The 140,808-nt window shown below is 54.4% G+C and overlaps 1 protein-coding gene across 2 annotated transcripts; it reads left to right on the top strand.

Moving 5' to 3' along the window:
• Positions 1-49,301: 49,301 nt before the first annotated feature.
• Positions 49,302-128,156, top strand: RTN4R (reticulon 4 receptor). 2 transcript variants are annotated; one of them, XM_058851844.1, is made up of 2 exons: positions 49,302-49,786; positions 126,106-128,156. In XM_058851844.1, the coding sequence occupies exons 1-2, from the start codon at positions 49,765-49,767 to the stop codon at positions 127,530-127,532; spliced, it is 1,449 nt and encodes a 482-aa protein (XP_058707827.1). In that variant the 5' UTR covers positions 49,302-49,764; the 3' UTR covers positions 127,533-128,156. The 2 variants fall into 2 exon arrangements, with proteins under 2 accessions (XP_058707827.1, XP_058707826.1); XM_058851843.1 differs by lacking the exon at positions 49,302-49,786 and adding an exon at positions 63,408-63,495.
• Positions 128,157-140,808: the final 12,652 nt, after the last annotated feature.

Genomic DNA, 140,808 nt, shown 5'->3' with positions numbered 1-140,808 from the left:
GGGGGAGACTCCGCCAAGATTTCCATCGGCACCAACCCCGGATCACACCACTTCTGCCTTGATAACCCAAAATTAAAATACATACAGAGTCTCTTTACATATGAGGAGACTCTGTCTGGACACAAGTTAGGTCTATTCTTCCAAGCCAGGAAATCTATTCACCAAACAATCAAGAACACTTGGTGAATAGAGCCTGCTTGGAATTTTAGCCTGAGGACTTAAAAATCCTATAAAACCCCAAGCCTGAGAGCGCTCAGACGTGGATTTGGGAAACCTATACCTCCGGTGTAGACCCCTGTCCACCCAGCGCTGCGCTGTTCTTTTTATTGTGGGTTTTTATCGCTGTTTCTGTTTATTATTGTTTTTTTAATAAATTTCTCTTTGATTTTATCCCAAAATTGCCTTTGCATTTATAACAGATTGGTGCCGTGACTCGGATCGGAAAAACTGTGGGAGAACCTCGCTATCCAGGGGGGTACCCCCGCTGATTTCAGCGGCCTGGGAAGCCGAGAACCTCCGCAGTTCACTCCGACACCCGAACCAAATTTAGGCTGAGGTAAAAACCACAATAAAAGAGAAAATACGGATCCAGGAAGAGCTCGGGAAGAGAAGCCGTGGCTTGGTAGCTCATAAAAAGTCAGTTGTGCACGAAGACATCCTCGCAGGAAAATTGCTGTAAGTACTGCAAGGTTGAGCAGAGTGATTGGGCAAGCGTGTGTGAGACGTGATCTGATCACGGAGCGAGAGCGGACTCCAAAGCCGCGGTTCCATCCTCCCGCGAGGGAATTGGCCGGCCACGGAGGAAGCGAGTCGGGGTGAGAGGACTCTCTCTACACGTTTGTAAAGCCTGGGGCCAAAGGGGTGCTCTGGGGGACCGATCACAAAGGGCTGGAAGAGGAAGAGGACGTCCAGTAGAGCTCGGGAATGAGTAAACTCTTCTAGCAATCAGGGCCCAAGGAGAGGTCCGGAGGAGAGATCAAAGCGCTAAGAAAGACCCCGGTACAGCAAACCGCGAAGGTGAGTATTAGCAGACTTTTGTCTCTCAAACACAAAACACAACGCAGAGAAACAGGTAAGACTCCCTTTTTCACCATGGGACAGAGAAAGAGTAAAATACAAAAACCAGTAGATAAGAAGAATCCTTCCATAGAAACGAAGGAATTGTTAGACATCCCACCAGAAAGTCCTTTTAGGTTGATTGTTAAAATATTGAGAAAATTGCCCTGAGAGAAAAAGAAGTCCAAGGCAAAAATGATCTACTATTGTGCCGAGGTTTGGGGTGGGCAGGAACTGAGACCCCATCTCATTTGGCCAATATTAGGAATGTTTGAAAGGTGGACGTGTAATGAATTGCTCTCTTATGTAGAGAGCAAGGTTTCCTCAGACTCTGAGGAGAAGGAATACGCCAAACTCTGGCTAAAGGCCAGAGTAGGGCTATTTCCAATGAAACTAAAAAGCGAAACAAAAACAGAAACCTGGGAGCCCCTTGATCATTTACCCCCTCCGTACCACGGGCCGGCAGGACCTCCCGTGGTGGATCAAGTGGTGCCATCAGCTCCCACGAGCTCGCCGGCACAGCCAGGTGAAGCACACACATCGCGAACAGGGGAGCCGGCGCCAGCAGTGGTTCCGGTGGCCCCCCCCCTCTGGCTCCTCCTGTGGGGACCGCAGCCGCCGCCGCTTCTCCAGAATCCATGGTGGTGCAAGGTCGGGGATCTCCTTATCCCCCATTGCCCGTCCCGCTGCCACAGCCAGGTCCCTCAAATTTGACAGGGGGAATCTTTCATAATAACCTGGTGGCAACGGACTTTACATCAGTAATAAAGAACCTGACTCTCTTGAGTGGCTCCTGTTTTACCGAAACGGTCTAGGGGGTCAGCTTGACTGCAAGGCAGAACCCTTAGTAGTCGAGTGCCGGCAAACAATAAAAGTTCCGTGCAGATTTGACACGGTTAAAGCGTCCCGGTGGGCGGTCTTCAAGCGAAGATTTGCCATCAGAACATCAAGGGCCCCTGAAGATAGTCTTTGCTGCCAAGAAGATGGTTTACCCCGCCGTATGCTTATATACGGGCGAAGGGCAAGGCAGAGAGATGAAGTGGTGGGGAATCCTGATGTTCCTGAGCCTAGTCATGTGCTCAACCAAGGGGACAGACCCCGAGGTGCCCCCGGTGGTGGACCCCACGGGGAAGTGTGAGCAGTGTCAAGCTGCCACAAAAGCCGAGACATTAGCCGTTTGTCCCCAGAACTGCACCTAGGAATCTGCTGGTTAAATGACACCCAATTAAAATTGTACAAATTAAAAGAGAAAATTGAGTGTTCCAATCCGGGAGCAAGTATTACAGAAAATCAAATTCGAAACTGGGAGGATCAAAACGTTAAATTAATCACCTCCGACCAAAAAGAGAACTAAAAGGGGTTCCCTCAATCTCAGTCTGCGGGCAGTGTAATAAGGCTGTCTGGATTGGGGGAAGGAGACAATCCATTTTTATAGCATATCATCGAGTTAACCCTATTTGTTACAATAAAGCAACTGTAAAGCCGTGTTCCGTGGGGAGGAAAAATGTACTGGGAGGGAAGAAACTTAAAACATGAAACTAAAGTGCCATTGAATAATGATCCTATAATCCTAATTTGAGACCAAGCACATGTTAGCACAAGAAAATAAAGAAAGTACGGAGGAATACTAGTATTCCTCTCCAAATAATAATAAAATACGAATTTTTAATAGGATAAATTATTAAGTGGGGGACTGTAATAAATTATGTGTAAGTAAAAATTCGAAAAGATATATAAATAAGATGTATATGTTAAAATAATAAAAACCAAAGATGTGTATGTAAAAAGAAAGAAATCCTCCTCCCAAACCTGGCTGGGAGCTCTTCTCCGAAAGAAAAAGATTGTAGCCAACACCCAGATAAGAGACATTAACTCGGAAAATAGGCAGGATGGGAGCCATCAAAGACAACAAAAGGACTAGCTCGGGGGAGGAACCCAACTCCGGACCTGACCAACGTCTCTGCAGACATCAGTTGTGAAACAATCAAAGTCGACAAAGACAAGCCTCAGAAAAAGTATCCTCTGCGAGTCCTGAATCCCCCACCTGTCAGACTAGTGTTGGAGATACAATCACTGGAAACAAAGGGGGAGACTCCGCCAAGATTTCCATCGGCACCAACCCCGGATCACACCACTTCTGCCTTGATAACCCAAAATTAAAATACATACAGAGTCTCTTTACATATGAGGAGACTCTGTCTGGACACAAGTTAGGTCTATTCTTCCAAGCCAGGAAATCTATTCACCAAACAATCAAGAACACTTGGTGAATAGAGCCTGCTTGGAATTTTAGCCTGAGGACTTAAAAATCCTATAAAACCCCAAGCCTGAGAGCGCTCAGACGTGGATTTGGGAAACCTATACCTCCGGTGTAGACCCCTGTCCACCCAGCGCTGCGCTGTTCTTTTTATTGTGGGTTTTTATCGCTGTTTCTGTTTATTATTGTTTTTTTAATAAATTTCTCTTTGATTTTATCCCAAAATTGCCTTTGCATTTATAACAGGAAGCAAAGGCATGGAGAGGGCATGGGAAGGATTTCAGCAGCCAAGGGAGTTTGGGAAGTGTGCCAGGGCTGTGGCACAGAGGGAGGACAGATAAAAGGAGGTGGGACAGAATGGGACAGGAAAGAGGAGGAGGAAAAAACTGGAAAAGGACAGAGAGCCATAGGAAATGCTGGGAGATGCATGGTGTCCTGGGTTGATTATGATGTTAAATTGTATCCCCATTCATCCACCTAACCCAGACACAGGTTTTGTATTCTTAAAATTTCATCTAAGAGTAAAAGTGAGTGGAAAAGAAGCACCGAGTCTGTTATCAGAGACTGTACTTGCTCCCTCCACATCGGGAGTTTTGACTACAGCACAGACAGACAAGACACAGATCGCCTTGGCTTTCCAACTAGCCGGAGCAGAGAGCTCTTCCTGGACTGTTTTCTTTCCCTTTTTCTGAAACAAATCGAACCTGCTCTGGACTGGGGACTCGGGGGAGCACCGGGAGCTCGCACCCGTGGACTACCGGGAGCCCAGCCTGGGCAGCGGCATTTTCCAGCGCCAGAGGGACTGATAACAGAGCGAACACCCACAGGAAAGAGACCCTCTGAAGTTTGTCATCTCTTCTGAAAGGCGAGAGGTTTTGTAATTTGATATCGTTCATTCTTGTGTTGGGTGGTGCTGTGCCTGTGAAATAAACAGGTTTTTTCCACTTCTCTCAGAGAAATCTCTTCCCAAACCGTTTGGGGGGTGGGAGGAAAGGGCCACAGGGGTTTGCTTCCCGGGGGGAGCCCCATTGGAGGTTTTCTCCCAAATTTGCCCTAAACCAGGACACATGGTCATTTGATAAAATTACCCGGGACTGGGAGCTCCTGGAATTCCCACCCCTGAGCTCCCAGAGAACTGAAATCCACAACCTTTGAACCAAGTCCTTCCACTTTCTTTCGGAGCAGCCCCAGACAGACAAAAACCTCCTCCCTGTGTCCTCCAGGTTCTTGTTCCTGCCATGCCCACCCCAGTCTGGCTGCCAGGACAGGTGGATGGTTCTCCCCGAAATTCAGGCTGTGTGAGCATCCCTGCCCATGGTCCCTTGGAATGCCACAGGCTGGGCTGACACCTTTGGTGCATGAATCTCCTTGAGGATGGAAAACCAGAGGGGAAAGGAAAGCAGTGGAATTCCTGACCCAAGATTTCTCTCCCCTAAGGCCAAGAGGCAGCCTGAGCTCTCAACCCTGCTCTGAGTAATGACTGCAAAACATTTTTTTCCTGTAGCCTCTCCAGTGCTTACTTCCAGGGGAGGAAGAAGTCCAAGGAGAAGGCAGAGCCTTCAGGAAGACACCTTGGATTGTCCCCCACTGATTCAAAACTCCCATGTCAATGGTTCATGCCCTGACCTGAGACAAACATGGTGATCCCAGGCCCCAGAAAAGCAGATTATTATTGCAATATACCCAAGCACCTGGAGTTCAAGGCCATCCCAGGCTCCACGGCATTGCTTTCCTTCCTGAAGAATGTGAGGAAAGAAAACAATGAAGAAAATCCCCTTATAAGGACCAGGTCCTTGTCTCCCCTAAAGACAATGCACAGGTCCCTGCAGGTGCAGAGATCAGCAGCACCTTTCTTCTCCAAGGATTTCCCAGTTTTTTCCCAGAGACTGACTGTGCTCATTGCCCTGGGAATAAACATGCCAAGACTTTTTGTGCTGGGACCCCCACAAATCCCACTCTGGGATGTGACATGGTCGTCTTTGTACCCTCAGATCCCAGTTAATCCATCAGGAGAAGTCTGTGGGAAGCAGAAACACTGGAGAGGGCACGGGAAGGATTAAAGCAGCCAAGAGAATTCTGATTTATCAAGCTGGACTGCTGTCTGCTCTTCACAGAATCAGACTCATGGAACCATGGAATGGTTTGGGTGGGAAGGGACCTGAAAGACCATCCAGCCCCGCCCTTGCCATGGCCAGGGACACCTCCCACTAACCAAGGGTGCTCCAAGCTCCAATGTCCAACCTGACCTTGGACACCTCCAGGCGTCCAGGGGCAGCCACAGCTTCCCTTGGCAACCTTTTCCAGTTCCTCTTGGAGTTGTCTGGATCTTCACCCTCTGCCAGCAGCTCTATTACTCCTTTCCTCAGCAATGAAAACATCAGCATTCCCCACACTGGATGGCATCTCTCTCCTGGCCATCAGTGGCAGCAAAATATAGACCAGAGGCTTGGAAAATCCAGGCAAAGCTCTGGGAAGAACCAGCCAGGTCTGGGATCCCACCTTGGCCCGCCTGGTATATCAAAGATACACAGGACCCTCTGAAGTGCCCAATGTCTGGGAAAGGTGTCTGCCTTCTTCCCTTCCTCCTCCTACTGGGAATGGAGTTTCCTCCGGGCAGCTGTGACAGGAAGAGGAGCAGTTACAGCTCCCATGTGAGGCACAGAGAGAGAAATCCCAGCCCTGCCGAGACAGGAGTCAAACCTCGTTAGCGTTACTGCACATTAGAGAGGGTCATTATCTAACAGCAAAGGTACTGCACCCAATACGGGGTAATTTATTTTGGACCTTGTTATGATGGATAAAGATTAATTAATCACCGTGCTGGAAGTTAGTGGTTGCCTAGGGAGCCATGATCATGACCTGATTATCTTTAATACAGGCAAAGAGAGAGCAGTCCCCACCAATTCATGTCTATAACACGCTCACACCGTGCTTTAAACAGACTCATTTCCCAAGGCTGGGCAAAATGAGCACTGGAATTAATTTGGAGGGAAGTTAGAATTTTAAAAAAGTGAATGAAGACATGAAGTTCTTTCATGAGGGATGATTAGGTCAGAATTTCACCCCAAAGAAAGATGATTTTGCCTGAAAGTCTGAACTGGTTTAGTGGTAAGGCAAAGGAACTGTTAAAATAAAAATGTCACGTGGACAGAATGGAGACGGAACAATTCATGGTTACTGGCATGAAGTGCAGCAAGGAAAGGTAGGAACTGATAAGGAAAAGTGAAGATGATAATAATAATAATAATAATAATAATAATAATAATAATTCCTAGCTGGCAGATTGTTGAGCAATGGGATTTCTGAAAGGGTGTTTTGGGTTTGCATGGCCAGCTTTTGGGACCAGAGGGGTCAGAGGGGTGGCTGCTGTGACAAGCTGCCAGAAGCTTCCCCCCTGTCCAGCAGAGCAATTCCAGTGGCTCCATATCCTCCCTGGCCAAGGCCCAGCCCAGCAGAGATGGTGCCACCTGCCTTGGGAGGCATTCCCACCTGCCTGTTCCAGGCTGGTGGCATCTGTTCACTGGTGACACCACGACTTGGGGCACACTGGGACAAGGAACTCAGACCAGTTTACGCCTGTTCAATTGCCCAGCCCAGAAAACTTCTATTTTTTCTTTCTTACTTGACAAAACTGCACAGGCAGAAGGCCACACTGGGCAATTAGATTTCCTCATTGTTAGTGCCTTGGAAAGCCAAGCCAGGTTCAGGATGGATGAGCTGCTGGTGGGCAGGGGTTCAGGGCACCTGGGAAGAGTGTGGGGCTGATGTGCAGGTGTTGAGCCAGAAGAGCCCAGGTGCTCTTGTGATGGAGGGTGCCCAGGGGAGCAGGGGTTCCCTCTCAGGAGGGACAAGGTTCCCTCTCAGGCTGTGCCACAGGGGACTGGCACTGACAGGTCCCTCTTTTTGTCCACCTGCTCTGACACCCAGGTGCCCCTGATGGGGAACAGGATGCACAAACCTGTCCCTCCAAGAGCTGTGGCTTCCTGAGCACTGCTCAGTCCTACTCTCTGTCTTTGGGTGGCTGCAATGACAATTCCCAGCCCTCACCTTTCCATGTGTGCCAGACTGGCAGCACCCTCTGCGCTGGGGACAGGCTCCAGTCCTGTCAAACAAGGAGCCTCACCCAGCACTTTGCCAATTCCTTCTCCTGCCCATGGTCCTTTTCAACCACCTGACACAGCACAAAATCCCTCATCTGGATTATTAATAACTTCTCTGTGCTGAAGGAAACTTTCCTGCTCCCATTCTGCCAATCCCTGAGTTCCTGACTCAGGACCTGTGGGAGAACATGTGCTGTCCCATGCCCCCACCTCAAATGGCTCAGCTCCCTCCTGTAATGAAAATACTGTGTTTAGTTAGGTACAGTTAATGTTCTTGTCCTTGTTTGTTGTACTCCTTGGCTACTCTGATAGTTGTTAGTAATGTTAATTACTTACCAGTTGTTGAAGTGTTTTAAGAGTTCTTATAGGACATAGCTCTACCCCTTTCCCTTACTTCCCTGTTACTATGGAACAAAGCTGCTCCCATGGGGGCTATGCCACGGTGTAACAAAGCAACTCCCAGGGAGCTGTGCAACCAAGTAATATGCAAACTAAGGCATGCAAGACACCAAAACAACGAGCTAACAAAGGAATACAAGGACAAAGAAACATATTCTAGCAAGCTATGATGAAAGATCATCTTCCTGCATCACCTGAGCCTGCTTAGAAACCATCTTCCTGCATCACCATGACCTCAAGAGGACTGGAAAGGACCCCCCTGGACAACAAGCAAGAATGACAGGCCTCCTGGTTGCTCTCGTGAGGATGGAGGTCCCAGCTCTGCAGTGTGTGCTGCAAAGCTCAATTGTGCCTCCTCCTTAGAGCTGCCAGTGTGGGAGCAGCAGTGGTGCAAGTGACCCCTCGAGCCCACACCCCAGAGCTGAGTCCTAATGAAGGCATAAAGCAGGAGTCTGTCTCCTGGCCAATTTATTTCACCTCCCACAGAGAATCCACCCTGAGCCATGGGACAGGAGAGGAACTTCTCTCCTGTACTGTTGGTGTTGTATAAATAATCCTCAACCCTTGGGTGCAGGGGACTTCCACATGGATCGTCATCCTCCTGCCTGGGACATGAGGAGCAGCTCGTTCCTGACGGGTCCAAGCACTGCCTTTCCCTTGGAGAGCCCATGGAATGGTGCCAGTGGGTGTCAGAGCACAGCCAGGTCTGAGTCACAGTGAGGACAGAGCCAGGTCTGGGGAGGTGGGTGCTGGCAGGACAAGCAGACACAGCAGAATGCTGGAGGATGGTGAGATAAGGCCCAAACTCTGCAGCAGGGGAGGGTTTCCAGTTATGTGTGGGGATGTGGGTGCAAGCAGAGCTCTGAGCTGCCAAGGCCCGGGGGCAGGGGGGAAGGTGTTTGGTGCCTGGGGAAGGGATGGACGTGAAATAATTGCTTGATGCCTCGTCCTCATGGGTTTATGCTTGTGGATTGCTGTGGTGGGAAGAAGTGAAGGTCAGACCCTGTGGTAGTTTTACATTGATTGGTATTTGGGAAAGGGGTAAGAAACCACACACAGAAGTGATTTCTTTGAGAGAAGCTGCTGGGAGCTGCCTCTGTGGCTGAGACAGGCCAAGAGCTGGTTATTGTGAGAACTGTCAACATTTTGCACCATTAGAAATCAGATCCACATTTGTGAATTCTACCCTTTAAAAAACACAAACCTGGGAACTCTCTCTCTTTTGTTTCCAGCCTCAAAAGGTAACAGAGCTTTAGTGGGGATGGCCCTGCTCCCCCACAGCCTGTGCTGCCTGTGCTGCCTGTGCTGCCTGTGCTGCCTGTGCTGCCTGTGTGACCTGTGTGACCTGTGCTGCCTGTGTGACCTGTGCTGCCTGTGTGACCTGTGTGACCTGTGTGACCTGTGTGACCTGTGCTGCCTGTGTGACCTGTGTGACCTGTGTGACCTGTGCTGCCTGTGTGACCTGTGTGACCTGTGTGACCTGTGTGACCTGTGCTGCCTGTGTGACCTGTGCTGCCTGTGTGACCTGTGTGACCTGTGCTGTCTGTGCTGCCTGTGCTGCCTGTGTGACCTGTGCTGCCTGTGTGACCTGTGTGACCTGTGTGACCTGTGCTGCCTGTGTGACCTGTGTGACCTGTGCTGCCTGTGCTGTCTGTGCTGCCTGTGTGACCTGTGTGACCTGTGTGACCTGTGTGACCTGTGTGACCTGTGCTGCCTGTGTGACCTGTGCTGTCTGTGCTGCCTGTGCTGCCTGTGTGACCTGTGCTGCCTGTGTGACCTGTGTGACCTGTGTGACCTGTGCTGCCTGTGTGACCTGTGTGACCTGTGTGACCTGTGCTGCCTGTGCTGTCTGTGCTGCCTGTGTGACCTGTGTGACCTGTGTGACCTGTGTGACCTGTGTGACCTGTGCTGCCTGTGTGACCTGTGCTGCCTGTGCTGTCTGTGCTGCCTGTGTGACCTGTGCTGCCTGTGTGACCTGTTCTGCCTGTGTGACCTGTGTGACCTGTGTGACCTGTGTGACCTGTGCTGCCTGTGTGACCTGTGTGACCTGTGTGACCTGTGTGACCTGTGCTGCCTGTGTGAGCTGTGCTGCCTGTGTGACCTGTGTGACCTGTGCTGCCTGTGTGACCTGTGTGACCTGTGCTGCCTGTGCTGCCTGTGTGACCTGTGCTGCCTGTGTGACCTGTGTGACCTGTGCTGCCTGTGTGACCTGTGTGACCTGTGTGACCTGTGTGACCTGTGTGACCTGTGCTGCCTGTGTGACCTGTGTGACCTGTGCTGCCTGTGTGACCTGTGTGACCTGTGTGACCTGTGTGACCTGTGTGACCTGTGCTGCCTGTGTGACCTGTGTGACCTGTGCTGCCTGTGCTGCCTGTGTGACCTGTGTGAGCTGTGTGACCTGTGTGACCTGTGTGACCTGTGTGACCTGTGTGACCTGTGTGACCTGTGCTGCCTGTGTGACCTGTGCTGCCTGTGCTGCCTGTGTGACCTGTGTGAGCTGTGCTGCCTGTGTGACCTGTGTGACCTGTGTGACCTGTGTGACCTGTGTGACCTGTGCTGCCTGTGTGACCTGTGTGACCTGTGCTGCCTGTGTGACCTGTGTGACCTGTGTGACCTGTGTGACCTGTGTGACCTGTGCTGCCTGTGTGACCTGTGTGACCTGTGCTGCCTGTGCTGCCTGTGTGACCTGTGTGAGCTGTGCTGCCTGTGTGACCTGTGTGACCTGTGTGACCTGTGTGACCTGTGTGACCTGTGTGACCTGTGTGACCTGTGCTGTCTGTGCTGCCTGTGCTGCCTGGGGGAGGCCAGGCTGGACCCCAGCAGCTCCCAGGTGGGGATGGAGGCTGCAGGGCCCCAGGCTGGGCTGAGCCATGGCTCCTGACATCTCACGGCCACTAAACCCACCCTGGCCTGCACTGACTGCTCCAGGCCAAGCCAAGACCGCCTGCCCCTCCCAGCAGCTGCTGGGCTGAGGGAGGCACCAGCATGGCCTGAAATCCAACACTGGAAATCCAACACCATGACTGCTGAGGCCTGGGCAAGATTTAACCACTATTTTATCCTTTCACTACACAGATGAGACCTGCAGACCTTGATCCTCTCTCAAGGGAGAGAAAAGGAGTGACAACACATGGAAAGACAACATCAAAACACCAAGGTCAGTAAAGGAAGGAGTCAAGCCTCAAATGGAAGAGGGATGAGGAGATGCTTTAATGGGGCTGAAAATTTTTTTGGTAGGGCCATGGAGATGGACAATGATACACTGAAATATCTCCTTTAATTCATGAGAGAGTGTGGGGGGATGAAGTATTCAAGCTGTAGGTCTGAGCAGAGGCATCCATTGGTGAAGCCAAGCAGATGCTGGAGTAGCTGTGATCCCATGAGAAGCTTGGAGAGAGAGAGAGATGAGAGTGAGGAAGATTCTTTGCCCCAGGGAAAGAAGAAGAAAGCTTCTGTTCCCAGAGATGATCACAGAGACAGATGAAGAGAACCTTTGCCTTTGAACAACTCATCCTTAAAATAATACCCCATGAGTTCATGGCCCATGGACACACCTCTAGGAGGGCTGTGAAAATGGGAGGAATTTCATGATGCAGAACTTTTTGCCTGGGCAGCTGCTATTAGTGGAAATGAAAAATGAGAAAACTTTTCTTGTGGAGAAGTCTCTATGGCGTGGCAAGAAAAAACTCCTCTCCCTACATAGACTGATGGAAAGATGATTGTATGGCTGGTACTGCTGTAACATCCCAGGTTTTGTCTCTGCATAGTCAGTTGGGAAAGGAAAAAGTTGGGCAGGGGAAGGAAAGGTGTTCTGGAGGTTTTATTCTGATGCTTCACAGCAAGAAATGAGTAAGTGCCCTGGTGATTTTAGCCAGAGCTAAACCCACCACAGACCCCCAGGAGGATTTAAGCCCCTGGGCAAGGCTTTGCCAGGCTGTCCCACTGTCCCACCAAACCCAGCCTGGCCCCAGGGCAGGGGAACAATCTCTTGGGGGAGAATTTCCTGGGAGTTGCAGCAGACAGACTTCTCCTCTGCCAAAACCAGAGGTCTGGGTGGCCTGGACATCTCTAGGCATCCTCAACTAGAGGCCAAATCCTGGTCCCACCACAGGGATACTCTGCCTCCCTCCCCTTCCAGCACTGTGCTGGGAGCACTGCCCAGCTCTGGGAAGGGCAAAGAGGGTGAATATATTGGCATGAACCAGTGGGAGTTTCGGTGGAGCTGGGGTTCCTACTGGAAACTGTTTCCAAGCACTCTCAGCAGGAAACCCTGGGAGTTCACATACCCAGCTCTGAGCCCGCACTGCACACACCGGCCTTTCTGTGCTCCACAATCAGCAGCCTCAGGATGTTTCAAAGAAAACAGAGCTTCATCCATGACCTTGTGGTCCTGAGCCAGCCCCTTCCCTTCCCTTCCCTTCCCTTCCCTTCCCTTCCCTTCCCTTCCCTTCCCTTCCCTTCCCTTCCCTTCCCTTCCCTTCCCTTCCCTTCCCTTCCCTTCCCTTCCCTTCCCTTCCCTTCCCTTCCCTTCCCTTCCCTTCCCTTCCCTTCCCTTCCCTTCCCTTCCCTTCCCTTCCCTTCCCTTCCCTTCCCTTCCCTTCCCTTCCCGCACCTTCCCGCACCTTCCCTTCCCTTCCCTTCCCTTCCCGTCCCTTCCCTTCCCGCACCTTCCCTTCCCGCACCTTCCCTTCCCGCACCTTCCCTTCCCGCACCTTCCCTTCCCGCACCTTCCCTTCCCGCACCTTCCCTTCCCCTGCAGCCCAGGCTCTGCTGCCAGCCCCACCCCAGGACACAGAGCGCTCACAGAGCCAGTTTATCCCAGAGAAGTCAGGAAGGCACCGGCAGGAGTTGGGCTGGAGCACGGAGAGATGCAAAACACTTGGGCTGAGCCTGTTCCCAGCTCCTGCTGGGGTTCCAGTGGGGAAGGGGCAAGGGGTGTGCCCAGGGAGTTTTCCCAACTGGTAAATTGTGCTGAGCAGAGCTGGTGGAAGCTGCTGCCAAGTCCAGGGAGAGAGGGGAAACCTGGGGCAGCCTGAGCCCACCAGTCACATTCCTGGTGGCTGATGCCTCCCAGCACAGGACTGGATGCTCTGGACTCATGGCAAAGGGCTTCCTGCCTAGTCCAGAGCAGCTCACTTCCAGATGTGGAAGTCTGAAATGACACAGACAAGTTAAATCCCAGCACTGGTTAAAACCAATCCCAAAGACTCTGAAAGCCCTTGCGAGCTGCCAGGCTCCATCAGCAGGTGTGGATCAGAGCCACTGTCCCAGCAGAGCCCGCTCAGGCTGGGGCTATTCTGGCAGTTTCTGCCTCATCAGCCACTGACAGGATGCTGGGAATTGCTGATACAGTGGGAATGGGAATGTCAAACATCACAGGTATGGTGTATTACAGGGGGGGAGCTGGAGATGCAGCACCCAGGACAGCTTGGGAGGTAGCAGGGCTGGGTCCTGGCAGGGGAAAACAGACCCAAGGGAAACTCCACCATTTCTCAGGGCTCAGGGTGTGCCTTCCTCCTCCAGGCTACTCCTGCCTAAAGTTCAGCATGGGAGAAAGGGAAAACATCACATGAAGCAAAGTCCACTTAATATTTGTCAGTCTAAGAGCTGAGGTCATGTGTTACAGAACCCCTTATTTAGGGGTGCAATAAAAACTGTCACACAAAAACTCCCCGTGTGTGTCCTCTCCTCTGCTGCTGTGATCACCCCCACAATGTCCCTGTGGGGCTCTGGAGACTCAGACCTGGCCTGGAGTGCCCAGGTCCCTCAGGCAGTCACAGTGAGGTGGGGGACTCACAGGGGGTCACCAGTGTCCTCAGCCCTTTGCTGGGAGGAATCTGATATTCAGGGTGGGTTTCTTCTGTCCCCTTTGGGACACCCCAGTGTTATTCTTTCATGCTCCCTCTTCCTAAACTCCTGGATAAAGTTTTGAAGCAGCAGCTCATGGATTGCTCTGGGCTGTTGTCAGCACCTGCTGAAAGCAGCTCAGGCCAGGGCCAGCCCCGACACCCCAGGTCAGTAAAGGCCTTTGGCTTCCTCCTGGGAATGACAAAAGTTGTGTTTGCTGGGCAGCACTGGCACCACCGTCAGGGACACAGACACACCCCCAGTGTGCACACACACAGAGCACACACACACACACACATACAGAGTGCACACACACACACACACAGAGCACACACACACACACAGAGTGCACACACAGTGCACACACACAGAGCACACACACACACACATACAGAGTGCACACACACACACACACACACAGAGTGCACACACAGTGCACACACACACACACACACACACAGAGTGCACACACACACAGAGCACACACACACACACACAGAGCACACACACACACACACACAGAGTGCACACACACACACACACAGAGCACACACACACACACACACACACAGAGTGCACACACACACACACACACACAGAGTGCACACACACACACACACAGAGCACACACACACACAGAGTGCACACACACACACAGAGCACACACACACACACACAGAGTGCACACACACACACACACACAGAGCACACACACACACACAGAGTGCACACACACACACACACACAGAGCACACACACACAGAGTGCACACACACACACAGTGCACACACAGTGCACACACACACACAGAGTGCACACACACACACACAGAGCACACACACACACAGTGCACACACAGTGCACACACACACAGTGCACACACACACAGTGCACACACACAGTGCACACACACACAGTGCACACACACAGTGCACACACACACACAGTGCACACACACACAGTGCACAGACACAATGCACACACACACAGTGCACACACACACAGTGCACACACACACACACACGCACAGTGCACACACACACACACGCACAGTGCACACACACAGAGTGCACACACACACAGAGTGCACACACACACACACACACACACAGTGCACACACACACACACACACACACACAGAGTGCACACACACACACACACACACAGAGTGCACACACACACACACACAGAGCACACACACACACAGAGTGCACACACACACACAGAGCACACACACACAGTGCACACACACAGTGCACACACACACACACACACACACACGGAGTGCACTGCAGGTGCTGTGGGACCCTTGGGTTTCCCTGCAGGCACAGCCTGAGGCCGTGATGGGTGTGAGCAGCACCACAGCGGGACAGGGAGCTGTCAGCTCATGTTCCTGCCCCGTGCAGCAGAGGTGGGCAGGGATCTGCCTTCTCCTGGCTACATCAGAGCTGAGCACACAGGGGCAGCTGTGAAGTGGGAACCTTCCCCTGTAGTCTCCACACTTCTCATTCAGAAATTTCCCGTAAATCATGGAATTATAGGTTGGTTTGGGTTGGAAAGGCCCTTAAAGCCCATCTAGCTCCCCTTTCCTGCCCTGGGCAGAGACACCTCTCGTGAGACCAGGTTGCTCCAAGCCCAATCCAGTCTAAATCAATCTTGGCTTGCTGGTCAAATTATGCTCATTTTAAACCCATGCTCCTCACCCTCCAGCTCATTTTCACCCCTCCCTGAAGACCTTTCCCCTCTCTCTGGCACATTTAAAAAGCTGCCTGATAAAAGCAAGTGTCTTGCGCCCTGAATAATCCCCTCCAACAAAATCCCACCCGCGAGCAACTCCTGCTGGAAAGAGCCCTCATCTTCCTCTTCAAACCAGGGCAGGATCTTCACCCAAAGCATGAAGGTGCAGAATAATTTGATTTTCTGTCAGTGTGTGAATCCTGGAGCCATCCCAGTCATTGGCACATCCTCCCATGGGGACATTGGAGGCCCAGGGGTTCCCAAGGGTGCTCTGGATGAGGTGACTGAAGGGAGGCTCCTGCTCTTCTGCATTTCCAGAGGTGCAATTTTGTCTGCACAGCTGTTCCTTGGGCTGCTCGGAGGCTTTTCCACAATGCTGGTGACAGAGCTGGCAGCAGCCCTGGGGACAGGGGAGGGACAGGAGGGGGATCCCACCTTTGTCCTTGTGTCCTGCCATGCTCTGTCCTGCCAAGATGTGCCAGGCTGGGGCTGCCCAGCTTTGCCAGCCCTTCCTGACCCATGAGGTGCAGCCAGAGGGGCAGGTGGGGCCAGCACAGCCAAGCTAAGGGCCAACAATTCCATTTTTCCATTTTTCACTTCACCCAGAGCGGGGGACCCCTGGAGCTGTCAAGCTCTTGGCCAGTGTCCTCGTGGGAGGACATCCCAATGACAGGACTGGCTCAGGGATCGCCACACTGATACTGAGTTAACTTCTCAGTACGGGGGTGCTGAGATGAGAGCGTGGGTGTGCCACACTTCCTGATCCACCTCCTTCTACCTCCTCTTCATGGGGACCATCACCCTGAACAGGGAACATTCCCAGCCCCACTCCAGGAACATGGCCAGGGAACAGAGACAGCGCCAGTGGCTTTGAGAGGAGCCCTGTGCTGCTCTTTCCCTGTTCGCAGTGAATGCAGAGCTCCCTCATCAACTCCCGCTCCCCAAACACTTGACTCAGGTCTCCAACAACATTATGCTGTCCAAAAATAATGAGATTTTAAAAATTAATAAATTCAGGTGCTGTTTATTTGCCTTCTATTTTTTTTTTTTTGGATGTTAGGAATTGCATTTCCAGATTTTCTCTGCAGTCACAAACTTGGCTTGGATATGATTTTCATTCAGGACCAAGTGTCCCGTGTAATCCCCTGACTCTTGCAGCTGGGGCTGTGAGAGAGGAACAGCTCTCTGAGGGTTTAATCACCAGAGCTGCCAGCCCTGGGCAGCCTTTTCCAGCTGGGAAAGGAGGGCTGGGGATGGGGACAGGGAGGGGTAGGGATGGGGATGGGGATGCTCCTGAGAACACTGAGGACTTGGAAATTAATGAACCCCTTCACCTGCAAATGCTTCACCTGTGGGTTTGGTGATCCTGCCTGTGGCACAGGGAGATTCTGCTCCTCAGCAAATCCCAGGATAGAACTCTCCACCATGGGTCAGAGCATTCCTGCATCCACAGGCTGAGCAGGGCTTGAGGCTCTCATGGGGACATCAGGAGGAGCTGCCTGTCCCACCTGCCTGGTCTCACCTGGCTGCTGCTGCTGCAGGAGTCCTTGCAGAGAGGGAGGTGACTTCTCTGCCTGTGATGGCAAAGCCAACATCTGCTGGGTTTGGCTGTGATGTAGGACTGGGTAACAATCCCACACCATGGAATGGTTTGGGTTGGAATGGACCTTAAAGCTCATCCAGTCCCACCCCTGCCATGTGCAAGGACACCTTCCACTGTCCCAGGGTCCTCCATCCAGCCTGGTCTTGGACACTTCCAGGGATGGGGCAATACCCAACGCTGGAGGAATTTCAGCAGATTCAAACATTTTCCCAGCAAATAACATCAAATTCTCACTTGTCCTTTGCCCTTTTTCCACTGAGAGTTCACTTCCTCGCCTGGCCAGTAATGCTGCTGGGACCCCTCTATTTCCCCAAAGGAGCAGAGCAGGACTGGCTCCACAACTGTCCTCCTCTTTGTCCTTATGTCACTGTCGTGTCCAGGTCTGATCTCTTTCCAAGTGCACCACCCCAAGGGATGGGGTTCAGTCCTGTGCTTCTCCTTCAGTCCCCATCAGACAGATGTGCTCAGAAGCTCCACAAGAGAAATGATTTTTTTTTTCCTGAAAGCTGAGGAAAATGAGACGAACAGGGTGCCCAGAGGAGCTGTGGCTGCCCCTGGATCCCTGGCAGTGCCCAAGGCCAGGCTGGATGGGGCTTGGAGCAGCCTGGGACAGTGGAAGGTGTCTCTGCCATGGATGGGCTTTAAGGTCCCTTCCTACTCAAATCATCCTGGGATTCCCTGAAGTCCCAACATCCTTCAGCAATAAATGTGTGAGCGCTGACCCTTCCCAGTGTCCAATTCTCTTTGTTTGTACTCCACAAACAAGCAGGCCTGGGAGAGCAGAGAGGCTGTGGCTGTCCCTGGAGATCCTGGCTTTCCCCAGGATTAACAGGGGTGTCCAGCCAGGTTTCAGGGCTCCTGTCCAGCCCAGCACTCTGCAGCCATGCGGGAGAAGCTCTGACTCATCCCGACCTGGATCAGCTCCAGGACCTCTCCACAGTCCCCAGAGCAGAGACCTTAAAGAAAAGGATCTTTGGTAAATGTCAACATTTGTGCACGTATTTGTTTCCTGTTTTGTATCCCTGACAAACTGCACAGCCAGGGTTTGATGGTGCTTTGATGGATTAAAGTCAGTTTTATTCCTCTTTTGCTTTGCCATGCTGTCAGAATGGATAATGCAGATTCCTACACGGCAGCACGTCCCCCTGGGAGAAGAAAGCCCTGACATCAGCCTGGCTGGATTCCAAGGCTCCTGCCAGCCCTGTGCCAGGCAGGCAGCTCTCCAGAGCTCAACACTTGGGTTTGGGACTCCTGGCTGGAAAAGCAGGAGTTATAAATCCCCTAAACCTTGCTTCTTTTGGCTGGGGATGAGTCCTGGGAAGCCCCTCCCCACTGACAGACACCTAAACCAGGCTGTGGCACCTAAACCAGGTGTGTGTGCAGGGCTGAAGCCTGGGCCCAGCAGGGCAGGGAGCAGGCAGAGCTCCTCACTGTGAGATGAAGGGACAGGTAAAGGGTTTTTGCATCAGTGCTGAGCATAAAAAACTTGGCAATTTATAGCACAGCTCAGTTCACAGTCCAAGAGGCTCTGGAGGGACCCATGTATGTAATACAGAAATACATCCATCCACAACATAAATCTGATTATGTATGAACACAGAGTCAGAGAATAATTAAGGTTGGAAAAGCCCTCTAAGATCTTTGAGCCCAACCATTAACCCAGCACTGCCAGGTTCCAGCAAAGCCACCAAAGCCTTGGTCCCCAGTGCCATATCCACACTTCCAGGGATGGGGATCCACCCCTGCCCTGGGCAGCTGTGCCAGGGCCTGACCACCCTTTCCATGCAGAAATTTTCCCAAAATCCACCCTGAGCCTCCCCTGGCCCAGCCTGAGGCTGTTCCCTCTCCTCCTGTCCCTGTTCCCTGGGAGCAGAGCCCGACCCTCCCCGGCTGTCCCCTCCTGGCAGGGAGTTGTGCAGAGCCAGAAGGGCCCCCTGAGCCTCCTTTTCTCCAGGCTGAGCCCCTTTCCCAGCTCCCTCAGCTGCTCCCCATCACCCTCCATCCTCATTTGTTATCCCAGGATTTTTTATAGAGAAAATAATTCTGTTCAAGGAATAAATTAATTTATTGGAGGGACAAAATACTTTCCTTACACATTCGTACTTTGCAGCTGATCAAGAAAATGATGAGGGACCTTGTCCAGCACAGCCACTCTGAGTGCCTGGTGATCCCAGTCTGTGGGGCAAGAGCTGCCTGTCCCACACAGTTTGCTGGGTAAGTCTCAGCTGGGATAAAGAAATCAGGATTCAGTGCACCAGATTTTGACCTGATGGGGTTGATTTGCATCTCCATCCTGGCATTTCACCTTGCACATCACAGACCTGTGTGATCCCTCCCTATTCCTGATCCTAAATTCAGCATTCCCTGCAATGCTGGCTGATCTTTAGGTGTGGAAACTGAGGAGACACAACAGAGCTGCACTGGCACAGGGCAAGGACAAACAATTTGTGTGTGTTATTTAGCTAGGGCATATTTTTGGGACTGTTTTGGGGCCAGCAGCTTTATTAAAATTGTTGTTATTTCTGTTGTTGTTATTGTTGCCATCTGCAGTTTTTTGGTCAGTCATTTTTCATTCTTTTATTTATTTAGTTAAGGGGCTTTTGGTGCTTCTCCCTCGTCTCCCACATGTCCCATGCTCAACGGGTGCACTGCCTGATAGATTTGTCTGTCTCTCTGTCCATCTACCACTCTTTTTATCTCTATTTATCCATCTGCTGTCTCAGTGTTGTTTTTTTATCAAATCTATTTTGTCACTTGTTTCCTCCCAGTACCATCAGAGGTTTCTCCAGCTTGGTGCCTTTGTTGGCTGTTCCCTCATTAGTGGAGGGCCCCTCACTAAAAAGGTTTGCACCAGTGGGCTGTGGCTGCTGCGGCTCCTCCTGGGGCTGGGGGTGTTGTGGCACCCAGGGGGAGGCAGATGCCAGCTGAGAGCCTGATTTGGCACAGGAGGGAGCTGAGGGCACACAGAGGCACTTGCAGGAAGGAGGAACACAGGAGTGACCTGGCCTTTGGGGAGCATTAAAGAGAAAAAAGAGGTCTGTGAGGAAAAGGAGGTGGGACAGCAGGAGATGGGGTTAGAAGGACTTGTGGATGAAGACTGGCTGAGCCTGGACAATGGTGGCACTTGGTAGCTTCAGGCAGCACGGGAATAATAGCCTTGCTCTGCTGGACTGGGTTAGCAAAGTGCTGCAGAACCTCTGTGCCCAAAAAACAGACCAGAGCCAGTGAGGGGAGGTTTCAGCCAGCCCTGAACAAAGCCTGAGGAGCAGGAGGAGGCAGCTGGTGCTGCTCAGTTTAGGCTCTCTCCTGTGTAGGGTGGACACAGCTCTGCTTTCCTGAGCTGTGGCACAGGAGGTCTGGAGCTTCCCAGGAACCTTGGATGTTCTGGAGATGTCCCTGAGGCAGTGACCACAGGACAGGGAAGGCCTGGGAAGCACCTCTGGCTTTCGAGGGAACTGGGATCCCATGTGGGAGCTCTGAAGGGTAAAGGAGCTCAGGAAACCTGGCAGGTGTTCCAGGAGAATGCTCCCTTCCAGCTTTCAGGAAAGTCAGAAGTTCAGTTTGGGTAAAGAGGGAACTTCTGCCTGAGCTCCAGCACAGGAGGACACTCAGAGGAGGGGGAAAGGTTGGACACAGAAGCATTGTCCCAGGATCCAGGTGAGCTGTTGGGAAAGCCAAAGCTCACCTTGAACTGAAGACTCCAAGGGGTGCCAGGCATGACCATGAAAAGGGCAGGGATACCCAATGGAATGGGACAGGCCATGGAGTGGCAGGGATGCAGAAGAGGCTCAGTCAATGCCTCCTTTCCATTGCCAAGGACTCCCAGGACTCTGGACTTGGAGAGGGGTTTCCAAGAGAACAACTCTCGGTACCAGAGGGGAGATCAAGTCAGGAATCCAAACCCGCCTCTGTCTGTGGGACAGAGCAGGACATATTTAGGGTGCTCAGCAGCCAGATACCGTCACTGTCAGACTCTGCCACTTCTCTGGAAGGTGAAAGAGCTTGGAGAAGACCCCCAGGAGCTGCAGGGAGCCTCCTGCCACAGCCAGATCCGGAGGAGGGGATGAAGGAGGAACTGGAACCACAGCTTGCTCAGACTCCCCCTGGAGCAGGACATGGAGGTGCCAGGGCCTGGAGAACCTGTGCCAGCTGCTGCCAGCTCTGAACAAAGCTCACCTTGCAGAGCCCCTGGGCCAGTGGCAGGACTGGGGAGAGCAGCTGGGGCAGCAGGAGGGGACAAACAGTGTCACTGCCTCAGCCCAGTGCTGGAACCAGGCACAGAAGCAGTGCCAAGATGCAGCTTAGAGCACACGTGAGATCTCTGGGTGATGGAAAAGAAACAGCTGGGATTTGTCAGAAATAAATCATCACAAATCAGAGTCTCTTTTTTTGACAATAACTGGCCCAGTGGATAAAGAGAAGCAATAGATGTGAAATCTCTTGACTTTAAGGCTGTTAACAGAGCATAAGAGGATGTTCCCGAGCAAAGCAGGGAAACAGATCCAGATTTCTGGAGAGGATGAGGGTGCAAGAAGCAGGTGAAGGCTGTTCTCAGAGAGCTCCTCCAAAGCTCTGTCCAAGCAGGGCTCTGTTCAGACAGGGCTGGCCTGAGACTGATCCTGTTTTCAATTTTAATTCCTGGTTTACAGGACGGCATTGGGAGGCTGAGCCCTGTGAGGAAAGCCCAGCTTGAATGAAGGGCAGGATTCAAACTAGAGTGGCTTGGATGAAATGCAAATGCTCCAAAAACAGTCACCTAAAAGGAGCGGTGAAGAGGATGGAGCCAAACTCTTCTCAGAGCTGCATATGAGGTTTAACAGAGAATGGACATGATCTGCAACTGGGAAAATTTCCAGGGAAATATTCTTCAGTTTCAGGACTAGAGAGGTGGGGGAAATCTCAATCCCTGGAAATTTTCTAAACCAAAACTGAGAAGCTTGGTCCAGGTTTACAGTTTGCCCTGCTGAGAGCAGAAGAGCGAAGGAGAGACCTCCAGAGGCCCCTGGCTACCAAAATATTTCTATTATTCTATGATGACAACTAAGCTGGGCATTTGCCACCCTCAGCTGTTCTGGGCCAGGCTGGATGGGGCTTAGAGCAGCCTGGGACAGTGGAAGGTGTCCCTGCCCAGGGTAGAGGGGGGCACTGGATGGGCTTTAAGGTCCCTTCCAACCCAAACTATTCCAGGATTTCACAATTCCATGAATAGCTCAGGAGAGAAGGAGCAGCTGTGCAGAAGGCAAAGAAACTTCAGAGGAGCTGAGAGAGGAAATCCAATGCCCCCTAAAAGGGACAATCCCTCAGGCCAAGCAGACTGGCTGCAGGATTTCTTTCCCTTCCCGAGGGATGAGATCCTGGTCCCTGCTCTTTGAGCAACTCTCCAGCATTTCTAACAGCACCTCCACTTTGGAAGGCCACAGGTGACTGTGAGTGAATTCTGGATCCCAGCAGGAGATGTTTTCTAGGCCACTGCTCCTGGTTTTCACACTTGTGAAGGTTTTAAGTTGTTTTTCCTATTTGCATGACAAATATCATACAATTTTTGGACACACAGGGCTGTATCCCCCAGTTCCTCTTCTCTCAGGCTGAATGCAGCTGCACAGCAAAGATTCTCTCCCTGAGCCTGCTTCTCCCTGGGATTAAAGAAAGAAATTTTCAGTAATGCACAGGCATCTCTCAGGTAGATGCTTTATTTTTCTTTCCACAGTCCCCAGGACTGTCCATAGGGGGAAGAAAAGGGGGAGGGGAAGGGAGAAGAGAGAGGAGAAAAGAGAAGGTTCCTCATTGGCCAGGACTAAAGATGCAGGTGGGTTTGGAAAGGCTCCCTGGACCTCAGCAGGAGGGTCAGAGAAGCAGGGGCTCAACCAGCTGCACTTGGCTTTGGGCTGGAGAGAAGAGAAGGAGCCCTGGAGCTGGGATAAGGGGCTGAGGGAAGGTGAGATGTGGTGGCACAGTGCTGTGCTCAGGTGTGGCAGGTCTGGAGGAGCAGCCAGACCTCTCCACCCAGGGCTCTACCTTCCACCTTCCCTATTTCTGTTCATATTTGCCTGGAGCAGAGGGCAGATAAATTCCTGGTGAGCCCTTAGGAAAGCAATCCCCATTAGGACTTGGGGTCACCTGCACTAAGGGACATCCCACTTCTAGTGGCAGGCTTGGGCATCAGTGCCCGGGTCTGTGACAGCCCTGAGCTGCTGGGGATCTCCCTGACCCCTGTGCCAAGGGCTGATACAAAATGCTCTGACTTGTCCTCACAAGAGGCAAAGAGCCTGACCCCTGCAGGAATCCATCCCTGCCTCCCATCCTGCTCACACAGCTCTGGGTTGGCTGCTGGGGACTCTCTGCCTCAATTAACAAATCCATATCAAAGGTCTTGGCTCCTTTTCATCTTTTCATCTGGCTAAAAGGACAATAGCAAACTCTCCAAGTCTTGTGACAAACCCTGACTGATGCTTTATCTCTGTTTCCTTCCTCCACTAAATCGTGATGAGATAAATCCTGGATTTACACAGCCTCTCCCATATTTTTGGAATCATGGAATGGGTTAGGTTGGAAGGCACATTAAAACCCATCCAGTGCCACCCCTGCCATGGCAGGGACACCTCCCACTGTCCCAGGCTGCTCCAGCCCCAATGTCCAGCCTGGCCTTGGGCACTGCCAGGGATCCAGGGGCAGCCCCAGCTGCTCTGGGCACCCTGTGCCAGGGCCTGCCCACCCTGCCAGGGAACAATTCCTGTCCAGTATTCCATCCATCCCTGTCCTCTGGCAGTGGGAGCCATTCCCTGTGTCCTGTCCCTCCATCCCTTGTCCCCAGTCCCTCTCCAGCTCTCCTGGAGCCCCTCTAGGTGCTGTTGTTCTCCTGAAGGAGCAGAGTTGCAGCATCACCCCCTACCAGCCTGGCAAGGAGAGATGTGTGCCATGTCTCCTCCATGGCTCCCAGGGACAGCTCAGCTGGCCAGGGCACAGTGAATTTGCTTCCCAGCTGAGGATTACAAAGGAGCAATTTGTAAGTAGAAACATTTGGCTTCGGGAGTTTTTTTAAAGCTTTTATATTCCGCTCCAATGCTCTCTGAGCAGAATGAGCTCCTGCCACTGCCCCCCCAAAAAAAGGAAGAAAAGGTCAGGCCAAGCCTGTGCTTGGATGAAATCCCTGGAAGAGCCGGGCTCATTGTGCAGTTCAAATGCTGCTTTTGCCTGATTGAGACACTGCCTCCCCTGCCGGGTTTTTGCATGGATTCAGGAGCTTAAACTGGATTTCCACCAAGGACAGGTGCTTTGAGAAGGTCCCCAGTCCTGGAAAGAAAGTCACTGGGGCTGCAGACCAGGAGTCACCTCCTTTGCCTTAATTGTTTAATTGGTGCTCAGTGCAGGCAGCCAGCAGCAGGTGCGGGCTGGGAGCTGCTCCATTAACATTCCCTGGGCTTTCTGCAGCAGGCACAGAAAGAGCAGGGCAGCCACGGCGTAATTAAAGGACCATTCATTCAAATGTTACATTTCCATCTCCTCGAGTGCTGTCAGGAGCTCTGGCTGGGCATAGGATGCCAGTGCTTTATTAAATGTTCAGCCGTGACCGTCTGGCAGCGCTGAGCCTGGGAACGATCCTGGCCCGGCAGCTGGGTCCCAGCATGTCCCAGCCAGTGTGGGAGCAGCCTCCTCAAACCAGGCACACATCGGGCAGTTGGGGAGCTTGGAAAGGGAATATGTGTTTGGGGGGGAAGTTTGAGATGATTTTCACAGACTCATAGAATGTTCTGACTCAGAAGGAACCCACAGGACCATCGAGTCCAACTGTGAATGGCCCATGTGGGGATGGAACTCACTGTGGGTTATGAGCACCACGCTCTGCCCAGCTGAGCCAATCCCAGCTCCTCCATGGACAAAAGCTGCAGCTTTTGCTGGAATCAGCGCTGTGAGAGGAGTCAGGATGGCAGCCTGAGCTGAGCCGGGATGGGCAGGGGGAGCTCCCCAGCTCTGTCCTGGCTCCCTGCCCATCTCAGGCCTTCCTGGGGATGGAGCCAGGACATTCCATGTGCACAGGGTGTCACAGTAGGGCCTGAGGGGGCTGATGAGATCAGGGAGCACAGCTTTTAGCCCTCCACTCGGGTTCAGGGAGATCCCAGGCAGCTCTGTGCCCAGTCCTGCCACTGCACAGGGGGTTTCCTTCAGTCAGGGGTGGCTGGGACACCCGATGGGGATAACTTCCCTAAGAGCTCACCTGGTGTTTATCTGCTCGTCCCAGTCCTTGGTGGGGATGGAGACAGGGCACTCCACCTGCAGGGTGTCCCAGTGGCCCCAGGGGGTAAAAGGATCAAGGAGCATTGGGAGCAGGGCTTTGTCTCTCCTGCTGACTCGGAATTATCTGCACCCCACAAGCCTGGCAAAGGGAGAGGGAACATCCCCCACGCTCTCCAGGGCACAGAGGGCTCTGGCCACCTTGACAGATTCCTGCAGCCCCTCCAGACTGCCTGCTGGCACAGTTTCACCTCTTCCAGAAGTGCCTGCTGACATAACCATGGGCATCACTGTCCTGGTGGCATCAGGGTCTGGGTGCTGAAAACCAGTCTGGGTTCCTCTGGAGCTGATCAGGCCATGCTCATTCTGGTGGGTGCCAGGTGATTTCCCAGCTGTGGTGGCTCCTGCTCAGGATCACATCAGGACACAGGGGGCACTGCCAGGGAATCTCCCCAGCTATGAAATCAGACAGAGGCCTCAAAGCAGGCAAGAACTGACAGTGTCAGGAGTCAGCAGAGCTGCAGTTGTTGGTGTTTTCTGCTGGAAAAAATACACTGTGGGAGTTCTTCTGCCCACAGAACATTTTCCCACCTCCAGGCTCCATCCCAGGGGTGCAGACAATGACACATGGCTGTCTTCTCTGCTGCTCCAAGAGAAGGAGCTGGATTTACAGGAAACACCCCCTTGGCTTCTCCCCTGCTGTCATCCCCAAGAGACACAATTCCTGCTTGGAAGGGGCAGAGGGGCAATGCTTGGTGCACTGCTGGAAGCACGTGGGTGTGTGGGGAATGGTCCCATGTAGGATCCAGCAGACACCAGAGCAGACAGAGCAGCCACTTCACAGCTTCAGCCATTGTGGGTGAACATCCCAGGATGGGTCAGGCGGGCAGGGAGCTCAGAGGGTCACTGGTGCCACCTCCCTGCTCCAGCAGGGCCATCCCAGAGCACGGGGCACAGCATTGTGTGCACACAGCTCTGCAATATCCCCAGGGAGGAGACCCCACAGCCTCTCTGGGCTCTGCTCAGGGCTGGCCACTGCCCAGGGCACAAGTTCTGCCTCCTGTGCAGGGCAGGGCCTGGGCTCAGCCCCTGCCCGTGGCTCTGCTGCCATTGCTGGGCCTGGAGCAGAGCCTGGGCCTGCTCTGCCCCTCCTGCACCCAGGGATGGACAGGGATGGACAGGGATGGACAGGGAGAGCCAGGGATGGACAGGGACACCCAGGGACACATAGGGACAGCCAGGGACACCCTGGGACACCCAAGGATGGACAGGGACACACAGGGACACTCAGAGACAGCCAAGGACACACAGGGATGAACAGGGACACACAGGGACACACAGAGACACACAGAGACACACAGGGACACACAGGGACACACAGGGACAGCCAGGGCTGAGGTCCCCTCTCAGCTGGGGCTCCTCACCAGGCTGAGAAGCCCCAGCTCCCTCAGCCTTCCCTGGGCACTGAGATGCTTCAGGTCCTTCCTCAGCTCTGCAGCCTTTAGGTACTGGAGGGGGCTCTGGGGTCTCTCAGAACAGCCCCAGTGCTCCCAGCCTGGCTACATAGAGAGGAATAAACAGACATGTGTAGAATTTCTACACACCATGCAGACCTTGGGCCTGCCTTGCCAGTCCTGCAACCCCCCAGGACAAGGGAAATTTTCCATTCCAGCTCCTGAAGGAATCAACGCGTGTCCAGGCAATCCAGGGGTAAACATGACCGTGGTGACCTGAAGGACGGAGATCAGACAGGTGAAGGATACAAGGAGCTTACAGGGTGGCAGAGAAAAGAGGAGCTGCTGCAGCCATGGCAGGATGATGAGCAGGGTGGGCAGGCCCTGGCACAGGGTGCCCAGAGCAGCTGGGGCTGCCCCTGGATCCCTGGCAGTGCCCAAGGCCAGGCTGGACATTGGGGCTTGGAGCAGCCTGGGACAGTGGGAGGTGTCCCTGCCATGGCAGGGGTGGCACTGGATGGGCTTTAAGGTCCCTTCCAACCCAACTCATTCCATGATTCTGTGATTTTGTGACACTCAGCTCTTGATCCTGTTTTCCCTGCATACCCAACCTCCCTCCGCCTCGCCTGGCTGTTCAAAATCCTGGGAGAAGCCTCGTTATGCTTAGAGCAAAAGGGTACCATGTCCTTCTCAATGCCCCACAGGCACTGGGCACTGCAGGCACTGGGCGCTGGGCACTGCAGGAGTTGGGCCCATGGGATGTTCTTCCCTCCTGATTCCCCAGTGCAGACACATCCCATTGATTGTCCCTCGTGCCCCCAGCACTGCTTGTGACAAATGCACAAGAGCTGGGAGTGCCTGTGTGTTCCCTCCTCCAGCAGAGCTCTGCGCTGTGTCGGGGGTCCCAAAGGAGCAGCAGAGCAGCAGTGGGCTGGAGGAGCCTGCAGCAGGCAGGGCTGGCTCTGTGATGAATACCCAGGGAAGGCTGAGCATGTTAAGCAGGGCTCTGGGTGGCCACTCTTACCTGTGTCCTTCTTTAGCAGGAACTTGTAACGGGCAGCTGCCTTTGCCTGCTGTGAATTAGGGAAAAAAAGATGTGACATTTAAATCTTCTCATGGCACCATCTTGCGCTACCTAGAGTTGCATTCTTCCAGCAAGGACTGATAAAAACAATGAGAAAGTGACTCTCCTTGATATTTAACTATTTATTTAATATATTGATACTTGTTTTCAATGTCCTTAACTGCTTCATTCCCCAGAGCGCTGACAGCAGTGCTCACCTGCCCCAGGCAGGTGTATTTACAAAGATTTTCTTTCAAGGACCAGATATCCGATGGAAACCCTCCAGGAATTGATCTGAATGGGCCAAACACTCCTGGTTTGTGTCACTGCAAAGCTGCAGAGCCACCAGGACATAACTCATGTAGTGAAGCCAGAGCTCGGCTGAGGAAAGTTCAGCCCCAGATCCCGGGCTGTGCCTGGATTTCCTCAAACTCCACATTACAAAACAGGGTCCGGAGCTCCAGGAGCAGCTGAGGGAGCTGGGAAAGGGGCTCAGCCTGGAGAAAAGGAGGCTCAGGGGGCCCTTCTGGCTCTGCACAACTCCCTGCCAGGAGGGGACAGCCGGGGAGGGTCGGGCTCTGCTCCCAGGGAACAGGGACAGGAGGAGAGGGAACGGCCTCAGAGGAGGCTCAGGTTGGACATGAGGAATTCCTCCATGGAAAGGGCAGTCAGAATTTGGCAGGAGCTGTCCAGGGAGGTTTGGGGTCCCCACCCCTGGAGGGGTCCAAGGAAGGGCTGGAGGTGGCACTCAGGGCTCTGGGCTGGGGACAAGGTGGGGATTGGGCACAGCTTGGACTTGATGGGCTGGGCAGGTTTTTCCAGCCTCAGGGATTCTGGGATTCTAGGAAAACGTCTGTGAGCACCCAGCATACTGACACCATCCAGGAGGAAAAGGCCAATGCCAGAGACATCTGAGGGATTTATTTGGGAAAATATGCCTTGGCTTTAAAGCCTGGGTTTTCAGCAGCAATTCGATGTTGATTCATTCGATGTGAATGTCACCTTGTAGGTGACCAAGCTAGAGAACCTCCAGCCTCCTTCTCTTTCTAGGTCCATGACCAACACCCAACTCAGCTTGGAAACTGTGTGGCCTCCAAACCCCATCTCTGCTCTTGGCATGGCAGTGTCTGCCACGAGCCCTCAGCCAGTGCCAGTGTCCCACTGCTCTGCTTCCAGTGCCCCTGGGACCTTCCTCTTGTCCTTAAGGGGGGCAAGTATCAACCAGTTTGTTCCACTGACCTCGGCCTGGCTCATCCTCTCCAGACACCCCCCAGCTCTTCCCAGTAGGGTTCATTCCACCTCTGCCCCCACAGCCTGGATTGCACATCAGGCCATGTCCCCATATTCACTGTCAGCTGTTCCCAAGCAGGCACAGCTCCTCCCCAGGGGCAGCTCCGATCTCAGCTCTGGGACAGGGACAGGACCAGGGAAGGGCTGGAGCTGGGCCAGGGCAGGCTCAGGCTGCAGAGCAGGGAAAGGTTCTTCCCCCAGAGGTGCTGGCACTGCCCAGGCTCCCCAGGGAATGGGCACGGCCCCGAGGCTGCCAGAGCTCCAGGAGTGTTTGGACAGCACTGCCAGGGATGCCCAGGGTGGGGTTGTTGGGGGGTCTGGGCAGGGCCAGGGCTGGGACTGGATGATCCTGTGGGCCCCTCACAATTTAGGACATTATGGGATTCTCCTTACAGAACTGTTGTTTGTCAAGTCTGGCATTTTCTGGCATATTTCCCTCTGAGCAGGATTAACAGGATCACTTTTAGAACCTACCTTTAGGTGCTTCCACAGAGAAAGAAGATGTGCAGATTTTGATGGATAAATCCAGTTTTTCTTTCCTACTTACCCAGAATACCAAGGTTTTCTGTTTTTCTTGTGAAAGCCCAGGCAACCTAAGAGTTCAAAAATTATTTTTTTAAAAAGCCCTCATTTCTGATTAAAAATTTTGATTAATAATAATCAGAAATTTTTCAGAAATTTTTCCAAATGTCCTTGAATTTTACTGTTTTTTTTTTCCTTCTGCCCTCTTTCCCTCCTTCTTCCCCTGCTCCTGATAAAGCTCCCTGCTAAAGATAAAGCCACTTCCCAGTAGCCACAAATATCCACAAATTTATCTCCAAGCTGTTTGAACTATTTGTAGGACTCCTGTTGACTCTGCTGATGGCGGCAGCCAGGGCCCTGGGCAGGAAACGAGCAGCCTGTGAGCACCACGCACCAGCTGGGGAGCAGCTTCTGTGGGAGCCTGGGGAGGTCCTGAGTCCATCTGGGATGCCAAGGCCAGACCGTAAAAGCTTCCTCCTTGGAGCCCATCCTGGCTGCTTCTCAGCCCCTCCTCTTCCCAGGGAACTTCCTTCTTCTTGCATCCCCGCAGCCCCCCAGTGACAGGAGACGGGGACTGAGCCTGTGCTTGCAAATTTGGTTCAATTAATACTGGCTTAATTAGCTTGAAACACAAAAAATAGGAGTTTTTTCCTTCATTTTGTGGATTTTCAGTGAGTTCCCAGTGGCACAGTCTGCCCACAACTTTGAACTCCTGAGAGGGACCTGGGGTGGTGAAATCAGTGCTTTCCTGCCCTGGACTGCCCAGTGACCACCCCATGACAGCCCCAGCTCAACCCAGTGCCAGGGAAAACCCTTCCAGTGCTGGCAGCACCAGGAGCGGGGGCTGAGGTCCCCCAGGAGAGCAGCACAGCCCAGCAGAGGACACACCCCAGAGCTCCTCGTGTCCACTCCAGACTGACCATTGCTCTCAGCCCTGCCAGGTGTCCCCTGGGCCGCCAGGCCTGTCCTGTCTCTGTCTGCCAAACAACACTGGTGGCCACTACAGCGTTCCCTGGCTTGGACTCTTCCTGCTCCTGTCCAAGGGCCCCAAAGCCAGGGGCTCTGTGTACCTTGCTCTCTGCCTTTAGGCCATCTGATAGCTCTCCAGGGTTTAAATCCTTGCTCTACACACCAACCTCCCCCAAAAGTTTTAGGCGAGCTGCAGGTGACATCCCTTGACTCCAGTGCCTCAAACTGCCCCAAACCCTGTTCCTGCTGTGTGCTCTGGGTGACCTCCCATGGGCTGTTTATTCCCAGAGCCAGCTGATCCCTCCTCCCCTCCTGCTCAGGATGTCACAGCTGGTCAGACTTAGGTCGCAGGATGGATTGGCAGGGCTGAGACCAGGCAAAGTGGGGGAGCCCAGCAGGAAAAAGCCAGCTGGGAATCCGGGCTCACAAGGCATCCCTAAGGGGCAGAATGGAAAATCCAGACATCTGACCCACTGCTGATGACAGAAATAGCAGCAGGTATTGTTATAACACATTTATAGATCCAGGTGTGATAGAAGCCTTCGGGCAGTGGGGGGAGCAGATACCTTCCCCTGCTGGCAGCTGTGGAATCCTCTGATGCCAGAAGGGTTATGAGACCCTGGCATAGAGCAGTTGGGGCTGCCCCTGGATCCCTGGAAGTGCCCAAGACCAGGTTGGACATTGGGGCTTGGAGCAGCCTGGGACAGTGGGAGTTGTCCCTGCCCATGGCAGCGGTGGCACTGGATGGGCTTTAAGGTTCCTTCCAACCCAAACCAGTCTGTGATTCTGTAAAGTTAAAAACCCCACAAACTTGGAGAGCCCAGAGCAGTTTCTCACCCCCTTGCACTCCACTGGACCAAGGGAACTGCTCTGCCATGGAAAGATCATCGGCTGTTGCAGATAAATTAAGTCCCTTAATCCCTTAAATGTCTCCAGGCTTTATCTCAAGATGGCATCTTGTAAATTTGTGCTGTATGGATCCTCACTAAGCTGCTCTTGGGCAGTGCCAGGGGTGGGTGATGTGCAGGTGAGAGGCAGATGCCCAGTGTGACATTAGCCGGTTCCTGTGCCCCAAGAGGATGTGGCTGTGGCATTGGACAACCCCCAACCCAGCCTGTGACCAGCACAGAGGCGTGGAACACACTTTGCTTGCCTGCTGTGGTGTGTGATTGTGGGTGAGTGTAGAGAGTCTGCAGCCCCAGATTAGATTAAGATTATTTGTAAAGGCTTTTTCTTTACATATGTTTGCCCTTGTGCTGCACAGCTGTAGGCAAAGCCTCTCTGAGCTGGTAATCCCCTGCACAGCTGTGCAGGCTGATGTGCTGCTCCTGCCAGGCTGGGCAGCCCTGGCAGCTCAGAGCACTCTCCTTCCTGCATTTAAACTCCAGCAGAGCCTGCTGCTGAGCCTCCAGTGTTTCCACGCCCTTGGTCCCCTCCCGTGGGTTTGGTGTCCAGGTGCATCCCAGGTGCCTTTGGGTTCTTCCCCCAGAGGTGCTGGCACTGCCCAGGCTCCCCAGGGAATGAGCACGGCCCCGAGGCTGCCAGAGCTCCAGGAGCGTTTGGACAGCGCTGCCAGGGATGCCCAGGGTGGGGTTGTTGGGGGGTCTGGGCAGGGCAGGGGTGGGGCTGGATGATCCTGTGGGTCTTTCCAGGGAGGACATTATGTGATTGTGTGATTGTGTAACCTGACTCTGAAAAGAAAATGCCAGAATGACAGAATATCCTGAGCTCGAGGGACCCACCAGGATCATCCAGTCCCAGCCCTGGCCCTGCCCAGACCCCCCAACAACCCCACCCTGGGCATCCCTGGCAGCGCTGTCCAAACGCTTCTGGAGCTCTGGCAGCCTCGGGGCCGTGCCCATTCCCTGGTCACTGGGCCAGGTCTCCTGTGCTGGTTTGCAGATGCTCACGTGGGGCTCTGTGACCTCCTGCCTCTGCCTTGGTCTCTGGCATCTCTTCCTCTGGGTTTGCCAGGATTCCTCAGTGATGCTTTATCAGTTCATCGATGGCTGCTTCAAGTGAAACATTTGCTGAATGCTTGGGATTGGACTCAGCTTTGGGGTGGTGCTGAGTTATGCTCTGGTTTAAACTTCATGTGAAAGAAGAGTGACTATGACACACAAAGTATCAGCGAGGCTCCTTCCCTGCATCCATGGAGTCATTAACTTGGATGTTAAAAAGGAAAAGGCCTCCAAAATCAAGTCCAATTTGATTGAATCCCACCACGGTCACTAAACCATATCCCTTATTGCCACTTGTCATTCTTTCACTATTTCCAGGTGTTGGGACCCACCACTGCCCCTGGCTTTCCTTGGCCAAGTTCCTACACTCATTTCTCTCTCCAGAGAAATCACAAGCTCTTGTTAAATCACACAGATGACTTTGGCAACTGCTGGCCCAGCTGAGGTGAGCCCCAAGCCTGGAGTCCCCCTTAGGCAGCACAGCCTTGCAGGAAAGGTTTTTTTACATCCCAAGAATTCGGAGAATGCTCTGTCTGTGGGGATTGGAAGAGCAGGATGTGCATGACTGTGCCTTGCTGGGAATGGGGTGTCCTCTGGAGCCTTCGGGAACCTCCAGCTCCTGTGTCCTGCCCAGGGGCACTTTGCCAGGTGGGATTTGGGCAGAGCAGTGCAGGGATGAGACAGCTGCAGTGCCAATCCCTCCCTGGCCCCTCTGTCCCATCCTGCCTGTCCTCTGCACAGGAAATGCACCTTTAAATAGCAGAGAAGCCCCCTTGAGGCTGTGCCCAAAACCGCGGTGAAAGAGGCTCCAACTTTCCATCTCTGACAAATCAATACTGTCCGGGCACTGGAGACCCCAGCTAAATGAGGTGCTAATTACTAATTTAATAGAATAAAACTCTCAGGTTGTAAAGAGAAAGGCCACTCCCTCTCGAAGGTGAATACAGCAGTGAACAGAAAGATAGGCTGAAATACAATCCAGGAGTTGGAGCTTAACAGTCTTCTCAAAAGGCTGAAGGCATGTCTCAGTCTCTTCTATGTTTGTGATTTTTTAGATCCAACAGCTTCCTGTCAAAGCCAAAATTTGTTGCAAGGAGAACGTTGATAACAAAAGTTCAAGTGCTGCAGTCAAAATCTGTCTCCTCTTCTTGTAAAGCCCTTGTAAAAAAACCCCACCAGCAACAAAAACCGTAGAAATAAAGCTAAGAAATGCGGCATTTGGAGCCAGAAAATGAAAGCTAAAAGCTGTGGTTGCTCTGCATCTTAATCTGACTGCCCTGGCTAAGGTTTCCTTTTCCATTAGTGCATTATTTAGCAGCTAAAATGTAAGAGAGGATGGGAGTTGACAGGGAGAGCCTGTTCTGGAGTGGTTACAGGGCTGTGCTTCCCCCTGTATCCACTCCAGGGCTCGCTCCAGGTTTGATGGATCAGTGGGAATGGGGGCTCACCTGGGGTGGATGCAGCAGTTGAACACAGGAATGGGGTGAGAAGAGACAGCCCCGACCCACGGGGCTGCTCGGGCTGTGGAAGGTTTTAGTTGTGGGAGGTACAGCCCATCCAGGGGGATCCCAGCAGGGTTTGTCTGTCCTTTCTGGGGCTGGAACTCCTCCCATAGAAGAATCACAGGATCAGGGAATATCCTGAGCTGGAGGGACCACCAGGATCATCCAGCCTCACCCCTGTCCCTGCCCAGACCCCCCAACAACCCCACCCTGGGCATCCCTGGCAGCGCTGTCCAAACGCTCCTGGAGCTCTGGCAGCCTCGGGGCCGTGCCCATTCCCTGGGGAGCCTGGGCAGTGCCAGCACCTCTGGGGGAAGAACCTTTCCCTGCTCCGCAGCCTGAGCCTGCCCTGGCCCAGCTCCAGCCCTTCCCTGGGTGCTGTCCCTGGCCCAGGGAGCTGTCCTCCTTCTTCCCCAGGAAATTTCTCCTGTGGACACCTGAGCTCCTTCTCTCCATGCTGTGCTGCCCCTGGGAGCTGAGGATTTCTGGAGAACGATCCCAGGACGAGGTGCCATCTGTCAAACTGGAGATCAGGGGATGCTGCTCTGCCTCATCCCATCCGTGCTGTCCTGGCCTGACCCTCCAGCCCTCACCGTGACCTTGCAGCCACAGCTGAGGAGTGGGACTGGAGCTCCTGCCCTTATTTTTTGGTGCCTGGCACATTCCCAGCCATTCCCAGAGCAGCAGCATCCCTGCACCGGCTCCTTGTGCTGGGAGACAAGAGTCCCCAGTGCCAGCACAGATCTGCACACCCGCTCTCCTCACTGGGCTCAGCAGCAGGACAACAACTCTTCCCTCACCTCCTTCTCCCCTGAAATCTGTTCTTCCCTGTTTCCTGGGCCCCGCCAGGCAGGAGGCACAGCCGTGGCGCAGTGCTGGGTATCGACGTGCCCCGCTATTCATGGCCCCATAAAGCTGTTTTATGGTGATATAATAACCCTAAATATGGCACTATTGGCAACAGAGAGTTCGTAGTTCTGAGTGCTCTATCCTCGGTGAAATAAATGCCTCCCAGTCATCAATAGAGGAGCTGGATGGAGTCAAGTAAACAGCAGCTTTTCAATCCCTCTCCTCGCTGCAGCTTCACAAGGTATCAATATATCTATTGGAGTCCTTTGTGAGCAAGACATAAATCTGGGCGTTTGTTTGCCGGGAACAAATGCTTTATTATTAGCAAATTGTAAAGCAGGGGCGAAGCACTCTGCTAACAAGTGCCCGATCTGCAATGCTAATGGCAGCTGGCTGCAGCTCACACTCACGCCCCTCCTGTAAACACCTCCGTGGGAGTGAGCAGCATCTCCCGGTGACTGATAGCCCAGCCTTCCCCTCCCGCTCCTGCTGCCGCTTCAGCTGCCGAAAATAAGCTCTGCAATCGCTCCAGGCCTGGCAGACGAGCACGGGGAAGAGCTGGGCAACGCTCTTCACTCTGAGTGGCAGTGGAGCATTTTGACATCTTGCCAGAATTCCTGAAAAAGGAAGGGGGAAAATCCATTTTGTTTCCTTTTTTTTTCAGGCTGTTGTTATCAGGAGTGAGTGGGGAGCTTGTGTTTGCCAGGAGCCGTGAGGCTGGCAGGCTGCTCACCACCCATTTGGGGCAGGGAACACACTGGGAGATGTTCTGGACGTGCTGCAGGGCTCTCCAAAATCCTGAATGATCAGGAGAATTATCAGAGTGATCATTCTGAATGATCAGAGCCCACTTCAGAACCTGCTGCAGTCAGGACAGCTGGACCAGGCTGCCAGGGAAGCCCCAGAGCACAGGGGACGCCAAGAGCTGTCAGCAGCTTTGGGAGCTTCCCCAACCCCACCCCTCCTTCAGAGGTGCTCAGCTCAGCCCTGGTTCAACAGGGAAACCCCCTTGGTTCCCACCTCCCTGGGAAGGGGAACAGCCCCAGGGCAGTGGCACAAGATCCTGAAACTGGAGGTTAAGTGAGGTTCCCTCCTGGTTTCCCATTTTCCAGCGCATCACTGTCCTGGTGTGGGGGCCAGCCTAGCCACGAGCATCAGATATTCCATCCAAGTGAAAGGGGAAGGAGTGCTTCCACCATGAGCTGAAGGGCTGGGGGGATGCTCAGCCTGACATAAAAACTTCCCTGTGCTCCTGGAGCCCATCTTCCCTTCCCAGTGACACACACACTGCTGCCATCCCAGGGACGCTGCACCAGTGTGCTTTGCAGAGCTCAGCTACTCCCAGCAGCTGCCTGGGAGCAGTGCAGAAGGCACCCACCACCCACTCCTGCCAGGGAACAGCAAACATGGCCAGATATTAGCAAGCTCCCTTGCAATGCTTTGAGATAGCTTCTCAAGTCAGTTTTGGTAAAGCTCACAGTGATCTTCCCCACTCTGAGAATGTTTTATGTATTTCAGAGCACTCTGGCACATGCACAGAGGAAAGTGCCCTTCAGAGGTGGTTTCTCTGTTGCTTTAGGGTCAAGTTGTCCATGTGATTCACAGACCCTCTGGAGCTGGAGGAAGAGAAGCCCCAGACACCAAAAGTCCTGTCACACCCAGGCAGTGGTGCAAGAGCTTCCCAGCCTGCAGTTTTCCAGAGCACAGCCCCTCTCCACAAGGCTCTGCTGGAGCACAGCTGAGCATGGTCCCTGCAAGAGCAGGAGATGGAGGAGTTCCCAGGGGCCTCCTCTTGCTGCTCTGCTGGGAACCCAGACAGTCACAGGTGGGAACAACCAGACACACACACACCTGGGCTCCTGCTTAGTCCCATTTTCCTGCCCTCTGCCCATTCTGAGGTGAGTAATAGCAGGTGAGGAGCTGAGGCTGGGTGGGGTTGAGCCTTGGGCAGGCTCCTTCATGCTGTAATGGTTCTCCTTGGCCCCCTGTCCTTGGCACTGCAGCCCAGGGGAAAATAGAAGTGGCAGGAAAGGAAGAGCAGGACTGTGAAAGGTGAGAAAGGCATGGGGTGGAGGGGAGGCATTAGCCAAAGGGCCAGTTGGGCTCTGGGCTTGGAAGAACCTCAGGAGGATGTTGTCCTTGCCATGCCAGCGTTCATCTGCAGGGGCTGCCAGCCGTTGTCTTCTCCACTCCTGCCCTGTTCCTGCCCTGCTCCCTGAGCATCACCCCTGATGCAGAGATGGAGCTGGGCCTCAGCACCACGGCCCCATTCTACAGGAAAAGCCCCTTTCAGCCCTGCCCATCCTCCCAGGGATGCCCAGGGTAGCAGCACATCTTCCACACTGTCTCTGCCTCCAGCACATCTGCAAATAGCCCCAGAGCTGCCGTGCTCAGCAAAATGTCAGGCTGGACATCAGGAGGAATTTCCTCGTGGAAAGGGCACGCAGGCCTTGGCAGGGGCTGCCCAGGGAGGTTTGCAGTCCCCATCCCTGGAGGTGCCCAAGGAAGCCCTGGAGGTGGCACTCAGGGCTCTGGGCTGGTGACACAGTGGGAATCAGGAACAGGTTGGAATCAGTGACCTTGGAGGGCTTTTCCAGCCTCAGGGGTTCTGGGATTCTGTGAATAAAGCCAATGTTCTCACTTCCAGCAGACTCTGGGCAAAGCCTCCAGCCCTGCAGGAATCTCTAATGGAGAAAAGAAGCCAAAATTGCAGTTCCTGCAGCATGCAAATGCTCAGGGCTGCCTTGCCTGGCACCTGCAGCAGTCTCAGCCTTGTGCTGGCTTTGCCTGATGTTCCCAGAATCTCATGGATCAACACACACAGCCCGTGGCAGCAGCACTGTGCCAAGCCCTGCCAGTGCTGCCCTTGGAGGGGACAGAGGTGACAATGGGGCACAAAGTGATGCCCTCTCCTCAGCCAGTCATTCCCGCATTCCCGGCCTGTCCTGTGCAATTCCTGCCTCCCCCGATCCCACATTCCCGGCCTGTCCTGTGCAGTTCCTGCCTCCCCCGATCCCACATTCCCGGCCTGTCCTGTGCAGTTCCTGCCGTGGCCGCACAGATGGCGTCGGGCCAGCCGGGTCTGCGCTCACAGCCACCAACACCCCAAAATTCCGTGTTTGGACAGCGCCCAGCGCTCCGTGACCTGGGTGATTGCTCTCCATTTCTTGCTCAGCGCTGTCGCTCTTAAAATCCACTTCAGCGCTGCCCCCCACCATCATCTCCTGCTGTCAATTCCCTGTCTCCCGTGCCATCCCTGTCTCCCGTGCCATCCCTGTCTCCTTTGCCATCCCCTGAGGGGCCGTGTTGCTGCCTCTGGCCCTGCTGGAGACACTGCAGTGTGCTCTGTGCTCTGTGCTGTCCCTGCACCGCTGCCCTCCCAGCCCCTGCCAGGCTCCTCTGTCCCTGCCAGCTCCCCCGAGGGCTGCCCCGCTGCTTCCTTGAAACTTGTCCTGTACTTTACTTTGAATGCAGCAGGGAGTCAGAATTCCGCCCACTGTTCCCTTCTATTCTTGGCCCTCCGCTTCCCTCACCTCCCAACCAAAATCTGTTCTTCTTCTGAAAATGGCTTTGGTTTTGTGACGGCGAGAAAGCAGCTCTCCCACGGGGGTTGTGGGGCCATGGGCTGGCACCCCCCGGCTCCCAGCAGCCCGGCCCAGGGGCTGCCCTTGCCCTCCCTGTCCCCTCTCTCCAGCCACGCTCGGTGCCTGTGGCAGCACTTCTGAGGCTCCTCCGTTTGTTGCGTTTGTCGCCTGCCTTGTGCCAGCGCCACTGAATGTACGGGATTGCTGCTGGGAATTAGCGCCGTGTCCGTGTTTTCCTCCCTTCGTGCCTGCAACTGCCGGGTGAGGCGGAACGCGCTGTTTGTCCCCTTTCCAAGTGTCTCTGTCGAATCAACAAGAACAAATTATTCATCTGCTGCGGGAGGCTAATTGCAGACAGCCAGGAAACAGAAGATAATATCGTTGTGCAGGAATGGGCAGCGCTGGCCCTGCAGGTTTGGAGCACGGGTCAAACCCATGTTCACACCTGAGCCACAGGAGCCTCTGGTGGCTTTGGGGTCCCACTGACAGGGACACTGCTCAGAGAGGCAGCAGCACAGCCCCATCAGCTCCAGTCCAAGCAGCGCCTGCAGTGCCAGAAACCTCTCCAGCTCACACCCAGGCACATCTGTAACACTGCACCGGGGGGAATCCTCAGGTGCTCTGAGGTCTCTGCAACACAAAAACCCCCAAACCTGCATCCTTGCGCTGCCCATTTTACATCCTTAGCCAAGAGGTGGCACAAACAGCAGCCCCAGGGCAAGCAGGAGCCTCACGGAGGTTCCTCCAGTCCAGGAATGTGGAAGGGTTTGGTGGAGATGTGCTTTGTGTGCCATTCTCACAGCATCCTCCAGCACTCCTGGTGGCACCTCAGCTCCACACACTCAGGACATTCCTGCAGGAGCAGCACGGTCTGGGTGTCCTGAGTCCCTCCTGGAGGCCTGGCCAGCACAGCCTCGGGAGTGCTGCTCCTGCAGGACATGGCAACCACAGCGTTGGATCCCCAGCTCTTGGTGCTGCTGCCAGGGCTCTGAACCAGCAGCTGCTCTGCAGAGAGTCAAGTTTTCAGTGAGAGGAGCTGATTTCCATGCAGCCTTCCCACAGAGCTGCATTCTGTTTTCCTGCAGCCTTCTGTCTTTTCCTGAAAACCACTTGCTTTAGGAAGCTACGTGGGCACTTTGCTTTTCCTGGGGACACTGCAGGAGCAGCTCTCAGCTGCCACTTCAGTGCCTGCACTGCTCTGTGTAAGGGTGGACAATGGAAGGGCCACCAGGCCAGGAGGGTTTGGGAGGTGGCCTTATCCCAGGAGCTCTTCTGGGCTCAGGCTGCTGCCAAAACCACACCTCCTTCTCACTCCTTCTTATTTTTTTCCAAAATACTCAGTTCCACGACTTTCATTTGCCACTTCCCCTGTGGAATTGGGTGCCCAAATGTTCCCCTGCTCTTTTCTAGCAGAGCAAAGCCATGGCTTCGACAGGGATGTCTCTAAAGCCTTCATTAAGAGCTGATTGAACAGTGCTGACAACATTTCCTTGAGGTTATTTCTTAAAGCTGAAATAGTTCATGTAAAAAACCTTGAAAGTTCCAGCACATCCCCTGGAAAACCTCTGTGGTCCAGAGCAGCAATAATGCCCCAGTAATTCAGTGGTTAGTGAGCAGGGTTAGCTGGGCTCTAACACCAGCAGCTCCAAAAGGCCAAACCCTGGCATTTGCTGGGATCATGGGAGTTTGGGACAATAATTGCCAATCTGGATCAAAGACAAATCCACCAGATCTGAGTTGTTCAAGTATTACTGCACTCCCCTGAATACAGAGGAAGTTTCACAGCAGAAAAAAAGGGTTTGAAAAAGTCCAGCTTGCCACAGATTCTCTCCAGGTGATGTCTGGGGTCAGGTTTAGTCTGAAACCTCCTTGGAGTGTGAGGAATACTTTGGTTCTCCAATCTTCTGCCCAGTCTGGCATTGTCAGTACTGGAGAATCCTGCTCTGAAGTTTGCCCTTCCCTGCAGTCCCATGCATTACATTTTCAAGAAAACACACACTAGAATTGTATTTACTCGTTTAATTCTAACCAAAGAAGACAATGTCACCTCACACCTCTATGTGAAATGCCTCAGTGTGCTCCTGTTCCACTCTGCTGCTTTCCATGGTGAGGTTGAAGACTTGGGACTGACTAAAAGAGCTAAAAACTGAAGAGTAAGACTGGCACCTGTAGATCCATGGGGCAGAATGACAAAGGTGCTTATACCTGGCTTGTGTCTGCTGGGGATCCTGCCTAGGAGGACCCAGGAGCAGCTCAAGCCAATCTTTGCAGATAACTGAACAAGAAATCCCTGCTCTACCCCTGCTTCCCATCTTGCACCTTCCTCCAGCTCCATATGTTTCTTTTTTCCATGTGCAGGTTTTGTGCTCTTAGCCAGTTTCTCCAGCAGCAAGCCCTGCCAAGTGCCCTGCCAGTCCCAGATTGATCAGGGAGCTGTGCAGGGGCTGGGACACCGAGTCCCTCACATCCCCCAGGCACAGCCTCTGGCCAGGGGGGCTCCTCCTGTTGTGCCCCCAGGGATCCTCAGGCTGTTCTTGGGGGATCTCCTTCTTCCTCAGAGCCAATTCCTCCTCCTCAGGCAGTTTGGGAGGTTTCAAAGGGTGGCTGGGCACAGTTCCTGGTGTATCACACCTCACCCAGCCCCTCCAGTGCCCTCACCCAGGACTGTCACTCTGTGCTGGGCACATCTGTGTGTCCCATATGGGCTGGTCCAGCCTGAAGCTGTGATTTGCCTCCAGCCTGCCCTGCTCCCCTATGCCTGTGTCCTCTCCTTCCCCCATCCCCCATCCCACCTCTGCTTTGCTTCCTGCTCCAGGGTGGCTCCTCTTCCTCTTTGTTGATGGCAATAGCGAAGGGGGAAGAGTCCAACTTTTGACCTGGAATAGATTTACCTTCGGTTCCCCTGGACAAGCCATGGAGCTGGTCCATGTTTGGTGGCAAATCCCCATCAGTGGGGGGAGAAGAGCTGGCCAGGTGTTGATGGGACACCCTGATGTGTCTCATCCCTGTGCCTGCCCCAACACAGCTCTGCTCAAGGTACACAAGCATCCCTGGACTCTCTGCAGGCCCTGGAGATTTTCAAGTTAAGACATGAGCTAGAGGAGTAATCCAAAATGAATAATTTATTTTGGTGAATTTTCCTTCCCTCTGTTTACAGATTGTCTCAGAGCAGATTGCAGCTTTCGCACCTCAATTCATTATTGGAAACTATTTGCAGATAGTTCCCGGTCTGCAACTCATTTGCTAACTCTGCTGGGAGCACTGCAGATCTGAAATCAGAGCTGTTGTGACCGGTCAGGTGGTGCTGCCATGCTCTCATTCCTCTGTGAGATCTCAGTGATGCTCGGGATGGGGCTGTGAGGGCGGCTGCTCCCGGTCACAAATTCCGTGTTCATTTTCTGCCAGTGCTCTCCAGCAGCTTTCCTGCAAGTCCCTGCAGCTGCCAGGACAGCCAGGGGCCTCGGGAGAGGAGGAGTCAGACTTACAAAAATACACAAGGAAATGGAAAACAAACAAACAAAGTGAGGAGGAGAAGCCATCTCCCAGTGAAGGCAGAGGAAGCGTGGGCAGCAATCCCAGGCTCCACCCCAGTGGAGACATCCTTGGATTGGAGGAAAGCACAAAACTGAGCCCTCAAATAACAGCGCATTACACACGGATTCCAGCCCACCCCGGCATGTGCTGCCCCTGGGAACAGCAGAGCCCCTGGAACCCTGAGCCCAGAGCACTGACAGGACCTGGAAGGTGACCCCAGCTGGACCCCACCGGTGTGACTGTGCTGCCTACAATCAAAAGAGCAAACTCTTGTAACACTGCTAAAATAGTAAAATAAAAAGCAGATCTTTATTTGGAGGCTTCCAGGTGTCCCAGCAGTCACGGGCACACCTAGCATTGGATTTTTACAATTTTTATAGGTTTAACAAATTAGCATATCTAACAAGTGTTGTCCAATTAGAAGAGCAATTGGTAAGGGAGTTTTTCCCCCAGGTGCTGCCCCACTGGAGCTGGTCCAGGGTTTCTTTGCCCCACTTCTCATTATGTCTTCTCAAATTCTGATAAAGAAAATGGAATGTTCTTCTTGTCGGTCTTCCTCTTGGAAATAAGACTAAACAGTTTTTCAGGAATGTGTTAGAAGGTTAGCTTCTTACTCTGAAATCTAATAGAAAGGATAGGAGAAATATCAGGAGCTATTAACCACATATTAATGGTCTACAAAGTCACAAATACATGAAAAATACATGTATTTTGTGTCCTGCAAAAAGCAAAAGTCTTCAGACATCCACTGGGCTGGAGCAGCCATTCTTCAGCTGCTGCTCCCAGGACTCTTCGCACTCCTTGCACTGTGTCCAGCACACTGCTGGTGCTGCAGGGACCCCCAGACTGTGCAGGATGTGCTCACCAGCTGCGACTGAAGGGTGCTGCCAGGGCTTCTCACCCCGAGAAGCTGCTGGGTCTGGATCCTGTGTGTCCTGGAGGTTTGGCATTTGGGTAGGGATGAGAGCAGCTGCTGCAGAAGTGGAGAGGCCACGGCTGTGCTGGGCCCAGGTCCCTGGGATGGCCTGGGGGACACTCAGCATTCCCAGTTCAGCCCATGGAGCACAGGGCTCCCCTGGCCCAGCTCCGTGGAGGAGCAGCTTTTACTGTCAGATCTTCAGTCAGATTTTGCTGCAATTCTCCCACTCCCCTTGGCTCCCCCTGCATGTGCAGAATCTCTGGGGTGGGTTGGGCCCAGCTGGGGGTTGGGTGCCCACCAAAGCTGCTTTATCAGGTCTCTCTGCACCTGGAAAGGGGGGAGAAAATAAAGGGAGAGGTAAATACTGGGAGAGATCCCTCCCTGGTCACCATCACAGGCACAACAGCCTGAACCTGGGGATATTGACTGAATTTATTATAAAAAATCAGAGCAGGACAATGAGAATAAAATAACCCTTAAAAACAGCTTTATCCCACCTCTCCCTCCTTCCTGTTCTCTCTGCTCTGGAGCCAGGCTGGGAGAGCTGGGGGTGCTCACCTGGAGAGGAGAAGCTCCAGGGACACCTCAGAGCCCCTTCCAGGGCCTAAAGGGGCTCCAGGAGAGCTGGAGAGGGACTGGGGACAAGGGATGGAGGGACAGGACACAGGGAATGGCTTCCCACTGCCAGAGGGCAGGGATGGATGGGATATTGGACAGGAATTGTTCCCTGGCAGGGGGGGCAGGCCCTGGCACAGGGTGCCCAGAGCAGCTGGGGCTGCCCCTGGATCCCTGGCAGTGCCCAAGGCCAGGCTGGACATTGGGGCTGGAGCAGCCTGGGACAGTGGGAGGTGTCCTCCAAATCATTCTGGGATTCTCTGCCTGTTCCCGGCTGCTCCACAGTCAAGGCAGCTCCAAGCCCTGTGCCAGCCCTCAGCCAGGTGAGTCTCCCAAGGCTGGAAAAGGAGCTGCTTTCTGCAAGAGATGCCTGAAAAAATCTGCAACCCTTCCTGCACAGCCTTCTGAAGGATTCCTGGCACATCCCAATCTCAGCAGCAACCGCCAGGACCAGGTGGGAACCTTTTACAGAGGGGATTGATGTGTCAGGCTGGAGCGGTGCTGGGATGATTTACAGGAACAACTCGTCCACGCCGACCCCATTGCTCAGGCAGGAGAGGCCTGAAATGTGAGTGAAATCACGGAGCAGGAGCTCCAGGGCCATCATTCACTCCTGGGAGAGGCAGCAGCCGGGGGATCGCTGGCAGGGCAGGGGTGGATGCACTGACAGAGAGGGAGCTTTTCTTTCCCTGCTCTGCCCAGCCAGGCTCTGGTGCAGTTTTTCATGGCAAGAGGAGCAAAGCAGCCCATGAACACCACAGACACTCAGTGCCTTTCCCTGAGCTAACGAGGTCTGTAATGAGCTCAGCAGCCGGCAGAGATGGAGTGCCCTGCCTGCCGGGGCTGGAGCCAGGCAGAGCTCACAGGAGGGCTCAGGGTCAGCCAGCAGCTCCCTGCCATGTCCTGTGTCCCTGCACAGGATCCAGGGCTGGCCAGCCATGCCTCTGTCCTCTGGTCACTGGGCTGGCCCTGCCAGCTGCTGGCTGAGGTGCTCTGGTACCCAGGGCACAACTGCACAACTTCAGGGGAGAAACCAGACCTGGCATACCCCTTGTGTGAGCTGGAGAGACCCACAGGATCATCCAGTCCCAGCCCTGCTCTGCCCCAGACCCCCCAACAACCCCACCCTGTCCATCCCTGGCAGCGCTGTCCAAACGCTCCTGGAGCTCTGGCAGCCTCGGGGCCGTGCCCATTCCCTGGGGAGCCTGGGCAGTGCCAGCACCTCTGGGGGAAGAACCTTTCCCTGCTCTGCAGCCTGAGCCTACCCTGGCCCAGCTCCAGCCCTTCCCTGGGTGCTGTCCCTGCCCACTGCAGAGCAGAGCTCAGTGCCTGCCCCTCCTCTTCCCCAAGAAATTCCTCCTGTGGACATCTGGACTCCTTCTCTCTGTGGTGCACTTGCTGTGGGAGCTGAGGTGTTCTGGAGAACAATCCCAGAACCAGGTCCCACCTGCCACAACTTCACTGCTAATATAGTTATGTGTAAAGTATCTGTTTTATATTATAAATATTTGGTTTGTGGGTAGGATGATTCAGTATTGGTACTCTGTTCTGCTGCAAGAGTCACTCTGCCAGCACAGAACTTCTCTGCCCACTGGAGTGCATCAGTTCAAGTCCTGAAAATGGATCAGGAGCTACTCTGGGTGCCTGGATAAATCCTGTCAGCACAGATCTTTCTCGTGTGCTCCCCTGGCTGAAGAGCCCTGCTGATGTAGAGCCTCCCAGTGCCTCCCAGTCTGCAGGGGCCGTGTTCCAGCTGCTGGAAATGTCCAGAAAAGAGCCATGGTCTCGGTGCATTCACAAAAGTCAACAGGTAGAAGGTGTCAAACATAAACCTTGTCAATAGTGCAGTGATGGTGGCTCTGGGGAACCCTTTTCGTTCTGTATTTGGGAGTCTGCCCCATGGTGTGTCCATGCCTGGCCTCAGAGCAGGTGGAGGCTGCTTTGAAAAGATCTCCTGGTGTCTCTGAAGGGTGGCTCTTACAGAGGGATGGTTATCCCTGGAGCAGGTGATGTTCCATCAGCTGCTGATTGCCCAGACTGCACTGTGTGCCCACATCTCCTGCCAGAACTTGGCAGAGACACAACACAGAGTCCCAGGATGCTCTGGGTTGGAGGGCACCTTAAAAGAGCATCTTATCACCCTGCCACTAGGAAAAGCAGAAAACCTGGTCTCTTGGTGCCCTTTTTCTGCCTCCTTGCTCCTCTCAGAGATGTTTTCAGGTGCTCCCAGCCACATCAGGCACAGGACAGGTGCAGCCACAAGGCCATGGGGGAGAAAGGTGAAAAGCCTTCACTGGACCAGAACAAGATACACTTTATTCAATATTGGGATTCAGGAGTCAATTCCTTTAGGCTCTATTAAAAAAGAAAGAGGTGGATGTGAGCACAGCAAAGGGTAATGAATTCCCATTTCATGTGCCCTCTCTATTTCCCCACATCCACCTCTCTTTTCAGTGCCCACAGCCCCAGGAATGGGCCCCAAATCCTTTGGGGCCCCTGTGCTCACATTCCCAGATGGAAGAGAGCAGGGAGGCATTTTGCAAACAACACTCCCAATGCGAAGGAAGAGAATTGATCCCGGTGTGGTTAAGCATTAGGTAGAGATAACATGTAATTATCCAGTCAAAGCAAGGTGTCTTCATCTCAAGGAGCTCTGGCTCCCCTCCAGAGTTACTCCCACCACAACTCTGAGCACCCAGCTCCCCGGGGAGATCTGCTTGGGAGACCCCTCCTTCAGCCAGCTCTTGCTGGACACCCCCTTGGCACATGGAGATGGGAAGCACAGATGTCCAGCAGGAGGCACAGGGCAGAGCCAGTTCCCTGTGCCCTGTCACAGGGGCCTGGAGGCAGAGCTGGCCCGAGGACACCGAGGAGCATCACTGCACACCAGGGTCACAGCCCCACGCTGCCCCACGGTGACCTCTGTGTAACAACTGCTCAAACAGCCCAAGGAGGTGCAGGAATCTGCGGGAAGAGTCAGCCCCAGCCCTGTACAGATGTGCTCTCTCCGTTTCCAGATTAACCTTTCAGAAATGTCAGCCAAACAGCCGCTGCCTCCCTGCTACAACCTGGAATTTTCGGGCTTGTGACTAGAGCTTCAATTAACTCCTTCAGTTCTCCTGCTCACCTTCCAGCCCTCTCCCAGGAAATTCCAGTTCCAGGGTCCTTTCTTCTGCAGCTGTTTTGATGCCCTGCACGTCGGTGACCTCTCTCTCCTGCTGCACCACTCGGGACGGTGGAGTCAAAGGGCACTGCTGAAACAGGAGTGCTGGAAGGTGTGTTCAGGAGGGAGGAGCAGTGCTAGCTGGGCTGCAGGAATAGCAGGGCCAGGGTGGGATCATCCTCCCTTCCAGATGTCCATAAACCGACAACAAAGTGTGCTAAGGCAGATTGCACAGGAATGTTCCTTGTCTCTTTCCAGACCTCACCTATCCTGGCATCCCCAGAAAAGCCTTGTTCCTTCAGAGCAGACCTGCCATGGACTGGCCCAAGCACCCAAGAGTGACCCAAGTGGCCCAGCTGTGACCTGTGGGCACAGTGCTCCTCTGGCAGCACGTTCATTAAGTGCTCTCCTGTTCATCAAGTGCATACAGGGCTCCTGGACAATCCAGGGTAGGCAGGATACAGCTGGGATTCACCCAGGGCAAACCCCCTTTGAAGGGAACAGGCAAGGCAGAGGGGGTAGAGAAGGTCAGGGGGTGCCTGAGCTGGGCTGGAGGTGTGGGAAAGAAGAGGATTAGGAAACCACCTCTGCACCCTTGCATTCTGCAGGAACAGAAAGAGAGTGGCCAGAGGGAGCCCCCTGCCCTCCTCAGGTGCCACCTGCCCTCTCCAGGGAGCTGGAGGAAATGGCTGCAGGCTCTAGGCTGTACAGAACTTCACATCTGCACACTTAGAGGGTGTCTGGACAGTTCCCCTGGATCATTTTCAGGTGGGGTTTCAAGGACCTAGTGAAGTGGTGCCCTGTCCATGGCAGTGGGATTGGAACCAGATGAGCTTTAAGGTCCCTTCTAACCCAACCCATCCTGTGATCCTGAGCCCAGGACCTTGGGCCAGCTGAGGCTGTTGGCCCAAACAAAGCCCACAGTGAATAAATCACCTCCATCTGCCACAAGTGTCCAGTTGGGTGCCTTTGGTTCAGTTTTTTTTCCACAGATGATTGTGGGTTGGGTCAGTGTGAGGCCTGTGGGTGTGATGAGAGGGATATTGCACACAGGAGAAGCTGAACCCTGGCTCACCTTGCAGTGATGCCTGCACAGAAAGGTGGAAACTGGGCAGGTGTTGCAGAGACATGGCTGTGACACCAGCCCTGAGGGCAAGCTGGAAGAGATGGCCACTATTGGGCTGACAAACCATAAGTGAGGAATGAAGGCTCAGGAGCATTTCTACAGCTGGTGTACACAGGTAAACAGGCACATTGTGGGATGCCAGAATGGATTGGGCTGGAAGGGACCTCTAAGTTCATCCAGTGCCACCCCTGCCATGGCAGGGACACCTCCCACTGTCCCAGGCTGCTCCAAGCCCCAATGTCCAACCTGGCCTTGGGCACTGCCAGGGATCCAGGGGCAGCCCCAGCTGCTCTGGGCACCCTGTGCCAGGGCCTGCCCACCCTGCCAGGGAACAATTCCTGCCCAATATCCCATCCATCCCTGCCCTCTGGCAGTGGGAAGCCATTCCCTGTGTCCTGGCACTCCAGTTCTTGATGAAAAGTCCCTCCCTGGCTTCCCTGTAGCCCCTTCAGACCCTGGAAGGTGCTGTGAAGTCCCCATACAACCTTCTCTTCTCCAGGCTGAACAATCCCAATTCCCAGCCTGTCTCCATAGGGGAGTGGCTCCAGTCTCCTGAGCAACTTCATGGCCTCCTCCAGACCTGCTCCCAGAGTTCCATGTCCCATATGGGGCATCAGGACTGTATGCAGAGTTCAGAATGGGGTTTCACATGGATACAGACATCTCCACACATTGTCCATGGACCTGGTGGCAGCTGAACCTCTGACTAGCAGGGACAGAGCTGCCACCTCCCCATATTGTGGATGTTCAGCTTTCCCCAGCACAATCCTTCCCTCCTCCTTTCCCCACTGAGCAAATGAGTTCACTTAATAAAAATCCACCTTTCTGCTTCCCAGACGGGACGGCTGCAGATGGGATCTGCCTGTGCAGGAGCCCTCGTCCCTCCAGGACAGGGGAGGCTGCCGGAGGGCTCAGCAGGATGGGAACCCAGCTTCACCCTGCTTCAGCTACAGTGTAACCCTCGTGCTCTTTGGGTAAACTGAGGCAAGCTGCTGTTCTTCCTGCCCGCGGGAGAGTGATTGATCCCAAGGGGCAGGGATGGCGAGAGGGCTCAGCCACAGGGAAGAGTTCTCCTTCGAGCTGTACTCAAAGGGCTGTCTGACATCCTTCCCTCGGGAAAACAGCAGCTCCGCACCCGCAGCAGCCGGACGTGGTGAGGAAGAGGAGGCACCGCAGGTTCGGATGTCTCTCGGCGCCTCTCCGGTGCGCAGATCCAGAGCAGAGGAAAACACCCGCCGATGTCTCCGGTGCCTCCCGACGGGCTCCGAGCCTTGGCCTCGCGGTGCGGGCGCGGCTGCTGCGGGAGGTGGGGAGGAGAGAGCGGGCCCGGTGCTCGGCGCCGCCCGGGCGTTCCTCTCCGCCGCTTCCTTTAGGTGGCACCTCTCCTCCAGGAATGAGGCTCCGGCCCCGCGTAGCCCTGCCCGGGCCGCGGCCGCGCACCGCGGGGGCTCCGCCGCGGAGCCGCCGCCGTCGGAGCGGCCCCTCCTCCCCCCCGCCAGCCTGTGCCCGGCTCCCCCGTCCTCCCGCTCACTCCTCCAGCCAGTAAATCCGATCTAGGCTGATTCCTCTCACGTCAAACCACATGATCCCATAAAACATTCATCGCCTCTCCATCCCCGCTCGCTCGCCGCTCGCTCCCGGGATCCAGCGCAGCCGGCTCCGCTCCCCGCCGCGGGATCCGCCGCAGCCCCAGCCCCGTGCGTGCGGCGGGCGGGCGGGCGGAGGGAGGAGGAGGCAGGCGAAGCGAGGCGAGGCGAGGCGAGGCAGGGAGGGGGAGCCTCGCCTGGATGCTGACTCCAGCTCAGGGGCTGCTCATTCCCCCGATGAGCGAGGGCGCCGGCACCGGGAGCGCCCCCCCCTCCCCGCGCGCAGCCGCTCCCTGCTCGGGCTGAAGTTTGGCACCGGGATCTGCCCCGCTTTCCCAAGGATTGTACCGCTGCCACTCCACTTTGCGCCTCCAGACGTGCCTTCTCCGACCCCTAAGATGAAGAGGGCGATAGCTGAAGGTAGGCGCTCCCCGCTCCCCCTCCGCGGCTCCCCCGAGCAGGGCACGGCGGCCCCGGCCCCAACTTCGCACCGCGCCGGGAACTTCCCTCGCTGCAACTTTTCCTTCCCCCGTGGCGTCTTCGGGAGCGGCCAAGGTGCCACGAGGGGAAGAGAGGCCGGAGGCCGGGTCGGGAGCGGGCGCTGGTGCCGGGAGAGGCGGCGGGGAGGGCGCGGGGGGAGCGGGAGCGCCGCGGCTGCGGGAGCGGAGCGGAGGCGAGGCCGGAGGGGGAAGGAGCACCGGGCACGGCTCGGCTCCAGCCGCGGAGCTCGTCAGCGGGATGGAAGGAGGACAGAGGGATGGAAAGGGAGCAGCGGGATGGAAGGAGGACAGAGGGATGGAAAGGGAGCAGCGGGATGGAGGGGTAGCAGCGGGCTGAGCCCCCTCCAGCCGCCGCCCAGCCTCGGCTTGGCTCAGCTCGGCCTTGGGGTGACCGGGCGAAGTTGGTGCCTCCGGGGGAAGCATCCCGCATCCCGCGGGACGAGGAGAGGGGATGGGGCAGCCCGGCTTTCCCCGCTCGCAGCCCGGCCGCTGGAGGAGCTCCGGCCCCGCACCCCGAGCCCGTCCCGCTCGCGGTGCCTCCGGGCGGGGAAGTTCGCGGAGGGTCCAGGAGACCCGCAGGGACAGCGGGTCCCGGGCTGCGGTGGGGGCTCCCCGCAGAGCCCTCCCTAAGGGTCCCCCCGTTCGTGTCCGGGAGCCAGAGGTCGGGAAGGGCTGGGGTGCAGGGGCTGTACCCCCTTTCACCTCGCTCGCTGCGCCGGGGCAGAGGCACCGAGCTTGCAGCCTGGCACAGCCGGAGCTCTGCCTTAACCAGCTCTTTTCCCTGGATTTCGGCGATAATCTTTGCTTCCCTGCCCCGGTGTGCCAGCTGAGGCAGGGCTGGCACAGGGACCGGGGGCTGCGCCGGCTCTCGGGGACACCGGGGGTATCGGGGGTACCGGGATGCGGCCCCAGCTCGGGAGGGACGCTCGCTGCCAGGCTGCGGGCTCAGCCCGCTAGAGAAGCGTGTGCCACCCAGGTGTGTTTGCTGGGAACCCAGCCCATGGATTGCAGTTTTTAACTGGAGGGATCCATCGTGGGAGCTCCAGGGCGGGCCAGGTGCTGGGCAGGCGAGATTTGGGCATGCGGAGCCTTTGGCTGCTCGGGCTCTGCTCCCGGCTGTGCTGTCTCCAGCTCGCTTCCCGTTCCCGTCGGCGACACAGATATAATTCTCTTTTCCTTTCTATTTTGGAGGGCACTCCGGCTGATTTATTTGTGACGATCAAAGGACACATCCAAGCTGTGATCCACACCGCACACCGCCTCCTTGAGAGGCTTTGTGTCGATCTGAAATGTGAAATGGCCAATTTATTCCTGTTTGGGGAACACCTTGGGAGCAGGCTCGGGCGCCAGCTTCTCCCGTGGCCCTGAGGGGATCCCGCTATCCGAGCCCCCATCTGCCCGGTGCAGGGGGTGCCATGGATCCGAGCCCGGCGGCTCCGTGCCCGTGCCCAGCCCCGGTGCTGGGCTGTGCCGGGGGCTCTCTGTCAGCCCCGGGGCTGGCTCTGCTGGCACAGCAGCGGGCAGGAGCTGGGTGTGGTGCGGACCCCCCGATCCCCCGTGCTCCCATCCCCGCTGCAGCGCTGCTCTCCCCACGCGCTGACATCCCCGGCTGCCGCCAGCATCGGCTGCAACAACACGGGATAATGAAATATAAAAACTGTGTTACAACGGCTTTATTTATAGAACAAGGCTTGGAGGAGTTTGGGGTTGAATTATTTGCTTTTTTGCTGCAGTTTATGAATTGCTCCTGTGAGAGGCTGGGGAGCCTGGCTTGCTGGCAGGTTTGGCAGGAAAGTCCTTACGAACCTGGGGGATTCTGTTTAGCTGAGTGTCCATCCTGCTGGATCTGGACTATATTTCCCACTGTGGGCTGCCAGGATGCTTCAAGTGCCTTGTAAGCCAGAAATAGCCACCAGAGGCAGTTGGACAGGCAGAGCTTTCCCTGTTCTCAGCACTTGCTGCCTTATTAACACAATTCATTTTTAGAGAAAAAGGGCTTTCTATGCTTATTTTTTTTTTTAACCCGAATACAAACCCCTGTAATATGAGAAACTACATCAGCACCACCGATGTGAGAGCATCCTTTTTTTCCTCTTGAGAGAAAACACCATTCATTGCATTATTCTGTATTTCCTGTCTTTATAATGTAAATTTTTTATCAAGGCGCCGCTGCATTTTCTGGGCTTTGTCCCCCCTTTCCCAGCAGGAGGCACAGACCTCAGACCTGTATTCCATGGGCCCATCAAAGGCCGTGTTTGGCGAGGTTTTCTAAAGAGGAATGTGCTTAAAGAGGAATTTTCGGGCAAAAAGGTGGAGGTGCTGTTGCACCACTCGGTGCCTGGGCGTTGAACTGGTGCAGACGTCGCTGTTCGCTGCTGGATCTGGGATGTTCTCCCAGACAAAGCTGGGCCAGAGGAGGAGTTAATGAGAAAGTGTGGAGGGCTGTGGGCAGCACGTGCTGAACCAGCCGGGCCCCTCATTAATTCCCTCTATCCCGAGCTCAGGAGCTCTGGGCTTGGCTTGGGAAAACCTCCTGCGAGCTGCTGTGTCCATAAAGAAGTGGGAAGGAGAGGGAGTCACTGGTGGGAAGGAGCAAGGGGACAGTTTGTTACACAGCGTCTCTCTCTGCTCTGCCCTGCTCCCTGCCCTGCTCCAGGGGCCTGCAATAAAAGGGCAGGAGTGTGGCTGTTGCTCCATCTGCTCATCCTGTGGAGCTGGAAGCTGGCAAGGGCCAGGGGGATGCACAGCTGAGATCCCAAACTCCCCGAGCCAGCCTGTGCCTGCTGACACAGGCCCTGTGCTGTGCAGTCTTCTGATCCCAACAACGACTTTGGCCATTGAACCTTCCAAAGAAATAACCGAAATCCACAAAATCCAGCAGCACAGATGTGAATTTTCCACATTTTTCGGAATCAGCGAGGAGCCTGTGTGCTGGGGGCAGGGAAGGGAAGGATGCTCCGAGGCTGCTGCACCCCTGGAGGCGCAGCTCTGCTGGCTGAGGGCACCGGGGCCTGCCCTGGGAAGGGCTGGGTCTCCTTCCCTTCCCCATCCTCCTGAGCCATGAGGAAGGAGAAGGAAAATCTCCTGAGCCAGAGCCTCCACACAAAGCAGGACAAGGAAGATTGCACAGAGCTGAGCTCTAATCTCTGCTCTGAGCTGCCCTTGGCAGCTCAGCCCCGCCGTGCTCAGAGCCCATCCCTGGAGCTGGGATTCACCCTGCAGGGACCAGAAAGGAGCCACTCTAATCAGGTGTGTGTCCTCTTCCCCTTGGATTTGCAATGCTCTCTGCTGCTGTCACCTTCATTAAGACGAATCTCCGAGTGCCAGGCGCCTCTTTGATGATCCTAAAGAGGTTTTCTCTTTATGCAGGAGGCACAGCCCCAGTGGAACAGGAGCATCCTGCACCACTGCACAGAGGGGCTGTGAGAAGCAGCATCTCAGCGTGGGGCCTGCGAGGGCTGGGAGTTTCTGGGAGGGCTTGTCCCTCCTGGCCCTGTGGGAAGCTCTGTGCTGTGTCCCGAGGCCAGATGGATCCGTCTGGGATTTGGGAGTACCAGGGTGTCAGGGCTTCTCCATCACAGACACGCAGCAGTGTGGGAGGGAGGAGTGAGGCTGGTGAGACACAAAGCCCAGCTTCTCCTCCCCTTTCCTGCTGTGGTTGCAACTCCTGGAGGTTTCCTGAGGCTGAGGGAAAAGGGGACAATTGTACTGAAAAGTCTTAATCAGCTAAAAGAGGCTGAGGGTGGATCCTGCCGTGCTTGCGCAGAGATGCTGAAGGAATTCGTGCAGAGTTTGCTCAAATATGCAAACTCACCTCAGCCTGAGCTGAGTCTGGCTGAGACTGCTGGGACACACGGGCATGGGGCTCTGGAGTTACCCTTTGTGGGGTGTGTGTGCTCAGGGCAGTGGCACCAGGTGACACAGGTGTTTCCCTTGGGCTGCCGTGTGGGCAGAGCACGTCTTGTGGTGTGCACAGACTGACTGCGCTTGCTCTGCTTTTGGAGCACTCCTAGAAGGCCTCTGGAGTCTGGTCCTGGCCCTGCTTCTGCCTTCTTTGTATCCTTGACCAGGTCAATGAGCCTTTCTGTGATGAAGTCTCAGCTTTTCCAGCACTGTCCTCAGAGAGTGATGCTGAGTTATGTCCCAAGAGACCCAAGATATGCTTAAATTCAGCCCAGAGCTGAAATGTGGAGGTCTGAGCAGTCACTGATCACCTCTTTAGCAGTGCCACACTGTCAGGTGACAAGACTGATGATCTCCTGAGGGCTGTTGCTGCATCCACAGCAGGTTTGTGTCTCTGGGCTGGCCCACCTTCCTCCCAGCCTTCACACTGCAGCTGATCAACAGCACCAGCAGATTTTACAGCATTTATTGTCCCTCTCCTGGAACCAGAGGATTAGAAAATCACTTGAGTTTTATTTGGAATCCTCCCTGGTTGTCAAGGAAAGCAGAAACACTCCACAAGCACATGCAAAGCATCCAGGAGACTGGAAACAAGAAAACACAAATACTCCAATGCTGGGATTTTTAGTTCAGTTTCAGGAGGGCTCAGCAGTTTGAGGCGTCACCCTGATGACTCTCAAGTGTTGGGTCCTGTCTGCATGGGTCAGGCAAGGCCAGGCTCAGAATATTTTCTCTCATGAAATCATGGAATATTTTGGAGGAATCACCTGGATACACCTGGAGTACCTCTGCAGGCATCTGAAGAACCTCTTGCTCAAAGCACAGCTGATTTTGAAGGCAGGTCTGGTTGCTCAGGGTCTTGTCCTGCCCAGCACAGATGTCTTTCCCAAGGATGGATGTCTTCCCAAGGATGGATGTCTTTCCCAAGGATGGATGTCTTCCCAAGGATGGATGTCTTTCCCAAGGATGGATGTCTTTCCCAAGGATGGATGTCTTTCCAAGGATGGATGTCTTCCCGAGGATGGATGTCTTTGCAGGATGGAGATACCCTGTCCTCCTCCACAGCCCTGTTGCCTGTCTGGCTGAGGCAGCCCAAGCCCTCTGTCACCTGGCTGGGTCAGCACTGTGGGTGGCCCATGTCCCTCTGGGGAGGTGGGACATGGTTCTGTCCCTGGCACAGGGCTGGCGATGGTGAACATGGTGCTGGCTCCCTGTGAGGTCGGAGCAGGTGCTGGAGAGGTATCAAAGAGGGGGTAAAAGCAGGGGTGACAGCCAGGGGTCATGACAGGGCCATTCAGGATGGCAGCAGGGACACCTGGGGTGGCAGCAGGGACACCCGGGATGGCAGCAGACCCTTGCAGACTGTGTTTGTGTTTTGCTTTGCTGGCTGGGGACAAAGCCCCTGGCCAGTTTTATGTGGACTGGTTCCAGCCACCCCAGCTTGGTGTCCCACATCAATGGTAATTAAATAGAGCTCCCCTGGAGCTCTGTAGTCCTCAGATGCACCCTGTGCTGGAAGCCTTTCCTGACATCCTGCAGGGGCAGGGACCTCTCTGAGGACACACAAACCTGGACAAATCCCAGAATCCTGGAGCTGCTGGTGAGAGGATCCAGAACAGGGCTATTGCACCTCAGGTCAGGTCTGCTGTGGATTTCTCTATCCAAGTTTTGGAAACCTCCAATTATGGAGTCTTGCTGGCCTTTCCCAGAGCTGGAGCTGATCAAAAAGCTTTTCCTGGTTTCTGAACTGAACCTCCCTGTAGCTGTAGTTCTTGGCTGTGGCTCCTTGCTGTGTCACCTGGTCACACACAGGTATTTGGCTCTGCCATTCTTTCAGCTGCCTTGGAGTAGGTGGAGACTGGAATTAAATCTCCCTTCATCTTCTCTTTGCCAAGCCAAACCATCATAATTCCCTCTGCCTGAGCCTCTAAGACATACTAGGACAGATATTGGGAAGGAATTGTTCCCTGGCAGGGTGGGCAGGCCCTGGCACAGGGTGCCCAGAGCAGCTGGGGCTGCCCCTGGATCCCTGGCAGTGCCCAAGGCCAGGCTGGACATTGGGGCTGGAGCACCTGGGACAGTGGGAGGTGTCCCTGCCATGACAGCGGTGGCACTGGATGGGCTTTAAGGTCCCTTCCCACCCAAACCATTCTGGGACTCTGTGGTTCTCTGGTTCTATGACATCCCATAGGCTTCAAGTCATCTCTGGTCATCCTTGGCTGTCCCAGCCCTGGGGGGCAGCAGGAGCAGGGCAGGGCCCGTCCCCTGTGCTGGCCCTGCTGGGGCACCTCCAGTGCTGGGGCAGCTCTGGGACCCTCCTGACAAGAGAGACCTGGAGGGGCTGCAGCGTGTCCAGGGCAGGGAACGGAGCTGGGGAAGGGGCTGGAGCCCCAGGAGCAGAACTTCTGCACTTCCTGTCCCATTCATGACAATATTACTTCTTAATTCTGTACTCACTCACTCACCCACCCACTCACCTCTGACATTTGGGTACCCAGCACATGATTTCTCTCTACATGGTGCTGAGGACTTATTTAGCAGTAGGTCAGAAACATCTGAAGGAGTGCAGGGTTCTCACCCTGCAGATCTCCAGATCACCTGTGGAATGGGATTGGCTCCCTGTGCTGCTGCCCCAGTTCCAGCCCAGACAGCCAAGGACAAGCGCTGAACATTGGTTCCTTCTTCCTTCCAGGATCTGCATTCTGAGAGGATCCAAACCTTTTTACCCCATGGTGCTCCTTTTGTTGGAGCTGACTCACAGAAATGTCCTTGTCCAGCACTTCTGTCCTTGATCCATGGAGGTCTGGAGAGTCTTTGTTCTCAGCTGTGCTCTGATCCCCATCCCCAGCTGCAATTCCACACATGGAACATGGGCATGTGGAACAGTCCAGAGAAAGCAAATGGATACAGCAGTAGAGAGAGATTCAGTGCCTGGATGGGAGTTTCCAGCCCATCCCAGCCTTTTCCATCCCATGGGAGCTGGACACATTCCCTCCCCTGGCTCTGGGAATCCTGGTGCCTTTCCTGCACTTTGTGCTTTGTTTTCTCTCTCCCTGCTGCACCTTCCACTGGAAACAAAGGGGTGTTTGCAATCCCAGTGTGATGCTTCCCTTTCTTCCCTGAGTGCACGGGATAATTACAGTGCCTTGCACTAATTGATCTGTTATTAGTAATAATTCTGATTTACATGGTGCTTTAGGAAGGGGCATTGCTGTAGCAGAGTGATGCTCTAATATCACACTTTGCAGTGGCTTGTGATGTGTCATCTCATTATGGGGGAAACGGGTTCACTTTTATTTTTTTGTTAAAAACCAATCTTTTGCAAGAACCATCTGGCTGCTAAATTCTCCTCCCGGAGCTGTGCGGTTTGCTGGGAGTTCATTTGCGTCTTTAGCTACTAAAGAGGAAGTAAAAGTGACTGATTAGTCTGAGACTGGGACCATTCACATCAAAGTGACAGATTTTGCGAGCTGGATTTGGGGAAGTGTTTAAAACTGGTGTGTTTTCATTAAATTTTGAAGACTGTGGGCAGAACTGTGCTCTCGGCGCTGGGGCTCAGCGCTCAGCCCTGCACCCTGGGTTGTTATGTCACAGTGAATTGTGGGGCTGCTCAGATTTGCCTCTGCTTGTTTGATGACTTTAAATACTGATTTTACTTGTGCGTCTTTCTTAAGGCTGTGAGTGATGGCGGGAGCCATGGACAAGAATCTCTGGCACAACACAGCCACGTGCAGCGGGAGCTGGGGACTCAGCCTGGCCCTTCAGCACAGGGGAGGGAGAGGAAAGGAAAATGTCTTTGGAGCCCCTAAATTCAGCTTTCCCTGCTCCCATGGGGGCTTTGTCAGGGATGTGCCATGAGCTGCTGGGCAAGCTGGGCTCTCAGAAGCCCTGTGTGGTGCTGGGGTAAGGCTGGGAGGATTCCACACCCTCCCCTGTCCAGAGGGTCCTTGGAAAGCCTAAGACAAAGTCCAGAGTTTGGGAATGTGATATTTGTCTCTGCAGGGAGAAATGGTCACCTGGAAGCCACCAGGACCTGTAGAACTTGCACTACAAGGATCTGGAGAGACAGGACACAGGGAATGGCTTCAAGATGACAGAGAGTGAGTTTAGATTGGATATCAGGAAAGATCCTTCCCTGGCAGGGTGGGCAGGCCCTGGCACAGGGTGCCCAGAGCAGCTGGGGCTGCCCCTGGATCCCTGGCAGTGCCCAAGGCCAGGCTGGATGGGGCTTGGAGCAGCCTGGGACAGTGGGAGGTGTCCCTGCCATGGCAGGGGTGGAACTGGATGGACTTTAAGGTCCCTTCCCACCCAAACCAGTCTGGGATTCTGGGATTGCACATCCCTGTGGCACTGATATGTTTTCAGGAGCAGTGGGAGCTCTGGTGGGAGCAAATCCCTTTCCCTGTGCCCAGGTTCCTTCCAAGCACACATCCTCATGGGTCTGGCCCTGATCAATGCTCTCTGTGGCCGTGCAAACATGGTTAGCATTGGCTTTACACTAGAGGGCTGTCTGTGCCTTTCCCTTCAGAGAGCAGCCCCTGTGCCAGGAACCTTCCTATCACAGGATCCCACAATTTGACAGCATCCTGTCCTGTGGGGTGGAGAGTGCTGCAGGCTGGTGTTTGGTGCTCAGCTCTGCTCTCTGTGCTGCCCAGAACATCCCTGCCCTGGGCTGGAGGCACTTTGGAGCTGTTTCTGGGTGAAGTGAGGCTCTCTGGCTCTGTCTCCCTGTCCAGCTCAGCAGGAAGCAGCAGTTTCCAAACAGGTTTCCTTCCCCTCTCGTTTTTCCAGGCCCCTTTTGCTGTCAGGAGTAGAGCACCCTGTGGTAGCACCGGGATGCTCTGGGTTTCCAGGATTGTGGCATTTTCTGCTGCTGCCCTGCACTGGTGAAGAAATTTTTCCCTGCAGCCCTGAACATCGGCACATCCAGCTGTGGGGTGACTCGGACAGGAGCTGCTTTGGAAATGGCCCCTGGGGGCTGGAGGAGCCTTCAGTGTCCCAGAGCTGAAAGAGATTTGGCAGCTTCTGCCTGACAGTTCAGCTGAGACAGCTCCTCTGGCTCTCCTGTCACATGCAGGGCTGGGACCTCTGTGGGGACATTGTCACCATGAAGCCTGGTTGCCTTGGTCCACTGTTGCCATCTGTTTCATGGAATCACAGAATATCCTGGGCTGGAGGGACCACCAGGATCATCCAGTCCCAGCCCTGCTCTGCCCCAGACCCCCCAACAACCCCACCCTGGGCATCCCTGGCAGCGCTGTCCAAACGCTCCTGGAGCTCTGGCAGCCTCGGGGCCGTGCCCATTCCCTGGGGAGCCTGGGCAGTGCCAGCACCTCTGGGGGAAGAACCTTTCCCTGCTCTGCAGCCTGAGCCTGCCCTGGCCCAGCTTCCTGCTGCCTGCACTTAATTATTTGTTTAATTCTGTCCCCACTCACCTTTATCTCAGGTAAGGACAGAACCAGCTGGGTTTGCCTTTGTCTGACAGAGGCATGGTTTGAGCTCAGGCCTGCCTGGAGAATTCCAGCCCCAAACACAACCCCTGCTCCCCCACATTTACACAGCTCTGTGCAGAGCTGCTGAATCCCCACTTGGCTGGGTCCATTTCAGGCCACAAAATGGATTCTGTCCCCCAGCCTTCCTGGGCATGGCAGGAGGAGCAGCTCAGCCCCTTCAGGCCTTGATGGTTCAGATTTGAACCTCGATTTCTGACATCAGGGGGTGAAGTGAGAGGAGACTTCAGCTGGGCTTGGAAGCAGAGCCTGGCTGAGGGGCTGCATGTGACCTTCAAGGTGACATCCTTGGGTTTGGTGTCACCCACAAGGCCAAGGAACCATTTCTCCCAGGTTTTTATCAAGATCTAGTTTCTACCATGACACAAATTTTGGTGTTGAGGCACTGGGGGCAATGTGGGGTGTGGAAATCAGACAGTGATTGTTTAAACATCTTTCCCACTATTCCAGCACTATTCCTTTTTTCCTGAGGCTGCATCCTCTGGGTGTGGTCCCAAAGCCCTGGGAAGGGGCTCTGTGAGGGGCTGGGGGTGCTGCTGGCCTAGAATCGTGCCCAATCCCTGTCCCCTTCTCTCCCAGGCTGGAAGGGAGCTCAGGGGAGCAGCACAGCCAAAGAGAGACATTTGTACCAGTGGCACAATAAATGACCCCGAGCTGCCTGCAGGGAGCCAGCCCAGCAGAGCCTTCCCTTGGCCATGGTTTTTCAGTGGGAAATGCTTTGCTTTTGCTGTGTTTGTTTTTGGCTTTCCTAGAGTTTCTCAAGGCTTACAATTAATCCTGAGCTTTGGGGTGGCCATCTGGGCTTCAGGGACAGAGTCTGCCTCAGAACACTGGGTTTGGTCATTTCGGAGGGACCTTGGATTTACTGAGAGCCTGGGAAAGCTTAACCTGAGGACACCTGGGCACGTGCAGAGTGCTTTGGATGGAGAGACAGCTGGGAGGGACAGGGGAAGGTGTCCTGCCCATGGCAGGGGGTGGCACTGGATGAGCTTTAAGGTCCCTCCCAATCCAGACCATTCCAGGATTCTGTTTTTATATATGTTTTTGTAATGTATATATTCCAGGTCCTGTTTCTATAGTCACGAGAACCCCCAAGCTCAGCCTGTGCCTGCTCCAGCCCTGTCCCCTCCCAGCTTTAGGAGGCAGCTCCTGGGTGCTGTGCACTCTCCTTCCTCTCTCTGCAGCTGGGACAGACCCCCTGGAGGTGTTGGGGCTCTGTTGGTTTCATCTTGGTTTCTGAGCGTTTAACTTGCTCCTCTCCTCCTAAAGCTGAGGCCTCACTGTGGCCCATGTGAGCACCACTCCCTTGCCCTGCCATTTGTGCCCCGAGTGCTGCCCCTGAAGCTGCTCCGTAAGGCTCAGTGTGAGAACGCTGCTGGGGACGCCCCGACAGCTCTGTGGGTGTTGGGGTGTTGGGGTGTGTTCTGAGGGATGTGGTGGCCATGTGTGCAGTGGGGCTGTGCAGTCAGACAATGATTTAGTGAGTGCCACAGCGCCAGCAGCCTCCCCTGTGTGTGACAGAGCACGAGGCCCTCCTGATAAATCCCTGGTAGCTTATCCCAGCCTTTCTGCCGGGACGGGAGGTGCTGCTCCAGGGTCCGAGTGCCCCTGCCCGTCCCCACGGCCCCTGCTGGGGCTGAGTGTCCCCAGGGGAGGAGCTGGGGTGACCTGTGGCGCTGCAGGCACCGAGCCAGCGGCTCCAAACCAGGGGCTGCAGCTGGAAGAGCCCCGGGAGCCCTCCCTGCTCGCAGGGCTGGTGTTCGCTGATCTTGCCAATCCAGAGAGATCCGTGAATTAAAGGAACCAGCCCAACACTCGGCATGGGGAGAGAAGTGATGATGGAGACAGGGCTTTAGTGGCACAGGAATCTCTCACCGTGACGGGAGCCAGAACCTCGCTGGGTGAGTCAGAGAGGGAAAGGAGCGAGCAGGTTTTGACAGGGCACACCCACAGCTCCTGGGAAACAGCCCCGAGCCAGCTCTGGGGCCCCTGCCCGAGCAGAGCCCCTCCCCAGAGCCCTGGGGCCCGCAAAGGAGCAGGGCATGGGCACAACCCCCTGCCAGGACAAGCCTCGAGGGGACCGGGGGGTGGGGCAGGGTTGTGGGGCCAAAATCACCAAGGGACACGGGCCTGGCTGTGGGGCACTGTGCACAGCTGGGGCTGTGTGTGTAACACTGTGCACACACCTGGGGCTGTGTGTGTAACACTGTGCACAGCTGGGGCTGTGTGTGTAACACTGTGCACACACCTGGGGCTGTGTGTGTAACACTGTGCACAGCTGGGGCAGTGTGTGTAACACTGTGCACAGCTGGGGCTGTGTGTGTAACAATGTGCACAGCTGGGGCTGTGTGTGTAACACTGTGCACACACCTGGGGCTGTGTGTGTAACACTGTGCACACACCTGGGGCTGTGTGTGTAACACTGTGCACACACCTGGGGCTGGGTGTGTAACACTGTGCACTCCTGGGGCTGTGTGTGTAACACTGTGCACACACCTGGGGCTGTGTGTGTAACACTGTGCACAGCTGGTGCTGTGTGTGTAACACTGTGCACACCTGGGGCTGTGTGTGTAACACTGTGCACACACCTGGGGCTGTGTGTGTAACACTGTGCACACACCTGGGGCTGTGTGTGTAACACTGTGCACACACCTGGGGCTGTGTGTGTAACACTGTGCACAGCTGGGGCTGTGTGTGTAACACTGTGCACACAGCTGGGGCTGTGTGTGTAACACTGTGCACACACCTGGGGCTGGGTGTGTAACACTGTGCACAACTGGGGCTGTGTGTGTAACACTGTGCACACACCTGGGGCTGTGTGTGTAACACTGTGCACTCCTGGGGCTGTGTGTGTAACACTGTGCACAGCTGGGGCTGTGTGTGTAACACTGTGCACAGCTGGGGCTGTGTGTGTAACACTGTGCACACACCTGGGGCTGTGTGTGTAACACTGTGCACACACCTGGGGAGCAGACTGAGCATGGGGACAGCTGCACTGGGGGCTGCCCTTGATCTGTCATGGGACAGGGGTGAAAATCAGTGTGGGATGGGCATACAGCTCACGAAGGGGAATGGACATGGCTGGTTTGTCACCCAGGAGGGACATGAAAATCAGGGACATGGATCAAAATAATAAAACAAAATAGTTGTGTTGAACAGAGGGTAAGGTCAGTCTCTGCCAGGCATCTGGTCTGTGGACAGCACTGCATGGGCAGTGTGTGAGCCCATGGGTCTGGAGCCGGTCAAAGTTTCTTCTCCTTCTCCTTCTCCTTCTCCTTCTCCTTCTCCTTCTCCTTCTCCTTCTCCTTCTCCTTCTCCTTCTCCTTCTCCTTCTCCTTCTCCTTCTCCTTCTCCTTCTCCTTCTCCTTCTCCTTCTCCTTCTCCTTCTCCTTCTCCTTCTCCTTCTCCTTCTCCTTCTCCTTCTCCTTCTCCTTCTCCTTCTCCTTCTCCTTCTCCTTCTCCTTCTCCTTCTCCTTCTCCTTCTCCTTCTCCTTCTCCTTCTCCTTCGTCTCCTCCTTCGTCTCCTCCTTTTCTCCTCTCCCACATCTTTGGGATGATGTGGGCAGGGGGATAAAACCTGGCTGAGGAGGAAATGGAAGGTGTAGATGTAAATCGCTGCCTCCTCCCTTGGGGAATTACAGTTTGCTCAGCCCCTTCTCTCCTAAAAGACCCAAAATGCTGAGGACACACCGAGAGTTTGGCACAGCCAGGGCTCAAAGGGCTGCAGCTGCAAATGGAGATGGAACAGAGGGACAGTGTGCAGGAGACAGGGTGGTGACAAATGGCACAGGAGAGTGTTCCAAGGGCAGGAGACGCCTCCTGGGCTCCAAGTCCACGGCAGGTGCAGCAAGGGCCACGTGTTTGTGTTTTCAGGAGATCCAGCCTGCAGCTCTCCCACCTCTGGCAGGGCTGCAGGAGAGCTGAGGCTTGGAGAGAGCCCTGCTCCCTGTGGGAATGCAGGAAGAAGGCACCACCAGCGCCCAGCAGAGCAGCTCCTCCTGCAAAAGCAGCAGCTGGTGCCCTCTGCCCCTCTGGGGACCCTGTGCTCTCCTCAGGTGACAGTTCTGGGCTCAGGGGCATCCTCTGCTCCCTCTCAAGCATTGCCACCTCTGTTTGTGTTCCAGAGGAGCTTCCAAGGAGGTGAGACCAAGAATGGGGATCCCTCAGAGCATCACACAAACACCTGGAGGAGCAGCCAAGGCTTGGGAAGCAGAAGGTGATAGGAAATGATGGATCTGGAATGCTCTTTTAACAGTTTAGTGGTGCCAAAGGATTGAAGGACAGACTCCATGAACCTGGAGGTCTTTTTCAACCTCAGTGACTCTGGGGTTCTGTGACTGGTGCTGAGCTGGGGGGTCCTGTGCCCACCTTGGCACCTCCCCCATGTGAGCTGCCCCAGGGGCTCTGCCTGTGCTTTGGGAGCTTTAGGCTGAGCCTGAGTCCTGTCCCAGAGAGCCCTCCTTGCTTAGCCAGAGCCAGCCCTTCCCACCCTTCCCCGCTGGGTGATTCTCTCCTGGATCGTTCCCTTGGATGTGGAACACCCCATGAGGTGTGGAGTGGGAGCACTGTGCTGAGCCTGGGGCCTTTGGAGCTCTGCTGGGCAGGTTTTGTGCCCTTCCTGGACACCCTGGGGTGCTGCAGTCCCAAGGACGCTGTTGGAAGCAGATGTTGTGTTAGGAAATGTGGAGGTGGCTCCATGGCCCAGCCCAGGGTGCAGCCACGCTCTCCCTCACAGGGACAAGGAGGTGATGGTGGTTTCCTCCTCCCTGCCCTGGGCTGTTCTGCAGAGGCAGGGCCACAGCCGTGTCCCCTCCCCTGCCTGTGCTCCTTGGCTTTGCTCCCTCCCAGAGCCAAAGGCTCCTGTGGAGAGTCACAGAATCATGGAATCATTAGGGCTGGAAAAGAACTCATCAAATCCAACCTCTCAGCAACCAAACCAACCATGGCGACAAAGCCATACTGTGAAGTGCCACATCTGGTCATTTTTTGATGGTGATGGGATGGTGACTCCAGCCTATTCCAGGGCCTGACCACTCTTTTAGTGAAGAATGTTTCCCTAATTTCCAACCTGAACCTCCCTTTGTGTGCAGCTTGAGGCCGTTTCCCCTTTCCCACTTACCCAGGAAGGTGCCTGGTGCCACCTGAACAGGTCCCTGAGCACTGCTGGCACAGGCTGTTGGTGCTCCTGTGCCCCAGGCTGGCAGCAGTTCCTCCTGGATGTGTGCCTGGCTCTTTGGAGCAGCACAAGGAATATGCAAATTTAACCTTTGCATTTACTGTGCTGTTCTCTTCCTGGGAAATGTCACTGGGGGCACCAAGCTGGGATTGCCTGCTCCAGGGACTGGGGGGGTGAATGAGCTCCAGCATGGAGCTGGCTCCTCCAGGGAGCACCAGGAGCTGCCCTGCCCTGCTGTCCACAGGGATGGGATGGGATGGGATTTGGGATTTGGGATTTGGGATGGGATTTGGGATTTGGGATTTGGGATGGGATGGGATGGGATGGGATGGGATGGGATGGGATGGGATGGGATGGGATGGGATGGGACGGGATGGGACATTCTGGTGACTGGAGCCGGCTCCTGAGTGACAGAGGGAGGGTTGTGTCCCTTGTGTTCCCGTGGCTGGGGGAGCTGTCAGCAGTGACACATTTTCTGCTGCTGAGAGAAGCTTAGAAGCCAGTGCCGTGCTCCAGGGGCGGATCCAGAGGGTGCTGCTGCGGCAGGAGGGAGCTCCCAGTTTGCTCAGAGAGAGGAAGGGAATCCCAGATGGCAGAGCTGGTGGAACTGTCCCAGCTCAGCCCAGACTGAGGTGAAGAGTTGAGTTTCCTGGGAGGCTCCTGCGGGACAAACAAAAGGGGGGATTGCAGTGGGGGCAGGACTGACTGTGGGAGGGAGAGGAATTTCAGCACTGGAATAACCAAAGCCTTTATCAACCCTCCTGAAGGTGCTGCCACATCACCTCTGTGGCTCTTGGCAGCTCCTGCCAGGGTGGATGTACTGATCTCCACAGCATTTCCACCATTCTCATGGAATAGTTCCATGATTCCATTGAGGAGCGGCTGAGGGAGCTGGGAAAGGGGCTCAGCCTGGAGAAAAGGAGGCTCAGGGGGCCCTTCTGGCTCTGCACAACTCCCTGCCAGGAGGGGACAGCCGGGGAGGGTCGGGCTCTGCTCCCAGGGAACAGGGACAGGAGGAGAGGGAACGGCCTCAGGCTGGGCCAGGGGAGGCTCAGGGTGGATTTTGGAAAAATTTCTGCATGGAAAGGGTGGTCAGGCCCTGGCACAGCTGCCCAGGGCAGGGGTGGATCCCCATCCCTGGAAAAGCTCAGAAAGCTGTGTGGCTGTGGCACTGGGATGTGGGTTAGTGGCACTAACCCTGCTGGGTTAAGGGTTGGACTCAACAATCTCAGAGGCTTTTTCCAGCCCAGACGGTTCTGTGATTCCCCATGGGCTGTGCCAGCTCCAGCTGTGGCTTTGGGCAGGCAGAGCACACCTGGAGAGCCCCGTGAGCAGCTTGGGGTGGGTGGCCCTGGTGCCGAGTCCTCTTCAGCTGCCACTTCAGGTCTGTCTCTTTGTGGGACAAATGCTTGGGGTCAGCAGGGCAGGAGCTCTCCAAGGACAGGCCAAGGCTCTCCTCCAGGAGCAGCATGGGCAGCTCTGGGCCAACAGGACCTGGAAAACCAGAGCAGGTGCCTGCACAAGGCAGCCCAAAATGAGCAAGGCAGAATGTCCACGTGGTGGGTTCCAACAGAACAGATTCAGTTCCCAGCTCCCAGAGGGGTTTTGGGAAGTAGTAGAGAGTAAAGAAGGGTTTGGAAGCAATAGCAGATGCCTTGGAGGTGCCCTTCCGAGCACCCTGAGCTGTTTGGGATTGCACTCACACCTCCAGAGGCTCTGGGAGGAGTATGGGGCCCTGTGGATCCCCAGATCTGCTGTGCTCCTGGTTTTTGGCCGCTGATTAGGAGCAGGTCGGAGCTGTGCTGTGTGTGCTGCAGTTCTGTACAGTCAGACTAGAGCAATTACAAATCCATCATGAGGTGTATCCAAATCTCCTTGATTAATAACCAATAAACTCAGCAGTCCCTGGCAGAAGGGCTGGGAGTGCTGGAGAGGGATGCAGGACAGGGATGGGGATGGAGTCATGGAGCAGTGAGAGGTGGGGGGAGCAAGGCAGTGAAAGAAAGGGAGCAGGGCAGGATCCACATGGGAAAGCTGCTGCTCTGACAGTTCATAAGCAACTCCCAGAGCCCTTGGATCTGCCAGATCATGGAATATTCTGAGCTGGAAGGGATCCACAAGGATCATTGTGCCCAGCTCGGAAGCGAAGGGCCCATCCTGGGGTTGACCCTTGGTGTTGTCAGCACCAGCTGAGCCCTGCAGCTGCTGGGCTGGGAAAGCAGCCCAGGCTTTGTCCCAGCCCTGGGGATGGGAAGGTGGGAGCAGGGCAGGGATGGGTGCCAGCCCAGGGGTGGTGCTGCTCAGGGACACTGGGTGAGGCTCCAGGGGACAGAGCAGGGACAGCCCAGCCCAGGGCCAGGCAGGCTCTGCAAGGGTAGGAGCATTTACACCTTGGGGAATGACCCCAAATGCAGGTGGGGACTGGAGCATTTCCAGCTCTCAGCAGAGGTTGGTGTGGAACATTCCCTGCCCAACACTCACTGAGCAAGGCCTGTGACATCTGTAGGATTTTCCTGGGCCTATCTGTAGGAAACAGTGAGAACCAGGCCAGCTTTTTAATGCCTGACAGAAGAACCTCATCCCAGAGATGAGAGCAAAATTTATCCCTTTTCATGTAAACCATTCTAAGGAGCACCTTTAAGCTGTGTTGATGGGTGGGAATGGCCAAGGCCTGATTTATTCTTTACTCAGGGCAGGCCCTGGCACAGGGTGCCCAGAGCAGCTGGGGCTGCCCCTGGATCCCTGGCAGTGCCCAAGGCCAGGCTGGACATTGGGGCTGGAGCACCTGGGACAGTGGGAGGTGTCCCTGCCATGGCTGGGGTGGCACTGGGTGGGTTTAATGTCCCTTCCCACCCAACCCATTCCATGATTCCATGTTTCACTGGGATCGGAACTGGTCCAAGGACTGAATCAGGGCCTTGATCCCTGGACCAGCTTTGGATTTTGTGTGATCCTTGACCAGGAGTGCCTCTCAGGTCTGAGACACCCATTCCTGGTCAAGTGTTCCTGAAACCAGCACTAATAGAGAGACTTGCCACCATATCCTCATCTCCTGATCAAACCTCACCTCTGTGAAGGGGACTCCTCATTCCCTAAAAAGAAAGGCCACTCAGGGGGTTTGAGCTGCAGGTGTGGTCAATCCATGGTTGCCAGAAGGAGTTGGGTACCTGGGTGGGACCCTCAGGTCCCCAGTTAATGCTGGGATTATGTCCCTGGAACACTGTGCCAAAGGAGTATCCCGATTTTACTCAAGCTCTCCCAGTCCCCGTGTTGGCAGTGGTGGTACAGCTCCTCCCGGAGTGAGAAGGGAGATGTTCCCCTTGCTTGAGGGGCTCTGAGGTGGCTGATCTGATGAGGTGATTCTGGAGCTCCTTGTGCAGTGCTCTTGTCCAGGCTCCCTGTGTGCCCCCAGTCTGTCCCTGCTCCATGCCAAGGCTCCAGTGCTGAGCTCAGGGACCAGCAGGGCTAGAGGAGACCTTGCCAGGCACAGGGACAAAATCTAAACAACATCTGAGAGCTCTGCTGGCTCCAGACAGGCAGAACAGACTCTTTTCCACCTGCCCTGGGGCAGGAAACTGCTCTGTCTTCTGCTGGCCCCTCAGGAACCCCTGCTCCTGTCCTTGCAGCCCCTCCTGAGCCTGTCCTGGGGGAGCTCATGGTGCTGCCTTACAAGGAGGTTCAGTGGCTGTGAATTCCTTAAGGACTGAGGCAGGACCTTGGAGTGTGGCCTGGAAATAGCAAAACAGCCAAATTGCTGTGCTTTTGTAAAAAGCCTGTCTGGTCTGAGGCCTCCCAGTCCCCGTGGATGTCTGCACGTCTGGAGAGGCAGGGGCTGGGTGCTGAAGGTGCTCACAGGCTCCTCCCCAGCTGTGCTGCCCTGGCTGCCCCCAGCTGTTCCCAAGAGCTGTGGGACACACTGAGTGCCATGTCCCTTACCCAGGGTCACCCCAGCCCACCTTTGTGGGCACCTGTGCTAAAGGTGTCCAGCCACCACTGCCACAGGAATGGTTTGAGTGGGATCGTTAAAGGTCACCTTGAGAACCCCTGCCATGGCAGGGACACCTCCCACTATCCCAGGCTGCTCCAAGCCCCAGTGTCCAGCCTGGCCTTGGGCACTGCCAGGGATCCAGGGGCAGCCCCAGCTGCTCTGGGCACCTGAGATTCCATAATGGATGGACCAGTTCTTCTGGCATCCAGCTGAGGGTGGACAAATGATGGGGGAAACCAACTCCTGGCTTGTCCATGCAGAGGCACCTCCACAGGGATCAGACCTCCCTGTGCAGGATCCTGTGGTGTGGGAATGGGAATATTTGTGCCTTCACAGCTATATGTGTGTGGAGGATGGTGGGGTTCCCATATCTGATCATATCTTGTGGTTACACAAATCCAAACCTGGTAGACATTGGAGGGGGACAATTTACAAAGGAATGTACAGACAGGACAAGGAGGAATGGATTTGAACAGCCACAGGGCAGGGATGGATGGGATATTGGGCAGGAATTGTTCCCTGGCAGGGTGGGCAGGCCCTGGCACAGGGTGCCCAGAGCAGCTGGGGCTGCCCCTGGATCCCTGACAGTGCCCAAGGCCAGGCTGGACATTGGGGCTGGGAGCAGCCTGGGACAGTGGGAGGTGTCCCTGCCCATGGCAGGGGTGGCACTGGATGGGCTGTAGGGTCCTTCCCAACCCAAACCAGGCTGGAATTCTGTGATTCTGAGCACTGGGGCAGAGCTGTTGCTTCCTAAATTCCTTCTGGAGCAAATGTGAGCTGCTGGTGCACATGTGGAGCTGCAGCTGGAAAGGGAAGCAGCAGAGGGTTCAGATGGCACTGCCTGTTTTCCCATTCCAGGGAGAAGTGTATCCTCTTGTAATTGCTTGTCTTATTTGGAAAAAAAAACCCACTCTAGTTCCTAGAAATTCAATATCGAAAGGACTGGGTACGACCCTCTGTGGATTAATTTTGAGGGGAGAAGAAGAATGAGGAATTTAATGCTCCCTCTAATGAATGTCAATCTTCTCTCTTAATGAATAGGAATCACAGTTTGCTGCACATTGTTGGGAAATGAAAAGCATCCTAAGTTCCATTCACTTTCTTTTTTTTTTTTTCCCTTCCCCTTTCTTTCTTTCTTTTCTCCCCTCTTTGAGCGAGATAATGCTGTGCACAGCAGATGTGAACATTCATTTGTGAGCACAGAGGATTTTTATCTCTCCCTGTACAAGGCAAGGCTCTCCTTCAGCTGAGCTTTGTAAAATTTCCTGTACAATCCAAACATTGCTATGGAGCTGGATCCTGCACAGCCAGGTGGGGTGGGGTTTTTCCCATCTTGAAGCCATCCTGAGAATCCAAAGCAGAGTGACCCAGCATGTGCTTGATGTGTTTGCTGCTCTCAGCCGTGGGTTTGCTTGTTGGTGAGGTTCTGGTGCCACTGTCCCCCTTGAAGGGACACAAAAGCCCCATCCCATCACTTCCCAAGCCCTTCCCTTGCCAGAGGGATCCCCCAGGGCTGATCCAAAGGGGGTTTCCAGCAAGAGCTCTGGCTTTGGGAAGGCTGGTGTGGTTAGCACGGGGCAGCCTCATCCAGGCTGAGGAGCTGGGCAGGAATCCGGGGTTTCCAGCAAGGAGAGGGAGAGCTCCCCAGCACTGCCCTGCTCCGTGGGCCTCAGGATGTGGCTTTGGGAGAGCGTGGATGATCCAGGACCTCTGGAGGAGCAGAGCATGCTGATTTCAGCAGGGGGAGGATTCCATGGAGCAGCAGAGCCTTCTGTGTGCCAGGAGCTCTCCCCATTCTTGTCCTGCCCCATGGCAGCTCCCTTCCTGGGGGAGAACCACAGGCCAAGGGATCTCTGGGAATTGCTGAGCTCCTGGCTGAGGGCTCCACTCAGCCAGGCCGGACATTTGCCCTTCTCCATGGCTCTGTTTGGATTTTGGGGGTATCTCAGAGCTTGGGAACAGTCTGAGGATCCCTCACCTCAGGCCCTGGCACTGGAGGCAGCAGCAGCAGCCAGGAGAAGGCTCCATGGCTCTGCCTTCTGGGGCTTTGGGAGGAACTTGGGGTGTATGTGGAGCTTTGGGGTGTGTATGGGGGCTTTGGGGTGTATGTCCAGCTTTGGGGTATACATGGAGACTTTGGGGTCTGTGTGGAGGTTTGGGATCTGTGTGGGGGCTTTGAGGTGTGAGTGGAGGTTTGGGGTGTGCGTGGAGGTTTTGGGGTGGATGTGGGGGCTTTGGGGGCATATGGGACCTTTGGGATTCTTGTGGGATATTTGGGGTGTCCATGGAAGCTTTGGGGTGTCTGTGAGGTGTGGGAGCACACACAGAAGGCTCTTGAGGTGTCTGTGAGGTGTGGGAGGACACACAGAAGGCTCTTCCTGCCATTCCCAACATCCAGGGCTCAGACAAAAAGGGATGAGTGGGTGTAGGGGAGGGAAGGGGAATCTTGAGGAGCAGTGGGGGACAGAGCAGAGGGCTTGGCCCCATCATCTGGGAGGAAACCCCAGGAAACCTCTGGGAAGGGAAGTGCCAGCAGAGCCTGGGAGCATCTGTGGCAGTCTGGCACGGGGATACAGAGCTGGGAGCAGGACCTGCAGGAGCCAGGGATCCCTGAGGCCGTGCTTTGGGATGAGGAGAGGGAAGAAGGCAGCTCCCTGGGCAGAGGTGCTCTGCTGCAGCACCTGAGGATCCAGAAGGGGTTTTCCCTCTATTTTCCCTCACGTGCAAATGTCTCCAGCTGAGTGGATGCTGGCTCAGTGCCAGAGGAGTTTAGAGTTCCACTGTTTTAAAATATTTATTAATGTGAAGATGTCGTTAGCACTTAAGCCGAGGCAATACAGTAGAAGTCTTTTTGCTGGAGTGGAAGTTAGCGATGCCGAAAAGCCATTAAGCTGTAAATATAAACTATATTAAGTGCTCAGGAGCAACCTTAAATATCCCTCAGCTGGTTGCTCTGCCTCTGCAAGGCTGAGTGTCTGAGAGCGGATTATTCACAGAGATCTCTCTGCACAGGGCCTGGCTCTGCCCAGTGGCTCCAAGAGGGGCCTGAGTGGATTTGCAGGTGACATTTCCAGCTCAGGGATTGCTGTTCAGTGCCTGATATCCCCCAGAGCCACAGGATGCCATGGGCAGGGACAGGAGGGGAGAGTGTTCAACCCTGCCCAGCCTGGCCTTGAACACTTTCAGGGATATCCAAGGACAGGTCCCTGCTGCTGCTTCACTCATGGAACCACAGAACGGTTTGAGTCAGAAGGGACTTTTAAATGTCACCCAGTGCCACCCCTGCCATGGCAGGGACACCTCCCACTGTCCCAGGCTGCTCCAAGCCCCAATGTCCAGCCTGGCCTTGGGCACTGCCAGGGATCCAGGGGCAGCCCCAGCTGCTCTGGGCACCCTGTGCCAGGGCCTGCCCACCCTGCCAGGGAACAATTCCTGCCCAATATCCCATCCATCCCTGTCCTCTGGCAGTGGGAAGCCATTCCCTGTGTCCTGTCCCTCCATCCCTTGTCCCCAGTCCAGGCAGCCATGGTGAGCCCCGGAGAAGGGCAGCTGTGGGTGAGATTCCAGGATAGTTGCTGTCCCTGGACATGGCTCACGGTCAATGCATTCAGCCCCTGCTGAGAGGCTCCTGCCCATCCCCATGGGCTCCCTGCCCAGTCTGGGATCAGCCCTGATCCTCCCATCCTGGCGGATCAGGCACAGGAGCTGGGATTTTCTCAGAAAGAGCTGCCAGAGCTTGCAGCGAGTGTCAGGGAGTCTGTGAGTGCAGTGGCTCTGAGCCCTCTGCTCACAGGGACAGAGGTGAAGGGGGTGGGTGGTGCTGGCCCTGCCCTGGGGTCTGTGGGGTCTGGTTCTGCTCCCCCAGTGTCTGCTCAGCATCCCCCAAAGCCTGGCAGCAGAAGCCCCTGCACCCTCCTGTGTCCAGGGTCCTGCTGCTGTGCCAGCCCTGCTCTGCTGCCCAGGCTGTGCCAAACCCTCTCATTTTGGGTTCAGGGTTTGGGCCATGGGATGCTCTGAGGGCTGGAGCCAGGCTGGGGGAGCTGGGGATGCTCACCTGGAGAGGAGAAGGCTCCAGGGACACCTCAGAGCCCCTTCCAGGGCCTAAAGGGGCTCCAGGAGAGCTGGAGAGGGACTGGGGGCAAGGGATGGAGGGACAGGACACAGGGAATGGCTCCCACTGCCAGAGGGCAGGGAGAGATGGGATATTGGGCAGGAATTGTTCCCTGGCAGGGTGGGCAGGCCCTGGCACAGGGTGCCCAGAGCAGCTGGGGCTGCCCCTGGATCCCTGGCAGTGCCCAAGGCCAGGCTGGACATTGGGGCTGGAGCAGCCTGAGACAGTGGGAGGTGTCCCTGCCATGGCAGGGGTGGCACTGGATGAGCTGCAAGGTCTCTCCAACTTAAACCATTCCATGATTCGGTGATTCCATGGATTTTGTTAACCCCAGGGGCTGATGGGCAGCCTGGCCATGCAGACCCTGCCTCCCTCTGCTGCTGGACATGTCCTTTTGTGCTCCTGCCTAAGGCTGGCACTTGATTTAGTAAACTCCGTGCACCCAGGAGAGCTCACATTTCAATCTTTAAAACCAACCTGAATAAAGATTGCAGAAATAAGGAGCCCCTGCTCCGGCTGCTGAGAGCACGGAGTGATATGGATTTCTTAGGCAATTAAATTGCACATAATAGAGTAACTGGATTGTACAAATTTAAAGAGCACCTGGAATATGCAGGCATATTCTGAAATTTCTAATCTCATATTTCAGCTCTAGCCCATTAATCTGTCATATTTAAGGCCTTTATTTCTTTTCTATTCACACTGCTCCAGAGTTGGGATATTGCTGGGAAATGCAGCTCTTCCATGTCTGCCTGGATCTCCTGTTCTGCTCCCTGGGCCATGGTGTGAGCACCTTTCCCTCCTCACATCCTGCTTTTCTGAGGAGAATGGAGCAGGGCTGCAGGATGGAGCAGCTTGGGAATGGGAGCACCACCAGCAGGGACAGCCCTTCCTGGGGACAGGGGCTGCAGCCTCATGTCACTGTCCCCATTCCCAACCAGCCCAACCCTGACTTTTCCCTTCTTCCCATTCCCAGGCAGCTCCCCCGTGCCAGCCCCGAGTGCTGTGTGCTCCCAGGTCAGGCTGCAGTGTGCAATCCCCTTTCCTTTGGGCACTTGATTTGGGAATGCCAGCCCTGCCCTGGCCCTCATGCTGGCCCCTGAGCTGCCTTCCCAGCCAGGGGGTGCAGAGGGGTCTCTCTGGAGGGGGAGGATGCTCAGTGCCTGTGCTGGGACCCAGGAACTTCAGCAACCAGAACTGCTGTTTAATCCTCATTATTTGGGGTCTGAGATGCAGGCAGTGGGATCCGAGGGAACACCTGAAGAAGAGGAAATCATGGCCTGGCACAGCTGCCCAAGGCAGGGCTGGAGTCCCCATCCCTGTGGATGTGGCACTTGGGGACTCAGGGGAGTGAGGGCCTGATGGCTTTTCAGCCCCTCTGATTCCATGGTTGCTTGTTTTGTGTTCCCCCTGTCCCTCCCCCAGTGTGGCAGTGGGGTCTGTCCCTGTCTCACCTCCACAGGGCCCTTTCCTGCCTGAGTTATAGATTCCCCTTGTGGAATCATTCCAAGTTTCCCAGCTGCAGGAATGCTGCTGCTGCTGAGGGCCTGGCAGCTCTGAGGCTGGCAGGGGGACACCCCATGGATTTGTTGGTTTGCAGGTTTTGGGTCAGGGAGTTACCTGGGAGTCTTTTTCCCTTTTCAAATCCCACTCCTGGCTGCAGCTGTCCCCACAGAGCCCCGGGATTGCCCTGGGGGCACAGGGGCTGAGGCAGTCCCTGGCCAGTTCTGTGCACAGCTGCAGCCAGTCCTGGGCTCTCAGGTCAGCTGGAGCCTTCGTCCCAGCAGATGGGGGTCTCAAGTCAGGACTGTGTCCCTGGAGGCTGCTCAGAGGTAAAACAGACAGGAATTGCAGCTCTTGCTCATTCCCAAATCTCAGAGCCCTTTGTCACTGCCCTGGAGGTGTTGCTGTGCTGCAGCCTCCACACCCCTCACCCTTTCCATAGGGATTGTGTCTGTAGGACACTGGGCAGGATGGGATCTCACTTTGGTCAGGCATTCCATCTGCTTGTAAAATCATAAAATCACAAAATCATGGACTCATTTGGATTGGGATGGACCTTAAATCCCATCCAGTGCCACCCCTGCCATAGCAGGGACACCTTCCACTGTCCCAGGCTGCTCCAAGCCCCAATGTCCAACCTGGCCTTGGGCACTGCCAGGGATCCAGGGGCAGCCCCAGCTGCTCTGGGCACCCTGTGCCAGGGCCTGCCCACCCTGCCAGGGAACAATTCCTGCCCAATATCCCATTGTCAGGAAAGTTAATCCATGATGCCAGAGGTTTACGTCCAAAAAGGAGACAGAGGAGCCCTGTAACTTTATTCAAATAAAGGGACAGGCCATGGGGCATTTCCCCTGGGGTCTCTCACAGTGCTAGAGGATGCAGCCTCCTTTTTATCCCAATGTAAGATACAGACTTCCCGAATGGCCTAATACATGTGCATCCCCCTCCTTCTTTTTCTTTGTGTCTCTGTTCTTTTTCCCTAAGTCCGGGGATTTAGCACGGCCTTGGGTGAGCAAAAGTCTGAGTCAATTAGTGGAATTCCTATGGAATTTATGGTTCCTCCCATTGCTTCTTTCACCTCTCAGTATCTGGCTTTATCTACCAGTAGGTGCACAGTTTGTTTTAAAGACACCTCATTCCTTTCACCATCTCTCCCTGCCCTCTGGCAGTGGGAAGCCATTCCCTGTGTCCTGTCCCTCCATCCCTTGTCCCCAGTCCCTCTCCAGCTCTCCTGGAGCCCCTTTAGGCCCTGCAAGGGGCTCTGAGGTGTCCCTGGAGCCTTCTCCTCTCCAGGTGAGCACCCCCAGCTCTCCCAGCCTGGCTCCAGCCCTCAGAGCAGCTCCGTGGCCTCCTCTGGACTGGCTCCAGCAGCTCCAGGTCCCTCCTGTGCAGGGCCCCAGGGCTGGGGCAGCTCTGCAGGTGGGGTCTCACCTGAGTGGGGCAGAGGGGCAGGATCCCCCCTGCCCCAGTCACTGCTCATGGGTTAAACAGGGAGCCCCTGACAGTGACTGAGGGTTTAAACTGAGCTCAGCTGCATCCCAAACAGGTCCCAGGCTGCACTGAGGATTCCATGGCCCTGCCAGGTACTCCTGGGAAATCCCTTTCGGGGTATCCCTGAATTAAGGCATCCTCAAAATGCTCTCTCTCGTTTTTTGCCTCTGCAGGGGCAGGAGGAAGGTGGAGCTTGGGGGTTGGGCTGCATCGCCAGGGTGGCTCTGGAAGTTCTGGGAGCCAAGGGCACAGGGGGCAGAAGGTTCAGGAGGCTGTGCACACATCCCACCCTCCCTGGGGCATCCCCAGTGGCCTCTGGGGCTCAGCATCTTCCCAGCCCTCTCCAAGGTACAGCATCCTGCAGCCTCAGCTGGAGCAGCATCAGCCTCTGGGAGCTCCTCTGAAACCCAGCCCGAGGGAAAAGACACAAAAACCGTCCTGGTTTTGTTTGCTGTGCACAGCCCAAGCTGCTTTAAACTCCTGGCCTCGATTAGTAAAAGCTAAATTGTTTTCCTGTGGAATTGTTTGAGAGTAAAGGGAGGTCTGGGGTGTTAATTTGCTCTTTGTTTTTGCTAAAGGAACCGCAGTGAGTTGGAGCCTGGCTGCTCTGTGAGTAAGGCAGGCAGGTTTGTGTTGGTTTGTTTGCAAAACAAAGTTTCAGGGATTGACTTTGCAGAGCAGAACAAGCCAGGATGGAAGAAAAGATGTGAGTGCTCTCTCAGGGGAGCTTTAAAAGTCTGCACACCTCGCAGACGCTTTAGAAATTCAGAGCTGACCCTGCTTGCTTTGTTTAAAAAAAATTAAAATATAAATAAAATTCCACTGCACACCACCCCCCCACCCTCCCCGTGGCTTTCTTTGCGAGGAACTTCTGACAGACTCGGAAATGCTCTGGCTGCTGAATAAATTATAAACCCCATCCTCAGGCAGAGGCTGCACAGCCAAAAGCAAATTAAATCCTCTTCAGTGCAATACCGAATGGAGACGTTTGCTTCAGTTTGAGGACTGTGGATTCAGAGTATTTCCCTTTTTATCAGGCTGCTCAGGAGGGGGAATGTCTGCCTGGGAGCCTGGCTGGACAGGGTGTGCGATGGTCTCCAGAGACAGGGCTCAGGAGCCTGCTCAGAGCCAGGAGAGCCGAGGTGCCAGGGCTGGGCTGTGGGAGGGCTGCCCTGGGCATCCCTTGGGATGGGGCTGGGATGCTGCCGGGTCTCCCCAGAGCAGGGATTGGCACAGGGAGCCAGAGCTGTCACACAAACCCTTGGTGGCTGCTGTGCTTTGGGAGCAGCCAGAAATGGCTCAGCAAAGGTTTGGGAAGGTCTGGCCAAAGTGGTCCCCAGGGAGCCTCTCTGGGGACATTTTGGAGCCCAGCCCTGTCTCAGTGATGGGAAGTCACTGGGATGCCACACTCAGAGAGAGGTGCTCCTGTCCCCGAGCCTGTTCAGCATCCCAGACATCCCAAACCCATGTGGGATGTGATGCTCCAGGGCTGCTGAGCACACAGCAGCTGCAGCAGCAGCTCCTCTGAGCTGGGTGTGAGCTCCTTCTGGGCACCCAAAGCGTGGAAATCGAGGGGAAGAGTGGGTCCAGAGCTGCTCCAGCTGGTCTGATTCCCCACAGGTGACAGGACAGGCAAGAGCCAAAGTTTTATACATTAAATTATGCAAAGATTTAACAGCACTTTATGCTGCAGAGCACTCCCAACTCCAACCCCTTCCTGCCTGCTCCCTGCACCCGGCATGTGCCACTTCCAGCTGGGCCTGGCCCCAGCCTGGTGTCAGCAAAGGCTTTGAGTTCATAGGAAACATAAAGGAGAACAGAATCCCTCTTGTATCTTCTCCACGAGCAGAGTCCTGTCAGAAATATTACAGATTGATCTGTATTTTATCTGGGAGGGAGGATGGCTCCTTAACATCATTAAGTGGTGACCTTTAAAACTCATCTTCTGCTGCCAGTCTGGTCAGGCAATGGATGGAGCAGAGACGGATGGCGGCGGTGGGGAATCAAATAAATTGTTTGCTGAGATCAGTGCGGGTGTGTTTGCAGTGGTGTGGAGGACCCTGGGCCACTGTTCACTGTCTCTTTCTTTTTTACAGCAGAATAAATCCAGTTTGGTGCCCAAGATGAATTTTCAGGGCCATATGTCATGTTTTACAAGGGGCTGACAGCTCAAATTGGGGCAGAATAATGGTGCCCCGCCCAAAATCACCTGGATGGCTTTATTGGATTCCTCATCCTGGAGCAGATGAGCAGACTGGGTTTGGGGGTGTTTTCTGTTGGGAAGCCAATCCTATTTAATTCCAGCTTTGAATGTTGGTGTGTGGGAAATGCTGCCAGGCTGGGTGCCAGCTCCAGGGCCAGGCTGGGCCATGCTGTGGTTCACACCGGGGTGCTCCAGGTCTGGGGACTGTCCCCTACACCCCTGGTGCCACTTCCCCACAGCCTGGGAACGGGAAGGGGTCGATCCCACAGGGATCTGGGCAGGACTGCCTTGGGCCCTGTGAGTTTCTGGCAGCCCATGGTGGTGGGGATCTGCTCCCTCGTGCCCTGGCTGTGCTCTCCTGTGCTCGGAGCCACTGTGCAATCCTGGCACTGGGAAAATACAGTTTTATCAGGGGTGAAAGCTGGATCATGGCAATGTCCTCACCCTCCCAGCTGTCATCTCCCTGCTCCTGCAGCCTGGGATAGTAGAAGGTGTCCCTGTCCCTGGCAGGGTGGTTGGAACCTTTAAGGTCCCTTCCAACCCAAAATCCATTATTCTAGGACTAATTGCTTGTGCAGGACAAATTCCCAAGGAGAAGCAAGAGAAGAGTGGGAAAGAATGAGGTGGAAGTTGAATGGCTGTAACTCCATGAGGGGTTTCAGCTGCCTCAGGGCAGTGGGGGACTTGTGGGTCCTGTTCCCCTGGGGCTGTAGTCAGGGTTGTTATTCCTGCCATCAGCCTGGAGCTGGATCCAGGAGGGTAAATCCCAGTTTGGGTCTGTTTCCATTTGTGCTGCTCTCATCCCTGGAGCTCCCAGCACAGCCTGGGATGGTGTTTGGAATGTGGGGTGGAGGGCAGGATGGGACAGGGCAGAGGCAGCCCAGGCACCCTCGGTGCAGTGAGGGTCAGCCTGGGGCTGGATCCTGAGCTTGGACACGGCACGAGGCCACAGTGACCTCTCAGCTCTGGTGGGGGAAGAGGGGGAGGAGAGGGGCTGTGCTGGCCCAGCACTGCCTCTGCTCCTGCCAGAGTCATTGCAGGGTGAGGGGCTTCCAGAGAGGAGCAGGGAAGTGCTGCATCCTTTTCATGGCTCTTTCCTTGACCTCTGAGAGGTCAGTGAGGACTCAGAGCTTGTTCTGTGCACTCAGTGAGACCAAACCAGGGGCACAGGGACAGAGGAGCTGCATCCCAAGGGGTGACAGGCCCTGGGGTCACCAGGAATAGCTCAGACACCAGCTCTGGTCCTCTCTGGGGACAGAAATGGGGAGTTTCCCCAGGTCCTGAGCCGTCAGCACAGCTCCTCTGCCCCCCTGGGCTGGGGTGTGTTTGTCCCTTGTCCCAGGGCTGTGCTCCCAAGGGAAGTGAGCACAGAGTTCCCATGTCTCCAGCGAGGATGTGCCTGACTTTGGGATGTCTTTGCAGACTCAGACAGCTCTAAAAGCAGAAGGTTACCCTAATTTATGGGCCCTGGATTTATGGGAGGTATATATCAAGCACAGTGTAATAGCTTTCCTGTGGCCTGTCTCCTGGGGGGGACATCCTGGAGTCTCTGGGAGCAGGGATGGCTGTGGGAGCACGCACCAGTGGCACTGCTTTAACCCCACCTCAGCAGCAGAGAAGGGACAATCCTGCCACTACCCCACACTGCCCAGAGTGCCAAACCTGTGCTGGGAGGGAGCTGGGAGTGGGATCCAAAGCCCTTTGGCTTCTGGCAGCGAATGGGAGACTTCCCAAAGAAGGGGAGATTTCCCAAAGCTCCACACACCCAACTCCGTGCCCTTCCTGCAGGACCTTCCTGCAGTGCCCTGTTCCCAGCCCCTCTCCGTGCTCCTGCCCCTACCAGAGGCAGTTTGTCCTTCCTGTCCCTCCCTGCTCGTGCCCAGAGCTGCTGGTGCAGTTCCTGGGCTCTGTCTGCCCCTTGGCCCTGGGACCTGTCCCCAGGTGTCCCTTCAGGCAGTGTCACCTCGCGGTGCTCCTGCCTGTGGAGATGCCCTGTGTCCCTTGGCTGCTGGCACAGGCAGAGGGCTGAAGGGGCAGACTGGTTCTTCTTTCACTTCCCATTCTCAAAGCTCCTCTGAGCAGCTCGGAGCCCTTGGGGGGGTGGGGATGGATGGGTGATCTCTGTCCTCCCCCGTGGTGCTGTGCCCCATTGTCCCCCAGCCCAGAGGGGTGGCCCAGGGGCTGCCCTGGCTGGGGAGGTGCCCAGGCAGGAGAGCAGAGCTGGGGGTGGCTGGAACCATCTGTGGAACATCCAGCAGGCAGGGATACTTGGAATTCCTCTGGGAGCTGGGGGTCCCAGCAGCTGCTGGATACCTCAGCAGAATCCCAGTGGGAGCTGCTGGGTGAGCCTGGAGCAGCCCAGGGCTGGCCAAGGCTCTGCTGGGTTTGGTACTGGGAGCGCTGGAGAGCTGTGGGGACTGAGCTGGACTCGAGCAGGCTGCATTCCCTGCGGGATAAATCCCTTTCTGACTCATTCCCAATGCTGCAGGCAGGGCCTGGAGCAGCTGATGGTGCAGAGGCACTGGAAGGGGTGGGGAGAGGGAAAGGTGAGAGCAAGGGTGGGTGTAGGCAGGGTCCCAGGGACTGGGTGCTGCACACAGGGTAGAGCACAGACCTTCCTCGCATCCCAGAAAGCAGAAATGGCTGGAGCATCTCTGCTCCCTGAGCCTTTGCTCTCACTGAAATCCTGAAAAGCCTGAAATCAGCTGGAATTCCTTGGTTTTCTTCACAGACCCATCAGGGCAGGCTGAGCCCTTTCCCATCCAGCCGCCCCCTCCAGCTGGAGATGCACTTTCAGAGCTGCTTTGTTGTGGCTGTAGGAGGAGGGGGATTGAAAATCTGCTATTCCTGGGTCCCAGGCTCTCCTGTCCTTCCTCCTCCTCCTCATCCTCCTCCTCCTTCTCTGCAGTCCCTCTGTGGAAATGGCTGTGCCCACTCGAGAAGTTGGCACTGCTACTTGAAGATATTCTGCTTCTTTAACAGAGCCTCAGCAGTTACAAAAACTTGTCTTTAAAAATTCATGCTGTTCTGTATCATGTTAAATATTTATTCTAAAGGAACAATGCGTTCTCCCCTCCCCCCTTCTGCTATGATACCTATTTTGCATATGAGCTGATTAATTATTAAGCATCTACATTTTATTTTGACAAACAGAAGATGTGCTCCAGTCAGTTGGATGCTGCTGTGTTCTGCTGAGCTGTGAATTCACCTTCCCTCTCCAGGCACAGAGATCCTCTCTGGTTGTGTCCTGGAGCCCCCCACACTGGGAATCTGAGCTGGCCACGGCCAGTCCTGGACCTTGGTGCCCTGAATCCTGCAGAGCCCTGGCTATGGAGAAAACAGCAGGATGGCCTTTCCCTGCTCACCCAGCAGGGAGCCAGGGTGGTTCCTCAGCCCCAGGTGTGTTTTTACCTGCCCTGTCACTTGGCTGTGCTCAGGTGAAGGTGATGAACTTCTCCCGATGGAGACATCCCCCTGGGCTGGGGCAGGAAAGGTGATGCTGCTCTGGCCGGTGCCCAAGGCAGCAGTGAGAGCCTGGTGCCAGCTCCTTCCCTGGGGGGCAGGAATGGGGGGAGAGCTGGGGTGTGCTGGGCCCGAGGCCGCTGTGTCCCAGCTGCTTCCAAGCAGGAGCTGCTCCATGGCAAATGTGACTGGTGGCACAAGGTCTCAGGAGACATTTCCTGCAGCAGAGCTTTGAGCTCCTCTGGGGAAGCCACTGCTGAAGCCCCGACCCAAATTCCCTGAGTGATTCCAGGGGTGGGAGGGCAGAGCCGTGTCCTTGAAATAGGGAGCTGCCCTGGGGATACAAATGGGGCTGTCATGGGCACTGCTGGGCACTGCTCCTCTGGTCCTGGGACTGGAGCCTCCTCCCAGGCATTCAGTGGGAGAGGGAAACGCAGAGTCTGCAGCTGAGTGAGCTCCTCACTGCAGGAACGGGCCCTTCCCTGGGCAGCAGCTCTGGCACACATGGGATGAGAGGAGAAAAAGAGCTCTGGCTTCCAGGGACCCATCCTGCTGCAGGGACACCTCATGGCACCACTTCTCTGACCCTGCCAAACTCGGGAACAAGGGCTGAGCAAAGAGCTGAGCCCAGGGCAAACTCGACTCCAGGATTATCAGGAATTAATCCTGCTAAGAAAATGGGGTTACTGTTCAGGAAAGACGCCCAAACCCCAGCATTTGTATTCTTTGGGAGATTCCAGTGTTAGCCCCTCTTCTCCCTGCTCCAGATTTCCCAGGGAAGAACAAAAATAACTCTGAAGTTTTCCCATGGAAATGTGATCTCGGCTGCGTTGCAAACGTGGGAGCATCTCTCTCTCTGCACTTCTCAAGCAGGCTTTGCACCAATAAAAACACAGCCACGGGATCCATTTTGGAATTGATGTTTAGGAAACCAGGAAAATGAAGCAAATTGTGTTGAGGTGTGCGTTTGGGGAGCTCTGCCACAAGAGATGTGATCCCTCGCTGTGTCCCCTTGTAAAGGCCCTGCCAAAAACCCCTCCTCTGGCTCCAGCCTTGCGGCTGGAATCGCAAAATGAAGAGATCAGACAAGGTGGAGATTTCCAAAAGATTTGGAGTGGATTCTCAGGGTGTCTTTGTCTCGGGATGAGTTTGGAGGCTCTGGCACAGGGAGCAGAGCCTGCCCTGGAGGCTCTCATTAACAGCTTCATTAGCGAGTGGCAGTGGCCCCGCAGGTGGCAGGAGCTGAAAGTGTCACATCTGGAGGTGAAAGTGTCACATCTGGAGGTGAGAGTGTCACATCTGGAGGTGAGAGTGTCACATCAGCACCATCCCTGGGGATGGAGCCCCGGGAGAGGCTGCAGAACCCGGCACAATGGGAGGTGACAAATGGCCTGGGGCAAACTGGCCGTGGCCCCTGGTGCTCTGTGTGGTTGGAGGGGGTGCAGGGCTCATTTGACACCCCCGGGGTCACTCTCGTACTGGCTGCTCTGGAACTCAGCAAAATCCTGGAAAGCTGTGAGTGGAGAAGGCGTGGAGGCTGAGCAGGGCCCGTGTGCCGTCACTCCAGGAGCTGTGAGCAGGGCTGGGTTTTGCTGCCTGTCCCACCACTGCGTTTAGCAATGAGAGAGATCGTGAATGTTGGGAGGCCCATCTTGAAGGGGGCAGTTTTGGGGTGCCAGGCACTGGCTGGAATAGAAATAGGGCTGTGACATCCCCTGAAGACCCAGAGCAGGGGCAATCAGATGAGGGAGCTGCAGGTGCTGGGTGCAGCCTGGGTCTGACTGCTGCAACCTCTCCTCCCTCCTGAGGGGCTCTGCTGGAAGAGGGATGGAGCAGGGGATCGGCAGTGGAGTGTCCCAGTGGAGCAACAGGACCAAGGACAATGGATTTGAACTGTCAGAGGGCAGGGTTGGATCAGGTATGGGGAAGGAATTGTTCCCTGGCAGGGTGGGCAGGCCCTGGCACAGGGTGCCCAGAGCAGCTGGGGCTGCCCCTGGATCCCTGGCAGTGCCCAAGGCCAGGCTGGACATTGGGGCTGGAGCACCTGGGACAGTGGGAGGTGTCCCTGCCATGGCAGGGGTGGCACTGGATGAGCTTTGAGGTCCCTTCCCACCCAAAGCATCCTCTGATTCTGTGATTCTGTGCTATGGGAGAATGGGAAAACTCTTACAAAGGCAGGAGCAGAGCCTCCCCTGCCTCTGTGCCAGGGCTGTGCATCAGCAAATGCTGTCTTGGAGGGCAGGGCTGCCTGGTTTCCATCGATATGGCTCAGGAGCAGGGCCAGGGATGGGGCTCAGCTGCAGGGATTGGGTGCAGGAATGCAGCTGGAATTTGGACAATGGCTTGAAAGGCACCAGCTGATGGAGCAGCTGCTGCTTCCCCCCAGCCTCTGCTGCCGTGGCTGATCACTGTGACTTTCCCTGAACTGAATTCCCTGGCTGGAACCTGGGCCTTGCTTTGCCGTCTTCTGCTGGATTAAAGAGCCTTTGAGTGTCCACTGGTTTCCTGCCCTAGAAGTGCTCAAGGGCTGTTATCAGGTCACCTTTTATCTTTTCTTCAGGGGACAGACAGATCAGGTGTCTTTACTTCACACCATTTGTCCTGGCTCTTGACATCATTTTAGGCTCTTCTTCACAACTGGTCTCAGTCTTGTGCCTTTCTCTGAACTCCTTTGGGACAGGTTTCCACTGGAGCAATATTCTAATCCTGTCTTCCTTTTGGTGCAGTGTGGGCCATTTCCCTTCTGGACTTGCAGAAGGCCACCCAGGTGGGATTAATCTTGGAGTTCATTCCCAACACTGGAGCTTGAGCTGACATTGGCTGGAAGCTGCACTTCTTAGGAGGAGTTGCTGGTTTTGGACATACCATGCCAGATTGATGGATGTGTGGAGCAGGAAGAGCTGGATCTGCTGTGCTTGGACACAGAAAAGGAAGTTTTATTTTACTTAATTCCCCTCTCTGTGAAGCTGAATCTTGGCTCAAGGCTCATCCAGGAGTGTCCAGTGCAGGGTAGCAGAGGCAGGGCTGAGCTCCATCCCCACCCCTGCACCAAGGAGAGACTGCACCCCAAGCCAGCAGCTGGATCCTGGCCTGTTTGTGGCAGCTGGAGGGAGCTGCATCCTGAGGCTTCCCAGGTGAAGAGAGGGAAATGTCATTCCCCTGGAGAAGCCAGAAATGCTGGCTCAGCTGGAGAGAGAAGACATTCCAGGGCCTTTGCCCACCCCAGAGAGCTGGGGACCATGGCCAAAGCAGGGAACTGCTTGTGCAGCCCAGGCTTGGTGGGACGGTGATCCCTTGGCAATAGGAGCCAGCCCCTCTTCTTTGGCCCAGGACGCTTTCCTGAGGCTGCCAGCACTGCCTGGGACAGACTTTATACATTGGATGGCTTTCCTTGGGGCTTCCAGGACAGCCCTGAATCCCTGAGATCTCCTCCTGCTGTCCCTGTGCCCCTGCAGCTGGGCTGGGCTGTGGATCTCTGTCTGCAGGGAGGGTGCAGAGCTGGGGGCTTTGCTCGTGTCTGAAAGGACACAAAGCTCTGGCAGCAGGACAGGACAGTCTGATTTTAGTCAGAATGGCCTCAAATCCTACAAAACCTCCATCCCAGGAGGGACAGCAGCCACAGACTTGTGGTCCACCCAAGGGTGCCTGGTCCTGTGTCCAGCCATGCTGAGCTGTTTGATGTCTGTGTCCTCGGTGACTCTGAGCTCCACTTTCCCTGTTCCCTGTTTCTCTCCGTGGATGATCTGTCCCCACCAGCAAGGAGAACTCCCTCAGCTTCAGGGAGCTCCACATCTCCTGATGATGGAGATGGTCACATCACATCTCCCTCATCCAGGGGCTCTAGAGGACACAGCCAGTGACACTCACATCTGCACGAACCTCCAAGCAGGCACTGCTTGCTTCCCTCCTTTCCCATGCTTGGCCACATTTCCCACAGGAATGCCCTCCCACACGGGTTCTGCAATATCCATTTCAGGTGTTTCCATGGGGTTTGGGCAGGGGAAGCTCTCCTAGACAAAGTGGAGGGAGGGTAATGACTCCATCCTCTTCCACTGTCAGCTCCAGGCCCTGTCCCAGGAAAGCCCCCTCTGTAAACAGCAGGCTGAGTTCCCAGGCTCCAGAGTGCTTCAGCAAAGAATCACATCAAGGGCTCTTAATGCTCGACCTTTCCCGTCTCCCTGCAGTTCCTGAGTGCGAGGCTCAGGCTGGAAGTGCCTGGGAACACTTCTGAGCCCAGCCAGGCTGTGTTTGGCAGAGAGCAGAGCTGCAGTGGGACCCCAGGGAGTGCCCTGGCACCCCCAGCTGCTGCCTTGAGGGGCTGGGACACCTGGGCCACCCTCTGCAGGTGCTGCAAGACCTGCACACATGGCTCTGCCACGGGCACTGCTCTGGGAAGAGACTGGTGGCTTGTACTGGGTCATACTGGGACATATGGGATTGTACTGGGTTACGCAGGGTTGTGCTGGGTTTTACTGGGTTATACGGGGTTGTGCTGGGTCATACTGGGTGTACTGGGTTTCACTGGGTCATACTGGGTTGTGCTGCTGGTTTGGGTCTCTGAGTTTCCCTGGATGAAGTCAGGGGAGCCCAGTGACCCCAGGAATGTGGCACTGGGAGCTGGAGGAGGTCCCTGGGATCCCTGCTGGGAACTCCACAACTCCCTGCCAGGAGGGGACAGCCGGGGAGGGTCGGGCTCTGCTCCCAGGGAACAGGGACAGGAGGAGAGGGAACGGCCTCAGGCTGGGCCAGGGGAGGCTCAGGGTGGACATAAGGAGGAAATTCCCAATGGAAAGGGTGGTCAGGCCTTGGAAGGGGCTGTCCAGGGAGGTTTGGAGTCCCCATCCCTGGAGGTGTCCTGGATGTGGCACTCAGTGCTCTGGGCTGGGGACAAGGTGGGATCAGCCCCAGATCGGACTCAGTGACTCTGGAGCTCTTTTCCAACCCAAATGACTCCATGATTCTGTGATTCTGATTCCACACTACAGGAGCAGCTCACAGCAGCACCGTGCAGAGGCAGGGGCTGTGTGGGGCAGGATCTCTCTTGCCCAGAGCTGTGGGTCCCATCTCACTGTGGCCACAGCAGCCCCAGCTCAGATTCCACCTCGGAGCTGCAGGACTTTGGAGTGGCTCAAGCACTGAGACACCGGAATGCAGAGAGCTCCTTTGGTCAGGCAGGGCTTGGTTTCAGCAGCTGGAGCTAAAATCCGTCTTTGAGGAGCAGGAGGTGGCTGCTGGGACAAGGTGGGGGTGGGTCTGGGGCAGCTGGGTCAGAGGACAGAGTTGGCATTTCCCTCCTGAACCAGTTGTGAAAGAGAATTAAATCCAGGGAGTTTAGTTGTGTCTGCTTTTGAGGAGGTCAGAGATGCAATTCTCTGCTAGGCTGTGCAGTGACTGCAGGCAGGAATGCTGCTGCAGGGACAGGCTGCTGTCACTGTGTTCCCCTGCTCGCCCTAGCACACAGCAGAGCTGCAGGACAGTGCCCCGGCCCCATCCCTGGAGGGCTCGGGATGCTTGGAGCTGGTGGTCTTGGGGGGCTTTTCCAAGCAGATTCCATGAGTGCATTCCCAGAGGAGGAACATCCTCCCTGAAGGCACACACCTTGCCCTGGAACACTGCTGAGGGATCCAGTGATCCACATCAGCTGCAAAATCCAGCTTTGCACAGAATCCTCTGGGTGTGAAGTGGCAGTGGCTGAGCTGTGGCCCAGGGCTGTTGTGTGCAGAGAAACCAGGGTAAGCACAAAGCAACTGTGGGGGGGGGGGAAATAAAATAAATAAATAAATAAAAGTTTTTAAAATTTAAATTAGTTTTATTTCTTTTCATGTTGCAAGGCTGCATTTTCTTTCCCTCATTTTCTGCTCCTCTTAGAGGCTGGTACTGCTGAAGTGGTTGTTTTGTGCTTGTTCCTTTAATTAGTTTTGTAGCAGCTTCCCAGCTTTCCTATGGAGACTTGTTCTTCTTCTGAAGTTGATTTCTTAAGGTTTCTTAAGGCTTAAAAAAGCTCATCCATACGGAAAGACATGAAGTGAAAGGTAAAGCCTGGCTGTAGGAATGATGCAGACACGTTTGCTGGGCCTCAGTGTCCAGTTCTGATGCACTTGGAGAGATCCAGGGGCTGTGATTTGACCTTACAGGTCACAAAGATTGATCATCATCAATCATCACAGAGATGATTAGAGAGCTGACGCACTTTTCCTATGAGGAAATGCTGAGAGATTGGGATTACTCAGCCTGGATAAGAAAAGGCTCCAGGGACACCTCAGAGCCCCTTCCAGGGCCTGAAGGGGCTCCAGGAGAGCTGGAGAGGGACTGGGGACAAGGGATGGAGGGACAGGACACAGGGAATGGCTCCCACTGCCAGAGGACAGGGATGGATGGGATATTGGGCAGGAATTGTTCCCTGGCAGGATGGGCAGGCCCTGGCACAGGGTGCCCAGAGCAGCTGGGGCTGCCCCTGGATCCCTGGCAGTGCCCAAGGCCAGGCTGGACACTGGGGCTTGGAGCAGCCTGGGACAGTGGGAGGTGTCCCTGCCATGGCTGGGGTGGCACTGGGTGGGATTTAAGGTCCCTCCAACCCAAACCATTCCATGATTTTATATCTGATCAGAATTTCCAAGTTGAACTTACTGGGACTTGGGCACCTCAAGCATTGAAATTCTTCAGCAAACCCTTCCCTGTTCCCTTTGGCTGGAGCACGAGGCTAATTTTATCCTGCTCCCTTTGGAAATGTCAGCCCATGTGCACAGGAATTTTACAGCCACTTTGTGCCTTGCAAGCCAAGATCACTTTTTAATGCTAACAAGGAATCAATTTGTTTTGAATGTGCAAAGATTTTATGCCACTAAGAGAGAAGGGTTTTAAATATGGATATAATAAGCCTTATGCTATGTCCATGGTTTGAATAATCTATGGATTTCTCATTGTCCTGTCTCGGAAAAGATGCTGGAGTAAAGGAAAAGTTGCTGAGAAGGGCAGCAGAGGGCTTGGGGTGGGGAAGGACCCACAGAGTGGTTTTACACTTTTGGAGACCTTTTTGCCAGAGATGTCCAGGGCAGGGCAGGGGGGCACTGAGGAATTGGTCCCATTTCTAACCCTGGTGGCTCTCAGGGAACAGGTGAGGCTGGAACCTCACCACACATCACTTATGGAGGGCTTTGTCCCAGGACGCTGTGGGAGCCAAAGGACAGAGTGAGTTTGAAGAGAGGAAAGGCCAAGTGGCTTTGTGGGAATCTGCTGTGGCCGTGGAGTGGGTGGTGCATGTGAATAATCCCAAATCTGGAACTCTCCAAAGCTCTGCCTGTTCCCTTTGCCTGTGCCAGGGCAGGGCTGTCGCGCTCTGCCCTGCCTCACCTGCTCGGACCCACGTGGAGCCTCTGCTGTGCCTGAGCAGGATGAAAGCCCCATGATCTTTGTACTACTTCGATATTCCAGTGTTTGTACAAAAAAAGAATTTTAAAAGGCTTCACAGGAGCAGCCAAGACCCAGATTCTGAGCTGCTTGGGTGCTGCAGAAACAGGGATTTAACTTTTAGAAGCTGCAGATTTCGTCCTGGCTCTCGTCTGTCTTTTTCTTTTTTTTTTTTTTTTTTTTTTTTAATGGTTTTCTAAAATTACCAAAAAGCACCCACAGATGGTGGATTTCTGATTGGTTTATTGTGTGTGAGTGTGAAAATCCACAGCACGTTGGTGCTCCCTGCTTGGTCTCCAGAGACACACAGACCCTGCAGCTGATTGGTGAAATGAATATCACAGAATTGTGGGATGGTTTGGGTGGGAAGGGACCTTAAATCTCTTCCAGTTCACCCCTGCCGTGGGCAGCGACACCTCCCACTGTCCCAGGCTGCTCCAAGCCCCATCCAGCCTGGCCTTGGGCACTGCCAGGGATCCAGGGACAGCCCCAGCTGCTCTGTGACAGTCACATGGATCACATGGCTAACATAAATATCCTAAATCATTGCAGGCATTCTGAAACACTCAGAGTTATTGAAATGAAAGCTCCCAAATAACATTTTTGACTTTTCCAGTTCTCTGTGCTCTGCTCTCTCGGCTGAATGTTTTGCTGGGAGTGGGATGAGAGCTCCCCTTCCCCAAGTTCACTCTGAGCCAGGGCCTGGCTGTCACCTCCTGAGAACGTTCCTGTGCTCAGGACACCTGATCTCACCAGTCCACAAATGCAGGGTGATGACAAATCTGCCCCAGCTTTTCATCCCCTCTCTGGGTGTTCTGGGGTCAGAGTCTCTCTGGCTGGACCACTCAGCACCTTCAGCAAGATGCTGTCACTGCTGTCCTGCTGTCACGGCTGTCCTGCTGTCCTGCTGTCACTGCTGTCCTGCTGTCCTGCTCTGGCCTGGGATAGGATCCCATCCTTCCTGGAGCTGGTGCAGGGCAGTGTTTGGGGTTTGGTGTGAGGATAACATTGAGAACACACAGAGGTCGTGCTTGGTGCCAAGCTGTGCTCACTCCAAAGCCAGGAGTTCCCAGGATCCCAGGCTCTGGCAGTGAGCTGGGATGGAATGTGGCCGGGACAGCTGCCCCACGCTGGCCAGAGGGATGTTCCACAGCACAGAATGTGTTTGGGGAATGAAGCAGGGGAGGGGTGCAGTCACCATCCCTACATGTGAGGGTGTGGGGATGGAAGACAGTGTGCAGTGGTGGCCTGGGCAGTGTCTGGTTAATGAGATCTGTGCTGGGCTCCATGGTCTTGGAGGTCTTTTCCAGCCTTAACTCTGAGATTGTTCAGTGCCTAAAGAGGCTCCAGGAGAGCTGGAGGGGGACAAGGGATGGAGGGACAGGACACAGGGAATGGCTCCCACTGCCAGAGGGCAGGGCTGGATGGGATATTGGGCAGGAATTGTTCCCTGGCAGGGTGGGCAGGCCCTGGCACAGGGTGTCCAGAGCAGCTGGGGCTGCCCCTGGATCCCTGGCAGTGTCCAAGGCCAGGCTGGACATTGGGGCTTGGAGCAGCCTGGGACAGTGGGAGGTGTCCCTGCCATGGCAGGGGTGGAACTGGATGGGCTGTAGGGTCCCTTCCCACCTAAACCATTCCATGTTTCCATGTTCTGTGACTTCTCACGTGTGCCCTTGGCAGGGAGAACCACAGAGCTCATGTGCAGGATCCAGAGATGTCCTGGGGCCTCTGGAATCATCCACACCAACCCCAGACACCATCTCAGGAGCTTTTTATTCTACTACGATTGGAGCTTCCTTACATTGGCATCCTGCCCCTGGAGCAGCTGAGGGCCTGCTGAGGAAATGCTCTCCAGTGGATTTGAGAAGGAATCTCTTGGATAAGGAAATGAGACCCTCAAGTGCTGATTTTCTGCCCATTTGCCTGTTCTTGCAAGAGGCAGTTGAACTGCAGTGGGAGGAAGGTTTTGCAGCACTTTGCAGCTCTCACACTACACCAGGCCCTGGTGTCCCCACTCATTTGAGCTCATTTTCCTCCTCCTTCCCTTTCCACACAAACCTTTTCACTCCTTCACAAATAACTTGCAATAAGAGCATTTCTGAAATCATTGTTTATTTAATATTTATGACAACCTTGGAATGCAAATTAAGTTGTAACAAACGAGCGCACAGGTGGGTACTTTGCTCCTACACAATTCCTGAATTACCTTCCTGGAGCCCTAATTTTCCATGGTTTCCTGCAATGATCTGGTGGTGCCTAGGAGCTCTGTACTCCAGCACTCCCTGTGAATTCCCTTCCATTCCTGTCCTCAAGTCCTTCAGCAGAGTGGGAGGTGTCCCCCTGACCTGGACTTACCACAGTTTGAGCAGGAAGACAGTGGAATCATGGAATGTTTTGGGTGGGAAAGACCCTAAAGGCCACCCTGCCATGGCAGGGACACCTCCCACTGTCCCAGGCTGCTCCAGCCCCAATGTCCAGCCTGGCCTTGGGCACTGCCAGGGATCCAGGGGCAGCCCCAGCTGCTCTGGGCACCCTGTGCCAGGGCCTGCCCCCCCTGACAGGGAACAATTCCTTCCTAAATCCCATCCATCCCTGCCCTCTGGCAGTGGGAGCCATTCCCTGTGTCCTGTCCCTCCATCCCTTGTCCCCAGTCCCTCTCCAGCTCTCCTGGAGCCCCTTTAGGCCCTGGAAGGGGCTCTGAGGTGTTCCTGGAGCCTTCTCCTCTCCAGGTGAGCACCCCCAGCTCTCCCAGCCTGGCTCCAGAGCAGAGGGGCTCCAGCCCTTGGAGCATTGGGATGTCCTGCTGGTCTCTCCCAGGTTTCTGACTTGGCATCTCCAGCAGCTTGGAGTGCCCAGGATGAGGTAACCACTCTGCCTCAGCCAGGGGGAATTTATTATTTGCATGCAAAGGTTCAGGGTATCTGTGTAAGCTGTCTCAGTGAGAGCTTGGTCTTGACATCCCCTCCTTTAGCCCAGGCCCAGCAAAGCCAGGTGTGGGTGCTTTGCCCTCCCTTCACCTCCCTGGTCTCTGTGAGCTTCTCTTATGAGTCCAGCTGGCTTCTCTTCCTCTTCTCCTTGTGCACACACACAAACACTTCCTTTGGGGCTTCCCAAGGGATCCCTTCCTCATGGGCACGGCACTCTTGGTGCCAGTGTCTGCTCTCCAGCCCAGCTCCGCCACCGTGGTGCCAGTGGCTCACTCTGGGGTCACAGGTGTGTTAGGACATGCTCCCCTGCTCTGTCCTGCCTCGCCTGGCATTCTCCAAAGCAAAGACTCAAACAGCAGCACCAAAATCAAGCAAGAAAAACCTCTGTTTGAAGCATGAAAACTTTGCTGCCTTCTGGGTTTCCCTCCTCTGGCATCTGCAGCATGAACAAGAGCAAGATTTAATTCAGCCTGTGGCTCGAACATGGTCTCTGTACTTGTCCTGCAGCCCCTTCCCTTCTCCATCTGCCTCCCTGCCTGCATCTCAGCATGGATCAGATCCCAGCTGGATGGAATGGAGCTGTTGTCCAGCCAGAAGCCACACCTAGCACTGCTTTATCTTGCTCAGCTGTTGTGGAGAAGGAGCAGCTGTGATGTCCCCTGTCCCCAGCCCATCCCTGGGGTTCCCAGCTCTTCCCTAGATGCTGGATTTGCAGCGTGGGATGAGGTGTCAGGAATAAGAGCTCTGGGCTCCAGCTGGGATAACACTTTGTCCCTTCCCCATGCTTACACTGACCCCAGTGACATTCCTGACACCTGGAGAGGAGCTGGGGCACTCCTGGCACTTCCTGCAGCTCTCCTGGATGAGCCAGGGCTGGGGCTGGGGCTGCCAACCCACGCTGCTGTCAGGAACAAAACCTCTGTGGGCAGAGACTTATCCCTTCCCCTGCTCCTGAGCAAAACCCTTCTGGGCTGCCCGAAGGCTCCCCTGCTGAATAAATCACATAAACATGGAATCTCCTGAGCTGGAAGGGCCCCACCAGGATCATCCAGCCCAGCCCCTGGCCCTGCAGACCCCAAAATCCCACCCTGGACTTCCATGTCCCACCTGAGAGTCTCTCCCTGGGAGTGTTTGCACTGGGAGTGCAGGGAAGCCCAGTGCCTGCAGGAGATGACAAGGGAGATGGAGAGAGACAATGTAGAGGGCCTGGAGTGCCAGGACAAGGGGGGAGGGATTCACACTGATAAGGAGCAGGGATGGATGGGATATTGGGCAGGAATTGTTCCCTGGCAGGGTGGGGCAGGCCCTGGCACAGGGTGCCCAGAGCAGCTGGGGCTGTCCCTGGATCCCTGGCAGTGCCCAAGGCCAGGCTGGACACTGGGGTTGGAGCAGCCTGGGGCAGTGGGAGGTGTCCCTGCCATGGCAGGGGTGGCACTGGATGGGCTTTGAGGTCCTTCCCACCCCAACCAGGCTGGGATTCTGTGATGATTCCATGACCTGGCCCAGTGGGTGGTGGGGCAGCCCTGGCAGCAGGGACAGAGGCCAAGGGGATGCACTCCTCTGTGCTGGTGGATCCCAGTGTGGAGAAGGCACTGTCCCCCTGTCCAGGCAGCCCTGCTGGCCCTGTCCCTTGGCTGTGCTGGGCCCTGAGCAGGGCACGGCATCGCACGGCTCCTGGGAGAGCAGCATCAATTCCAGGCAAATATTAATCCTAACAGGGGGAGGCAGAACCATTGTTTACCCTGCTTTTGTTAATCAGTTTGTTTCCCTTCATGATCCCAAAATGAAATTAAAAGGCTCTGTTTACATTGCTGAATTATCATCTGCTCCAGCAGGTAAAGCACTTTGGTGGAGAATTAATGGAGCCACGGACAGATTTGTGTCAAAAATATGTGCATATTTTCCCAGCAAAGGATTTGTTTAACTGAGCTGGAATCTCATGGCTTTGTGTTTAAATAAAACATCAGCCACCAGCCACCCACTAAAGCTGCTGGAGGCTGTGGCTGTGGAACGAGTTCACCTTTAAAACAGCTGAGCTGGAGGCTTTTCTCCTGCTGCATTCTGAGGTGATGCTCCAGGAGCAAAGACACCCTTGGAGTGCAGCTGAAGGATTTGTAGTCTTCTTGAAGGAAAGATGCAACCCTGATACCAAGGAAACACAAGGGAGTATGCACAGGGCTTGCCCTGAAGCTTTTGTGCTGAATTGTGATGGGGATGAGGTGGCTTCTTCTGTCAAATTCTCTCCTCTTGTCCCACAGCTCAACCCAGCACAGGGCTGGGCCCTTGCACCTGCTTCAGAAGGCTGAAAAATACCCAATTCTGCTCATTTTTGCTCCAGCAGCACTAAATTTATAAGACAGCACAAGGAAGACAAGATCTAAAAACCAATTTAGCAAAAAATAGCCTTTGCAACTAAAAATTAATGCTTGGAAAGGCCTAAATGAAGCTTGAAAATAGCTTTTTTTTCCCTCTCCAGCCGATGATTCACGTGCCTATTTGCAAACAATTCAAACGCAGTAAATTGAGAGGAAATATAAATCAGGTTCCTAAGTGAAGCTGCATAAATCCAATAAATGATTGATGAGAGGATTCTGTTTTCAGGTGCTGCTGTCTGTCTCCAGTGCTGAGGCAGAAAATAACGGGGCCTCCTCCTCTCTGTGCCCCTGAGCTGCCCAGGCAGGGCTGCAGAGCGAGGCTGTGCTCACCCAGGGGCTGGCACAGGTCCCTGAGTGCTCTCCCTGGGGAGGGGGAGCAGGGAACACACACGGAGCCAGAGCTGCCACTGCAGCTTCAGCAGCCCCTAGGAAATGTGAGCACTGACTTCTGACAGGGGCATGGAGTGAGGGGACACAGGGAATGGCTGGAACTGGGATGGAGGAGATTTGGATGGGATATTGGACAGGAATTGTTCCCTGGCAGGGTGGGCAGGCCCTGGCACAGGGTGCCCAGAGCAGCTGGGGCTGCCCCTGGATCCCTGGCAGTGCCCAAGGCCAGGATGAACATTGGGCTTGGAGCAGCCTGGGACAGTGGGAGGTGTCCCTGCCATGGCAGGGGTGGCACTGGGTGGGCTTTGAGGTCCCTTCCCACCCAAACCATTTCATGGATCTGTGGTTCCGTGGAGCTGATCCAATGGGTCAGGAGCCTCTCCCAGGGAAAGGAGCAGCCCTGTCCTGCAGAGGAGCTGCTGGCTCTGCAGTAGGACCATGCTGAGTCTCTCCACTCTTGTGGCAAGTCTGGGGCTGGACAGACCCAGGGGAGAAGCTCTGATCCCTTCATGCTCTTGGGGACACTGGGCTGTGTCTTGCTGGCACACGGGAGCTCCCAGCTCCCTGCCCTAGGGCAGCAGGAAGGGTGGCTGGAGCTGGTGTATTCCCAGAGCTGATGGCTGTGGAGGATGAATGGCAGTGCAGAGACCTGAAGACAGTCTCAAAAATTCATCCTTGCCCTGATCCAGTCAAGGCTCCTGCAGTCTGTCCTGGGGCTGGTGACACGGTGTGAAATCCAAACCTTTACTGGGTCAGGGGATAACCAATGTCCAGCTCTCGTGGTACATCTGGGGGTGCAGGGAATAACCAGGGCATGGCAGCCCAGGTCACCAGGGAGGGGTTGTGGCCAGAGCACTTTTCACATGAAGTTCTTGGTGACAAAATCCCAGCATCATTGAGGCTGAAAAATCCCTCCCAGACCACTGAGTCCAACCTGTGTCCAATCCCCACCTTGTTCCCAGCCCACAGCACTGAGTGCCACGTCCAGGCATTCCTTGGGCACCTCCAGGGATGGGCAATGCAAACCTCCCTGGGCAGATCCTTTCACTGCCCAACTGCTCTTTCCATGCAGAAATTTTCCCAAAATCCACCCTGAGCCTCCCCTGGCCCAGCCTGAGGCCGTTCCCTCTCCTCCTGTCCCTGTTCCCTGGGAGCAGAGCCCGACCCTCCCCGGCTGTCCCCTCCTGGCAGGGAGTTGTGCAGAGCCAGAAGGGCCCCCTGAGCCTCCTCTTCTCCAGGCTGAGCCCCTTTCCCAGCTCCCTCAGCTGCTCCTGGGGCTCCAGCCCCTTCCCCAGCTCCGTTCCCTGCCCTGGACACGCTGCAGCCCCTCCAGGTCTCTTGAATTGAGAGGCCCAGAACTGTCACCAGCACTCGGGGGCCTCAGCAGTGCCCCAGGATCCTCATTCCCTGTTCTCCGTGGGACAGCAGCCCCAGTGACCACAGCTGGACAGGATGTTTGTGCTCCCTCCCGGCTCTGTGCCTGGCTGGAGCTCCCGTGGGAGAGGCAGTGCAGTTGGCAGATCCTGCTCCTCCAAAACTCCTCCAAAACTCCTCCAAAACTCCTCCCAAACTCCATCCCGTGAGCAGGTGACTGCTGGGGTCCAGCCTGCAGGGAGCGATGGATCTTCACTGCTGGAAAACCCCTCAGGACAGAGTGTCTGGGAAATGGAGATTCCAGCTTATTCCAGCTGCCAGCACCCTGCTCCCAGCACCGAGCTGATCCCAGAGCATCCCCAGTGCCCTGAAGTGCCCCGGCTGCCCGTCCTGCTGCAATTGAACATTTCCAGAGGCACTGGCAGAGCGGGATGTGTCACACGCTGCTGCTGCAGCCCTGAGGGCATGGCAGGAACAGCTTTTTCCATCCCCACAGAGATGGGAGCATGGGGAACAGGACCAAGCTCAGAGGAGTCGCTCTGCAGCCACGTGGAGCACAATAATTTTGGGATGCCGCCTTTTCCATGTCTCTCAGAGCCCTCTGAGGGACAGTGAGTACCATGAGGGACAGGGCTGTGCCCCACCAATCCAGAGCAGATCACCATGAACAGACCTTTCATCCCAATGCCCTCGCCCTGCCCCACCAGCAGCACCCCAAAAAGTGAGGGAAGAGGATGAGCTGTTCCAGGAGGGCTCAGTGCAGCTGGCAATGCAATGCCAAGGTGCTGGGAAGAACCTGAACAAAATCCAGAGCCTTGGCATTGGGAGGTTCAACCACTTTTTCAGCATGTGACAGGCCAAGGCAGCTGCCACCAGCTCCTGCTCCCAGCCTGGCATAAATCAGCAGTAGAGGAACAAGGTGACTTGTCTCCACTCCAGGTTGTCCCTTTTTGGAGCTGGCACTGACAGGGTTTTCATGAAAAATTTATTTTGCAAGAAAATGGATTTTCAATCAAAGCAGGCGTTTTTGCATGAAATATTGTTTGCATTGACATTTCCCCATTTTTTTTTCAATGATACACTTCCCTTCCTTCCTTTTCCCACTTTCTTCCAAAGAGACAAGCCCCAAAATAATTCAGAGACAGTGTTAATTTTTCAGTGAAAGTGTCTGGCTTTGGGTAACAGAGGACTGCATATTTTGGGAGAAAATCAAATATTTTCCCTCCAAATGGAGGAAAAGTCAGTTTTCAGAAAATCAGCTGGTAATGGAGTGGGGGTATCAGGACAATCTGGGGAAGGGTTTTTGCAGAGAGGAAAGAGGGATGCTGTGTCCCTGAGCATGGGGAGGGGACAGCAGTGTCCCTGCCCTCAGGTCTGTCCTCCTCCTCATGACCCAGAGCCCACGATATGCCAGAATTCCCTGTGCCCATCTTCTGCTCTCTGCCCAATCCTTGGTTTGATCCTAACGGGGCTGGATGAGGCACCTAATTAAGGCAACTGATGAATCCAGTCTGGTGGCAGACGGTGTTGGGCACAGGAGGGAGGAGGCACTGTCTGGGTCCCTGGGGATGAGCAGATTCCCACAGGTCCCTCGTGGGCTGCCTGCTGCTGGGGCCATGCCAGCCCCTGGTGCCCTGGATTCAGCTTCCCCTGCCCTATTTCTGCCTGGCACATCGAGGCGCCAAGGCAGGCTCAGCTTTCCAAAAGTATTCCACAGGCAAAGGCTTTGCTTCTCCAAGCTGTAGTGGATCATCCCTGGATGTGCCTGGGAAAGAAAGCATCACCTGCGAGTTCTGCATCCTTTGGGTGCTGGGATCCACTGGTGTGGGGCTCAGGGCCAGCCTGGGGCACTCCAGGGGCACTTGGAATGTTCAGCTGGAGCAGAGGAGGCTGAGCTCAGACCTTCACCAGGGGCTGCAGCTCCTCCCAAGGGGCAGCTCCGATCTCAGCTCTGGGACAGGGACAGCACCCAGGGAAGGGCTGGAGCTGGGCCAGGGCAGGCTCAGGCTGCAGAGCAGGGAAAGGTTCTTCCCCCAGAGGTGCTGGCACTGCCCAGGCTCCCCAGGGAATGGGCACAGCCCCGAGGCTGCCAGAGCTCCAGGAGCGTTTGGACAGCGCTGCCAGGGATGCCCAGGGTGGGGTTGTTGGGGGGTCTGGGCAGGGCCAGGGCTGGGACTGGATGATCCTGTGAGTCCCTTCCAGCTCAGGAGATTCCATCATTCTGTGATTCTATGACTCCATAACCTGTGATCCCACAGCAACCCTGATCTGGGTGTTCATCCCCTCTCCCTGGGCTGGTGGGGAACAAAGGTGCTGGATCCAGAGAGGGTCTGAGGCCGTGGCCGTGCAGAGCAGCTGGAGTTGCCGGGGCTCTGCCCCATGGTCCTGCATGGGGGATGCTCCTGGCCACCCTTCCAAGGAGCAGAGACAGCTCCACAGGGGCCTGGGAGATGCTCCCCCTGCCAGCTGTGACTGGCAGCTGGCTGGGCACCCGGCCTTGGGAAATTCTTGCTATTTTCCAGCTCTTGCTCTTTTGCAGGGCTAGCAGAATTTCTCAGTGTAGAGACATTTGTCAATTTGCATAATTAAAGCACTGCAAACTCATCCAGATTCACAGATCCCTGCACTGGCCTCCCTGGAGACTCCCCACTTCTCTCCCATGAATTATTTATGGGCAGTGCTGGCTCTAACAGGGCCCTTTGTCTGTGCCTTTGCTCCACATTTCAGCTCTCCCAGGTGGAGATGAGGCAGAGCTGGGGACAGGAGCAGCTCCATGTCCCACAGCCCTGCCCCTCCACTCTGCTGGGTGGCAACAACGGGAATTCCTGGAAGCTGTGGGGCTGCTGAAGGAGAGGGAGCTGAAGGTGTTTGGTCCAAGGCTGGACTCGATGATCCTGGAGGTCTTCCCGAGCAGGAGGGATCCTGTGAGGGAGATTCCTGTGGAGATGGAGGTGTCTGCAGCAGGGCAGCCCAGGACTGTCCCCACACTGCTTCAGGCTGGGGTATTGCCAGCTCAGGGTGCCTGGCACTGTCCCTGTGTCCCACCCAGTCCCTGCACGGGACCTGAGGGCCGGGAATGCCCCCTGCTGGGGCACCTCCAGTGCTGGGGCAGCTCTGGGACCCTCCTGACAAGAGAGACCTGGAGGGGCTGCAGCGTGTCCAGGGCAGGGAACGGAGCTGGGGAAGGGGCTGGAGCCCCAGGAGCAGCTGAGGGAGCTGGGAAAGGGGCTCAGCCTGGAGAAAAGGAGGCTCAGGGGGCCCTTCTGGCTCTGCACAACTCCCTGCCAGGAGGGGACAGCCGGGGAGGGTCGGGCTCTGCTCCCAGGGAACAGGGACAGGAGGAGAGGGAACGGCCTCAGGCTGGGCCAGGGGAGGCTCAGGGTTGGTATCAGAGAACATTCATGGAAAGAGCTGTCCAGCCTGGCACAGCTGCCGGGGGCAGGGGTGGATCCCCATCCCTGGAGGGATTGAACAGCCCTATGGATATGGCACCTGGGGACATGGGGCAGTGGTGGCCTTGGCACTTGAGCCGACAGTTGGACCCAATGGTCTTAGAGGGCTTCTCCAGCCTTAACGAGCCTGTGATTCCATGAATCCAGGAAGGAAAGGGACAGTCTGAGTGGTCACTCAGGAACCCGTGTGCTCCCAGTCTCAGGGGCTGCTTTGCCTCTGGTGAGAGCACCCAGTGACAACTTTCTCTTTCCAGAAACCACAATTCTCTGGGTCAGGCACAGGAAAAAATGGAGATAAAATGAGGGAGAAGCCAGAGGGAGGGAGAAAGGCAGGAGCAAGTGGTGAGTACACAGAAACCTCGCCTGTGTTTGCAGGCTCTCCCTGCTGGAGTCGAGTGTGTGCTTGTAAATCCCACAGCAGAGGAATACAAATATTTGTGCTGCAGAAACACTTCCCATGAACTCCTGGAGCTCCCCTGCTCATTTCCTTCTAGCCTTTCACTGGGCTGCTGTACTTCTCAGGCTATGCGACATGGAGCTGCTTTTGCAGGGACAGGAAAGCGGAGAAACAGTTTTGAATTTAAATAGGAGAGATTTAGATCAGATGTTAAAAAAGAATTGTTCCCTGGGAGGGTGGGGGGGCCCTGGTACAGGGTGCCCAGAGCAGCTGGGGCTGCCCCTGGATCCCTGGCAGTGCCCAAGGTCAGGCTGGACATTGGGGCTGGAGCAGCCTGGGACAGTGGGAGGGGTGGCACTGGATGAGCTTTAAGGTCCCTTCCAACCCAACAATTCCATGATTGCATGATTTTACTGGTTCCCTGGATCTCTCAGTGGTGTCTGCTGAGCAGTGTGGAGCTGAAGCAAGAATGAAATCAGAACTCAGACCCAGGGCTGAGTAATTCCAGGTAAATCTGGGTGGCAGCTGCTGAGTGCAGCTTTGCTGGGCAGGGGTTGCAGATCCTGGCTGGGATGGATCATGGGAGCAGAGGATGATGCTGGCACATGCAGTGCTCCAGGGACACCAGAGTGGCCCTTCCCAACCCAGTAACCCAGACTGTCCTGTCACCCAGGGGCTGGAGCTGGGCCTGCTGAGGCAGTTGGCAGCTTCAAACTCAGCCCTAAAAATTTACAGTGTGCCCAAATCCCAGGTGCCTATGCAGTTCTCATCCCTCCTTGCCCAGGAATATGGATTCAATAACACAAGCTCTTGTTCCAGGAGCCCCTGGGGCTGTTCCATCCCTGGGGCTGCCTTGGGTGGGTATGGCCCATCCCTGAAGGTGTCCATGGCTGGGTTGGACAGGGCTTGGAGCAGCCTGGGATAGTGGCAGGTGTCCTTGCCCAGGGCAGGGAGGTGAAATGAAATGAGCTTTAAGGTCCTTTCCCACTGAAACCAGTCTGGGATTCTCTGGCTGAACTGGGAGCACTGGGAGCTGGCACTGGCTGGAAAATCCACGGTGGCTTTTTTGTCATGAGCCCTTGTGCCATGGCAGCAGGGCTGAGGGGTCTCCTGGGAGTGCTGGTGGAGGTTTCCCTGGATGTGGAGCGGCAGGCTGGGCCCTGGGAGGCTGGAATGTTTATTTTGGCCAGCCCAGCACTGGCTGTGCTCATCACAAGGTGTGATCACGCCTGCGGAGAGAGGCCCCCAAGAATAATTTTCAGCTCCCATCCCCTTGGTTCCAGCAGACAAGGCGAGAAATGGTACAATGCAGTTGGGGGCTATTGTGAAAAGCCTCTGCAAAGGATTTCTCACAGTGTGATGGAAGCTGGAATACTCATCTGGGCTCCTTTGGTTCTTTATTTTTATTTATTTATTTATTTATTTGGTTTTCCCGGAGCCTGCTGTTGCTGATGTATTATTTATACAGCAGGAAATTAGACTCTGAGGACTCAAGTATTCTTCAAATAAGCTTCCTAATTCTGTCAATTAAGAATGCACAGGCTGCTGGGGCTCTGGCAGGGGATGAGCTGTGCAGGAGTGAAATCTGCCCCTGGTCATTGCTCTGATGTGGTGCTGCTGGAGATCTTCAGCTGGAGGAAAAATCTCTTGGTCCCAAAATCAAAGGTGTGAGATGCTGGGAGCGGCTCTGGCTGATCCCAGGGGGACAGACAAGTTCCCTGAGCTATGGCAGGGGAATGCTGAAGTGCTGAGTGTGTGCTCGCTCCTTGTTCTGCTCTGCAGTGAAATCTGGGGCTTTTCCAGGCTGGTAACAAAAAGCTGCCAGGGCTGGGAGCCTGTCAGGGATGAGTTCAGGGTCATTTACTCCCTAATTAATGCAGTAATTCTTCATATGCTCCCGGTGTAGCTCTAGAGCAAATTAGTTAATGTGTAATTAATACATAAAAGAGCATCTTCCCTCCTTCACTGTCTTTCTTTAACCAGCCATTTGGAAATGACTTTGGAATTCTCCTTCTGCACCAGGGCTGGGGGTCTGTTCCCAGCCCTGGGCTTAGGGCTGCAGGATGGGCTGTTCCCACCTCCCACAGGAAGGGAAATTGATGGGGCAGGGAGCAGGGAGAGCCTGTGTCCATCATCCAGCTGGGAAATGGAGTGTTCCCTTTGCCTGCAGAGCGCTCAGCCCCAGCCATGCCCAGCAATTCCAGAGCCAGGGAAAAGCCCTGGGGTAGCTGGGGCCGAGGGAATTCTTGCCAGCACATTCCCAGTGTTCTGGTGCATTCCTGCACAGGAATCCAGCAGGGGAAGAACTGGATGCTTGTCCTGCCCTTGGGTAGCTGTGAGAAAGGTGGGACCTCTCAGAGGTCACCCTTGTCCCCTCCTGTCTCTCCTGGCCTGGAGAGCGTCCCTGCCACCCCAGGCACTGCCAGAGCTCTGCCTGAGGGAAGGAGCTTTATGGCTGCAGCACAGTTTTTCTTTTTTATCATTGCTGTGGATTTAATGTCCTGCAAATCTGCAAATGCAGATCTGCCTCTGGAGGAGGAGTGGAGGCTGCTGTGCCTGCTCTGCTCAGGAACCCCTCAGGAAGACACGGATACAGCCCTCAGGTCCTGCCCAGGGGACAGGACTGTCACATCTGCCCCGGGCAGGGCTGGCTGGGTGATCCCTGTGCTCCTGGGGGACTGCCAAGGACCAGTTCAGGAGAGGATGGATTCCTGTGTGCCCCTGGGAATGTGGAACCAGCCCCTGTGCAGGCAGAGATGTCCCCACCACCCTCCAGCCCTTCCCAGTCCCCAAAGCCTCGCAGGGGACACTGCAGGGCCTGCCTGGCACAGCCTGGGCCAAGGGAGCTGGAGATCTCCAGCCACAGGCGAGAGAGAAATAATTCCCATTAAGGGTTCTGTAACCCTTTGTGGCTTTGGATCTCTCTCCCTCTCCTCTGTCAGCTGAACAAGGGTCTCCTCCCAGCCCTCTGCAGCCCCATCCTTGTGGAAAACTGGAGCTGCTGGGCGCAGGGCTGTGGCTCTGGAAGCAGTTTCTGATCCTGATGGCAGCATAGAGAGATGAGATAGCTGAGCCCTTTGGAGTCACACACAGAGCCACAGCTCAGCAGCCCCACATCAGCTGGGTGGTGCTCCAGGAGGTGGATGTGGGAAGTGTCCTCTCCCGTTTTCCACACAGCCAGAGCCAAACCCAGGGCTGTGTCCTTGTGCAGGCAGCTGGCACAGGCAGCAGAGGCATTGTGGGGTGGCAGTGGCCCTGCAGTGCCGAGGGGAGCACAGTGTGGCCCCAGGGAGCAGGGTGGGACAGAGCAGAGCCATAACAGGAGTGTCCCACCAGCCCTGATCCAGGGGCTCTTCCCTTTTGTGGCCCTGGACATGCCCAACCCCTCCCTGGGGTTTTCCAGGGCCTTCATCCCACGGCTCTGGACCTTGTATTTCCCTGCCTCCCACGGGACTCAGCGCTTTCGGCCACCTCCATCTGCCCTCAGTGCTCCCACAGCTGCCAGGAGGTGCTGGTGCCTCCAGAGCCTTTTGCTCTGGGCAGGTTTCCCTCTGTGCTTGGGGGGCAGGAGCAGCCCATCCTCCCCTGGGCACAGCCTCGGCTCCTTCGGGAGAACAACAAATCCATAAACCGGGAGCAAACTCAGCTCGGAGCCACAAAGGCTTCAAGGCCTGCCTTGAGCTGGAGAGAAACGCCGCCAGCAGGCCCTGGCTCACGGGCCCTTCCTGCTGTGAGGACGCTCATGGACTCTAAAGCACACGAGCCATCGGAGCTGCCGGTGCCCTTCGTGCCTGTGGGGGAATAAAGGCTTTTCTTCTCAGCTCTGCTGAAGGGGCTGAGCCTCTCCCTCTGCAAGGGTTTGCTATGGAAACCAGGCCCTGCTCCGGCAGCTCCAGCCCCCAGAGCTCCAGGGTGGGCAGCAATGAGCAGGAGAGAGGCTCTGAGCCTGTGCCACAGCTCGCCGGGACACACCAGGGGCAGCTCCACCACTCTCTGGCCTTGCTCCCAGTTTGGGAGGGCAGGAGTAGAGAGGGGAGGATAGGACAGCAGGAATCTCCCCATTCTGCTCATTTCTAAATGGATCCTTTTCTCCTCATTATTGCTCTTCTCAGTGTTTTCCAGCCCCTCCAGACAGGGAAGCACAGAAATACTAGGCAGTGTTTTTAAGAGGCAGCATACTTACAAACTAGGGGATGTGTCATTAAAAGTTTGGATTATTTCTCCTTTTCTGCCTTTGCCGGGAGCATGGCAGGGACCTGCCAGGCAGATCCTGGAATGTAGAGGCCGTGGCTGAGAAGGAAGGGCTGGACAGTCCTGGGTGTGAAAAACGAGGTTCACATAATTTTTATAGAATTTAAAAGTTTAATAAAAAAAAAAAAAAAAAGACAATTAGGAGAAAAAAATAAAGTATACAGATACGGCCGGGTGTCTCTGCATTCAGCTAAGAGAGCACACCTTACTAACAAAGGATTGTCCCTTAAAAACAGAACCCTACTACATATCCATAAATTCTCATACATATTCATACATTCTTCTTAGGATCTTTTGTGTTCTTCTGTTTAGTTTTCTATTGCCCCCTTCCCAATAGATCAATCCTCTTGGCGCCATTGAGATTTACATTCTCTGATACCAGAAATGCAATAAATTCCTCCCCCAGAGCTCTGGTCACTGCTGTCTTCATCTGAATAAGATAGTTTACAAATGCAGGAGTTCTCCAGCTATTTTTTTTTTCTCAGTCTTTGGGTTATACAAACAAAAGCAGTTTTTATTTTAATACTATGCCATAGCCTAACATATATGTATTATACTACTATTTCTAAATTTCATCAATAACAGAAATAAAGAAAACTATTTTAATACAACAAAATTTCTCATTCTTATACACATAACATTCATTTTAATATTTGTGAAAAGCCAACAATATAAAATGTATCTATAACATGGGGATCATTTTCCTGTCATTCTCAGACACCTCTGTCATGGCAGGAATGTCCTGCAGTGCTCAGGAATGGGGGAACCCATCGGGACTTTGCCTGCCCATGTTCCCAGCCTCCGCTGCCAGGGCTGTCCTGAGTGGAGCAGCTCCCTGCAGAGCCAGGAGACCAGGGAGGAGGCTTTGTGAAGCCGGGGGTCAAAGCCTCCTCCCCTCAGGGCCCACAGGACCTCACTGGAAGCTCTTGCACGGATGTCACTGCAAAAAGAAAATAAAAAAAGGGGATCAGGTGGGGATGTGTACATCCAATCTCCTTGTCCCGTGATGTTTATTTGGTCATTTGAAAGTCCCTTGCAGGTCACCTTTGCACTCAGTGGAGCCCAGGTTGTGGTGCTGCCTCCTGAACAGCAGTTCCCCAGAGTCTGGAGCCCAAACTGATGCCCTGCCCCAAATCTGAGTGGTGAAATGCAGCTACAAACACCACCTGTCCTCTGGCATCTGTAGGGCACAGCAAATCCGTGCTTGAACCACAGCTGGCCCTTGAAATGGGGGAAAAGAATTTATCCTTCCTGTGGATCAGCTCCAGGACCCTTCCTGGGGAGTCCCTGGCTCTCCCATTCTCCAGCCAGTCCCACATTTCAGGCAGGAACGCCTGAGCTGCCTCTGCGGCTACACCAGCTCTGTAAATCACCTCCTCCTGCCTGCCTGCCCTCCCCAGGAGTGCTTAAATCAACCCTAAATGAGCTCTTTTAAGGAAATGCCGGCAATCAGTGCTGAGTTATTGCAAGGCACAAGGGCTTTCTTAAAAGCAACGAGTACTTATTGGTCATCTGCACTCCAGAAGGCACAGCCCTGTAAATCAGAGCCTGCGGCCAAGCCTTGAGCTCAGCCTGTGCTGGAGGATTGTCAGCATTGTCCTCCTTCCCTGCTGGCTTTTCAAACCATCCCCTGTCCTTCCACTCCATCCCCTGTCCTTCCACTCCATCCCCTGTCCTTCCACTCCATGTCCTGTCCTTCCACACCATTCCCTGTCCTTCCACACCATTCCCTGTCCTTCCACACCATCCCCTGTCCTTCCACTCCATCCCCTGTCCTTCCACACCATGTCCTGTCCTTCCACACCATCCCCTGTCCTTCCACTCCATGTCCTGTCCTTCCACTCCATCCCCTGTCCTTCCACACCATGTCCTCTCTTTCCACTCCATGTCCTGTCCTTCCACACCATTCCCTGTCCTTCCACACCATTCCCTGTCCTTCCACACCATTCCCTGTCCTTCCACACTGTCCCCTGTCCTTCCACACCATTCCCTGTCCTTCCACACCATTCCCTGTCCTTCCACACCATCCCCTGTCCTTCCACACCATCCCCTGTCCTTCCACTCCATCCGCTGTCCTTCCACACCATCCTCTTCAGTGCTCAGGCTGTGGTTTTGAGCCCTTCTCCTGCTCTTTCCACACTGCCCTGCTTGAAACCTGCCCAAAATCAGAAAATCATGGAAAATGGTGCCCTGTTCCTGAGGAAGGGGTGTTGCTCTCTCCAGGGGTGATGTGATTTGAGACCTTGTCCCTGAGCCTTTCCTCATCCACCTGTTGGCAAAGAGCTGCAAACCTCACCAACAGAGAAAAGAGATTCCCAGAGAACACAGTTTGGGATATTTCATACTCCTCCATCTCTCTGAGGTTTGGGTAGAGTTCATGTTTTCATCTTCTTTACCAGAAAAATGAAGTAACATTATAAAGCAAGTTGTGAGGTGCCCCCTAATCCAGAAGCTGGCAACCTCAAAAAATTTGCTTTGTACCCTGAGATCAGTGGCAAGCTGAAATGTGGTGAGAGCTGCAGCGTGGGAGTACCTCACGTCCCCTGCCTTTGGGCTGAGCTCAGGGGGGCTCCTGCCCTGTCCCTGCCTCTCCTCCTGTGCCTGAGGAGAGCCAGGGATGGAGCAGCCTGTGTTTAACAGGAAGAAGGACACTCCCCAGCAGCCTGAGCCCATCATTTCCCTCTCGGTGCTGGCAGTGAGTGACAGCTCTGTAATCTCCCTGGGGGAAGTCATCCCGTGGGTCAGCCTCTGTCAAGGAAACCACAGGTAATATTTGGAGCTCTTTCTCTGATTTCTCCTGCTTTAAAAGCATTTCAGAGTTCCCTCTTGTCTGTAATATCAGGGGAGTGATAAATGTCATCCCTCCCCTGGGATATTGTACCTGCAGCCACATGTGGGTTTCCGACAGGCTGAGCATTTTTAGGGTGCAGAAAGGGGAGCAGGAGCTGGAGTTCAGCACAGGGAGAGGCTGCAGGAGCAGTGGGAGAGCAGAGCTGAGTGCCAGCTGTCAGGAAAACAATGTCTTGGGATGGCAAACCCTCAGTGACCTCTCTCTCTCCAGAGCTTGACACTTTTCACTCAAATATTATTTTTCCACACTGGGTGTGCCCTCTTGGGTGCCCAGTCATGGTCACCCAATCAACTCCTAGGCCATGGAAGGGGCTCTGAGGTGTCCCTGGAGCCTTCTCCTCTCCAGGTGAGCACCTCTAGCTCTCCCAGCTTGGCTCCAGCCCTTGGAACAGCTCCGTGGCCTCCTCTGGACTGGCTCCAGCAGCTCCAGGTCCCTCCTGTGCAGGGCCCCAGGGCTGGGGCAGCTCTGCAGGTGGGGTCTCACCTGAGTGGGGCAGAGGGGCAGAACTCCACCCCTCCCCTGTCCTCAAGCTCAGGTGTCCCCAGATCCCAGCTGCCATCTCTCCCTGATCTGATCCTGATCCTGGGAGCATCTCCCTGGGCTCCTCTGGACTGGCTCCAGCAGCTCTGAATCCTTCTGCTGTTGGACCCAGGGCTGAGTGCAGTGCCCCAGGTGGACCAGGGGTCAGCAAAGAATGAACTCCAAATAATTCGTGACACCTCCCTGTGCTTTGCCACCAGGCTCAGAGGTGGGGCAGCCAAGGCAGAGGCTGGAATCTGTGGTCCAGGCTGCTGCCAGCGGCCACCCCAAGTGATGGACAATTGGGAAGGGAGAGGGGAGGGAAGTGGTGCTGTGCAGCTGGTCCTGCCCATCCCAGATGCATCCATCAGTGCAGGGATCCCGAGGGAGCGAGCAGAGGACGGCAGGAGCACACAGTGGGGGAAGGAACCCTTTCCCCCTGCCCTTCTCAGCAGAGCACTTCTGGTTTTTAATTCCCAGCTGTGTCATGTCAGATACAGGAACAGCCCTCAGAGCAGGACCTGAAATAAACCTTCTCCGTCTGTTCTCTGTCCTGCTCTCGGGTTCATCTCCTGCCTCATTTTGTGCAAGCTCTGGTTGTATTTGTCATGGCAGAACTGTTTCAGTTTCCAGTCCTTCTTGACAAGGTTCCTGACCCAGCCCATTCGCTCCTCTCAAATCCACTTGGATGTGGCTGTGAGCTGGAGAGTTCCATGCCTGAGTGCCCCCCTTTCCCTGGAGCCTCCCACCAAGCACTGAGATGCTCAGGGATGCACAGGCACAGCTTGAGGCTTGGGAATTTGCCTGGGAAGTGCAAGTAGACACAGACTTTCACAGGACACCAGGGTGTGGAGGAGCCTCTCCTCGCGCTGTAATGCTCCTGCATCAACATTATCACTGTGAATCTGCCTTTTGCAAGAAACTGGTGATTTTTAACCTGCACATGGGATCTGACAGCTCTGCTCCCAGTATTTATGTGCCTTGGAGGGCACCTGAGGGATGGCTCTTCTCTCCCAGCAGTTTTGAGAGTGTGTGAGAGTGTGTGTGCAGAGTTTCATCCTGTGCTGCTGGGACAGAGCTGCAGCTGATTGTCCAAGAGGGGCTCGGTTGTTGAAAGATCATGAGTTACACCCAAGGGCTTTGCTTTCCACCCTTTTAATTCACCTTCCCATTTTTGTGGGATCTGTCCCATGCTGTGCTGCTGTTAACAGGATCTGAAATGTTTAGATCTCTTCATAAGCAAGAATTTCTCTATTTACAGCTTCATTTTTGCTTAGGGAAGGAGCCCATCAGCATCTGGGTTTGTTTGTGCTGTGCCTGGCCCGTCCAGGCTGCCACACCAGCTCTGGGACTGTGACTGGGCTGGCACCAGCCCTGGGTGTTTCCTGTCAGCCGAAGTTTCTGCAGCTGATGTAAACTTTCCTCGCAGTCTGAAGTTGTTTTCTCTCTGTGTAATGTCAGAGTCGCCGCAGAGGCCGTGTTCTGAAATGTCACATTGTTTGTGCTTCCCCCGGGGGATATCGGGGCAGGGATTGAAGCTGAAGGTCAGCTCGGACCATTCCTCTTAAAGGTTGGGCCTTCATGCAAATGTTGGTAATGATCTCAGGCAGAGCTGTGGCCCCTTCCCTCCCCCTGCTGTCATTCCAGACAGTCCCAGGGACAGGGTGAGGGATGGAAAACTTATCCTGGGCTCCAGCTCCACACCTCAGGTGTGTAGGGAAATGCAGAAGAGACAGAGATGGGGATGTGCTCCTTCAGCTGATATCCCACTCTCTGGAAAGCTGAGTGGGATCCTCTGCTCCATCAGAGCCCATTCGAACGTTCTTTAAAGTGCCACACATTGTCTGAATCTCCAAAATCACAGTTACAGGATCTGAGAGTGGGTCAGGCTGGCAGGGAGCTCAGAGGGTCACTGGTGCCACCTCCCTGCTCCAGCAGGGCCATCCCAGAGCACGGGGCACAGCATTGTGTGCACACAGCTCTGCAATATCCCCAGGGAGGAGACCCCACAGCCTCTCTGGGCTCTGCTCAGGGCTGGCCACTGCCCAGGGCACAAGTTCTGCCTCCTGTGCAGGGCAGGGCCTGGGCTCAGCCCCTGCCCGTGGTATGCGGAATAGAAAAGAGCTCCATAACTCACAGAGTAGTTATAAGAGTAGGTATGAATTCATTCAGCACTGAGGTGCAGGGGGGATATCTCCTCCAAAAAGCATGCACACCTTTGAGATTTGGCTTTCTCTTTTTATAATTTACAAACTAGGGTCACACAATACACCTCATACATATTCATTTCTTAACTCTGCCTGTCTTCACCTCATATTGCAATTAGCTCCAGGTCCCTTTGCAGCAGAGCACTGCTCCTTTCTGGTCAGTTCCGTGGTGCTCCTGGGATGAGGTCAGCAATTTTCTCCTTGGCTGAACTTTCACCTTGTCTTCTTGCTCATGCTCCTTTCAGTCCTTTGACCACCTTTTGGACTCTGATACCATTCCTTCCTTAGGGATCCAAGGAATCCCCTTATCCTGTGGTGCCTTTGTCTTTGCATCCTGTTTGTGTATTCTAGCTCTTTATTTTATCTTGCACTCTCACTTTTTCCCTGCTCTTGTGGAGCAGGGTATGGTTTTTGTCAACTCCCTTCTTTAGTCAAGCATTTCTTTATGTTTAATTCCTAATTCTTAATTTCTCTGTTTCACCCGTGGCTCTGCTGCCATTACTGGGCCTGGAGCAGAGCCTGGCCCTGCTCTGCCCCTCCTGCACCCAGGGACACTCAGGGATGGACAGGGACACACAGGGACACACAGGGACACAAAGGGACAACCAGGGACACACAGAGACACACAGGGACAGCCAGGGACAGCCAGGGATACCCAGGGATGGACAGGGATGGACAGGGACACACAGGGACACACAGAGACACACAGGGACACTCAGGGACACACAGGGACAGCCAGAGCTGAGTCCCCTCTCAGCTGGGGCTCCTCTCCAGGCTGAGCAGCCCCAGCTCCCTCAGCCTCTCCCAGAGATGCTCCAGGCCCTTCCTCAGCTCCAGGAGCTCCTCCCCAACCCAGATCTCAGTTGAACTCAGGGACTTTGGTCTGTCTCTCTTACCCTGGAGGGTTTCTCCTCTCAGTTTAGGGAGTTTAGAAAAAGCTCCTAAGTCAGAAATGCTGATTTCATGCTTTTTGTCTTTAATTTCACTCTGGTGCTGAGTTGCTCGTGCTGGGTGGGATCTGATCGGTGGTGACACAACATGGATTCAAATGCGTGCTTGGAAGCTGACAACCTCTTGTTTATATGTGGGTTTAGATTTTTAATCAGAGCCCTACACCACTGATTTATTAATTTCTGCACGTCTCAGATGCACCAAGGCTTACAAGCATCTCAACAGAAACCTTTTGTGTCCCTGCTTGCCAGGGCTTTTCAATTCTCTCTTTCTCATTTAGATTTTCTTCTCAGTCTCCTGTAAATGCCACTCAGCCACGGGCTTTGCTCCTATTGTGATTGTCTGGAGTGGTTGAATTCCCACCCCCAGGCAGGAGGGATCCCTTCCTTCTCCAATTGTGGGGCTGCTCCTCCCAACATCCAGGGATTGTTTTGACAGCTTAGAGAAATTGCTTTGATTTTGTGCATTAATGCTGCTCTCAAGCCTTAACACCTTTTCTTTTTTTTTTTTTTTTTTTCCCAGAGCTTGCTTTGTTGCCTCGTCTCTGCTCTTCAGGAGCTGTTTTAAGTAGTCAGACTTCCACATTTGCCTTGAATATCTTCTCCCTCTTGTTTGAAGTCCCTGCCTTTAGAAAAGGGTTTAAGTCATTTAGTCTTTCACTGCTGTGGTTTCAGAGAGCACTTGGACTGCAGCTGGTTTAAGTTGAAGGATTCCAGGGAAGTTCTGACTCTGGGGAGAGCAGAACTTGGGACAGACACACTCTGCCCACATTTCTGCCATGGAAACGCAACATTTTATTGTCCCCTTTTCTCCAAGCATTTTTTCCTGAAATATTCCTTTTTGGAGAGCACCAAATATCCTTTCCTTCCTTTTCCTTGGATAGGGATGACAAAAAGGAGGCCAAATAATGCTGACCTCTGGTGCTGTGCTGGTCTGAGGGATGATTTGACAGCCAAATCACAGAATCCCAGAATGGTCTGGGTGGGAAGGGACTTTAAAGATCATGGCAAGGACATCTTCCACTGTCCCAGGGTGCTCCAAGCTCGGTCCTACCTGTCCTTGGACACTTCCAGTTGCTGTGTCCCAGTGTGACACAGACTTTAAGCTGGGATTATTTTGCTCATAATTTCCTGGGTTTTTCTGTTTTCCCAGCTTTTTGCAAACTGCCAGGGCTTTTCCTGGTATGCATTTGCTGTGTCCTTATGGAACCATCCCACATGGGGCTCCCTGCCATGGCACAGCTCTGTCAGGAGGTAAATTTGAACTGGAGAGGTCACACATTTTTCTCTGCTCTCTTTGCATATCTCTTTGTTGATAAACCCTGGAAAGCCTCGAGCTCCTCCTCCTCCAGCTTAGTTAATTCACTATCTCACACTGTGTCCTCCTGTATCTCCAGGTTCCTCCAGCTCTTTGGACACACAATTAAGACATTTCCACCTGTGCTGCTCCAAGTTCACCTGTGGATAAAGCTCTTTCTCTCCCCATTTCTCTGAGTTTCTTGGTGTTTTTGTTGAGGAAGAACATCAGCCCCTAAGAGCTGTTGGAACCGGGATCAATAACAATTGGATTCTTTCTGATCGACTCCAGGAGCCCCAGGCAAGGAGTAACATTTGGCAATACAAGCTCAGAGCAAAAATTCCCTCCAAGTGCCCCTCCTTCCCTCTCTCATTATCAGGCATCACCTCTCAGCTCCTGGCAGCTCCTCACACACAACTCTTTTATCTCCAGCCTTTCCCCATCCTGATGAGGTGGAAGGAGGCTCATTTTCCCCACAAGGAGCAGTTTACCAGCCTAGAACAATCTGCCAGCTCTTGCCACAGCCCTCCCTGTCATTTATCCATCCCTACTAAAGCTGAAACCTTCCCCAGCTCAGGAGGGGCAGATTTAATTAACCTGCTATTTTCTGCCCTTCTCATTAGACCATTAATGAGAGTTCTAATGAGTCTGGCTGTGAAGGTGGTCCCAGTGGCCTGTCACAGCACATGCCCTCCTCTCCATACATCAGCCACTGAACACTGAGTTGGGATCTGCCAGGCAGGAGCAGGGATTCCTCCATGGAATGCTGTGAGAAGTCATTCCCTGGTCCAGCAGGAGCTGTCAGGAATGAGCTGCTTGATGCTGCAGTGTGGTGTGGTCCTGCCTGTGGGGTGAGGGTGCAGGGCTCTCCCTCCAGCCAGGCTTTGGAAGGCTGAAATGAACAGATCTCCCTCCATTGTGCTCCTGGGTGCCTTAGGAATGGTTAAGGAATGGTGACACACCCCTGGACACCTCTGGAAGCCTCCCAATGCCCAGCTGGCCAAGCAAAACCCTTCCATCAGCACCTGGGGATGCAAATATGCTCCCTTGTGCTGCTGGGTGGCAACAGAATTCACGTGCCAGAAAAGTGCCTGAAATTTCATCTGAATTTCACACCTAAAATTCCCAGGGAACTGGGATGAGTTTGAGAGGTGCAGTGGCAGATGCAGTTCAGGAGCTGGCAGCTCCTGGGAACATTTGCCACTGCAAGAGCCCTCTTGTCCCAAGGACAGGTCCCTGCTGCTGCTTCCCTCATGGAACCACAGAACAATGACCCAGGGATCCAGGGGCAGCCCCAGCTGCTCTGGGCACCCTGTGCCAGGGCCTGCCCACCCTGACAGGGAACAATTCCTGCCCAATATCCCATCCATCCCTGCCCTCTGGCAGTGGGAAGCCATTCCCTGTGTCCTGTCCCTCCATGCCTTGTCCCCAGTCCCTCTCCAGCTCTCCTGGAGCCCCTTTAGGCCCTGCAAGGGGCTCTGAGGTGTCCCTGGAGCCTTTTCCTCTCCAGGTGAGCACCCTCAGCTCTCCCAGCCTGGCTCCAGCCCTTGGAACAGCTCCGTGGCCTCCTCTGGACTGGCTCCAGCAGCTCCAGGTCCCTCCTGTGCAGGGCCCCAGGGCTGGGGCAGCTCTGCAGGTGGGATCTCATCTGAGTGGGGCAGAGGGGCAGAATCCCTCCTTTGGTCCCCCACTCTTTGGGATCAGCCCAGGACATGCACAGAACAGAGCAGAATTCGTCCCTGGTTCCTTTGTCACCCTGATTTGCTGGTGCCTTCCTCCAGAGCTGGTGCTGCCCCGTGTGGGTCTGACCAGGCTGTGCATGGGACGAGGGTTTGGGCTGTTTTCCAGAAGCAGGGCTGTGTGAGGGGGGTGTCACCCCAAATAACAACTAAGGAGGGAAATAGGAAGGGAGAGGCCATAGGTGGTAAAGCAGAACCAGCAGCATCACATCCTGGGAGGAAACATTTCCATGAGTAGTGATGTAGGATTTGGACTCTGGAACTGAGGGGAGAATGGTTGAGTTTGCTCTGAAAAAGACCTCAAGGAAGGGATGGCAGAGGCAGAGGCACCACAAGTAAGGACATTTGGAATTGCCAGCTTCACTCCAAAGCATTCCTGGTTTTCCTGTGAGAGGTCCTGGCCTGATGCCCCACATGAGGCTGGGAGGGGATTTGCTGAGCAGTTTTTGTGGAGTTTTGGGGTTGGGAGGTGGGAATACTGAGCAGGTTTGGGAACCAAGGCTGGCACCAAGAACATTTTGGGAAGTGATGTCTGGAGAGTTCCCGCTGGTACCAGCAGGGTTTTTGCTCCGTGTCCTTGCTCTTGTCAGAAGCTGCATAAATGATCTCCCCAGGGAAAGGAGAGTTGGCTTTCACTTTTCTAAGAAAAAAAAAAGAGCAGGAGAACATGAGGAAATGGTTTTTTCTCTCTTCAAATCCACAAGGTTTACTCTTCTTTTTCCTTGACTTGCATTATATGAGAAATCCTCCCCAGAAAACCCTGTGAATATGCTGGGATGAGGCTTTTCCAGGCTGAAAGAGATGGGATATTCTGCTTGGAAATGAATATATTACCCATGAGGTGTCATTTGGGTGCCTGATGCTATTGTTCCTGCAGGTTTGAGCTTTCCAGTGACATTTCTGTGATTCTGCTGTAATTGCTATTCATAATTTGACCAATTTCTTCCTTTTTTTCACTTGAGTTCATTCCTTTGACAAGGTGATTCATATTTCCCCCACATCAGCAGCTGGTCCTTGGTCTCCCTTCCATGCTGAAGGAGGTGAATTAAACAAAGATGGCAAATGAAACGGAAAGCAATTCACTTAGTGCCATGAAATATTAACAGGCACTTATGGGAAGTGAGCCCTGCTGCTCGGGAAGGGCTCTGCTAGAGGGAGGGACCTGCAGGGTGACAATTCCCCCTGGACATTTGCAGAGCCTGGCTGTGGTGATTGTCTTCAATCAAATTGGTGGTTTGGTTCTTTCAATTACGAAATGAGCCCCAGGGACTGCGCTCAGGGACAGCCTGACCCTGTGTGCTTGGTGTGGAAGAGGAAGGAGAGGTGGCCGTGCCACCAGGGCGTGGTGGGGTGACAGGAACACCCAGGCCTGGTGACGAACAGCTCCCATGGAAAGGAGAAAATGCTGTTCCTATTTAAGGAAATCTTTTCTTTCCTCTGCAATGATCCTGCTTGAACAACTTGTCTGTGGAGAGGGGTGCCCTGCTGGGAGGAGAGCCCACCCACCAGGATGGTTTATGGACAATAACCCATGGATGGATGCTCCAGCCCCTTGCTAATGAGTGTGTATGGGAGCATGGCCAGAACTTGCTGACCAGATCCTGGTTCTTATAAATTCCTTATAAACCTGAAAATCAGAGAATTCCCAGAGGCAGGGAAGGCCAGGGAAGGTTGGAAGCAGCAAGTGTGAAAGCCCCAGAGGTGAGGAGAGGCTGCTCAGCTCGGGATCTGTGCTGTGGAGAAAGAGGAGATATTAACAGAGCTAAGGATCTGGCTAGGATAAAGGATAAAGGGATAGAAATAGAGAGAAAAATACCTGGAAAAGCACTGAATCGTGCTGTCAGGGAGTCACCATCCCTGGAGTGCTCCAGAAACATGTGCCTGTGGCACTTGGGGATGTGGTTCAATGGCACTGGGTTGACACTTGGACTTGGAAATCTTAGAGGGCTTTTCCAGCCTTTCCACAATTCCATGAAATACCAATAATTTCCACTACTATATTTCCCAGATTTTTTTTTTCTAAACCCAGTTGTCTTTTTTTTTTTTTTTTTTTTTTATTCTAACATCCTTTTTAAAGATATTGATGTCACAATTATTTATTGATGGTGTCACCTTGATGTAAGCAAGCCCTGGGCTTGGACCAATGTCCTGGTGGATGAGATGTGCACAAATTCCCCCAGCCTCTGCTCATGGATCTGGATTATCATAATAAATTCAGATTTATGTCAGGCACTTGATTTCCTTGGTGGAGAATATCCTGTCTATGGAATCAATGGGCAGTTATTAAATGGATTAAGAACCAGGAAACTTAAAGCCCTCAAAATGCGATTGTTGGTGGAGGATCAGTGCAGAACAAGCTGCTTGCACAGGAGCTTTGCAGGGTTCAGCTTCCACCCTGCTGGATTTCCCTATTTTCATGAATGATCTGGAAAACATCTATAAATGACTGGCTGTGAAGTTGGCAGGGATTTTGACTGGCTGACTGGGATTCTGCCCTGACAGATAAAGCTGAAGGCTGGGCTCTAATGCAGAGCAAGTACAAGTGCCTGGGAGGCTGGCAGCAGGGAAACAAGGATCTAAATCCAGCCAGGTGCCCGGCCATCCGTCTGGGAGCAGGGAATGGGGGCCTCTCCGGCAGCCTGGGAGCTCCAGGTCTAAAACTGATTTAAGGCCACGTTGGAGAACAGGTGATTATGGACATTATGGCCCTGTAGTGGGGAAATGGATGGACACAGGGAAGAGGGGAGGCTGCAGGCGGAACAGGAGCTTTTATCCGCCTGGAAAGAAAAGCAGGAGGGGGCTCTCATTTCTCTGCCTGCAATAAGACCTTGAACTGAGGACTTTGGGCATGGAAATGTGGTGTGAACTCCTGGTGGAATTCTGTGGGATCTCAGGGTGGGCATGAGGTGAGGGCAGCTCAGCCCAGCACCAGGGGCTCAGACCCTGCTGGGCTGCAGGATCCTTTCCCCATTGCTCACTTCCCGATTTCCAGGAAAGCAGGAAGCTGTATCATGAGCAGCCTGTTGTGTCCTTGTTCAGCTTGGCTTCACAGAGCTGCACATTTCAGAGGAATGAGTTTGTCTGTAGAGCTGTGGGTGTCCTGCTCCTCACCTCGGGAGAGTGGCTGAGTGAGCTGCACTCACCTGAGACACACTCACCAAAAACCAGTCCCAGCTTCATCTGGGAATGAAAGGACGAGCCAGGGGTGTGTGCCAGGAGCTGGGAGAGATGCTGAGGGGAAAGGGGAAAGGAGGGAGAGGGTGAGCATGGCCCTGGAGGCTGGAGGGGCTGTGTGTCCCAGAGGGATGAGGAATGTCCTGAGCCTGCTGAAGGCCACGTTCAGGTAGAGACCTCACAGATCATGGCAAGGCTCTGGTCCTCCAGGCTCGGCAAGGGGAACAAGGTGTGAGCAGGGCAGAGAAATCTGATCTCCAGTCCCATGTCTGCTCTCTCCTGTGGCCATTTCCAGCTGTTCTCGGGAATGGGGCTGTGGCTAAGGTTGGAGTTGGAATGTTCTCCCCCTTCCTGTCCTGCCTGGGGCCGTTTGCTCACTCTGCATCCACACACACAACCAAACTGAGGCCATAGGGGATGTTTAGAACAACTGTCCCTTCCAGGCTCTCTCCTAAACTTCATCCCTGCACTCCACATGATGCAGATGCTGGGCTGTGAGCAAAAACTGAGATAATGTTATTTTAGAGGAAAACAAAGGAAAATGCTGCCTTGGGCAAGGGGGCTTTTCCAGAAGCTGTGGGGGTGGGATTTGCAGCTGGCAGGGGGTGCAGTCCCAGATGGCTGGGGAGGAGCAGGTGTAAATTCCATCTGGAGCTTCACCTCTCCTCTCCCTGAGTCATTCACAACCAGAGCAGCCACCAACGCCAGGTTTGGAGCTGCAGGAATCTCTCCTTCTTCCTGAGAAGGTTTTGAAGCATTCTTGAAGTTCTTTGTGGCCCATGGGAGACCTAAATCATCACAGGAACCCGTGTTTCCTTCCTTTCAACACCTGTTTATCCCTGATTTTTCACAGATATGGCACAGATAATCCCAACTTCTGGAGGAGCTGCTTGTGATTCACAGTGAATATTTTGTCACTTCATTCTTCCCAGCGTGGGGATGGAATGGTGGCAGGATCACACATGATCCTGCTCGTGCACTGCTCTGGATGCATCCCATCTGGAGAGGATGGGAGTGAGGATTGGGACCACTCAGGATGAGGTGGCACCAATGCAGTGCTGAAATGAGGAACAGTTTTTCTGGTCTCATTCTTTGGGATCTGCTGGGCTTGGCTTTACTGGGCTGGGTGCAGGTTTTGGCCATGGGACTCTTGGCAAAAGGCAGCAGGACAGGGACAGATTTGGGGAAAAAATCCTTCCCTGGGAGGGTGAGCAGGCCCTGGCACAGGGTGCCCAGAGCAGCTGGGGCTGCGCCTGGATCTCTGGAAGGGTCCAAGGCCAGGCTGGACACTGGGGCTGGGAGCAACCAGTGGGAGGTGTCCCTGCCCATGGCAGGGGTGGGATTGGATGGGATTTAAGGTCTTCCCCGCCCAAACCATTCCATAATCCTCTGACAGCTGTGACAATACCATGGCTGTTGGTGGCTGTCACTTGGAGAAAGTGCAGCTGTGACATTTCATATAACCCTGGAATGGTTTGGGTGGGAAGACACCTTAAAGATGAATTACTTCCAAACCATCTGGTTATCCCAGGCTGTAAGGAAGGAGCCCTTCCTCCTCCTCCTCCTCCTCAGCTCCCTGTGCTCGGTGTGGCCAGGCCTAGCCTGGCAGGTGCCCAGTGCAGCCCTGGGAAGTGGATCAGGATCACAGCAGCTACTCAGAGCTGCTCTCCCAGATTAATTCAGTGGGATTTGGAGAGCTCAGCAAGTGCCTGCAGGCTTTCAGGGATCTCCTCCTGTCCTGCAGCCTTCCTGCCTGTTCTCTTCCCCTTTTCGTGCCCATTTTTCCCAGGAGTGCCTCAAGCTGTCTACATGCACATTCCAGGCCACATGTTTTCACCTTCCCTTTGGGCACTGGGCATTTTCTGCCTCTCATCCAACTCCCACAGCCTTGGGTCCCTGCCTTTGGCACAGCCGGCCCCTGCTCTGTGCATCTCCAGGAGATTTTGCCCTCTCATCCCTCTGTCGCTGTGAAATTTGGTACCTAGCAAAAGATCAAGTCAAAGTCACCTGCTCTGAGCCAAATCCCCACAAATCCCATGTGCTCCATAGAGTCCAGAGCCTGCTGCTGCCGTGCTGGGGCTCTGTGGTGTCACACTGGTGGAGAGGACACCAGGACAAGACTTTGAGCTGTGTGTTCAGGAGAGCTGGACATATCCGTGGTTATTCCAGCTCCAGACATGATCACACCCTGAGGAGCTCCTACATCAAGGGGGGAAACCAGTTCTGAGGAGGTAAAGGGGACCACTGGGAGTTTGGATGGGCCAGCAGCATCTGAGACCTGCACTGTCTGCAAGAGAGGACCAGGGTTGGACTGTGTCAAGCCCAGGACTGGAATAAACCCACCTAAGAGTCTTTTCCACAGGAATTCTCCATGTTTCACTTCATAATCTTCTCTGTTTAAAAGGTCAGGAGCTTTCCCCTGCCAGATGTGCCACAAATGGAAAGAGGACAGGTGGCAACCATGCAGATTTGTTCTGTATTACATGAGAACAGCTGAAAATTCTCCTTGTGCTGATTGACCTGGCAGGGAGAGCCCCACCAGATGAGGGGCAGAGCACAGCACTGGCAGGAGCACTCACTGCAAAATGGACTGCTGTATCCATAGGATTTTCCAGTGCATATCCATAGGAAAGAGGGATAACTAGGTCAGGTTTTCAGTGCTTAAGAACCTCAAATATTATTCCTGATTTCATGAAAATAATTTTAAATACCATCTTTAATCTGTGTGGGGTTCGCCAAGTCCTTATTTATTGTTCCCTGTGAGGGAAGGGAGGTATTAAAATGGAATTTCTAGAGAATCTGTGGAACTTCTGTAAAAGTCCTTCTGAACCCCTGCATAAGTTTGTTTAAACCTCTGCAGCTGTCCATCTAAATCTGTGCAAAATTCCATCTGAATCTCTGCAATAGTCCATCCAAACCTCTGCAAAGTCCATCTAAATCTCCTCAGATGTCCATCTGAACCTCTGCCAAACTCCATCTGAACCTCTGCAGAATTCCATCTGAACCTCTTCAAAATTCCATCTGAACCTCTGCAGAATTCCATCTGAACCTCTGCAGAATTCCATCTGAACCTCTGCAGAATTCCATCTAAACACCTGGAAAATTCCATCTAAACCTCTGCCATGGTCCCTCTGAACCCCTACAAAACTCCTTCTAATCCTTTGCAATTTTCCATCTGAACTTCTGCAGAATTCCACCTAAACCTCTGCCCAATTCCATCTGCACCTCTGCCATGGTCGAGGCTGCCCCTGCACCCCAAGTACTGCCCTCCCACCCCAGCAGTGAAGAGAAAAAGCTGTGGAGTACAGCAAAAACGTCTGGAGCAGCATTCCTACAGGCTCCTAGAACTTGGAATCCCCAAGAGGGGAAGGAAGGTTTTATTCCATGGAAGCTCTGCCTCAGGCCACTGTTTGCCCAGGGCTTGGTTAGAGAAGGTGCCAGGGAAAGGCTCCCACTATTTAGAGCTGCATTCCCACCCCTGTCTGCTCCTGGATCCCACCTCAGGCCAGCCCAAATGTCCCTGGCCTGGCTCCCTGCAGATCTTCTCACCTTCTTTTATTGGAATCAGGACTTTGCCCATTCCCTGGCCTCCCAGGGCACTCCTGGGCTGTAATAATTGATAATTGTTATTGTTAACCTGGGCCCTGATGACTCCCATGGTATTTCCCCTCAGAAGGGTTCTGGTGACCTTTTCTCTGAGCAGCTCTCACACCTCTGTGCCTTGCAGCAAGCCTTGGGAATTCAGCAGGATAAAAACCCTCTGGCTACAGAAGAAACTTTAATTTCTCTGCTCCTTGTCGAGTTCTCATTCAAATGGGCTGAAATGCAAACTGTTCACTCTCCCCTTCTCCTTCCTCTCCCTGCTGCTGCTGAGGGAGATGCTGGCAAAGCACCAAAAGCATAACCCTGACCAAATGTTTTTAGGCTAAATCCAGGCTGCTGCCAAAATTTTGGGAGTGAGGGAGAGCCACTGGCAGGGATGGGGAGCCCCACATGTGGGAGCTGTTTTGGCACATCCAAGGGAAGGATGGAGCTGTCCCAGGGGAGGTTTGTTCTGCCCTGAGCTCCTGGAATGAGCTGTGGAGCTCAGCCCCCAGCGATGCTGAAGAATCAGTGTTCAAACTCCCTGGAGGTTTGGGAGGATGGAGTGGAAGAATTGCACAAGATATAACTCGTTTTTACCTTCTTCACTTCAAAATATCCCTGCAATATTAAGTCCAAAAATTGCATTAAGGGAGTGTGATTTAAGAGGAAAAGATGAACACCAGAAGTGAGGAGATGGCACATCCACTGCCTGCCTCCCTGCCGGGATGCATTACAGAAATGACCTTTCAGCCCTGACCATAGCTGGGATTTTCCCTGCTCAAACCCCGTTTAGGGCACAGCCTGGATGTTCCAGAGGGGCTGTGCTGCCAAAGGCAAGGAAGAGCACCTCAGTCCCCAGGTTAATTGGTCTGGATGCAGTCTCAGAGGATGTGGGATCAGGGACAAGTCAGGGCTGGGGTTCAGGTGCCTAAATTGCTGCCCCTACTGCTGCTCACATCCCAGCAGCTCCAGGTAGGGCTGGCACAGGTCTCACACAGAGCTGTGCCAAACCTGCTTGCACCATTCCTGCTGCCTCAGGCCTCCAAGGATGTCCCAGAGGGAATTAGCTCTCTATTTTTAGTCCACTGGGATTCATCACCGCTGTTCTGGTGTGAGCTGGGGCTCGAGCTCCAGCCCCTGGACATGGAGTGATTCAGAGCCCCAGAACTCACCCACCCCAGTGACCTTGCTGATTGTCCCACCTAAGAGGAGTGTCTGACACCCAAAATCCCCACCGAGATGCAGAGGTGCCTCGGGACCTGCTTTGGCCCCAGAATGTTGTGCTGCAGCTGCCTGAGGGTAGCAGGGACCTGCTTTGCCCCACAGCTGTGACTCTGGTGCCTGTCCCAGGTGTTTATGGTGGCAAAGCTTCACCCCATCCTCTCCTCCCAGCTGGAGTCGCTCCAGCTGCACCATCATGCTCCATCCTTCCTCTCCGCTGCAGAAGGGAGGGAACCTCCAGACTACACCGAGTCCATCGCCCTTCCTCACTGACCTCTCCATTCACCTCCACCTGGAACGCATCAAAGCGCTGCCCTCTTCCCCGTGGCACAGGCACAGCCCCACCTTTGGCCACAGGACAAAGCAGGAGGCACCAGGAGCAGCCAAGAGCGGAATTTCAAAGGATGCCCCTGGAATTTCAAAGGATGCCCGTGGAATTTCAAAGGATGCCCACTCTGAGCGGGGAATTCGGCAGCTCCAGTGTGTCCCTACTATAAACAAAGGCAAAACGCTGTGTGCATCAGCAAAAGGCTTTGTATTGTAAAGTGCTCCCTTTATGTCCGAGCAGGAGAGAATTCAGATGATTATTGACCCTCCTCTGCAGGAAAGCCACATTAGAATATCTCCAAATCAATGGAAACGGGAGCAGAGCAGCGGGGAGAGGCCGTGGCTCTGCAAACGGCACCACACTGCTGCTCGCTTTGGCCTCCTGAAAAAAAGTTTGCAAAGCATCTGCTGGAGGTCCCCGGAGCCTTTTCTTTCTAATTGCCACGTTTGACAAGGCGATGGCCCGGGGGAGCAGCGGAGAGGCAGATAATGGACCCACTTTAATTGCTTCCAGTTCCATGAGTCACAACACTCGGGGATGGCAAAAGGGACGCGCTGCAGATTCACTGAAGGAGCTTCCTGGCTTTTAAGAAAGCTCTGGAGGAACAAATGCTAAACTCAAAGCCAAAGTCTTGGAGGGACTGAAGGTTCCAGGTTGTGGAATTTCTTTCATGTTTTGCTTTTGACAGGAACTCTCGAGTTAAGTTTTAATCGTGTTCTGAAAGAGAGAGGGATGGTTTCTCCGCTAAGAGAGGAGGAGACAGGTGTCGTTCCAAGAGCCTTTTCCTCAGGGATGGGCACTGGGATGGGTCCTGAGGTGAAGGAGTCCAGCTGGAGATGGAGGATCCAGCATCCAGTGTTGGTGGGAGCTCAGTGCAGACACAGAAGTCAGGATGGATTTATCTGGAAGGTGAAGGGAGGATGCTGCTCCCCACTGGGAGCTGAGCATGGCATGTTCTGGGAATGGGCAGACAGGGAACCTTCTGACCTCCTTCATCCCTGACAGCCCTGAATCACAGAATCCTGGAATGCTTTGAGTTGGGAAGGACCTTTAAGTTCATCTCATTCCACCTCCTGACACCTTCCACTGCCCAAGGTTGCCCCAAGCCCTGTCCAACCTGCCCTTTAATGTCTCCTGTCCTGGCCTAAGGGCAGGGGGTGTTTTTCCTGGAAAAGGAAGGAGCCCATGACCAGAGCCGAACCCAGTGCTGCAGGAAAACAAATTAAAATACACCAGTGCAAGGTCTGGGTGGCTCAATGCACTCGGTGGCCGATGGGGTCTGGGACACACTGAGACCAGGCACAGCTGCTGCTTGGACACCAGACACTGCAGAAGGATTTTGGAGGAGCAGGGAAGTCATGCAGGGTCCCTGGGGTCTCTGTCACAGCACACCCAGCCTGGCTGGGGCCTAAAGGGTCACCTTAGCTTCCCACAGCTTCATCCACTCCTGCCCTTCCCCTGGCCCTGCCCTGGCTGGGGACTGACAGCGGCTGGGCTGTGCCGTGGATCGGGCAGGACACGGCTGAGCTGCACGGCAGCAAAGTCACTGGAAAAAGGCTTTGGGGGATGATTGACAGGAACTGTCTCTGTGGAAGGAGCTAATCCGAGCAGCTCATGAACACCAGGTCCCTAATTAAAGCGCACAGCCTGGCCCTGCTGTAATTAATTTCCCGGTGCTGCTGGCTGGCAGCGCTCTCAGTGCCACTGACTCACTGCTGCTGGCAGCCTCCGGGGCATTGGAGCGGGACAGGAGAGCCGAGCCTCGAGCCTTGGAGCGGAGCAGGATGTGCCCCTTCCCCCTGGAGCCACAGAACTCCACAGGAGCTGGGACAGGAGCCTGCTGCCTGGCCCAGGAGCTTCCCACGGCAAGAGAGATCCTGTGGATCACCTGTGCCCGCTCAGCTGTCGGGATGGGCGGCACAGGGCAGGGCTCATGGCTCATCCTCTGCCAGCTGCTTCCTGTCCTCTCCTCTCTCCTCGTGTAAACGTGGATTTACATGGATTTATTGTGCCCTTGGCTGGAGCTGGGACAGAATGATGTCACTGTGATTCCTCTCGCTGGGGAAGGGGTTTTTGCATTCCTTCTGCTGTTTCCCATTTATTCCTGAGGCTGTGGGATGCACCTGGGCTGTGGCTGGATTTTCCCCAGGCCGTGGCAGGGAGAAGCAGTCTGGGGACAGTGGGACCTTGCCCCAGTGTCCCAGTCTGAGCTGTTTGCTGGAGTGGGAGGTGTTGCATGAGGAGGTGATTCCCACTGCTCCGGTGTCACCCGAATCACAGAGCTGCCGAGAGAGGCTCCAGAAAGTCCCATTTCTCTGCCCATGGGGTTTCATTATCAGCTGCAGAGGGATGGCCAGAGAGTCGCCAGCACTGTTTTAATTTCCCAGGAGGCTGCTCTTGCTGTGCCATGGCTGCAGCAGGGAGTTTCATTTGTCTCATTTTTCTGTGCTTCATGCAATGGGACGTGACGTGTCAAAACATGACAAGGCAGCCAAAATGTGTCACAACACTGCACTCAAACTCTGCCTTGCAGGGTTGCTCAGCAGCTGATAGCATCAGGCTCCAATTATCTCTGCATGCTGAGCTGGGGTTTTTATCCCTTGTGGAATTTGATATATGGGAGTGTCCTGCCTGTATTGGCCTATTGGATCACATCAGATTTATTAACCACATATGGTGAATCATTCTGACCAGACTGACACCCAAACCTGGGATCTCCACCTGTTCTTGCAGGAAAGAGACTTTCCCACCTCGGCTTTTCCAATTGTTATTCCTTCAGTAAATATTTGGTGAGGTTTCCATGTGATTTAATTTGTTATTATTGGTGTTTGATGTGGTTTTATTTGCCACAAGAGCATCTGCCAAGCTCTAAGGGAGGTGCATCCACTGCCTTCAGATTCCCCCTTGGGAATTTGCGAGGCTGGATGTGGCTCCAGTCTCCCCAGTTCATCCCATTCTGCACTGCTGGGCTTTCCTGTCTGGCTTTTTGAACTCTGCTTTTCCCCCTTAATTTTAATGAGGCACCAACATTCTGGAATGGTGTTTTGAGTTTTTCAAAGGAAAAACCCTCCCACAACAGCAGCAAAACCCTCCCACAAGAGAGGCAAAGCCTCTCTTTCCCTGGGCTGGAGATTCCCAGTGATGGGGAGGATGTGCCCTTTGGCCAGATGTGCTGTGACGAGCTGGGAAGAAGTCACAGTGTCCCTGCTCACATGTGGCATTCCCAAATGGAGCCTCCCGCTGCTCAGGCTGCTGCCCATTCATTTTATCTCCTGTTTGGAGGAATTAGACTAATTAATGGCTGCTAATTGCTGGGAAAGCACTGCTGGTACTGCCTCCCTTCCCAAGGGGAGCAGGGAACAGCCTGGCTCTCCTCAGGTCTCTCAGTGGGACCTTCAGGGACCCTCGAGGTCCCTTTGGAGAAGGTGTCTATCCCCTCCCTCCCTCCCTCCAGGCTCATTCCCAGCTCCCCAGCTGGGGAACTGGGTGAACCAAAATGCTTCCTTGGGATTCCAGAGTAGCCAAGCTCCTGGGGAAGTGGGTGGGCACCACCAGGAAATAAATGTTCCTCTCTGGGGTATTCCAGCCCCATGGAGCTGGCCAGCATGCTTGGGCCGTGTGGAATCTGTTCCTGCCTTGTACACTGGTGGGGTCCCTGAATGAAGCCTTGCAAAGGACTTTCTCCTACAACAGCACAATGGAAAATCCTGCTGTTTCCTCTTCTTCCTTGGTGGCTGCACAAGTTTCAAAGGAAAAAATATGGGGAGAGAGGAAACAGGAATGTGTGGCTTAAAATTTTGAGCAGAAGAAGGAAAGGATCCTCTTGGCCCTGAGACTTATCCAGGCAGGTCTGACCTGAAAGTTATTCTGGGAATGTCTCACAGTTATTTCTCCAAGGAAGATGAAATCAGTCCAAAATTATCTGTGGAAAGTCACAGGTATGTTTTGAGAGCAGTGTGGGGACACCTACTTGTTTGGAGGAGTTGTTCCATGACCCTGCAAAGTGAGGAGCTGGTGGCACTGCTGGGATGGGATTTGGACTTTCCTGGTACATCCCTGGTGCTTTTCCAGTGGCTGAGCTGTGCCAGGCATGCCCATGGCAGAGGGAAATGCCACAGAATTTGTTCCCTTTGCTCACAGGTAAGATATTGGGAACAGGGCTGATGTTGGACATGCAAATCCAAAGTGTTGATCCCTCTCTTTCACCTCCTGAGGGTGCAGGGCAGACGAGGTGCTGGGACTCCATCTCTACAAGTGTACACTGATTTAAGCTCTTGAGTTGAGTGGCAGAGTCCCATTTGTAATCCTGCATTTTAATCGCTGCCTGCCCTGGCATCTGTTTGTGGTTGGTGGTGCCGGACTCAGAGGGGGAATTGCAGGCTCCTCTGCAAAGAGAAGCTCTCTCCGTGACCCTGCCTAATTCCCACCCTATTTCTGTCATTCCTCAGGAAGCAGACTGCTGATTTTGGTGCTTTGCTTGAACATCCCATCAGAAGTGGAGTCCTGCCCCGGGGCCTGTGTATGCTACAGTGAACCCAAGATCACCATCAGCTGCCAGCAGCAGGGGCTGACAGCCATCCCCACGGAGATCCCCATCCAGAGCCAGCGCATCTTCCTGCACAACAACCGGATAACGCTGGTGAGGGCCACCAGCTTCACCTCCTGCCGCAACATGACCATCCTGTGGATCCACTCCAACAACATCAGCCTCATCGAGCCCGGGGCCTTCTACGGGCTCACCAAACTGGAGGAGCTGGACCTCAGCGACAACACGAACCTGAAATCCATCAACCCCGTCACCTTCCGGGGGCTCGTGCACCTCCACACCCTACACCTGGATCGCTGCGGGCTCCTGGAGCTCTCCACGGGGCTTTTCCGAGGGCTGTTCTCCTTGCAGTACCTCTACCTTCAGGATAATAACCTCCAGATCCTGCTGGACGACACTTTCATCGACCTGGCAAACCTCACGTACCTGTTTTTGCACGGGAACAAAATCAAGAGCTTGTCGGAGAACGTCTTCCGCGGGCTGATCAACCTCGACCGGCTGCTGCTGCACCAGAACAGGGTGAGCCTGGTGCACCGGCGCGCGTTCCACGACCTGGGCAAGGTGATGACCTTGTACCTGTTCAACAACAACCTGACCGTGCTGACGGGGGACACCATGGCCCCCCTGGTGTCCCTGCAGTACCTGCGCCTCAATGGCAACCAGTGGATCTGCGACTGCCAGGCCCGCTCGCTCTGGAATTGGTTTAAGCAGTTCAAGGGCTCCTCCTCAGAGCTGGAGTGTCACCTGCCCCCTCGCCTGGCAGGGCGGGACCTGAAGCGGCTGCAGAGCTCTGACCTGGACAGCTGCGTGGACTCCTTCAACCAGATCCGCACCAGCGTTTTCAGCACTAAAACCAGGCTGGGGAAGCTCCCGACGGGGCTGCCCCCGCTGGGCTCCCACGACGGCTCCTCCAAGTGCTGCCAGCCCGAGATGGACAAGTCTTTTATTTATGAGGCTAAGGGCAAGTCAGGGCCCTCCTCCCACAGCAGCCGCTCGTCCAACAACCACCTCAAGGAGAAGGAGAACATGTCCAGGCCCAAGTACATGGAGACGGACCCTTCCAAAAATGGCAGCAACAAGCAGATAAACGATTCCCCCTTTGGGACCTTCCCCAGCATTGTAGACCCTCCTTTGACCAAGTTGAGACCCGAATTTCTAGAGCCCATTGAACCTTCCACAGTCCCAACCAAAAAGAGGCAGGGCTGCTCTAAAAAGAACAGATCAAAGGCCCAGTGCCGCCTCACCCAGCAGGGGAACAGCTCCACGTTACAGCTCAGCCTAAGCCTTTTGATCCCCCCCTTGGTGTGGAGCTTACTGTTATTCTGCTAAAATTAACTCTTTTCCTGGGTTGATGACACTTTAATACTCGACTTTTGCTGACCTCCATAAATGTTGCAAACAAAAGCAGGACTCCCATCTGCCCTGAGAAAGCTTTGTTACACAAAACTTAACTGGATGCCTTTATTAAAACAAACAAACACAAAACAAAACAAAAAAAGACAAATACTGAGATGTACATAATTTATTTGTCCTGAAACCTGTGAATTATACCTTTGGTCTTCAGAACTGCACTTGCCCACAAAGCAGCTTTTGCTACACCAGATGGTAAAGAAACATGGTTTATTTACAGGAAAAAAGAAAAAAAAAAAAGAAGTGTAAGAAATGCTCTGAAAAGAATGTCTAAAATCTGTTTGTAACTTGCCATCACACTGAACAATGTTGCAGGTTTCCATTTGCAGAGGTAATGGATTTGATGCTGTTTTAATCCTATGTTGATGACTCTTGCAGTTTTTCCATCTCCATTCCATCCTTCACACCACGTTTACGGGCAGCATTTGTTAAAGAATGCTGCCTTCCCCTTCACAAGATTGCAGTATATATAGATATGCATTTTATTTTACTTGTGTACAAGTATACAAAAAAGACTATAAAATAAAGATTTCTTTTTCCTAAGTGGTTGTCATCTGCGAGGGGTGAAGGACTCAGAGCAGCTAAAAAGATGAAGATTTAAAAGGATGTGGAGTGTGATCTGAGCATTTAACACCACAGTGATAAATAAGGCATTTTTGGATGGTTATGCAACCTTTAACTGGTGCCAACAAAGGGTTTGGTTGTGTGAAACATGCTCTGCTCATGCTCCTGTTTCCCTTCAAAGCGTCCCACCTTCTCCTGGCATCATTCAGGTTCCAGGATGATCAGAAGAGCAGGAAACGCTGGCCCAGCCCCTCGGAGCTGGGGTAGAGGAATGTCAGGAACAATCCCAAGATTTGGGCAGGGCCATTTTTCTCCTGCTCTGCACAGATGAGCTTGGCCCTGTGGTAGGTCCTGAGTGGAGCAGCACTGGGATTTAGGAAACAGGGGGGACCTCCCCAGAAACACAGCTCAGATGCCCATCCCTGGAGTCACCGTGCCAGTGGCTTCATCTCCAGGGGGACCTTGGGATGCTGAGAAAATAAACCATTGGGGTGTGTGCCACCCCATGGGACCCAGTGCACCATAAAGTGGAGCTGGCTGTGCCCTCCTGGCACTGCAGCCTCCCCCTGGGCCAAGCTAGGAAGGGTTGGGCACGGAGCTTCCCAGGAGGCTGCTTTTCCTCTCGTTGCTTTTCCTCTGTTGCTTTTCCACAGAGATTCTGCTGTGCCACTCTCTCCTGCTGGTGTTTGGAGGTCTCTGAAGGCAGGAGCAGCCTGTCACACACAGCTGGAAGGGGATGGGGGTCAGAGAAGGGGAATGGCCCAGTCCCATGGGAATGTGCATTCCAGGATTATGTGTGGAAGTCAAACTGGGGGGCTCCAGGCTGCACCAGCCCTTGGGCTTCCCAGCACTGGGACTGGTGCTGAGCTTCCCAGGAGGAGGAAGGCACTGCCAGACAGGACTGAAGGGCATCAGTAGGGACATGGTTTCCTTCCAGCCTTGTTCTAGGCCTGATGGCTCATGAGGAGTAGAGAAGCAGGAGGATGCTTGTATGGCCAATGTCCCACCCTGGGCTGCTGTGGTGCAGGGTCTGTGCCCCACTCTGGGGTGCTGCTGGATCTCAGCTCAGCCACAGCTAGCTCCCACCTGGGTGAGTGACAGGCAGTGCCCAAAGGGCTGCATTTGTGATCTGTCTCCAAATCCATCCCTGTGTGGCACAGACCCCTGGGAGTGAACACCTCCCTCGTGTCACCGAGATGGGGACAGGCCTGTCTCTCCCAGCTGGGCAGAACAGCCCTGGGACCCCAGCAGATCCCATTCCTGCCAGCCCAGCTCCATGATCCAGCCTTCAGGTGTGTTTGGGTGCAAATTCATTGTCCTGCCAGAAGGACGGAGCAGGAAATCAGTGCCTGTGCTGGGACAGTGCTGGGGTGAGCTGGCCAGCCCTTCCAGCCCTGCTGTGTGTGCCCAGTTTAGTGGGCACTTGTCCACACTCACAGGACACTGACTGGGACCTCACCAGCCACTTCCTGACATTCCTGCTCTGATTTGTCCAATCATGCCAGCACTGAAGGATTTCCCAAGGTCCTGCATTCTCCATCTCATCCCAAAAAACATCATCAAGCCTCTTGAAGGATTCAAACCTACACTGGACTCTGAAGCTCAAGAGCAGAGAGCAGCTTGGTCACGGGATCAGCACCACCCCAAAGCCCATGGAAAAGCTGGAAGATTTGCTGGATGCTGCGACAGGCTCCCATGGAACCTCCTGTTTGGGTCATAGGCTCAGTGTGACTTCCTTGTACAGCAATTAGTGACTCTTGTGGTCCAAATTCCTGCTCCATGGGCATGAGGAAGCCAGTCCAGGTGGCAAAAATGCAGGATGAGCCTGGAAAGGAAAATATTGAGAAAGAAGAGACCATTTTGGCCCTTCCCCCAGCAACTGAAGGGCAGAGCTGGGAGCTGGGCTTGCCCTGCCTAAAGCAGGATCTCAGGGAGTTTGGCTCCCTGTGCACAATGCAAAGCAGATGAGGAATTCCTGTCACTTACCCTGAATGGAGCAGGAGCTGCACTCTGCCAGCCCAGTGACACCATTCCCGCTTTCTAGAGCGTGGCTCTGCTGTGCTTTCAGTGGTTCCTAGGACTATACATTGGCCACAAGCCCAGAAGAGTCCCTCGTGCTAATTTCCTAGATTTCCTGCTGTCCAGATGCCAATTCCTGTGTTTACAGCCATTAGAAGGCCATTGGAATGACAAATATTGGAGAAGGGGATGCAGTGGGCAGCAGGAATTCTCATAGAAGCTTGGTCTTCCAAAGGCTGAGCTCTGGTATTGGTGAGGTAGCAAAGGAGTTCACATGAAGGGAGTTTGACTCCTGCTTTGTGCTTTGCTGGGGTTGGCACAACTCTTCCGGATATTCCCAGACTTGTTTTACACTCGGATGTCACTGAGTTGAGTGGGATTCACCAAGCAGGACTCAGGACCTTACTGGCTGTTCTCCATCTCAGGATCCCTCCTTTCCCTTCCTTTCTCACCATGCAAGTCACACTCAATCTTCTGCTCCTGTCACTGATGCCAGCAGTGAAATCAAAGAGACAAAGTCAGCAGCAAGGAGCCAGGAGGGACGAGGGAGAATGGGCTCCCCATCACCAGCAGAGAGTGCAGCACTCAGCACCCACTGTCCCCTGGCACTGTCCCCACACAGAGCCCTGGCAGGGCTGAAGAGGCAGAAACACCACAGGCCTCCAGCAGTGGTGGGAACACACCGTGTTCATCCCTAATTCTCCAGAATTTGTCTCCATGGATTGCTGGCTGGTAGTTCCATGCAGGAACAGAACCAAAATGCTTCTTCTAAGTTTTCAGGTCCATCTGGAAGGACAACCCAAGCTGGCAATGAGATGATTGTGGCCCTCCTTGTCGGGGTCACATGGAAAGGTGTTTATCCTCTGCCCCTCCCTCACCCTTCCCATCCTCCTGCTCAGGGATGGGGCTGTTCCTCTGCCTGTGGATGGGGAAGAGGATTCCAAAGGCCTGTGCAGGTGGGGATTTGTCCCAACTGAATGGGGTCCCTGACACACAGGTGTGGTGACCCCCATTACAGGGAGCCCCATCTCTGCTGCCAAGCTACAACACCTGATGTGGACAGATTTGATGGAAGAGAAATTTCATCCAACTTGTTTTGAAAGATTTTTTTTTCCTTTGTGAAAGGATAGCTGTGATTCACTGGGATGAAAACTCCATGGAAGGATCTTGTGGCTCTAATGTAATTTCCATCAGTGAGATCTTTCTCATCAAAGCTGGAGTCAAGAGAAGGGAAATGCAATGTGGAAGAAGCTCCCTGTGATGGCCTTGTTCAGCAGATGTCCTGGCCATGGATCAGGAAGGACTGAGCTGCTCTGGCACCTGTGGCTCAGGCAGTTCAAGTGTTCTCTGTTCCCTTGAGGATCCCTCCCTGTTCCTGCCCAGAGCCCCTCCAAGCCTTTGGAATATGAACAATCTGAGTCTGGGCAGTGACAGTGCCCTGTAGGGCTGGAGCTCATGGCTGCAGCCGCCGAGTCAGCCCTGCTGGGAACAGCCAGCAGTGACTGGGAGAGACTGGGAGAGACTGGGAGCAGAACAGGGCAGCCAGAGGGATCATGGGCAGGCAACTGGGGCACATCCTCTGCCCACAGCAGGCTGTGTCCCCAGGAGCGTTCCAGGCATTTTGCTCCATGCAGAGCAGATGGAATGATGGAATGATGGAATATGCTGAGCTGGATAGGACAAGGATCTTGGAGTCCCAGCCCTGGCCCTGCCCAGACCCCCCAACAACCCCACCCTGGGCATCCCTGGCAGCGCTGTCCAAACGCTCCTGGAGCTCTGGCAGCCTCGGGGCCGTGCCCATTCCCTGGGGAGCCTGGGCAGTGCCAGCACCTCTGGGGGAAGAACCTTTCCCTGCTCTGCAGCCTGAGCCTGCCCTGGCCCAGCTCCAGCCCTTCCCTGGCTCCTGTCCTGCTCCCCTCTGTCCTGCTCTGGTGGTGTCTCTTGGCTTCAGACCTGAGGAATCCACAGTTGCCTCAAATGTGTTTGTTTCCCCACTTCTCTCTTTCACTGGATGCAGGAGGTGCTGCCTTTGCCTCTCCTGCCCTTCCCCTGGGACAGGGAGCTCCCATTCCCGAGCTTTTCTCCCCAACAGCAGCACTGGGGCTCTCCCCCTGCTCAGCTTCCTGAGCTGAAATCAGCTCCTCAAGGAAGCTCACCTGAGTCCTGCTTAGCTGCATTCGGGGTCTGGATACCCTTTTCCCAGGCTTTTTTGCTCATCTGAGGCTGGAGTCTCCCCACTCCTCCTTGGAGTTGGGGAGCCAAAGGAAAAGCCCCAGATCCCACAAGAATGAGGAGAGCAGCATTGAGAGCTGTGTCAGGGAGCTCCTGTCCTCACCTCTCCGTGGAGACACCTGGGCTGCAGGCAGGCATCTCTGCTCCCTCCTTCCCCAAAAGATTATCCTGGGGCAAAGTCCCAGCTGGCTGTGACTCCACAGGGATGAGATCTCTGCTCCTAAAGAGATTCCCCATGACCATGTCAGCAAGCCATGCTTCCCCATCTCTGCTCTGACACGGAGCAGATGATCCGAGCTGCTGAGTTTTGCTCCAAACAAACATGATGCATAGAAATAATAAAGGCTGGAAGGGTTTTTAATTCCAAGCTGTGTTTCTGGATTAGTTCCCCATCATTAGGCAGTCAGGGAGTAGAGTTACTGCTGTTCTGTCTCCCTCTCAAAATCAGGAAAGGATAAAAAAACCCAGAGTCATTGAGACCTGGGGGCGGGCAGGAGAGCAGAGAACAGGCAGGAGAGACAGGATTTTTTTTTTAGGGATGATGTTGGACCACATCTTGGGTGCATGATTGCTGGTGGGAAGCTCTGGAGACAGCAGGAACTCTGCCTACGACCATGGTGAGGGTAAGGAATCTGTGAAAATCTTTCTTATAAATCCAAAGTCAAACATTTGAGTCGGGCTTGGGCCAGAAACTCTAATTAGAGCCCCCTTGATTTGTGCCATAAGTAGGACACCACAGGGGGAACTGCTGAGGCAGGTGAGACTTATTGGAATTGCATCCCAGGATATCTATAAATAGGGATAACAGAGGCTTGGCAAAAAGAGGCACAATGAAAATAACCGTGCACCCTGCCCACTCACTGAAGGATGAGGCACTTCAAATCTCAGAGTGACCCACCTTCCGTGCCGGTGGAGACTTGTTCTAGGTCAGCAGGTACCAAAAAGGCCCAGCTGTCATCAAGCACAAAAACAGGGCCGTTTTTGGGGATGAAATCATCGCTTTTGATAGCCTGCTGCACTCCACATGGCAGCGACACGGGCGCTGCTCGCATGACTCACGGGCTGGGCTCCTTCGCAGCCTCTCGCTGGTGGGCGGCTCCATCTGCACTGATTTACTGGGGTCAGGGTCCTCCTGCAGGGCCCCACTGCTGTCAGTGTCCACCTGCACTGATGTACTGGGGTCAGTGTTCACCTGCACTGATGGACTGGGGTCAGTGTTCACCTGCACTGATGGACTGGGGTCAGTGTTCACCTGCACTGATTTACTGGGGTCAGTGTTCACCTGCACTGATGTACTGGGGTCAGTGTTCACCTGCACTGATGTACTGGGGTCAGGGTCCTCCTGCACTGATGTACTGGGGTCAGTGTTCACCTGCACTGATTTACTGGGGTCAGTGTTCACCTGCACTGATGTACTGGGGTCAGTGTTCACCTGCACTGATGTACTGGGGTCAGGGTCCTCCTGCACTGATTTACTGGGGTCAGGGTCCTCCTCCAGGGGTTTGTTTTGGGTCGGGGCTGTGGGCAGTGCTTTGCTGACTGCTCAGCTCCTCTCTGCTGGTGTGGTCAGGGCTGGGTCCTGCTTGCATTTGTTGTTCTGCAGCTGGTCTGGAACGTTATCCCTGGAATTTCAACTAGGAAGGGAACAGCTGCAAAGTCTGGTGTGAGGAGGGAGTGCTGGACTTTTCCATGGGAGAGGGCAGCTCATGTTTTTGAAGCAGTGAGGCTGCACCTCTTGGGTGGTGGTGGTGGTTGCTGAGGTTTAAACTGGAATTCCTGCAGCTCCCTGCTGAGCTGGGACATCCTGCTCTGCTTTCTGCACCAGCCCCTCCAGTGCAGGTTGACCCAGCACCTCTGGAGAAGGAGCAGGAGGTTCCTGGCACGGGCAGCAGGAGCACAGCAGCACCTTTCACCAGGTGTCCTGACAGGCTGGAGACCCTCCTGCTGCCCTGGGCAGGGGCTGTGCTGGGCTCTCCTGCTGCCAGAAGGGGCCCAGCACCTTCCTTCCAGAGCAGCCCCCAGGGGCAGTGCCCCCAGACCCACAGACACCATCCCGAGGAGCTCTGTTTGCCTCTGAGCGCTGGGGCACGGCCAGGGAGGTGCTGCAGGGTCACCGGCACACGGTGCATCCCTCAATCCCCTCCCAGGGCCCCTGGGCTGGCTCTCCAGACACATCCAGGCTTCTCCCGCAGCAGGACAAGGGCAGGATGCTCGGCCGCTCTCCCTGCGGCCCTGCAGTGGCTGCCTGAGGGCTCGGATTGAGCTGCACGCTGCTAAATAAGGGCAGAGCTGCTCTTTTCTCCCCGGTGTTTCCATTCAAACCACAACAACAGCGGCAGCTCCCATGGAATATTTATGAGCTGTCTGCAGAAATGTTAAGAAGAGCCAGCGGTTGTATGAACACCCTCTCGGAGCAGCGGGCTGGGAGAGTTCTCCTGCCTGATCTTTACTCCGAGCCTGCGTTGGTGCTTACAAGGGCGTTCCAAATCCCTGTGGCATCCCCATGTCCTGACACCAAGCCAGGAGCCGGTCACCATCGCTCCATCACGGGCACCTTCACCCTCTCCCCATCCAGCAGCGGCTCCTGGGGCTCTGCTGGCCAGGGAGGGCCCCAGGAGCTGTGGGGGGAGGCTGGGCAGCAGCAGCTCCTCACCCCCGCCAGGCGCTCCCACCAATTCCAGGTTCGCTTCACGACTCCAGGACTAAATGTTCCCGTTTGCTTTGGGCAGTAAAAGCTGGAATTCTAACGAGGTTTCCGAGCCAGGCTGTTACATCCTGTATTTCACTAAATGCCTTTTCTTTGCTCTTTTCCTGCCTTGCTGCCAGGCTGACCTTGCTGGGATGTGGGGATGAAGGAGAAGCAACTTGAAGTCTGGGAATGAATTCCCACACACACCTGACCTCTGTGATTTAGGGGTGGGAGTGGAAAAAACCCAGGATGTTTAACTTTTCTCTGTGTGTTTTAATTTGTGTGTCACTTTTAGGAATTTCCCAACAATTCCAGCTTACCAGAGGTGTTCAATGCCAGCTTTCTCCAGGCTCCATGTGGGTAAGTTCTAAACTGTTGGTTTGGTGGGACCTGAGACGTGCTTTGGACATTGCTCTTGGCCAGCTCTTGTCAGCTGGAGGGGTCAGGAACATTTAGGTAATGTCAGAGGACCCTTCAGTTTTTGATTCGTTCCCTCCCTTGGAATATATTCTCTATTTCCAGCAGATTTGTGAGCTTTAAACAACCTAAGAGATGATTTCCTTGGGGGAAGCAGAGCCATCCCAGAAGGAATGGAGGTTTTGTAGAATCACAGAATATCCTGAGTTGGAAGGGGCCCACAAGGATCATCAACCCCTGGCCCTGCACAGAGACCCCAGCAACCCCACCCTGGGCCTGGCTTTGTGGGAGAAAATATTTGGGAGAAAAAGTGGCCTGAGAGTTCAGGGGAGGAGCAAGGTGACCCTCAGGAGCCCCGTTGTGTTGGTGGTGCTGCTCCCACCTTGCCCTGCTCTAACTCTGGCTGCTCCTGGTCCTGGCCAGCCTGGTTTGGTGTTTTTCCCCCAAACCCTGGGCCCTGGAGCTCCAGTTTTGTCCAGCCTGGTGCCTCCAGGCCACACTGGGCATTGCTGGTCTGCACTGGCCATTGCTGTGTCCCTCCTGCCTTCTCCAGGGGCTCATTTCACAGCTTCCCCTTGGAGCTGTGTGGGCTCCTGGCTGGACCTGGCCACCATCCCTTGGTCCTGCTCCCTCACCCAGGTCCTGTGGGAGAAGCTGTGGCTGGAGGGGCCTTTTCCAGTCATGACATTCTAATCCTGGCCTTCCCTGAGGGAGCAGCTGTGCTCTTGCTGCTCCCTGACATCCCAAACCTCAGAGACTCCAGCTCAGAAGGGATAAGCAGAACAAAAAGCCACCCAGGTGGCCAAAAACTGGATTTAAAGCAGCCTTAGCTTTCCCCAGAGCTGCTAAATTTTGCTGCCTGCAAGACCTTTTGTGGTGCTGGAACAATGCATGTGTGTATAAGGGGAATCTAGGCAAGATTTCTACTTTCCAGGTTATTTTTGATTTGCTTGGAAAAAAAAAACAAGGAGGAGAGTGGTCTCCAAACCATGTTCCAAAGGCTGGAAAAGAAGCATCTGGTGTGCCCAGGGGTTGTCATAGTGAAGATGAGTGACACATAATAATGATGAATCCAGAAACTTTCACCTTGATTTCCCTGCCTGGTGGAGCTTTGAAGTGAGCCTCTAATATTATGTTAGCAGTTTATTGTGTGTGCTTCATTAAAAATACATCACAGGCCTCTCAGAGCTGGAAGGGACGCAAATTAGGTCAGCGAGTCCAGGCTCCTGCTGCTCTGCCAGGGCTCTGATCCTGCTAATGACTCCAGCCCAGCCCTGGCAGGTGCTCGTGTGCTGCCAATTCCGGCTCTAGGCTGACAGGGAAAACACGATTTCACTCTTTAAAACTTTCAGTTCTTGTTAAAAGGGGTTTATTTCATGTTCCGTTCCTGGGCAGTGTTTGAGTGTTAGGGGGGCAGCTCTGCCCCAACCCCAAAACCCCCCCTGCCCTGGGCTGAGCCCCAGCGTGGGCAGTGGCTGGGGGGGGATTCTGCCCCTCTGCCCCACTCAGGTGAGACCCCACCTGCAGAGCTGCCCCAGCCCTGGGGCCCTGCACAGGAGGGACCTGGAGCTGCTGGAGCCAGTCCAGAGGAGGCCACGGAGCTGCTCCAAGGGCTGGAGCCAGGCTGGGAGAGCTGGGGGTGCTCACCTGGAGAGAAGGCTCCAGAGAGAGCTGAAATGTACTGCAGCTCTCTCTGCACTTTCAGCCAGGCAGAACCAGGCTCTGGATTCAGCCCTGGAGCAGTGCAGGTGTTGGGGGTGTGACATGGAGCTGCTCTCCTGTGGGACATCTCCTCCAGGCTGGAAGCACTTTGGTGGAGGAGTGAATCCAGGGATGTGACTGTGGTAGTCCTTCCTCGTGGCCCTCCAGCCCTGCTGTTCCCTTGGCTGCTCCTTTTGGACATGGTGCAGGTTTAGGGAACCAAGGGAACAAGAATCCCTTTGTCTGAGTTCTGTGACACCAGAAATGAAGGTCTGCCTCCAACTCTTTGTCAGTCTAAGCTGGAGGACATGAGGGACTGAGGAACCCCAGGGTTTGCTGCCACCCCATTGTCCTTCTGGGCTGACTCTGGAGGGCTGAAACTCTTGGGGGTCGGTGGCACCTCAGGCTGGGTCTTTGTGTCTAGCCTGGGCTGCTGGTGCTGTGACTGAGCCCAGGGCTGGATGGGATATTGGACAGGAATTGTTCCCTGGCAGGGTGGGCAGGCCCTGGCACAGGGTGCCCAGAGCAGCTGGGGCTGCCCCTGGATCCCTGGAAGTGCCCAAGGCCAGGCTGGACATTGGGGCTTGGAGCAGCCTGGGACAGTGGGAGGTGTCCCTGCTGTGGCAGGGGTGGCACTGGATGGGCTTTAAGGTCCCTTCCCACCCAAGCCATTCCATGATTCTGTGATTCCATGACCCACCAACTCCATCAGCCTCCTGTGTGCATCCCAGGGGATCTGGGCACCAAGCCCTGCACCGAGAGCTGTGAGTCCTCCTGATGTGGTTCTGGCTCTCAGCAACCTTGGAGATGCATCTGAGATGTTCAGGGAGGAACAACCTGACCCAGAGTTTCCTGCTGCTGGAATAAGGTTTGGCTGGGGTTGGTGTGGGGCTGGCACAGAGCGGATCTGCAGCACTGGGGTTTGCCCTGAGGGCCCATCACACTCCAGAGCTGTGTTCTGCGCTGAGCTCCATGACCTGGGATTGATCCTGTGGGGAATTCAGAGCCCCTGAGAGCTCAGGGACCCTTCACTCACCGCCTGTCCTGCAGGACCTGGCAAGTCCGAGCCCCCTGAGGTGTCCACCCTGGTCTCTGGCAGAGGACACTTATTCCAGCTTGAAGATGCTGCTGTTTTCCACTCTGGCTCCCCGGGGGAAGGAGAGCACAGCCCTTCATTAGCTGTAATGAGTGTCTGGCTTGGGCTGGGGCCACGGGCTCTGGGCTTTGCCAGAGCTGCACTGAGCAGCCCGGCCTGACCTAGAAAAACCCCTTAATGTGGTGTTCGTTTTGCAAGGGGCAAGGCTCTTATCTAATCACCAGCCATCCTTGAGCAGCACAGCCAGCACAGCCCCCTTAACTCGATTAGGAAATCACCACGCCGAGCTATTTACAGCCTGTGTTTAATGGCTGCAGCAACAGGAGGACGGTACCACGGAAAGGAAGGGCACAGTGTGCTGGGATCTGGGATGGGATCAGGGGCATCCCCCTGCACCCCTGGGCTGTGGCAAAGCTCTGCTGTTCCATGGGGCTCTCTCCTTCCCACTGAGCCCCTCTCCCTGGGGCTCTTTGTCATCTCTAAGGCTTAGAGAAACTCACATTTCTAAAGCATTTCAGCTGGAGAGGGAACATGGTGTGGGGTTTTTTGCCTTTTTTTTTTGTTGTTGTTGGGTTTTTTTCCCAAGAATCTGATTTTAAGGCTTCCTCTGCTCCAGGTCTGCTTTGCCTTGTGTTGGCCCACTCAAGATGTCACAGCTGTCCCCAGGGGTGCCACCTCCTGCCTGGGGGATGGAGCCCAGGTGCTGTGCTGGACACAGAAGGGTCCCCAGGGAATGGGGTCAGTCCCTGGAAGGTGTTTGCAGCCTGGGAGGCTGCTCCTTTAGGGCTCCTGGGACCTCTCCTTCCCACCTGCAAGAGCTAAATGTAGCCAAAGCAGAGTCACTGGAGCCCTGTGTGACAGGAAGTTCCCAGAGGAAGGCAGAGCTGCTCTTCCACACCTCATTTCCTTCAGGAAGGGCTCAGGCCTGTGTTGTCACTGCTCATAGGGCAGTGGAGCTCTGGGTGAGTGAAGTGCCCCAGGTGACCTCAAAAGGGAGAAGTGAGATTTGGGCACAAACTGCTGTGTCTTCATCCGGGGCTCACATAATATTCAGAATTCAAATCCTGAACTGAGCAACAATCAGCATATTTCCCAAATATATAAATTGACTTATAATGGTTTCTCCTTTGCATTTCCTCTCATGTCTCACTACCAGAGGAATATATCAGGTCTGAGTGGATTTTGGAGACATTTCCCCCCTCAGGATGGGTAGCTGGAGCTGGAAGGCCTGGCCTGGGGAGCGACCTTGTGGTGGGATGAGGCAGGAATTCCAGGGCTGGCAATCATTCCTTCAGATGAGAGATGAAATGATCTCATCATTTTTCCCGTGGCCTCACCTCACTCAACCTCGAGAGCACCGGGGGTGGAAGAGCAGCTCTGTTCTGCTTCCCACAGGCACCGTTTCATGTGTGGCCTCTCTCCTCAGCCCTGCTCTGGGTACAGCACTAAAAATGGGCTGCAGCTCATTGCTGTGGTGCCCAGGTGCTCCCCAGCCAGCCAGGAAGGTTTTTGAACGTTGGGAAACAGGGAATGTTTTATCAGCATTGTAGGCAGTGTTTTTTTCCAGGTGCTTGGACAGCAGGGTTGGGGTTGGTGACCTCTCCTCTGCCCAAAATGCACCTGGGTTGTCGGGTTGTCAGAGCAGCAAAGTGCCAGGAAACTGCTCCCAAACTCCTCCTTTTCAGGAAAAACAAAATATCCCTGATTGGATGGCTCTGAGGATGACATACAAGTTAAAAAAAAACCAACAAAACCCACAAGAATAACAAAAAAACCCTCAAAATTATGGCATTTCTATTCTTTTAATCCCAAACATTCAGCTAACAGGCAGCATTTATAAATCATGGAATGGAATGTGTTGGGAGAGGCCTTTACAGGACATCCATTCCCACCCCTGCCATGGGCAGGGACACCTCCCACTGTCCCAGGCTGCTCCAGCCCCAATGTCCAACCTGGCCTTGGGCACTGCCAGGGATCCAGGGGCAGCCCCAGCTGCTCTGGCCAGATTTCCCAATTGTCTCTAATGAGAGCTCTTTGGGGTGCAGGTTCATTCCCTGAATTTGGACCCCACACCAAGCACTTCCATGGCCACATCAGTGTCTTGAAGCTTTTCCAGCATTTTTTGTGTTCCCAGTGCCACTTCCCAGGGCAGTTTGGAAGTCTCAGTGTTCCTGCCTCAGTCTCAGCAGGAAGCTGAGCCACCCAACATCCCACTAACCCTTGAGGCCAGAAGAGTTGGACCCAATGGAAATATCAGCATATCAGCGTTTTTCCAATTTTTTTTTTTCTTTTTTTTTTTTTTCCTAAGGAGGACTGGAAAGACAAAAACTGTGTATTCAACAGAAAAAAAGCTGTGGGATGAGTTCTATTTCTTCTGGAAGCAGAAGCTCAGTAACAGCAGCCTGCAGTGAGGTTCCAGTCCCTGAGAGAGGTGGGTGGAGGCCACCTCCTGTCCCTCAGGCCAGCCCTGGGAGTTC

This window comes from Poecile atricapillus, chromosome 16, assembly GCF_030490865.1.
Source record: "Poecile atricapillus isolate bPoeAtr1 chromosome 16, bPoeAtr1.hap1, whole genome shotgun sequence".
Classification (NCBI taxonomy): domain Eukaryota; kingdom Metazoa; phylum Chordata; class Aves; order Passeriformes; family Paridae; genus Poecile; species Poecile atricapillus.
Note: the sequence above shows the minus strand (reverse complement) of the source record. Positions and strands in the feature narration are given on the sequence as shown.

Bases quoted from the DNA above. Each gene is read 5' to 3' on its own strand.
- RTN4R (XM_058851843.1), top strand. From the start codon at position 63,432: ATGGGGATCCCTCAGAGCATCACACAAACACCTGGAGGAGCAGCCAAG. The intron at 63,496-126,105 runs GTGATAGGAAAT...GTCATTCCTCAG, and splicing joins CAAGGCTTGGGAAGCAGAAG to GAAGCAGACTGCTGATTTTG.